The sequence below is a fragment of the Hippopotamus amphibius genome, chromosome 3, assembly GCF_030028045.1.
Source record: "Hippopotamus amphibius kiboko isolate mHipAmp2 chromosome 3, mHipAmp2.hap2, whole genome shotgun sequence".
NCBI classification, from domain to species: Eukaryota; Metazoa; Chordata; class Mammalia; order Artiodactyla; family Hippopotamidae; genus Hippopotamus; species Hippopotamus amphibius.
In genome coordinates this window covers 19,109,669-19,228,231 of record NC_080188.1, presented here as the reverse complement: position 1 = coordinate 19,228,231, position 118,563 = coordinate 19,109,669, and the positions used below count along the sequence as shown (strand labels likewise).

Here is a 118,563-nt window from a genome sequence, read left to right as displayed (position 1 = left end):
GCAAGTAAATTCACAGGCACAGAGGATCCATGTTAAAAACAGTTAAGGTAGCTGTGATGCAACACCAACAATTTGAATGGCCCTGACACACTCAAAATATTATCTTAATTATTCAACGAAATCCTGAAGCAAACTCTTGCTAGTCTTGGTACACTGCTAAACACTAAAGTAGCATGTTTTTTCCATGGTTTTAGCTTAGCTCAAAGAATTTTTACACTATTAAGTAAGAAAAAAAGTATTTCCCCTTTTTAAATTTACACAGACGTTTAATTAGCTTTATTTACAGAGCAGGGATTTTTTTCAGTCTCCAATGGTGCCTAGATAACATCATTAGGCAAGAATGCCAGTTTAAAAGAAATCTATGCAGAATTCTAAAAATAACAGATGTTGATGCTCCTCAAGAAGGGGCAAGCTTGACTATATCAGCAGCTCTATGTCTCAGTTACTCAGAAGCAATTCTGTTGCAGTCTCTACATCCCATGATTTTGAAGACAAGGCCACTATTACCGCATTCTGTAGAAAAGAAAAGGGGACAAGATAAATAAATAAATCTCAAGGAAATATTTTTAAAACTGCATCACTAACTGTCTTTATATTAAGAAACCACACCTCGTTTTTTCATTTTTAGGTTAACTTTTACTTCATAAAAAGCCTCTAAAACCAAGAACTGGAAACAGCCAAAGGAAAAAAAAAAAAAAGGAAGATCGCTAGTTTTAATAATAAAGTTTGCTTACCAAAATTAGATTTAGAGGGACTTCCTAGGTGGCAAAGTGGTTAAGAACCCGCCTGCCAATGCAGGGGACATGGGTTCAATCCCTGCCCCAGGAAGATCCCACATGCCAAGGAGCAACTAAGCCTGTGAGCCACAACTATTGAGCCCATGTGCCACAACTACTGAAGCCCATGAGCCTATGCTCCACAAGAGAAACCACCACAATGAGTAGCCCCCGCTCTCCGCAACTAGAGAAAGCCTGTGTGCAGCAATGAAGACCCAATGCAGCCAATAAATAAATAAACTAAAAAAAAAAAAAAAAAAAATTAGATTTAGAGTATTTTTGAGCCACTTTTGTCAGCCAAGGATTTGCAGCAATAATTTAATGAATAAATAAAAATCAACGTGTTTTTATGTACTTACCCTATCAAAGCCCATAGCACATAGGTTTTCTATTTTTTTGGTGTATTCTGGACTAGAAACTGGTGCTCCAGCATACACATGTGCCCAAAGTCGAGCTGTCTGTTTGAACATTTCAGGATTTTGTTTGTACTATATGGGGAAAAAAATTAATTGGCATGACAATGCAGTTATAATATTCAATATAGTAATTCATCTCTTAGTTGCCTAAAAACCTGATTCTTCTTTTCAAACAATGTCACTCAAGGAGACTGTTTAACCTGAAGCCATGATTCACAAGTTGCGCCAATGAAAGAAAAACAAAGAAAAATAATATTTATCAACTTTAATCTCCAATTTCAACAAGGTAGCAGAAAACTAATACTAAATGGAGTTATTTGAGATGTCTCTAAACCCTGTACAATGGCAAACATTATACAGATTAACAGAATTACTAGCTTCTAAAATTATGTGGACATTATCTAATAAATGTGACCAACTTTTGTATTACAGCTCAGGCTAGAATACAGCTAGACTTCACTATTTTTCTAGCGCTATGTTAGTGTTCAGTGATTGAAGAAAACCCCATATGCAAAGTCCTAACTTGCAGCACGTGTTTTGAGATGATTATGAACTCACCACGGAGTACTTTTTAAAAGGTAAGATTTTCCATATGCATTGGAAAAAGGTAAATTTATTCTCAAATATTCTGGGACTACCATTACTTAATAAAGCAAAGTATCAATTTAAAATATTAAATTCACTTTAGTATTTCTTTTTAAGATATTTTATACACATTAAGTATTTCTATACATTAAAATGATAACTCTAGTTTCTACCATTATTAAAAAGAAATGTTAGTAATACTGAACAAAGTTAGAAGAAAAGTGAGTCCAACCTCAACCTCTGAGGCTCAGAACTCAACAGGAAATCAAAGCTCGGACTCAAGCCATGTTTCTATCAAAAATGAATGAATAGTACATATATAACACGTTAAACCATAATTCTAAGCACTGTAAGACAAATAATAGTAGAACATATCAACAAGGCTTTACATAAAATAAGGAGTGACCAGCTTTTCAAAGGAAAGGAAGTTCCTAAGAGGAAAAGATTTCTTAGGCAGAGGAAAAATGGCAGATTGAGTGAAATGACGTGTAGGAATGACACTATCTTGAAGAAGTGTCAGTTTGAAGAACAGTAAGAATTTAGGAAATGAAACTGGGTTTACAGACAGTTCAAATCATGGAGGAACTCTTCAAACTGAACAATCTGAACCTACCAAGTAGGTGATAGCAGAGCTACTAATAGGTTTTTAATAGTAAAGTGAAATAAGATTTGTACTTTATAAAGCTAACTGCTATCAGTGTAGAAGATGAGGAAAAGAAGAGATTGAGGTAGGGAGCTCCATCAGAGAAGTCAAGTGAGAAATTTTCAAACATGTGAATTAAGGCTATCAGAAAAGTATTATGACAGAGAGATACTGGGATATGAGAGAAAAGGAGAGAGAGAGAAGTACTCCAATCTGTGACTTGAATATATAAACAAACCAATTGTATTACAGAAGGATAAACAGGTTTCACAGGGTTTAAGATTCTGCAATCAGTTTGGGTAATGCTGTACTAAGGTAGCCATGGAATATTCAGAGCTATCCACTTCCAAACAGGCTCTTGGGCTCAGGAGAGAGGTCAAGTGTGAATATTGTTATCAACATACAGATGGTAACATCAGCATGGATATAATCATACAAGTGAGAGTATATAATGGGAAGTAAAAGAAACAATGTAAGAACTGAGAAAGTATATTTAAAAGGGAGGAGAGGGAATTCCTTGGTGTCCAGTGATTAGGACTCCGCATTTCCATTGGAGGGGGCACGGGTTTGATCCCTGGTCGGGAAACTAAGATCCTGCAAGCCATGTAGCATGGCCAAAAGAAAAGGGTGGCTGGGGGTGGGGAGAAAGAAGAGAAACAATTGTAGGAACTAAGAGGGAACAAACACAACTACAAAGATAGGGAAAGAGAGTGGTATCTCAGAAGTCAAGGGAAGAAAAAATTCCTAGGTTAAAAAAAAAACCACCGAAAAACACAGGCTCAATAAATCCTAATGGTTTAGAGTATGGGTTGGGAAACTTTCTTAAAGGACCAGATAATAATTATTCAGGCTTTCAGACAATACTGTCTCTGTCATAATTATTCAATTCTGCCACTTGTAGCTATAAAAAAATGAGGGTGGCTGTGTTCCAATAAAACATTATTTACAAAACAGTCAGTCTGGCTGTAATTTGCTAACCTCTGCCTTGGATATCAAAGACCAGAACTGAAAAATATTTATTACATTTGGCAATTACAAGGCAATCCTTGATAACCTTCATCATGCTACTTCAGTGCCACAGTTGGAGCTGATTCACATTATCATCAGGGAAGGATCATCAGTGAATTAAGAGACAAATAAATGGATACACACACAATAAAGCACATGAATCAAGCATCACAGAATCAAGATGGCAGGTAGATATGTGGGTTTCACTGTGTAATTCTTTCAACATTGTGTGTTTGAAAACATAATATGTTAGAAAAAAGCATCTTCCATACTCAACTAATATAAACTACTATGTTAAAAAAATTACATTAGGTTTTCACTATTACATCTGATGTAATAATCTCACAGCAAGAAAGGAAACCACTTCCAGATTTAGTTTCAACAGAAGTATGCTTATGTTCTAACCACTACAAACCACTAAAGACTCACAGGAAAGTACAAGAAAGTCTTTCAAAAGCAGCTACCTTACCTGATTTGCTACTACTGCATCTTGTGGATCATCTGGTTCTGCAGCTGCCAGTAGTGCTTGCAATGACAGTAATACCGTGCGGAGAGTCATTGCTGCTGCCCTAAAATTTAAAATAGGAAGATACCCCAGTTAAGAACACTTTCCAGGACAAAACAAAAGATGTTTCCTGAATAAAACATGAAAACTACTGGAGCTAAAAATAATCTAGATTTTTATCTTAATCATATAATAAAGTCTTAGAAATGTATAATTATAATCTGCCTACCATACATATATATTTTTTACAATGAATGAGTCCTTCTATTTCTTAAGACAGCTCAAATTGCCCTTAATTGGCTTAGTGCCCCCCCCTTATGGTTGCCAATATCCTTCTGGCCAGCTTTATCTACTGACTTACTTTCTATCCCTTTCTCTAAAGAAACTTAAAGCGATGAAGTAACGTGAAATTTCCTTTCTGTGCAACTCTAAAAACAAGATACCATCAAGTAAATATCCTTTATTTTCAAGAAAGCATAAAATTAGTTGAAGGGCATTATGCTAAGTGATACGTCGGATAAAGAAAGATAGTGTATGATAGCACTTAAATGTGGAATCTAAAAAATAAAATTCGTGAATATAACAAAAAAGAAGCAGACTCACAAAGAGAACAAACTAGTGGTTAGCAGTGGGGAGAGAGGAGGGAGGGGCAATTCAGGGGTAGGGGTGTAAGAAGTACAATTTATTAAGTATAAAATAAGTTACAAGGCTATACTATATAACATGGGGAATATAGCCAATATTTTATAATAATAATAAATATATATTATTATTTTATAATAACTATAAATGGAGTATAACCTCTAAAAATTGTGATCCACTATATTGCACACCTGTAACATATAATATTACATAACAACTATACTTCAATAAAAAATGAAAGGAAATTAAAAAATCATTCCTGGGACTTCCTAGGTGGCACAGTGGGTAAGAATCCACCTGCCAATGCAGGGGACATGGGTTCAATCCCTGCCCCAGGAAGATCTCACATGCCGTGGAGCAACTAAGCCCATGCGCCACAACTATTGAGCCTGCGCTCTAGAGCCCGTGAGCCACAACTATTGAGCCCATGTGCCGCAACTACTGAAGCCCACATGCCTAGAGCCCGTGCTCTGCAACAAGCGAGGCCACCGCAATGGGAAGCCCGCACACCACAATGAAGAGTAGTCCCCGCTCGCCGCAACTAGAGAAAGCCCGTGTGCAGCAACGAAAACCCAACACAGCCAATAAAATAAATAAATAAATAAATTTATTAAAAAAAAAAAAAATCATTCCTGGTAGCACAGTGGTTAAGAATCCACCTGCCAATGCAGGGGACGTAAGTTCCATCCCGGGTCCAGGAAGATCCCACATGCTGCAAAACAACTAAGCCCATGCACCACAACTACTGAGCCTGTGCTCTAGAGCCTGCGCTCTAGAGCCTGCAAGCCACAACTACTGAGTCCTTGCACCACAATTCCTGAAGCCCATGCGCCCAGAGCCCTCGCACTGAAACTACTGAGCCTGTGCACCTGGAGCCTGTGCTCCGTGGCAAGAGAAGCCACCTCAATGAGAAGCCCTCACACTGTAATGCAAAGAGTAGCCCCCACTCGCCACAATTAGAGAAAGGCTTCATGCAGTAAAAAAGACAGAAAGAAAGAAAGACAGGAAGACAGACAGACAGACAGACAGAAAGAGAAAGAAAGAAGGAAAGAAAGAAGAATGAAGGAAGGAAAGAAAGAAGAAAGAAAGCAAGCAGGAAGGAAGGAAGGAAGGAAGGAAAGAAAGAAAGAAAGAAAGAAAGAAAGAGAAAGGAAGGAAGGAAGAAAAGAATCATTCCATAACATTCTAAAAAAGGAAAGTTTTTTGCTTTATATGCATAACAACTCATGCTTCTAAATGTGATTATAAAGCAAATATTTATCGAGAAAATGGTATTTATCTAACCAGGACTCTTAGCATTTCTATTAAAAAATTATTTGACCAGTTAATATACAAATATTCATTAATTCAATAGTTAGCATAGTAGTAAACTATTTTAAATGTTGAAGATTATTAAACAACATGGCCATTTTCACCACACAAATTAGATAATTCTAAACCAGTCTATCAACTGGGTTCCTCATTTTAATCACAGAACAGAGAAAATTACTAAGTATTTTCTCAATTTCCCCAAGGATGGTATATAAATAGTACCAATCTAGTTGCTTAGGGAAAAAGTTAATTTATTATCAACAACCTCTTAAGGAAATGTCTCACACAGCGTGGTTCCTTCAACTAGTAGCATCAACATCACCTGGGAACTTCTAAGAAATGAAAATTCTTAGCCTCATCCCAGATCTACTGAATCAGAAGCTCTGGGGTGGTGTAGCAGGTACTCCAAGTGATTCCGATGTAAGCTAATTTTTGAGAAATAGTACTTTAGTGTTACAGCTTAAAGCTAATTGAGAAAGGCTGTTCTAAACCAATAAAATCAATATCACATACACAGGCCTATATTTTATCTATTAGAGAAAAGTTAAAATATAAATGGTTCTTTATCTAAAATGCTATCCAAATTGTCACTTATATTAAATTCCACAAAATGTAAACTAATCTATAGTGACAGAACATCAGTGGTTGCTGGGGAATGGGGGAGCAGGAAGGGTGGGAAGGAATAATTACAAAGGGACACTCACTAGGAAACTTTTGGGTATGTTAGTTATGTTTGCTATCTTGATTTGTGATAGCTTCATGGATGTACATGTATGTCCAAACTTATCAAATTGTGCATTTTTAATATGTGCAGTTTAAGATCAATTATATCTCAATAAAGCATTTTTTTAAAAAGCTATCAGAATAAACCATTTTATTGATCAACTTATCCTTTTAGAGAAGCTACAGAAGTAGGAAAAGCATTGGTTTATGATGCTTTAAATTAGATGAAGTGATAAAATAGCATTAAAAAGAGAATAAAATGTTTTACTGCTGGGCCCCAGCAGTAAAAGCACAGGGTCCTAGAGTCCTAACCATTGGACCTCCAGGGAATTCTCAAGATGAAACTTACTATAAAACTCTTACAAGGGAGTTAATATCTGAAATATATAAAGAACTCCCTCAACTCAACAACAAAAAACAAACCTGGGGACTTCCCTGGTGGCCCAGTGGTTAAGAATCCGCCTGCTAATGCAGGGGACATGGGTTTGATCTCTGGTCCGGGAAAATTCCACATTCCATGGAGCAACTAAGCCTGTGCGCCACAACTACTGAGCCTGCGCTCTAGAGCCCGTGCACCACAACTACTGAAGCCCATGCACCTACAGCCCATGCTCCGCAACAAGAGAAGCTACGGCAACAAAGAGTAGCCCCGCTCTCTGCAACTAGAGAAAGCCCGCGCACAGCAACAAACACCCAACACAGCCAATCAATCAATAAAATGGGTATATGTATTTAAAAAAAAAAAAAAGCTGACTGAGAAAGGACTTACACAAGCATTTCTCCAAAGAAGATATACCAGTAGCCGATAAGCACATGAAAAGACACCTAACATCACTTATCATTAGGAAAATGTAAGTCAAACAATGAGATACCACCTCATATCCATTAGGATGGCTACTATCAAAAAACAGAAGATAACAGTTGTTGGCAAGGATGTAGAGTAATTGGAATCCTGTGCGCTGTTGGTGGGAATGCAAATGAACAGTTTGTTCTCAAAATTGAAGGAAAAATCTAGAGCTGTAACTTTAGATTCAATTCATAACAATCTCAATGAGGAAAGTTTTAAGTCTTCTATATGCTCAAAAACTTTCACAATAAATGCAGGGGAGGTATTCACAAACCATTAAGAATTAACTGGGGACTTCCCTGGTGGCACAGTGGTTAGGAATCCGCCTGCCAATGCAGGGGACATGGGTTCAAGCCCTGGGCCAGGAAGATCCCACATGCTGAGGAGCAACTAAACCTGTGTGCCACAACTACTGAGCCTATGCTCTGGAGCCTGCAAGCCACAACTATTGAGCCCATGTGCCACAATTACTGAAGCCCTCATGCCTAGAGCCTGTGCTCCACAACAAGAGAAATCACTGCAATGAGAGGCCCACGCACCACAACCAAGAGTAGCCCCTGCTCACTGCAACTAGAGAAAGCCCATGAGCATCAACGAAGACCCAACAGAGCCAAAAATTAAGAAATTAAATAAATAAAATTAAATTAACATTAAAACAAAACTTACTATTTTGGCCCTATTATAGAAACTATACCAGCTTTGATAGTATAAAGAAATGTGTATGTTTTTTGACTGATCTACATGAATTTTAAAATCTAAACTTGGTAATGTGAAAAAATATACAACTGAAACTACCATCTTTTATTCCATTTATTTTTCTTTTCACAAACTACTGATTAAATTCATACTTTGAGACTTTTAGCATTTAATATGTAAAATTAGCATAAATTTATTAAAAATAAATCTTAACAGGCAAATAAGAGCATGAAATTCCAAAACGTGTTAGCTAATTTTAATTAATCAGTGGATATGAATAAGTGAGTACCTTACGAATCTATCTTCAGTAAATTAATTTTGCTCAGATCTCAAAAATAAATAAGCAGTTAATATGGCTAATATTCATTCATATGGACTAGGCGGGGCCTTTAATATGTACAATAGCGTTGAACTGTTTGTATTGTTGACTAACTTGTCTGTTAAGGATTTTCCAGAAGACCATCAATAAATAATCTATATTCATTCAAAACACTGAAAGCTACTTAAAGAGAATGGCAGCTTTTTTGTTAAATATTTTTCTGTTAAGGTATACTAAGAGTAAATGCTTGACAGCTAGATGAATTTTTATAAATGTATACATCCATGGTAACCACTATCTACATCAAAATATAGAGTATTTCCCGCACTCAAAAAGCCTCACTCTTGCCCCTCTTATTCACGACCCTTACCTACCCCTACCACTGTCCTAGTTTTGACACATGTTGAATTTCATAAAATGAAATTATGCAGCATGTACTCCTTTGTGCCTGGCTTTTGTCACTTAACATGTCTATGAGAATCATCCACGCTGTTTGTGTCAACGTGCCCTTTTTTTTTTTTTTACTGCTATGTAGTGTTCCATTGTATGATTACAGCATTATATATTCATTCTCTTGTTTATAGACATTTGGGTGACTTGCAGTTTGAATAAATCTGCTATGAATATTCTTCTACAAGTCTTTTGGTGGACATACGAATTCACTTCTCTCGGCTTTCTCTTGGATATATACTTTGGGGTAGAACTGCTGTACCATATGAAGGTATATGCTTATTTAGCTTTGGCAGGTACTGCTAGTTGAGTGGCTGAACCACATTCTTACCAGCAATGCATCCCATTTACAAGTGTGTAGTGGTATCTAACTGTGATCTTAGTTTGCATTTCCCTGATGACTAATGGTGCTGAGCACAGCTTATCAACCACCCAGATATTGTCTTAATGCCTGTTCCTATCTTTTGGAAAGACAGGAAAGAGCAGTACCAATGAGCGCAATTTTTACACGTTGTCGTATTTTCCCCCAAGTAAACAGACACCTTTAATCATAAGAGGTGTCAGCAGAAAAACAGAAAGTTTCCACACCGGCTAACTTACAAAGTTAAGAAATAAACCATACTAACACAAGTTGTTATATATTAAAGGTAAATCACTATCCACATGTATTAATAAAAGAACAAGATTAACAAACTTTTCTAATATAACTCTTCCAAATTACCTAAACACTGACATTTAGATATCCACTGAATGTCAATTACCTCAATAAAGGTGGAGGGAGGGGGGTGAGACAAACCCATGGATATCCTGTCTCACCTATTTTATCTGATGTCTCTGATGTCTTTTATTATTTCAACACTATAGATATGAAACAAGACTAAATTCAGCTATCTGACCTACCTTAGGAAATGAGAATAGCTAATAAAAAGTGTTTTGATACAAAAACTCAAGTTCTCTGTCTCTATATACACCACAACCTTTCAACTATTTATAGGAAGATAATCAGAAGTGCTAGTTACTGCTGGCTTAACTGAGCAAAAAGAGAAGACCATGGGAAATTTTAGCGTGGAGTTTTGTTTTCAAAGAGGTGGAGGTTTCATTACGTCTACTGAGAATAGCCTGAGTAAAGTCAGAAGCAGAATGACAGGCTACTGTAACCATCCAGTCAAGAGTAATGCAACTTGGACCAAGGTAGTAGAAATGAACTGCTGCTAAAATGTTGGTGGTTTCAACAACAGGATTTGCAGATGGGGTACCAGAGAAAGATGAAACAAGCATCAGGGTGAGGTTTTGACCTTAGCAATTGCAAGGATGTAGTTAACAAAACTTACACGGGGAAGAAGTAAGTTTTGGGTTGGGGAAATAATTCAGTTTTCAACACGTTTATGTTTGAGATGTCCATTACATATTGAAGTATAGATATTAAACAGGCAGCAGGACACAAGTCTGGAGTTTAGAAAAGATAAATTTATGAGTTGCTAGTATATAAACTGTAAAGTTATGAAATCAGATAAGCTCACCAAGGGAGTGAGTATGGACAGAAAAAAGCAGAGGTCAAGACTTAGCCCTGAGGTATTCTCATGTACAAAACTCCAGGAGATGAGGGAGGAACTAGCTGAGAAGTCTAGGAGTGGGATAAGGAAGGAGAGAACAGAACAACTGATGTCCTGGAAACCACGTGAAAAAAAGGACAATGTCTCCAGTACCGCAAATTTTCATTAGTAACACTGAACAATAGATCTTTGAGATGACTTCACAGATAAAAACATGGATGCATACAAATTCAATATATTGTGAAAAGTCACAAATCAAAAGAATGACACAGCTTCCCTGGTGGCACAGTGGTTAAGAATCCACCTGCCAATGCAGGGGACATGGGTTCGAGGCCTGGACTGGGAAGATCCCACATGCCATGGAGCAACTAAGCCTGTGTGCCACAACTACTGAGCCTGCACTCTAAAGCCTGTGGGCCACAACTATTGAGCCTGTGTGCCACAACTACTGAAGCCTGCTCACACGCCTAGAGCCCGTGCTCTGCAACAAGAGAAGCTACCACGACAAGCCTGCACACCGCAACAAAGACTAGCCCTCACTCTCCACAACTAGAGAAAGCCTGCACGCAGCAACAAAGACCCAATGTAGCCAATAAATAAATAAATTAAAAAAAAAAAAAAAAAGAATGACAGAAGATAAAGTTAGGTCTGTTCCACAATGTTCAATGTTTAACAGTAATGGAATACAGATCAAGAAACTAGATCCCAAGAGATGATCTACTGAGGGAGAGGCTTTACTCAGATGTGCTATTAGAGTGAAAAAACAAAACCAGCAATTCTTATTTGTTTGTCCAATTACTAAATATATCAAATGACCCAAAGGCTAAATGTTGTCATTCTTGTCTCAGCTTACTCAGGTTCCATTCTTTCCCTTTCTTAACAAATCAAACACATAACTTATTGTTTTCTTCCCCTTCGATGTCTTTTTATACCTCTTTTCTTAGTTTTTCAATCCATATTGTTAGACTATGCCAGGCTTTAGTCTAAGAGAAATACATAAAACAACTCATTTACTCTTCTCAACAGCCCTATGAAACAGGTTATTAACCCCAAATTTTTTCAGATAAGGAAACAAAGGCAAAAAGACCAGGTAATTTACTCAAGACCACAAAAATGAGTAAATGGCAGAGCCATGATTTTATTAACCTAGTGGTTAAACACTATGCTGCCAATCCCACTACTGGGCATATACCCAGAGAACACCATAATTCAAAAAGACACATGCACTCCAATGTTCACTGCAGCACTACTTACAATAGCCAGGATGTGGAAGCAACCTAAATGTCCATCAACAGATGAATGGATAAAGAAGATGTGGTACATATATACAACGGAATATTACTCAGCTGTAAAAAGCAATGAAACTGGGACATTTGTAGAGACATGGATGGCCCTAGAGACTGTTATACAGAGTGAAGTGAGTCAGAAAGAGAAAAACAAATATCGTATATTAACACATATATGTGGAGTAGAGAAAAATGGTACAGATCAACTGCTTTGCAAGGCAGAAATAGAGACACACATAGAGAACAAACATATGGACACCAAGTGAGGGAAGTGGGGAGTGTTGGGGGGGAATGAATTGGGAGATTGGGATACCAAATGGTACACTCTAAATATATGCAGTTTATTGTAAAAAAAAAAAAAATCATAAAATAAATAAACACTATGCTGCCAAGATAAAATCAGACAAAACATGTGAAAGCACTGTACAAATGAAGATACAACCTGCAAAGGTACTTCTTAGCATCTTAGAACCTTAATCATGCTCAATTAACACAACTTTCAATATTTTTGTTGTCTACATTCCATCCAAGTCAGAGCTGATTACTTCAAGACTTAAATTTTTTTAGTCCTTCACAAATATCTTCCTGAGATAGCAAAAACTCAAATTTACCAAAACAACAAATAAAATCCAAGACTTTTCAAGATGTAAAGCTAGCATCTGATATGACCTAATAAATCACTATTTAAATGCAGATTCCAATTTCAATTGCAACATATTTTCTCTCATGTACAAGGGTGAGTAAAAAATTATCTGCACTCAGGTTATATTAAAACTTCTATTAGCCGCACTGTCTCAGCGTTTTCCATTCAAGGCTACTGTGTCCCTAGTCACCGCTGTGCAGGTGTGAATGTGTTCATTTGTAACTGCGGTGTGAGCAAAAATGGATGCCCCACTTGCGATCTGCACAAAAGAGCAGCGTGCAGTGATTCATTTTTTGTGGTCTGAGGGTGTACCTGGTGCCATTATTTACCGAAGACTTTGTGTGCAGCATGGAGAAAGTGTTTCGTCGCGAAGAAGTGTATATGAATGGATAGAGAAGTTCAAGGAAGGTCGCACAAGTGTTAGCCATCAAGAAGGAGCCGGACACCCATTCACGTCCACGGCTGATGACAACATTGAGCATACACGTGAAAATGATTCTGTCGAACAGACGAATGACAGTGGATTATGTGGCAAATCATTTGCAACTCAGCCGTGACTCAAAGGTTCAACAATCAACACAGTGCTCATTACAGTGAGATGCTTATTGAAGAACCGAAGGCTAAACTTCAGATTAAATGCAGAGAGGACTGCTATCCAAGGGCGTTGTGATCTTGCATGACAATGCATGTCCACACACTTCTGCCCACACTGTCGACACTCTGCAAAAACCTCATTTTAAGGTGTTAAAGCACCCTCCCTATAGTCCTGATCTTGCTTCAATGGATTTTCACCAATTTGGTCCCCTGAAAGCAGCCCTACCAGGACAAAGATTCATTTCTGATGAAGATGTGAAGACAGCGGTGCATTCATGGCTCGCAGCTCAGCCTAAAACATTTTTTAATGAGAGAATACAAAAGCTTGTTGACAGATGGACAAAGTGTATTGAAAAGCAAGAATATTGGGACTTTCCTGGTGGCGCAGTGGTTAAGAATCCACCTGCCAATGCAGGGGACACGGGTTAGAGCCCTGGTCCAGGAATATCCCACAGAGCAATTAAGCCCGTGCGCCACAATTACTGAGCTCGCATGCTGCAACTACTGAAGCCTGAGTACCTAGAGTTCGTGCTTCACAACAAGAGAAGCCACTGCAATGAGAAGCCCACGCACTGCAATGAAGAGTAGCCCCCACTTGCCACAACTAGAGAAAGCCCATCCACAGCAACAAAGACCCAACGCAGCCAATCAATCAATCAATAAAGAATTTTCAAAAAATGAAAAGAAAAGCAAGGAGATTATGTCAAAAAATGATGTATTTGTCTTTTCTAAAAGTTAATTAAATTCTACAACCAGAGTGTGGATAATTTTTGACTCAGCCTTGTACTTAGGAGGTTTCATTTAGTTTTAAAATTATTGCAAGTAAGAGAAAGTATAATATATGTTTATGCTTTGAGGCAAGTACACATTTAACACTCTATATCTATAAACAGTCTTAGAATTCATGAGAGAGGACTGAAGGTGAATTCAAAATCTCTTACCATTGATCCTTCAGGATATCCAAACAAATAGCCCCTGTGACGGAACTAATATTAGGATGCCATATTTTAGTGATAAACCGGACCTAGAATATAAAAGCACATTTGAGTTTTGAAGTACAGAAATAAAACATATATAGCTTAAGTAGAACCACAAGAGAATGAAATCTTCAAGTTAAAAAAAAATGCTCATACTCACATCATTTTGCCTAGGTGAAGGGAGGGGTGTAGGAGACAAAGCATTCAGTGAGCCGAATGCTTTCAATGATATACATTCATTTTAAACCTTTTAATAAGTGCTCAAAGAAACTCAATTTACTACTTAGCATAGTGTTCGATGCTATGAGAAATTTAACATGGACTAAGATCCATTTAGGTACATAAAGTAGTACATAAAATCAAAATAGATATAGTAAGTGGCAATTTTTTTAGTGTGAAGAAGGGTGTAGTATAGGTTTGAAGGAAAAAGTAAGCAAACTCAGTACATGGAAACAGAAGTAGTAAGTGACCATAAGATTATTTCTGGGACTTCCCTGATGACATAGTGGTTAAGAATTCACCTGCCAATGCAGGGGACATGGGTTTGATCCCTGGGCCAGAAAGATCCCACATGCCGTGGAGCAATTAAGCCCATGCACAACTACTGAGCCTGCACTCTAGAGCCTACAAGCCACAACAACTGAAGCCTGTGCGCCTAGAGCCTGTGCTCCACAAGCAAAGCCACTGCAACAAGAAGCCTGCGGACCACAACGAAGAGTAGCTCCCACTTGCCACGGCTAGAAAAGCCCTGCGCAGCAACGAAGACCCAATGCAGGTAATAAATAAATAAATAAATAAATAAATTAATTTAAAAGATTTCTCCTGATTTTTCTGTACTTTTTTTTCTCTTAAATACTTAAAAAAAAAAAATTCAACAAATATTTAAAGGCCTACTATTATTTGCTAGGCACTGAGGCTTAGTGTTTAAGAAATTTACCCAATATCAAGTAAGTAGTTAGCAACAGAAAATACAAACTCACACAATTTAATTTCAGATTCTGAGTGTACCTATTTGTCTTAGCATGAAAGAATAAGAAATCAACAAAGTGAAAATGCTAACACTATCAGATCACCTTGAAATGAAATCTAGTTCATCAGCTCTTACTTATGAGCTTTTGCAGGAGGAACAGGAGGAGGAGGAGGATGTCTGACACATATATATGATAGTCATCTAAGTCAAAATTCTTTAACACTTAACAGATTAATTACTATGAGCCAAGCTATGTTCTAAGTACCTTGCAAAAATTAACTCATCAATAAAATATATGCTCCAAATCTAAGCTATTTATGGAAAGAAGCTAAAAGATTTATGCTTCCACTTTTCTCCTTGTGACTTGTCTATACTAACTGTCCCTAATTCCTCATGTACTCACTCACTAACTTACATGCCATCTGAAAAAGCACTTTAAGTCACCAGTGACTTCAAAACACCTAAAACTAAAGGAGACTTTCCACTCCTTGATCCTTTTTAATTCTTAAAATAATCTTACTGCTTTCAATGATATCTACTTCTTTCCATCCACAGAACACCATTTCCTTAAAGGACACTATCATTTTTCACTTGGGTTACTGAACAGTCTACTGACTTTACTGCCTTCAGTTTTGTTTCGTCCAATCCATTCTCCACACTGAAACCAGAGAACCCTTTAAAACAAACCTGATTCAAGTCACTATTCTACTTAAGGCCCTTTAACGACCTCATTCCCTTTATGTTAAGCCCACACTCTTAAACTGATTCTAGCCTATCTCTTAAATCTCATGTCCACCCCACATTCAATGCAAGTGCTCAACAAGTCATATTTAAATTAAAAAAAAAAAATTTTTTTTTTTTGGCCTCAGGCCTTTATACATTTCTTCTTTCAATAACACATCTTAGTATCCTCCTCTCCTGGCTAACTCCTACCTATCCTTTAAGCTTCCATAATCACTTCTTCCTGACCCGCTTCCATACCACTTTCCTATGTCATAGTACTGATCACACTTCTGTAATCTGTTCTCTATTTGCCTGATGTTCCTTAAAATGCATGGTGTCTATTCTGCTTAGTAGAGCATTCCAAGCATCTAAAGTGCCTCACACTGAATGAATATGCAATTAACATTATGACAAACCTGTTATTTTATAAATATATATTATATTTTGGCCACGCCATGTGGCATGTGGGATCTTAGTTCCCTGACCAGGGATCGAACCCATGTCCCCTGCATTGGAAATACAGTCTTAACCACTGGGAGCCAGGAAAATCCCTAAACTTGTTATTATAGGGCTAAACAGTATCCTTCTCAAACACTGTGCAGATCAAATAAGACAGGCACATAGGGTTCATGTACAACAAACATTTCTTTGTAACAGATATAAGCACAATATTCACATCTTAATTTTTACCAGTCGAGTTCAAAGCTTTATAAAAATATGAAATAACCATATGCCACAACTGCAATAATTCAAGGACACCACAGCATTGTGACTTTAAAACAAAAGTAGGTTCTGTATTCTCAAGACTGGAAAACAGAATTATCCCCAACTTTTCTAGCCATGCCACAAGGCAAGAGGGATCTTAGTTCCCTAACCAGGGATAGAACCCCTATCCCCTGCAGTAGAAGCACAGAGTCTTAGCCACTGGACCACCAGTGAAGTTCCAAGGAAAACAGAATTTTAAATTACTACTGTAGATGTCAGAACCTTTACAGTTTAGGCAGATGATCTAAGGATATGTGAATTGTATCTTGCTTTTTAAAGAAGGATCTTCAATGCATGATTCTCTACAGACTCTACATGAAAACAAATATGCTTATATGCAAGACTAAGGAAATTATTATACTATTTCTTTGTACTACAATCTACAGTTAGGAATAAGTAACTTTGAATTTGCAGATAATCTAATAAAGAAATTTGCAACAGGACACTCCATTATCTACCAGTACAGATATAAGTAACTGTTCTATAAGTAGTTCTTTGTGTGGTTTTCCACTCTTTATCTCCTATTCTCTTCTCTGTCATTCTTTATCATCAACTACCTCCTTTCTTAGATTTTTCACTTCTTTCTCAACCCTTAATATTACCAATGGTACCCACATGTACCCCATCATTCTACGCCCACTTCATATCCATTGTATTTGTCACCTTCTCTCAGAGTGCTACCATCCCCGACCTATATCAACAAAAAAGTACACTCAAAGAACTTGAAAGGGATTAAGTATAAAAGTAACAATACAAAGACATTTATCATGACCTACTTTGCGTCATATTTGATTACAAAACAGATACGGGATGGCTTACAGTACTAAAATACTTACATGAATAACAATTCAAGTTTCCTTATTTTACAAATGAAACTGATACTAGCACCATCTGGGTAACTTGACAACACTCATTAGCTCTGAGGAACTCTCAAAGAATTTAGAAACAAAAAATCTTAACACTATGCACACAGTGTTACCAGACTGAAGTGAAGGAAGGGGACTATCCTTAGCTATTTATATTGGTACACCATCATAGGCAATCTTATCTCCTCCTACAGGATGTAGCCTATATTTATGCTCTCTTTAGTTCAACAAACATTTCACCTTCCACCTCATGGTAGCTGAGAGCTCTATTTCCATCAGGAATTTCCAGTTTCAAGCTTGGAACTCAAGGAAGTTACAATATTAAACCTGCTTTAACTAACTTATTGTACAAAAGAAAACGCTACTTTATTTTAAATATGCATGTGCAGAAGGGAAGACTCGTTAAAGGTTATTTGCATTGCTTCTTATACTCAATTTCATACATAAAAGTATATTTATAACACCAAGCAAAATGAGGAAGATTCACAACCTAATCTCCAATAATTAGTTGGACAAATCACTGAGCTAGAGTTTTCCTAATTTGATGGGTTTTTCATTAATAGAACATTATTACAATTTACTTTAAAAATAAAGTATGCATTGAATCAAACTTCTATGCTATATTTAGCTGATTTAAAGATATATTTCCTTGGTTCAGAAGTAAACCTTCTGCTCTTCAGGTCAATAGTTTACTGCAGAATAATAAACAAAAAATACTCTGTGACAAATGTAAGTTTTTAATCGGGTGCAATTTTAGCTGCAGAATAGTGAGAATATAACAATTAACTTCAATACTTTTACCTCAGAAGGCTTAAAATTAGACCTGAGGCTACATATTAAACATATGTGAACATAATTATCCAAGAAATTTACACAAATATTCCCCACTCTTTCCATTATATCTACCAACCAGTAAAAATTCATATCTAATATAGTAAATATCTAGAACATACTTATCATACATTAATTACCATTTACGGCAAAAGCTTAATGCCACAAGTGGGAGGAGTATCATATTTAAAAGCATAGTAAATTCCAACTACAACTAACTGGTTGAAGCCAGAGAGAGAGAAATTTGGCTTGACTGACAGAAGACCCTTCTAAATCTTAAAGCTACCTCACTATGGAATGGCTGGAATTAAGATAGTAGTGGCCTGAAGAGCAACGTGAGCTAGTAGCAAAAACATCAGACTGACTTTAGTTCTTATGCTTTTAGTCCATTTTTCTTGTTTTTCTAAAAAAGGCAGGAAGAGGAGGATTAATAAAATAGTGATTTCAAAGATTAAATGAAATAATGTATCAAGTGCCTAAAGCAGAGCCAGGACTCTGGATTTATATTTATAGACTACAGAAGGAAATAAACACTTTTATTGAGACAATAATTCACCCCCATCTAAAATGCACAACTTCATGGTGGTTAGTATATTCATAGTTGTGCAACCATCACCAAAATCTAATTTTTGACCATTTCAACACCTCAAAAAGAAACTACAGGGACTTCCTTGATGGTTCAGTGGTTAAGACTCCATGCTCTCAATGCAAAGGGCCCAGGTTCAATTCCTTGTCAGGGAACTAGATCCCACATGCCACAACTAAGACCCAGCACAGCTAAATAAATACATACATACATACACAAACAAATAAATAAATAATTTTTTTAAAAAAACCTAACTGTAGGGCTTCCTAGGTGGCGCAGTGGTTAAGAATCCACCTGCCAATGCAGGGGATACAGGTTCCATCCCTGCCCCAGAAAGATCCCACATGTCTCGGAGCAACTAAGCCCGTGTGCCACAACTATTGAGCCTGCGCTTTAGAGCCCGTGAGCCACAACTACTGAGCCCATGTGCTGCAACTACTAAAGCCCACGTGCCTAGAGCCCATGCTCCGCAACAAGAGAAGCCACGGCAATGAGGAGCCCACGCACTACAACGAAGAGTAGCCCCCACTCACCGTGCATAGCAAAGAAGACCCAAAACAGCCAATTAAATAAATAAATAAATAAATAAAATTTTAAAGAAAATCTAACTGTATTTTTATAAACTATAAACAATTTGAAAATGAATTTAAAAAACAACACTACATAACCAACAGCAGTCACTCCCCACTACCCCAGCCCTGAGCAACCACCAATCTACTTTTCTTCCTCTATGATTTGTCTCTTCTTATGTTCATATAAATGAAATCATACAATGTGTGGCTTTTTGTGCCTGGCTTTTTCACTTAGCATGATGCTTTGAAAGTTCATCTATTTTGGAGCACATATCAACACTTTCATCACTATCATAACCTAATGCGGTAATGGATACACTACATTTAATTATTCCATTCAGCTGATGGACATTTAGAGCACTTTCATTTTGGGGCAGTTATGAATAGTGCTGGTATGAACATTTGTGTACAAGTTGTTGTGTGGGCACACCTTCATTTCTATTGAATAGATATCTAGAAGTAGAATTGCTATGTGTTGCATGAAAGGAGAGAAGGTTAGCACTCTCCTTGTCAAGGGTGGAAGAAACTCTCAGGCCTGACAACATGCATACATGGTTAAGGCACTGTCAGCTACTTCGTGGCATCTAACCATCGTTTTTTTCATCGTTTTTAAAAAATAAATTAAAAAAAGAAATAGGTGCTATAGAAGTAGTATTGCTAGGTCATAAAGTAACTCCATGTTTACCATTTTGACCATACTATTTTCCAAAGCAGCTCCAACACTTTACATTCCTACCAGTAATGTATGAGAATTTCAAATTATAGAGTAAATTTAAGCATCGATGCTACTGTATTTTACAATGACATTGCAGAAGGAAGTCAACAGACTACTTCAAGAAGGGCCTCTCGGGCCTCTTAGGGTGGTAGTCATGGGTTAATGTTGGCTAATATTTACAGCATGCTTAGTCTATGAAGGCACTGTTCTAGGTATTGCATTTCACTGAATCTCAGGTACCATAAATTATTCAAAACACCATCATTTTATGTACCTTGAGAAAGAAAAAAAGCTCTGCCAATTAAATTATAACATCCCATCCACTGAAAGATATATCCTGATTTCAGAGATATTAAAAATGTGAAAAAATGTTTCACAGAAATATTGGATATATTGTTTTTTAAATGGATTACTCCTTTAATCTTAATAATCCTTTGACAGGATTTTACAAATGACAAAACACACGGTGGTTAGACAGCTTGCCTAAAATAAAAAAGTCAGCTAAATGCCAGAAGTAAGATGTGAACTGTGGTTGATTATTCTTGTTCTTGGTAGAATCATATTCACTGTTTCAGAGATTTTGCCCTTACTCCTTCCTCACTGGAATCAAGGAAATAGAGCACAGCAGGCCTTACAGGATCTAGTTTCTATTTAACCCCTAAGCCTCAGTTCCCTCATTCATTAAGACTGTTATGAAGACTATTTCAGGAAAGGCACATAAAATTCTTAACACAAAACAATTGACAGCTGCTACTATCATTATATAGTGGTTGAGAGCAGTCACTCTTGAGATCTCTTCTTTCTTCCCTCCTTATTTCCATTAAAAATTTTTTTAGGCTTTAAGGTCATCCTTATCTCAAAACATTTTAAAAGTCTTTTCTTAAATTTACAGTATTTTACAATTAAAGTAACCTCAAGTGACTACTACTCATTCTAATGATAACACTGACAACTAAGATTACCTAGTGGAGGGTAATTAGGATAAGGATGAAAATTAAGTCACAGATGTAAGATGAAAGCTTAATAGTGGTAATCTCTAAGTGGTCATACTCAAAAAAATGTTCTTTTTTTTTTTATTCTTCACTATTCAAATTTCTACAACAAACACAAACTACTTTTACAATAGGTGAAAAAAAATCAACCAAGCTTAAAAGGTAGAAACAACCAAAATGTCCATTAATGGTTAAAGGGATAAACAAAATGTGGTGTACAGGTACAATGGAATACTAGTAAGCCTTAAAAAGGAATGCCATTCTGACACAAGTTATAATATGGACAAACCTTAAAGACATTATGCTAAGTGAAATAAGTCAGGTACAAAAGGACAAAAATCATATGATTCCACTTAAATGAGGTACCTAGAGTAGGAAAATTTCATAGAGAAAAAGTGTAACAGTGGTTACCAGCATGGGGTACCAGGGAGTTGTTTGGTAGGGAAGATGAAAACGTTCTGGGAACTGATGGTGGTGACAGATGCAAAACAATGTGAATGTGCTTAATGCCACTAAACTGCGTACTTAAAAATGGTTAAAATAGTAAATTTTATGTTATATATACTTTACCACAGTTTTAAAAACTCAATCAGGCTTATCAGAAAAGATGTACATAGGGACTTTCCTGGTGGTCCAGTGGTTAAGAATTTGCCTTCCAAGGCAGAGGGCTCTAGTTCGATCCCTAGTCAGACAACTAAGCTCCCGTGCCACAACTAATGAGCCCGTGTGCTCTAGAACCCATAGGCCACAACTAGAGAGAAGCCTGCATGGTGCAATGAAAGATCTCGCGTGCTACAACTAAGACCCGACACAGATGTACATAAACAACAGAATAATACGAACCTCAAACTGGTAGGTGACTCAACTTCACCCTGAAACTTCCATTACCGTGTCTATTCTTAAACAGGAGACAACCAGTAGGCTGAATGAATGAATTCTGAAACATTTTCTGAGTGACTACTATCATATGCTCAAGGGACACTATACTTTTAGGAGCCACAGAAAATACAAAGGTGTATTAAGACATGGTCTTTGACCTCAAGAGCACAAAAGCTAGTGAAAGATACATATCCCCAAATAATATAATACATTAATTGGTACTGTAACTGTGTTGGTACTAAATTATATAAAATGCTATTAAGGGGCTTCCTAGGTGGCGCAGTGGTTTGAGAATCCGCCTGCCAATGCAGGGGACACGGGTTCCATCCCTGCTCCAGGAAGATCCCACATGCCACGGAGCAACTAAGCCTGTGCGCCACAACTATTGAGCCTGCGCTTTAGAGCCCATGAGCCACAATTATTGAGCCCATGTGCTGCAACTACTGAAGCCCACACGCCTAGAGCCTGTGCTCCGCAACAAGAGAAGGCCATGGCAATGAGAAGCCCGCGCACCACAACAAAGAGTAGCCCCCACTCACCACAACTAAAAAGAAAGCCCTCACACAGCAAAAAAGACCCAACACAGTCAATAAAATAATAAATAAATTTATATTTTAAAAAATGCTATTAAGAGTAGAGGGAGAAACATTTTGATAGGCACAGGTTAATGGAAAAAGAGATACTTTCACCTAGACCTCAAAAGAAAACTAGAATTTCAAACGATAGGGACAATAGTTCAAGTGAAAATAACAGGAAAGTGTGAAAGAATAAGCATTACCTACAAACAGCAAATAATCTAGGCTGGAAAATGCAAATCCATCCTGTGGTTGAGGGCAGCAGAAGATTAGGATGGAAAAGAAGACTAGGATCAGGTTATGGGAGCTTTTAAATGCCCAGCTAAGGATTTTAGACTATTAACAAATAAAGAAAAGAAACACGATCAAAACTGCACTTTAGCAAGATTTATACAACAGCAGAGCAAAGAATGAATAGTATGGCAAAGATGAAAGGGTGAGTAAATAATATACAAAATAGGAGAAGTAATAAAGCTGAATGCCTAAAGTAAAATCATGATGATAGCAAAAGTAGACATAAAGGAAACAATTCAGTCAAAAAATAAGTTTAGGTTAGTTCCCCTTGTTACACACAATCCTAGGTTATTCTGTTTTCTCCTTTTACATTCATCCCAGTTACAATGATTTGTTCATTTTTCCCCCCACTAGAACATGAGCTCCATGAAAACAAGGACAGTCTAAGTCTTACTTATTGCTATACTGGCACAAAGTACTCAAATAACTGTTGATGAATTCAGAGTACACTCTTCCCTAAAAAATATACTTCTTTGAGGCAAATAAGAACTTGTGTAAGGATTCTCTAAGTTTGGGAACACCACAAGTTTTTCCAGACCTAGAATTTAAGCCATTGTCAGGTACACATCCTATTCCTGTCTAAAGCGATTACTGGCTTCTCTGAGTAAGTTTGCTTTTTTCTTTTTGAAGACAATTTTTAAAAAAAAATAAATTTATTTATTTATTGGATTTATTTTTTTACTGACTGTGTTGGATCTTTGTTGCTGCACATGGGCACTCTCTAGTTGCAGAGAGCAGGGGTTGCTCCTCAGTGTGGTGCGTGGGCTCCTCACTGTCATGGCTTCTCTTGTTGCGGAGCATGGGCTCAACAGTTGTAGCTTATGGGCTCTAGAGCACAGCTTAATAGTTGTGGTACACAGGCTTAGTTGCTCCGCGGCATATGGTATCTTCCTGGGGCAGAGCTCAAACCCGTGTCCCCTATATTGGCAGGCAGATTCTTAACCACTGTGTCACCTAGGAAGTCCCAAGCTTGCTTTTCATTCTAATTCCAGAAGCAAACTATCTGCCATTACCTGAAATCTTGTCCACACTAAATTTACACAGTAAACAATTTAAAAATCTGTAATTTTAATAAACACTAAAGTATATATTAATTAAATGAGCCAAGAAACATAGTTCATGCACAAAAACAGGCTTACAATACCTTAGGAGGATTAAATGGATAGGTCTCTGGTATTTTAATCTCTAGTTGATATCTTCCTCCTAAAAAATCGGGAAAACATAAGGTTAAGAATGCTGCTCATCTCAAATATGTGAAGCCAAATATAGTGACAGAACTTTTCAAAACATATACTATTTCACAGTCAATTACAACAGATTCATTTTAAAATTGAAACCCAAAAACGAAATAAACAAAAGCACTAGTTTTTAATCTGAAGATCATTTAAAGCATACAGAATACCCATTTAAACAACTGATATTAGTTTATCAGTGCATAATTGGGCTAGAGATAGATGAATACATTAAATCCACAGACAATCCAATGCCAAAGACTTCACTGGAACAATTATATAGCACAGATTCCATCTCCTTTTGTTTCCTCTAGTCCACACTGATAAGACTTGCTAAATAACAGGAAAAAATGGAAAGAAAAATGGAAAAGAAGAAAGAAGGTAGAGAAGTATAAAGGCATAAATAGTACAGAGAAAAAGCATACATAGATTATGGGAAAAACTGAAAAAAATCTACTTCTAAGCTGGTTCTCTCAAATGCAAAAATGTCCCAAACTTTTAATTTGGGACATTAAATTAAATGCCAACATTTCTGGTTAAAATTTAAAAAACAAAATTTAACAATAAGATAAGAGGTAGGTATAAAGACAAAAACCTAGTCTCTTCCTCTAAATGGGTATACAAAATGCAAAACTTTACAAAGAGATTGTTCTAACCAATAACACAGAAACAGCAGGCAACATTCCATTTTGGTCTCAAGTTATCTTGAGCAACTAGCAGCTAAACAGGTATTTTTTAGAAGTTCATCTAGCTTCCCATAACTAGGATATTAAAGGGGGAGGATAACTTCTCTCAGGGAACTCTTCAGGGGAGTCTTGCACTGGATGGCAGACTGGATTTGAACCCTAATTCTAAGGAACCTTCCAATTCTAAGATTTTATGATCCATTAACATAGAATATTTACCATTCCAAAATACAGCAAATAAACTGTGCCAGTGAAATATTTATATATGAAACTATGCCTGGGATTTGCTTCAAAATAATCAAGGGATGAATCAGATCAAAGACTGGCCATGAATTGATAGTTATTAAAGCTGGCTGATGAGCACATGGAGGTTTCATTATACTGCCTTCTGTATATATCTGAAAATTTCCATAATAAAATGTAATAAAACAAAAACAGTGTGCACTAGGAACACTAATGACTTCCAAATTCTGTACACTAAATTCTCAGTATATCCTACCATTTCCTCCACTGGTAGGAATAGATGAATGTGGGTCTGAGAAAAAAACAAAAGAGCAATTCACTTGGTACCACTTTCTTCAAGCCCCTTTTGGTTCCCATTCTTTTCTTCTTGCTTATTCTTTTTAATAGAATCCCATACTGACTGATATACAAGTCGAACAAGATGCCTGAAGCCCAGAGCACACGGCAGCAGTGAAATATAAAGGAAAGAAGTCAAAACAAAAGAAACAAAAAAGACAGGTAAGAGAAGAGTACCTCAGGAAATATTTGTGTATACAGAGATAACTGTTTATGTTCAGTTATAAATGCTAGCTTCAAATATAGGTATAATAAATTTGGCCTGAGTAATGTGTACATTCTTCGTTTTCCTTCCTATGAATCTTAATTTTTGCATTAAATTCCAAATTACTATCTCTATAACCTTTCATATAAAGTTTTTCCTTCTTGAATGTCCAAAACAATCTCTTAGGAGCAGTGTTAAGAGCCTTGAAATACTATATAAATAATGCTGAACCCTAGAGTCCCCCAAATCCTATTTCTACTCCATATGCTATCAATATGCTGTCTTGCGTTATTTGACAACTTCACTATATAATCGATACAGCATTAACCACAGCATTATTTGATATATATCAGAGCAACACAACTAAGAGAGCTTTATGATAACTACAGTATTATTATCCTAACAGCTTTCACTATAAAACATTTACTTCTTGAAGAACAGCTTTTAATACTAACCGTTTATAACCTTTTTAAATTTAATCCAAAGGGAAGATGGGGAAGGGATGAGATTTTTTTTTTTTTAATACCAAGAATGAGTCCATAAAACAACTCTTACGCAGAAAGGCTCAAGAACTAAATTGTTCCTTTGCCACTGAGCCATTAAGGCAAAAGAAGAAAACTGAGTTAACATTTACAATATGGCCATTTTAACTCAATCTGATTACTTTTAACACTACATAAAATAGTTGCCAGATTTCTTAATGATGGTTATTAACAATTTAACATTCCACATGTAAACTTTTGCCCTGGCTATTGAGATTATTTAAAAAAAACAAACAAACCTCAAAATTTAGCAAGAGCCCTGAGGTAAATATTATCAAAGTATTTTACCCCTGTTCATATTTCAAAAGTATGTAAGCTTATGCCCTTGAATGATGCTTTTCTTAAACAAAATGAACAACTTCTCTTCAATAGTTTTGTGATAAAAAGAATACAATTTAAGTTAATCTACTCCAAATATATACCCAAGAAGCATATTGAAATTAATCTTATCAAACATTAATGTCTCATTTAGTGGCCTCAACAGAAATAAGCACTTAAAAATGACCAAACTTGTTTCTAACTAATGAATGTGGTATAGTTATGACCTAATCATCCTACAAGTAACTGTGTATTGTCCAATTTTTTAAAAATTCATGTACCTTTATTAAGCATTGCTAAGAAGGTAATAAACATTCTGCCTAGTTCAGGAGATCTCATTTATAAATATCAATTTACCGGAAGAGCTCCAGGGTAATAATGCTACTGCCCTACTGTCTTTTAAAAATACATCTAAACAACCTAAAAAAGTAATTCAAGAATATTTATAATGTATGCCTTCAAGAAGAAGCTAGTGTATCATTACAAACAATATCTGCTATTAAGGACAAACTTGATTTTTATAAGATAACTAAAGATCTCTTCTCCATCTAACAACTGTCGAAAGGACTAAATGAATAGCATCCATGAAAGCATCCAGATGAGGCCTGGCATGTAGGAGGCACTCATAAAGCAATACAAAAAATTAATAAGTCTAGAAGTGGCTCATATGAACTATAAACAGAAAATAAAATTTTACTTAAGACTTGGCAGAATATGCTAAAGACATTCTAGGGTCTTTAAAAATGTGAATGAAAACAGAAAAAAAGCCTAGAACACTGAATTTTTCTGAAAATTTTTGGGTAACTGTTCATTACAGAATTACAGAACCACTACATTCAAAGGAGACAAACCACCACTTCCAATATTCAATCAATACTGACTTATTCAAGAGCAGAAAGTGATTAGAAACACAGGCTTTGGAGTCAAAGGCTACTGGGACTCAAATCCCAGCTGTGCCGCTTAGATGTCTTAGCCAAGTTACTTAACTTTCCTGAACTTAAGTTTCTTCATCTATGAAACAGTGACAACCGTACTTACCTCGTGAGATTTGTTATAAGGATTGAATGAGAAAATACACGTAAACTTCTTATGGTAAGAACTCAATATGTGCTACTACTACAAATTCCGTGACATGATGTCTATTAAACAAATATTTGAATGCCTATTATATGCAAGAATCTTGGTTATGCTATATAACCCAAATTTACAGTAACATTCACTACTGAAGATCTGCTTAATGAGGGAATAAAAAGCTATAAAGCTTCTTTCTGTATCTTACTACCCAATTCCATGGTCTCAAGTAGCTGAAGACTTAGTTTGTGAACACAGAGTTCAGCAAAGCTGCCTCCTTTCTATATGTCTTAAAACAATCACTCAAAGCTTTCCTGAATAAAGACAATTAAATATTTGGAATACAGCCTGTATGAAGACATATGAGTAAATTACATGCTAAATGACAAAGAGGGGAGAGAAGCTTTTCTTTAGAAATGAACATCTTATAAGTCATAAATTTAAGGCAAGGCTTGTTTACAGATACCATATGAAGGGTAACTGAGAGTCCATTTAAGTTAAAGGCTTAACATGCTAGATGTTTTATACTGTTAAATTCTAACTTAATATAACCTGTAACTTGGCTCTACTAAACCAATTTGAGCAAAGAAAAAAATTAACTAAAATTCAGTAAGAAAAATCAGTCTAGTAAGTTATCTAAATTTATTAAACTGCTGTATATATCCTTAAGCCAAATGAAGTTACCTTCCAAGTAGCTTATAAATGCTTAAGATTATTCTGATTTAATGTTTCAGACAAGTTCTAATACGCACAATATTTTGATACAGAAAAAAGTACTTGCCTTCATATGGTGTGTCTGGAGGTCCTGCTATTTCTCCTCTTAATTCTGTAAAATTCTCATCTACAAGATCTACTTTAATTTGATTTTTGCTCGTCTTAAAAATAAACAGAAAATAAATGTTAGTTATATCAGCAAGAAATAAGCCTATTTGTATTAAAGTACTACCTACAAAAAATTTTGAAACCCGCTCTTTCATAAGCTTATCTGTTCTAGTAAAATTAACAGTCTGTGCTTTTCTAGAACGTAATTAGCCAATTTGAAGAATATTCTAAACAAAAATACTAATAAATTTTAACTGCAATGTTTTTAATGATATAACACCACTTTGAACAACAGTACAATGTCTTGTTGACTTTATAGGAATGTTTAGAGAAATGTTTATATTTGCTGAGTTCATGTGTGTTAGGTACAAACTGATAATTTTACTCATCTGTAGGTGAACACTGCAATTCGATACCCCTGGGCTACATGGGTTCTAGCCGAACAACAGAAAATTCAGGGTCATTAAAAACTACTTAGGCTATAAGCTCTCACTTAAATTTCTAGATGTTTAGGTTAACTGAAATATTAAACCATCAACCAGGATGATGAAAGCTCTAAGTGTCTAATTAAAATCCCTTTCCACAAAAATTCCTGAAGCCTAATTGCCTCACCAGAATCTGCCTTCTTCAATCTGTTTTCTTGCTTAGTTTACTTCAATGGCAATTACTTATTTTTCAAAACAGATTTTTATATATTTATCTACATCTACTTATTCTATACTTTATACCTCTCAAAGTACCATCATGTCAATATTATCACTTCAGTCTCTCAATAACCTTTAACAATACATTCTCATAGTAAACGGTGATCATAATTCAGGAAACCCTCCAGTGGGATTCACTTTAATGCTCACAAGTATCCCCGCAAATGGGCTCTCCACTTAGATTTTGTAACCTACACCAGTATCTTACTGGTCTTTTCACCTAACACAATGATCTACCCCTTTTCTCAATTTTTTAAAAACATAAATCCTTAACATACAAAGTTTTGCTTTCATTATTTTGGTTAGGATTTTTATATGTACTTATCTACATCTACTTATTTTGTACTTTACACTTTATACCTAAGAGAGACATGTACTCTTATGAAAGAAAGCCCCGCAAGATTTCAAAAGTCAATTTTTGCTTTTGAACCTACCTTCTTAAACTTGCTTACTGGATGGAACAGTGCAAGAATTATTGTTTTAAGGTCCTTGACTTACTCCCTCTATCCCCAATAGAAGATACCATCATTTTCACTTTTTCTATACTATATATAGCTCAGTACTGAATGATAAGTACAGAAAAAATATATAACTTAAAACCCAAATTTTAAAGATTTCATATGACTCCTAATTTAGTTTATCTTTTACTAAGAACACAGGATTAAAAAATTTACTTTATGCATTTTAACTAGTACTGGTTTATGTCATAACCTTTTTTTACACTTGGGATTAAAGTATTTCATAATTGTCTGAAGATAATTTTACCCCCAAATTAAATTTAATTATAAATATGCATAATGGGGAACTTCTTCCTGTGCCCTAAAAAATTCATTCATCATCATCCTTGCTATTTGCAGAAGAGGATGAAATGTATAGTTTTAGTAATGGTAAGATACTTTGTCCAGTAAGCACAGGAATGAATAACGTTAAAATGAAAATCACAGGCATCAGATGTTCACTGACCAATTTAAGAAGCCAAAAGTATAACTTACAGACATCTATTTTTCTCTCCTAAGATTTCTAAGGGAAATAAGAGTAACCGAATCTTGCAAATCACGAATGCTTTCACGGTTCTCTATAGCTTCCCATAATACCCCCTTCCCCAAAAGAGGTAAATAACCTAAGTGGCAGAATATTAAAGGACACTATTACACTAAAGTTTGGGGAAGGGTAGAAAGAAGTAACAAATCAGAAAAGCTGCCTTCTAGATTGCCCCCAACTGTCTGATTAGTAAAATGTTAAACAATTATTAATTTTTATACCTCTGTCCTTATTTCTGTCCTCATTCCCCTGAAATTATAATTCAGAGAAAAGTGGGTTTTTTCACTGTAGGGAAAGTACACTATTCATGTATGAAAAATTTACTAAAAAACTCAAGAAAATACAATTACCATGATGAATCCCACCGTAAAGAAGTATTCTATGTTCTACAGTAGGGTTTTTATCCAGACAACCAAAGATAAAAAGAAAATGCAATGTTAAAGGCAAAAGATTTTTCACAGCTTAATTTTTCCATCATGAAACAATTATTCTTCATTACACCCATACTTTAATTCAAACATCCAGTATTTCCACAACTCAAAACTCCAATTCCACTGCCCACACTAACTTAAAATCCTATTTTAAGACTCAAGACCCGTAAGGGGAAAAAATGGAAAATAGCAAAATGACAGACAGTATTTTTAAAAATCATGGCCTTTGGAGTCAGACAGATGTGAGCTGATTCCCAGTTCTGCCACTTACTAGTGATGTTAATTCATGTTGTCACTTACCATCTAACTCACAATTTTATTATTGTAAAATGAGAATACAACTCAGAATCAAATGAAAACTTCCTGGATAGAAGCAGCATAGTTACCCTTCCCCTAACAATATTAATTACAAAAAACTTTGATTTCAAAGACCTATTTTATAAAATTTATTTCACAGGTCTGCTTCCAAACTAAGAATGGAAATTGTAATTTCTAAAAATAAATAATGTGTTTTCAATTCTAATGAATGAGAAAACCAGGCAGACTGAGGCTTTTGGATGAAACCTTGAATTGTTTTATCACTATACTATTTTTCTGAGAACAGCTGGAAAGTTTGCTTTACCATACTTTCTTCTCCCAACTCATCTAAACACACAGTGGGACATAAGGTAGTCTTGATTTTCCTTAAATTTCCTTGTGGCTCCAACGCATAAAAGGAAAAGAGATGAACAGAAGCTACAGCTCCTAGTATACAATTTTTAAACTATTTTATTAAGATATAACATGCATAAAGTATGCAAAACAGTACATAATGCTGAAGTTAATTTGGAAATGGTAAATAAACAAACATAATTGCTAAAAAGCAACAGTGCAGAATTTAAAACAATTCCAGTAGATTCTCAAGGTCAAGTCTCTTGATGAACTAACAACATCATCATCACAAAATTCTCCCAAATAATTCCTGGGATCTACTACATACCAAAAAGCAATCTCAAGCGTCAGTGAAACAACTAAGTGACAAAACTAAGTCCCTGCCCACTTGGAGCTTACATTCTCCTAGAAAAAACTAAAAATTGATAGATTTTATCATGAAAGCAGTAAGTATAAGCTACTGTTGTTTAACTTGTTTAAAACTTACTAGCTACGTGACGTTGAGCAAATTAACGAAGCACTGCATACCTCAGTTTCATCCTCAGTCAATCGGGGGTTATAATAGACCTACCACGTACAGTTCATGAGGGAATTTAATGAATGCAGTATTAATGCCTGTCAAACAGTAAGTGCTGAATGTATGGTAGCCACTTAACACTGTAATATGTTAACTTTTGATAATGATGTTGGAGCCAAAAACGTCTACCTAAAGAAAATACTGTACTTTAAAGGCATACTTTATCACATTAGCCTCTCTTCTATTTATTCTGGAAAAAGTTTTCTGAAATATAATTTAAAACCAAATTTCAGATAAGCAAATATAATTCTAAATGACCTCTAAAGTTACAGATAATTCTCATATGCTATTAAAAAAAAAAACTATTAATTTGTTTCCTAGTCAAATCACAACTACCAAAATTCAGGAACATTGCTCATTATTACCATGTAAATAAATGTGAAATTCCCTTTTTCCTAATTTGTTGGAAATGAGGCTTCAAAGGTTTCACAGTTGCCATTATTTTCTCATAATTTAACATAAACGACTTATGTTTCCCCTACTATTCTAGGGCTCAAGAAAAAACATCTCTACCTTCTAAGCAGTTAAACCTGAAGCTTGGGGCATGTCACATTTCCAAAGCAAGGCTGACATGGAAACTAAGAGACTAGAAGAAAAGTGGGAAACTGAGGCCATGGGGACACATTTGTGGTCCTTACTAAAAACAAATTCTAGACCAGTGCTATCAACAGAAATATAACATAAGCCACAAATGTACTTTATTTTTTTCCAACTATTCATAAGTGATCGTATTTTTTTTTAAACTGAACTATAGTTGATTGGGACCTGGTTGCACAGTGGTTAAGAATCCACATGCCAATGCAGGGGGAACACAAGTTCAATCCCTGCTCCAGGAAGATCCCGCATGCCACAGAGCAACTAAGCACGTGTGCCACAACTACTGAGCCTGCACTCTAGAGCCTGTGAGCCACAACTACTGAGCCCGTGTGCTGCAACTACTGAAGCTCAAGCACCCAGCACCCATGCTCCATAACGAGAAGCCACCACAATGCAAAAAAAGTCAGTGCACCGCAACCAAGAGTAGCCCTTGCTCGCTGCAACTAGAGAAAGCCCGTGAGCAGCAAAGACCCAATACAGCCCCAAAAAAGAAATTTAAAAAAAATTTTAAGTATAGTTGATTTGCAATGTTGTGTTAGCTTCTGGTGTACGACAAAGTGATTCAGTTATATATATACATCTCTTTTTTAAATATTTATTTATTTGGCTGTGTAGGGTCTTAGTTGCAGCATGTGGGATCTTTAGTTGCAGCATGTGAACTCTTGGTTGTGGCATGTGGGATCTAGTTCCCTGACCAGCAATCAAACCTGGGCCCCCTACATTGGGAGCACGAAGTCTTAGCCACTGGACCACCAGGTAAGTCTCCATGTAAGTACTTTTTCATATTCTGTTCCATTATGGTTTATTACAGAATATTTAATATAGTTCCCTGTGCTAAACAGTAGGACTTTGTTATCTATTTTATATATAGATGTTTATCCCTTCTGCACCTCCTTCCCCTTTGGTAACCATGTTTGTTTTCTATGTCTGTTAAGTCTGTTTCTATTTTGTAAATAAGTTCATTTCCACCTGTGTTTTTGGGAGGTGCCATGCCATGCCACTTGTGGGATCTTAGCTCCCTGACTAGGGCTTGAAACCAGGTCACCTGAGTCCTAACCACTGGACCACCAGGGAACTCCCCATTTGTATCATTTCTTTAGGTTCCACATGTAAGTTATATAATATGACATTTGTCTTTCTGTCTGATTTACTATGATAATCTCTAGGTCCATCCATGCTGTTGCAAATGGCATTATTACATTATTTTCATGGCTGACTAGTATTCCATTAAGTGTGTATGTCTGCGTATCTTGTTCATCCATTCATCTGTTGATGAACATTAAGGCTGCTTCCATGTCTTGGCTATAGTAAATAGTGCTGCTATGAATACTGGGATGCATGTTTATTTCTGCATTATAGTTTTGTCTGGATAGACGTCCAGAAGTGGGATTGCTGGATCATATGGTAACTCTATTTTTAGTTTTTGAAGGACCCTCCATACTGTTTTCCATAGTAGTTGCACCAATTTACATTCCCACCAATACTATTGGAGGGTTCCCTTTTCTCCACACCCTCTCCACCATTTATAATTTGTAGACTTTTTAGTTAATGATAGCCATTCAGACGGGTGGGAGGTAATACCTCATTGTACTTCTTTAAATTAATTAATTAATTAATTGGCTGCGCTCGGTCTTCGTTGCTGCACACGGGCTCTCTCTAGTTGCGGTGAGCGGGGGCTACTCTTCATTGTGGTATAGCCACCGCTCCTCACTGTGGTGGCTTCTCTTGTTGCAGAGCACAGACTCTAGGCACATGGGCTTCAGGAGTTGCAGCACACGGGCTCAACAGTTGTGACTCATGAGCTCTAGAGCACAGGCTCCGTAGTTGTGGCACACAGGCTTAGCTGCTCTGTGGCATGTGGGATCTTCCTGGAGTAGGAATCAAACCCATGTCCCCTGCATTGGCAGGCAGATTCTTAACCACTGCACCACCTAGGAGGTCCCCTCGTTGTAGTTTTGATTTGCACTTCTCTAATAATTAACGACATTAAGCATTGTTTCATGTGCCCACTGGTCATCTGTATGTTTTCTTTAGAGAAATGTCTATTTAGGTTTTCTGTCCATTTTTTGATTGGGTTGTTTGGTTTTTTTGTTACTGAGCTGTATGAGCTGTTTGTATATTTTGGAAATTAAGCCCTTGTTGGCCGCATCATTTGCAAATATTTTCTCCCAGTCCACAGGTTGTCTTTTCATTTTATTTAGGTTTCCTTTGCTGTGCAAAAGCTTATAAGTTTGTTTATTTTTGCTTTTACTTCCATTGCCTTGGGAGACTGACCTAAAAAAACATTGGTAAGATTTACGTCAGAGAACGTTTTGCCTATGTTCTCTTCTAGGAGTTTTATGATGTCATGTCTCATATTTAAAGTCTTTGAGCCATTTTGAGTTTATTTTTGTGTATGGTGTGAGTGTGTTCCACATATGTATTTTTTAAATTTTCTAGCAATCACATTAAAAAGAGTAAAAGGAAACAGAAGTTACTTTTAATATTTATCTGCAATATATTAAAAACTATCATTTTAACATGTAATCAAAACTCAAATTTCTGAGATACTTCACATTTTATAATACTAAGTCTTCAAGATCCAGTGTCTAATTTACAATTACAGCACACTTCAATTTGCAATGGTCACACTTCAAGTGTTCTAAAGCCACATTTGATAGGCAAATCCACAGAAATAGAAAGTAAAATATTGGTGTCTCAGGGAGGAGGGGGAAATAGGAAGGATCTCTTAATGGGTACAGAGATTCTTTTTGCACTGATGAGAATGTTCTGGAACTGGATACTGGTAATAGCTGCAACAACCTTGTGAATATACTAAAAACCACTGAATTATACACTTTTAAAAAGTGTAATTTTTTAAAACTTGAAGGACAAAAGTCACACATAACTAATGGGTACCGTATTGGACAGGGCAGCTCCAGAGAACCAGGAAATAATAGCCTCTCCAATTAGAGCAACAGTGTGCCATTAAAATTTTACTTTCTGGACTTTTGTCATCACACTTCACTCAATCTAGAACACAGAATAATTAAAGTTTTGAACCTACTAATTTCATGAATATTTACTGAGTACCCACTATTTGCAAGGCAAACAGGTTCTAGTGGTGAAATCATCAACCAGAAATATTCTTTAAGCCACCCTATCCCCATAAATTGAGGTTTCATTCTAAGGTATTAAACAACAAATTTTATAATTTTTAAAAGAAGTACAGGATACCATGAGAGTCATGATAAGAGGATTGCCTTAGGAAACCACCATTAAAGATTTAACTTAGGTAAAGCCAATCACAGCATTTCAGGCACAAAGTTCATCCTGTGCCAAAACAGAGGCAAGGAAGGGTTTAGCATGTTTAGGAATTGAAAAGCCACCAATGTGACTAGAATACATGGAATAAAAGAGCAGAAAGTAGGTAGGAGCCAGATTATGCAAGGTCATGAAGAACAAGAAAAAAAGTTGTGACATGAGAAACAGATTTGGGTGGACAACCTGGCTGTAGTAGTGGGAGGGAAATGCCTGGAGGGAGATGAAAGTAGATACAGAGAAAAAGGTTAGGAATCCAACAAGAGTGATTAGAAAGTCCACTGAGATGAAGAGAAGTAGATGAATTAAGAGAAGTAGGAGGGACTTCCCTGGTGGCCAGTGGCTTAGAATCCACCTGCCAATGCAGGGGACAGTTTCCATCCCTGCTCTGAGAAGATGCCACATGCCGCCAAGCAACTAAGCCCGTGTGCCACAACTACTGAGCCCACGTGCCACAACTACTGAAGCCAACGCACCTAGAGCCTGTGCTCCTCAACAAGAGAAGCCACCACAATGAAAAGTCTGTGCACCGCAATGAATAGTAGCCCCTGCTCACCACAAACTAAGACAAAAAGAGATCACACACAACTAACAATCAGCAAAGTCTGGTTTCAAAGAGGATGCAGGAGCCAAGGCATATACATTCTATTTCAATGACTTTTAAGACACCATCAATTATAGGATGCCCTGGTGTTTGCCAATAATAAAAACACACCACCATTTATTTACACTATGACACAATATTTACCATTTAGAATTTTTATTTTACACTTACTCAAAAAGACTTTAGACTTAAATACATTACTCTTAAGAATGCACAAAGCAAAAATTATCTTCTGCACAGTGAAAGCCCTGAACGTGTACACACACAAACTTCCGAAAACAAGGAACTGACAATGGTGGGTCCCTTAAGTTAGGAAAACAGAGAACTAAGGATCTGAGGTAAATGGGAGACGATGCTGCTGTTTGAAAATTATTTTAAACACATACACATATATGTGTACGCATATGTACACATACACATGTATTTTGTTCCAAAATACTTTAAAAGGGCTGAGCAGCAGGGAGGTCTTTGCAAAGTGAAAAGATAAAAGCACCAACTGCAACTGGGTAGTCCATGAAAGGTGAGGGAATGGAGAGCATGATTAGAGAGAACTCTTCCAAATATTGGCTATAAAGGGGGAAGTGAGAAATAAAGCAGTAATTTGGATGAAGAAAGAGGGCAGAAGGTTGGTTTTCTTTACAGCACAGTCATTAAACAGTATGTTTAAATTCTCACAGGACAGTTATGCTAGAGTGAGAAGTTAAAAATAAGGATGGTGGGCTTCCCTGGTGGCACAGTGGTTTAGAATACGCCTGCCAATGCAGGGGAGATGCCTTCGAACCCTGGTCTGGGAAGATCCCCCAGCCTAATTTAAAAACGGCAAAGTACCTGAACAGATATTTCTGCACAAGATATATAAATGGCCATCAAGTGCATAAAAAATTGCTCAACATCACTACATAAGTATCACTGGGAAAATGCAAATCAAAACTACGATGAGATACTACCTCACATCCGTTGAGATAGCCACTATCAAAAAAATTGGAGTGCTCGCTTTGGCAGCATATGTACTAAAATTGGAACGATACAGAGAAGATCAGCATGGTCCCCGCACAAGGATGACACACAAATTCGTGAAGCGTTCCATATTTTTGAAAACCATAATCCAAAAGGAAACGTATCACAATGTTCATTGCAGCACTATTTACAATAACCAAGACATGGAAGCATCCTAAATGCCCAGCAACAGATGAATGGATAAAGATGTGGCACATATATACAATGGAATATTACTCAGACATAAAAAGGAATGAAATTGAGCTATTTGTAGTAAAGTGGATGGACCTAGAGTCTGTCATACAGAGCAAAGTAAGCCAGAAAGAGAAAAACAAATACTGTATGCTAACTCGTATATATGGAATCTAAAAAAATAGCACTGATGAACCCAGTGACAGGGCAAGAATAAAGATGCAGATGTAGAGAACGGACATGAGGACACAGGGTGGGGGGCAAAGGGGAAGCTGGGACGAAGTGAGACAGTAGCACTGACATACATACACTACCAAATGTAAAATAGCTAGCTAGTGGGAAGCTGCTGCATAACATAGGGAGATCAACTCGATGACTGGTGATGACTTAGAGGGGTGGGATAGGGAGGGTGGCAGGAGTCACGGGAGGGAGGGGATATGGGGATATGTGTATAAATACAGCTGATTCACTTTGTTGTACAGCAGAAACTGGTACAACAGTATAAAGCAATTATACTCCAATAAAGAGCTTAAAAAAAATTGGCAATAACAAGTGTTGGCAAGGATGTGAAGAAACTGGAACCCTGTGCACTGCTGGTGGGAATATAAAATGGTACAGCCACAATGGAAAACAGTATGATTCACCAAAAAATTGAAAACAGAATTACCATGTGATCCAGCAATTCCACTTCTAGGTACATACTCAAAATAACTGCAGCAGGGTCTCAAATAAGGAAATCTGAACTCATGTTCATGACAGCATTATTCAAAAAATAATGAATGAGGGTTCCAAAAGGTGGAAGAACCCAAGTGTCTGCTGTCAAATGAATAAATAAACAAAATGTGGTATATACATACAATGGAATATTATTCAGCCCTAAAAAGGAAAGAAATTAGACACAGGCTAAAACATGGATGCACCTTGAGGACAGTATGCTAAGCGAAATAAGTCAGTCACAAAAAGATAAATACTTTATGATTCTACTTACAGAGTCAAAGTAAAATGGTAGTTGCCAGGGGTTGGGGGTAAAGAGGAAAAGGGCGTCACTATTCACTGTATGATATAGACTTTTACTTTTGCAAGATGAAAATATTCTGGAGAGTGGATGCACGGCAATGTGAATGTTTAAGACAGTTACTTTTATGTGTATTTTATAATATCACAATTTTGAAAAAGAAAGTAAAGGGATGGAGAAAAATATACTATATTAACACTAATCCACTTACATAGCACCAAAGGAAAAAAAAAAAGAAAGAAAGAAAGGAAAAGAAATACTTAGGTATAAATCTAACAAAATATGTACAAGAACTATATGAGGAAAACTACAAAGCTCTGATGAATGATATCAAAGAAGAACCAAAAAAATGAAGGACTGACACTACCCAATTTCAAGACTTTATAAACTTACAGACTTCAAGACAATGTTGTATTGGCTCGCAAAGCATTAACAAATAAATCAATGCAACAGAATAGACAGCCCAGAAATAGACCCACATAAATACACTCAACTGATTTTCAACAAAAGAGCAAAGGCAATACAATGGAGCAAAGACAGTCTTTTCAACAACAGTGCTGAAACAGATATACACATGCAGGGAGTTCCTTGGTGGCCTAGTGGTTAGGATTCCAGCTTTCACAGCTTTCACTGCCACGGCCTGGGTAGAATCCCTGGTCTGCGAACTAAGATCCCCAAAACAAACAAACAAACAAAAAACACCTAAACACAGACCTTACATCCTTCACAAAAATTAACTCAAAATGGATCACAAACATAAATGTAAGACATAAAAATATAAAGCATGGGTATGACTATGATTTTTTAAGATATGACATCAAAGGCACCAAAGCCACAAACTGAGAGACTATATCCCTGCAAAAGAAATAGCCAATAAAGGACTGTTATCCAAAATACACAAAGAACTCAAACTTCAACAATAAGAAAACAAACAAAGTAATTTAAAAATGGGTCACAGACCTACGGGTCACCAAAGAAGACACACAGATGACAAATAAGCATATGAAAAGACACTCCAGTCAAGTCATGGGGGAATGCAAATTAAAGTAAGATACCACTACACACCTATTAGAACGGCCCAAATCCAGCACACTGACAAGAGCAAATGCTGACAAGGTTGTGGAGCAAGAGGTACAAGTACTCTCATTCATTGCTAGTGGGAATACAAAATTATACAGCCACTGTGGAAAACAAATTGGCAGTTTCTTAAAAAACTAAACATACTCTTACCATAGGATTCAGCAATCACACTCCTTGGTATTTACCAAAGGGATCTGAAAACTTATGTCCACACAAAAACCTGCACACAGATGTTTATAGCAGCTTTATTCATGATTGCCAAAACCTGGAAGTCAACAAGATGTCTTTTAGCAGGTGAATGGATAAATAAGCTGTTACATCCAGAAAATGAAATATTATAAAGCAATAAAAATAGTTATCAAACTATGAAGAAATACGGAGAAAAATATATATTACTAAGTGTAACAAGCCAATCTGAAAAGGCTATATATTATACAATCCCAACTCTATAACATTCTGGAAAAGCAAAACTATGCAGACAGTTAAAAGATCAGTGGTTGCCAGTGGTTTGGGAATGGGAGGGATGATCAGGCAGAGCACGGAGGATTTTTAGGGCAGTGAAAATACTCTGTATGATGCTATAATGATAAATACATGTCATTATGCATTTGTCCAAACTCAGAATAAACAACACCAAGAGTGAACCCTAAGGTAAACTATGGACTTCAGGTGATTATGATGTATCAATGTAGAGTCATCCATTGTAACAAATGTACATATATGTTGGAGGGGGATGTTGATAATGGCGGAGGCTATGCATGTGAGGGGGCAGGAGGTATATGGGAAATCTTTGTATGTTCCTCTCAATTTTGCTGTGAACCTAAGACTATTATTTCTTTTTAAAGTCTTTAAATTAAAAAATGAGTACTAAATATTGAAAAATATTCATGATATATAAGGAAAAAATAAAAGATTTATACTATGATTACCAACTATACAAATTTGCAGAATAAAAACTAACAAGATTGTAAAAATGAAAAACAGCTCTTGTATGTTTTTGAGACAACTGGAGAAATGAAAGGCATTTATATGTGAAGCTAAAGAGACAAAATAACCTAGATAGCTTTAAAATTCCCAAATAAAGAAAACGCAAGATAAAAAACATCCTTGGACTTCCCTGGTGACACAGTGGTTAAGAATCCACCTGCCAATGCAGGGGAGATGCGTTCGAGCCCTGGTCAGGGAAGATCCCACATGCTGAGGAGCAACTAAGCTCAAGCCACAACTACTGAGCCCAACTGCTGCAACTACTGAAGCCCGAAAGCCTAGAGCCTGTGTTCTGCAACAAGAGAAGCCATGGCAATGAGAAGCCCGCACACAGCAACGAAGAGCAGCCCCTGCTCGATGCAGCTAGAGAAAGCCCGTGCACAGCAACAAACACCCAATGCAGCCAATAAATTAATTCTTAAAAAAGGACATTAAAAAAATTGTTTTAAATAAAAAGCACTGAGAAACAATAAGCACATCAAAAACACTGTTATATTTGTTTGGCCAACATCAAAAAAACAAGCAGAAATACAAAAAGTAAGTAAATACAATTTTAATCACAGACCTCAACATTTCCTTGCAGGCACACTAAGATAACTTTAAAGAGGGAAAAAAAAAAAAAAGCCAGATCATCAAATATCCACATTTTCACAAAATAAGTGAGCATCTCCTAGGGGAACACAAACTAATTTGGTAAATAAAACTGGCAATGTATTCAACATGTCCATACCACAGGGTAATTTTTTTTAAAGCTAAGTCAGTACACAGCCATTTAAAAATACTCAAGTAATCTGTTCAGAAATATCATAATAAAACATTACAAGGTCAAAAATAAAAATTTATTTTAATATATTTTAAATTTTTATTAATCAAATTTAATGGCATTCTCATCAAAATCCAAAGGACTATATAAAACTCTCTGATTTACAAACTAATCAGGTGTCAGAAGGCTGTTCTCAGATCTCTTTGTTCACAAGTCTTAAGCTTTCCTTTACATCTATCACACAGAACTACAATATTTTTAGTCTGTCTATACTCTTGTTTGTGTTTATGAAAGTTCATAAACTTGTAGACGAAAAATAATGCTTGCCATATCAGTAAACAAAGGATGTTGCAGCCATCTAACATTCAGCCACTGCAGCCAGTCTTGACTGGGCACCCTGAGGGGATTCAGTACGGGAAAAAAGCAGGCTACATACAGGCCTTAGATAGTTAAGGTGCATATCAAAGGAATTATTTCAATGAGTCCAGACTCTCGCATCTTCCCATACATAGAAAAGTGCTAAATTCATTACCTCAAGATGTCTGGTTTTCTTTAATTAACAGTAATCTTTTGATGTTCCGACTACCTGGTTTTTGTTGGAAAACTCCTATAAGTCCCGGCTCCCCCCTAGCTCTTCGGACCAGTTCCTCAGAAGCAATCTGAGAGGCTGTCTTCCATGCTTAAGTCCTCAGAAAACCTGCCAAATAAAACAATTCTCAACTTCTAGGTTATGCTTTTTTTTTTTTTCAGTCAACAAACTAGAAGTTCCCATGTTTTCTGAATATGTAAACACATAGAAAAAGTTGTTAAAGCTTCCCTCTGAAAGAGAGGATTAGGATTGAGAGAAGGAAGGAAAAGCTGTATATTTTTCTGATTGAAAATTTTTAATGAGACCCTGTACCCTTAAGTAATTTAAAACAGCTTTTTTTTTAAAACCCTCCAAACTCCTATATCACCTAAGAAAATTTAAGAAGGAATTTTAAAGGGTTCAAAGTACTGACAGCAAAAAGGAAAAAAAGAAATAAAAAACTAGAGGACTGAATCAAACAAAAGAGGAAGAAAAACAATGGAACCAGTGACTCAATGAAATAAAATAAAAGTCATGGGCTCAATTGATAAAATACAATATAAGTAAACTAAAGGCAGGAAAAAGAAACTAAAAAATGAGATAACCACCCCCCTCAAAAAAAGACAGAGAGATAAACTATATCCTGTGTTTACTACATATTACAAACAGATCATAAATAATAAATGAAATGTATGTAATAAAAGTTTTTTTTTTTTTGAAGTGGACCATTTTTGAAATCTTTATTGAATTTGTTATAATATTGCTTCTGTTTTATGTTTTGGATTTTTGGCCACAAGGCATGTGGGATCTTAGCTCCCCAACTAGGGACTGAACCAGCACCCCCTGCATTGGAAGGCAAAGTCTTAACCACTGGACCGCCAGGGAAATCCCAAGAGATTTTTTTAACTATCTAAACTGACAAAAATTTAGCAACCACTCTCTAAAAAGCCACCTGGTTCTCAAACACACATGACACTTTACAAGAAATGATCCCACACTGTTTCAAAACAATGAAAGGGACAGGATGATTACAAACACATTTTATAGGACAAATAATGGCTTTGATCCCCCAAACTTAGCCAGCACAATTCTGAATAAATATAGGATAGTCTCACTAAAAAGATACACAATTCTCAACAAAGTCTTGGTTTACATATCATAACAAATTTAAAGTACTATTCACTATGACCAAGAATTCAAGAATCCAAGTCCATGAAAACTTTATCAAAAAGGTATTTGGATATGCCTTAATTTGACAAATACAGATCTTAATTTGACAAAGGATATATATCTAAAGTTGAGGCAGGGACTTCCCTGGTGGCGCAGTGGTTAAGAATCCACCTGCCAATGCAGGGGACATGGGTTCGAGCCTTGGTCCGGGAAGATTCCACATGCCAGGGAGTAACTAAGCCACTGCACCACAACTACTGAGTGTGCGCTCTAGAACCTGCGAGCCACAACTTCTGAAGCCCGTGTACCCTAGAGCCTGTGAGCCACAACTACTGAGCCCATAGGCTGCAACTACTGAGCCCACGCACCTAGAGCCCATATCCCACAAGAGAAGGCACCACAATGAGAAGCCTGCACACCACAACAAAGAGTAGCTCCCGATCGCCACAACTAGAGAGAAAACCTGTGCGCAGCAATGAAGACCCAACGCAGCCAACAAAATAAATAAATTTAAAAAATAATAATATCTTTATTGAATTTGTTAAAAAAAAAAGTTGAGGCCAAACTATACGTTCCTTAAAAAAGGGAAAGGACAAGAATATCTGCCATCACTGCTACCACTTAAAGTAATCCTTCCACCTAAACACAAACTCTTTTATAAAATCAAACACAGACAAATTTATTTTGCATAAATGTATTTCAATCACAAGAATTTCAAACAGAGACCAATCTCAAATTACTTTCAAAGCTATGACTTGAAGTCCCTTGCCTCCAGAACTGTGAGAAAATTAATTTCTGTTGTTTATGCCACCCAGTCTATGGTATTCTGCTGTGGCAACATGGGCTAAGACATCCACACACTGATTAAAACAGAGAAAGGGGAAAATCGTAGGTGACTATTATACCAAATCTTTACTCTGATAATGAGTAATTTTCATCCCAGTTAATGACAGAAAGCTCTTCTTTCTAGAAGAATTCTAGCTAAGTACACATAAAGTTGACAATTAGGAAAATCAATGGATGATGATCCTTATCAGGTAAAAGGATGTTAAAGAGTAAGATATTTGCAAAGGACCAAAGTATTAACTTCAGTTTACTTGTTAACTGCAAAAGGAATAAAATATATCTTCACAAAGAGATCTTGTGGCTCCCACCTTAACCAAGTGATTTACACAAGTGACCTGACATCATGAACAGTGAGAAAACCAGATACTACACATATATTAACATGATTCAATATGAAGTACCAACATTACACTTGGAGTCTTGCCAAAAATGTTTAACCTGATAATCTAATCAAACTTTTATACCTAAATTCCCAGTTTACAAGAAATACAAGTTAAAATAATCACCATGAGAAAACCTTCATGATTAAAAATGGATGTGTGTCCAGGAGAATCATCATAAATTTTAAAAGACTAAAAACTACATTCAGGGAATTTCCTGGCTAGGACTCAGTGCTTTCACTGCCAATACTAGGGTTCAACCCCTAGTCGGGGAACTAAGATCCCGAAAGCCAAAAAACACCCAAATAAACAAAAAATTTACATTCATATGCAATGTGTAAACCTTAAATGGATCCTGCTTCAAAGAAAACAAAACAAAAACAAACAAAACAGAAAAGATATCTTTTAAGTAACTGGGGAGATACAGGAAAATATGAATGTTAGATACTAAGGAATTAATTTTCTTAGGTAGAATAATGATACTGTCATTATGTAAAAGAATGTTATTCAGAGATGCATATTCAGCTTTTGGTAGTGAATTATCTTCATAACAGCAGCATTAACAATTGTTGAATCTAGGTAGTGATGACAGAAGTATACTGTTCTTTCAACTTTTCCACTTGAAAATTTTCTTAATAAAAAGAATTAATTTTTTAAAAAAATTTTTTCTGCCACTTGCCCATAGAATGTCTAGTACATAGAACTTGCTCAAGTTGAGTGGCTTGGTCAAATGCTTATCTAAATAAACTCAAATGCTTTTCCAAAAAGAAAAAAAGTTAAATAAAATAAACATAAAATGGGACAGTTAATGTTGCTAACTTAAAAAACAAAAGTATTAATGGTGAGAATATGGTATGATAAAATGAACTGCAGTGCCAGTGCTAGAGCAATTTACAATAACCTTTCTAGAAGGCACCTTGATCATAAGTTTAGATAGTATGACCTGTAATTTTCTTCCAGGAATCTATCTTAGGGAAATAAACTCAGATAAAAGTATTACATAAAGATATTCCTTTCAGTATATATATACATATACATACATATATATAGTGGGAAAAAAACAGAAACAACTTATAAATGTTCAACAAAAGGACGGTTTAGTCAGGTAGTACTAAATATTAAATATCTAAATACTATTTAATTCTAATACTCAAGTTAAACACTAAATAGTTAATAAGAATATTTAGTGCCCCCCAAAAAAACCCACAAGATATATTAATAGGAAAAAAAGATATAAAACAGTATACAAAGATCCTGATTTGATTAAAAGGATGTTAACACCAACAGCTATCTATGGTTGATGAGAGACTGTTGCCTACTTTGTCATCTTTGTACACTTCTTCTCAATTCTCATAGAAAAGCAAGGAGACAGGATAAGGATTGCCTATGTTCCTGACAAATATTAATAGACTGTAAGCTCTTATCCCCATAATCATACCCCTGATTTTGTCATCACCTAAATCTGCACCTTCTCCAAAATCCATTTCAAGTTTCTCAGATTCCCAACCTCCGTGGATTAAATAAATAACTTCACTTTGGTACTCCAAACCCAGCTATTAGCTGGCTTCATCAAAACAGAACCACTCTCCCCAACTCTCCCTCATTATCAATTATCTTTAACGTCCTCACGTCCTCCTTAACCAGTTTAGATTCCTTGGGCATTCATTATAATCACTCCCTTGCAAATACTCTTGACAACCTTGATACTTTTCTTTCTGTTGTGTACTTTTATGGCAAAGCCCTAATGTTAACTGAACTCATACCCCAATTATCTGAAAAAACAAACAAACAAAAAAAACACAAAACTTCCTGTGCCTGTCCCAAGTAGCACTGCTGGCAGAGGGGGCAGGGAACAACTACCATTAAGGGGTCTGATGTTCAAGTGAAAACCACAAATCCCAAACGGAAACTTAACATTGCCCTAAGTGCCTCTGCTCCTATTAAAGATTAATTCTTCCACTTATGTTCTTCTCAAGGACTTTGCACCTTCAATTACTCCTCCTTTCTCTAGCATCATCAATTTCTCCCAACCATCAACATACAAACATATTCTAATATCTACTAGAAATTTTTTTAAAGATCTCTGAAGCCAAAGTCTTCTCCAGCTCCCCCTCCTCTCTTTTCCTGCCAAAGCAAAATTCCTTTAAAAAGCTGACCATAGTTGCCAGTTCCTAATCTAATTCCTCTTAACAATCCACTCCAATAAGACACGCTCACCATTTCAATGAAAATATTCCAGTCAAGGTCACCAATGATCATCACGCTGCAAATTCAATGGTCACCTCTCCTATTAAGCACCATGACAAAGCTGACCACCGTCTTCTTGGAACTCTGTCTTCTTTTGGCTTCAACTGACACCATGCTCTTCTTTGTTGGTTCTTATCAATTCAACTTCAACATGTGCTAGGGACCCAGGACAAAAACCAGATTTTGTCCTAGACTCCTCCTTTTCTAACCAAATTCTCCTCGAGTTAAGTCATCCAGTGTAAGCTTCAAATTCTACCATCTATATCTAAGATGCCCAAATCTCTCTTCAGATCTGACCTCCAGACTCACATAATCAACTGCTTGTTACTTCCGCATCTTAAAACCTAACAAGAACAAAGCAAAATTCGTACCTTCCCCAACCTTCAGTGTGCTCTTCCCACTCTTTTTCAACTCAGAAATTAGCACCACCATCTATCTAGCTGCAAAAGACAAAAATCTAGGTGTTTTTCCAGCTTCTTCACTATTTCTCTATATCATCAGCAAGCTCTGATGACTCTACTCTTAAAACATAACCCAAACAATTCTCTTAAGCTCCCTCTATTCCACCCTAACCCTAACCCCAACTATAATCATGTCTTGCCTAGGCTACCTAGAAAGGCTTTCTAAATGATCTTCCTAAGTTCATTCCTGTCTCCTATCCTCAACCCCATATGGCAAGTGCCTAACAAATTTCCTTTCTCCTTCCTAATAAAATCCTAATTTTAATTAGGGAGCGATGTGCTCAGCTAACAAACATTTCCTAGCCTACCTTAAACCAAGAAGCGATTATGAAACCATTGTGAATAAAAAACATAAAAAGAGAGGTCACTGAATGGAACCTCTTATCTCTTTAAAAAGAGAGAACTCAGCTGGCAGTGCCTTATGCCTTCCCCTTTCTGAAATTCAGATAGGCTGCCTGGTCCTCTCATGGCTATTTTGAGAGTTTAGAGACAAGGGTCAAATACCTAAGAATGGTAAATTGAAAGTTAGAATTAGTCTTAACGCTATAAAGCTCCTAACCAAGCAACTTTGGGATACTTCCTTCCAGACTTTTCCTATTTACTTAAATCACTACTACTGGGCTTCCTGGGTGACGCAGTGGTTAAGAATCCACCTGTCAATGCAGGGGATACGGTTTCCATCCCTGCTCCAGGAAGATCCCACATGCCACGGAGCAACTAAGCCCGTGTGCCACAACTATTGAGCCTGAGCTTTAGAGCCCGTGAGTCACACTATTGAGCCCATGTGCTGCAACTACTGAAGCCCACGCGCCTAGAGCCCGTACTCCGCAACAAGAGAAGCCACAGTAATGAGGAGCCTGCGCACCACAACGGAGAGTAGCCCCCACTCACCGCAACTAAAGCCCGTGTACAGCAAAAAAAGACCCAACACAACCAAATTAATAAATAAATAAATTAATTAATTAAATACAAACAACAAAATAAATCACTACTACTGTTTCTTTTGTTACATCCAGCAAAAGTCAACCTTCAAGTACTAAACCTTTCCTCATATCTTCAATGGCAATTCATTCTCCACAGCAGCCCAAGTGACCTTTTAAAAACACAAGTTTTGTCTTTTGCTTTAAATCCTCAAATGGCTTGTATGTGATCTGCCTCCTGCCTACATCTCCAACTTCATCTTGCACCATTTTCCTCCCTTACCCACAATATTCCAGCCATAACAACCTCCTTTTGGTTGCTCAGACACAGCAAATTCATTCCCACTTTAGAGACTTTACGTTAACAATGTCCTCTGATCTGGACTGCTCTTCCCCTAGAGATATGCTTTTGTCATTCAGATCTCAATTTAAGTTTACAATTCTAGGATAGGCCTTTTCTAAACACCCAATCAATTTCATCTGTACAATATTATACGGCTCTGCATTGCATTTATTACTTATTTGTCTGTCTTCCCTGGTCCCATTCATTGTTATATCCCCAACACATATCACTAGCATAGAGGGAGCCCTCAAATATCTGTTAAACAGCTCTTGGTACTGATAATACAAAATTGCATGAGCCATGTTGAAGCATGAGCCTTGAGAAGCTTGGAGTCTAACAGGGAAAGACAACTTCAAATGATTAAAAATGTACAAATTTGGGTTTAAAGTCCCATGGGAATTGTATTCAAAGCTCCCCCCTCAAAAAATTCTAAATATGCATATATATGCACATGCATAGATAAAATGAAAAGGATACCAAAATAAAGATATATCTCTGTATATGTGAAATAGTTCATGGACAAACATTTTTTAAAGAAAATAATTATCTCTGGAAGTGAGATTATAGATAATTTTTACTTTATAATATACTTCCCTGTATTTTTCAAAGTTTAATAAGTTTGTTACTTTTATATTATTCACAGAATTTGATTATTTAAAAGAGAAAAGCACCTGGTGTACCCCCAAAAAAATAAAAAAAAATAAAAAATAAAAAATAAAAAAAAAACTCAACTTAAAAAAAAAAAAAGAGAAAAGCAATGAAATGGTTTACATTCTTGACTATATAATGATTAGCTTTCTATGTGCATGTAAGAGTTGATCATTCTAATATATGACTGAGTTAATTCCAATTTATCCTCCCAAGTATTAGGTTAAGGGTTACTCTCAAGGAACTCTTTCCCTGAGTTTAGGTTCCCTCACCCCCACAGTTCTCCTTACTTAAACTCAACAAACACACATAATTAGCTGTTCAACGTCTGTCTTACTGGCCCATAATTTACTCCATAACAGCATGGACCAGGTCTATCTTATTAACAAACATAGGTGGCATTCAATAAATGTTGAATAAATGAAGAAAAATGTAGAGTTTTTTAACTAAAGAGTTTAAACCAGAGGATACAGACAATGTCATATGTAATACTAAAAGAGATGTCCCCTGAGATCTTTAAAGGGGAAAACTACAAAATAAAGCAAAAAAGATTCCCTTCCCACCATCTTATTTCCCAGTTTTGGGCTTGGACAGTATATCATCCCAATTCACGACCTGACTACATTATCAACAGAAACTCAACTTCACTGGAGGCCTCTTTATCAACATATTTAATTCTTCCTAGTGCCAGAAGCAATATGAAAGGTTTTACTTTCATAGCACTTGGGGATTAGCTCCCTGAAGCTTAAGAAATCCTGAAACTCATTCAGGAAAACAAATGCTGCCCCCCCCCCCCCCCCCCCCCCCCCCCCCCCCCCCCCCCCCCCGCTTACCAGGCAATGTGCTAAGCAACGGAGGATGGAAAATCAGTAAGATAGGTCTCTTGGGGCTTCCTAGGTGGCGCAGTGGTTAAGAATCCACCTGCACATGCAGGGGACACAGGTTCAATCGCTGGTCCAGGAAGATCCCACGTTTCGGAGCAACTAAGCCCGTGTGCCACAACTATTGAGCCCATGTGCTGCAACTACTGAAGCCCACACACCTAGAGCCCACGCTCCGCAACAAGAGAAGCCACAGCAATGAGGAGCCCCGCTCACCGCAACTAGAGAAAGCCCACGTGCAGCAATGAAGATTCAACACAGCCAATAAATAAATAAATAAATTTATTAAAAAAAAAAAAAAGATAGGTCTCTGTCTTCAATGACTCACACTCACATCGGGCAGACGGAGATAAAGCACCTAAGTAAACACCTAACGATATAATCAAAGTATGACCAAGCCAAGAGACATTTTAAAAAGCCTGACATATATAACCACCTAACATCTCATCCAAACACCCAATGACTTAGTAATACACACTAAATTCTTGCACATTTGTACCAGCAAGGAACTGGAAATAACCAAATACCCAATGCACACATGCATAAACTGCAGTATATTCTCTATATATATTTTAAAAATAAAGGAACTACTACAGAACGATTTAAGGAAAATGAAGGTCAAAATGTTTTATTTCACTGCTGAAAAGCAATAGTATCAGACAACCCACAATTAAGTACACCAATCCCAAATAGGATGGTTCACAGGAAACAAAGAAACCTAAAAGTAAAGCACCCCACAGTCACTTGAGAGAAAAGACTACATATGCTAGCTAGCCCTGCATTTGTAATCACTAGAAAAATCCATGATCACACAAAGGCTAAAACTAATTAACAGAGTAACACAAACCTGTCCTAAACCTAGGCAAAGAGCACTTTCAGCAATAGCTCCAAAAGATTAGACACCTACCAAAGATCTGGAGGGCATACTTTACATGTTACTAAGCCTACTACATTCCAGGCACCATGCTGGATGCTGAAAAGAAAAAGATTAGTAAGAATCCTCAAGGAGCCCAATGATCCAGCAGGAGCAAAAGACATATATACAATTACCAAAAATATAGTAACTGCTCTAAAAAAATCCCAACAAAGTGATACTGGAGAAAAAAGGTAAACTGTGGGTTTAAGAAAAGCTTATCAGGAATGGCCTTTTAGTATAAGTTTTGCAAAAGGCAAACAAAGGAGGTAAGGGCTTATTCCAAGCAGACAGGACAACTCAATAGCAAGCAATTTACTGTAGCTAAAGGTTGGAGGGAGAGTGAGAATCTGAGGTATGTTTAGGCATACAACTGAGTTGAGACTTGACAGGAAATAGGTCAGGAAAAGCAGGCTAGAACAACAGTAAAAAGGTTTTGACTTCATGCAACATGGAGTAGACAATCTAAAGGAAAATGACAAGATCATGTTTTAAAAATTAAATTCAATGGCATGGCACCAAGAGGGCTGAATTAAAAGTTGGGACAGAGCAAAGGCAGAGAACTAAATGCAAATAAGCAAACTATTTTAATATAAATAATCCATCTGAGAAATGAAAACCTGACCTAAGATGAATAACAAAAAGAAAGCAAAAGCGGAAACAAAGATTCAGGAGATAAATGGAGGATGGAGGATGAAATCAGTAACTTATAAAGGGTAGTAAAAGAAGTTGAAGAAAAACCAGAAAAGTTGTATCAGAGCAACCGAAAGAGGAAAGCTCTAAGATGGAAGTGGAAACGCTGAAGAAAGGTGTACAAAATGCACAACTGCTGAAAAGTTACTTTGGTTACCACAATTTAGAAGATATTGGCAATGCCTGAAAAAGTAGTTTCAATATGATATGATAGAGACAGAAGAAGCCTGAGTACAGAGGTTAAGGAGCGAATTAACTTTTAAGAACCAAATGCAGGAGAACATCTTTATGATACCTAGAGTAGGAAAAGATTTCTTAAAATACAAAAAGCACAGCATATAGGAAAAGACAGATTTGGCTACTTTAAAAGTAAACTCAGTAAGATCAAAGATATGATAAAGTGAAACAAGCTAGCAGTACAAATAATGTATAACAGAGCAGTCAAATTCATAGAGACAGAAAGTATTCAATAGAATGGTGATTGTCAGGGGCTGAGCATCACAGAAGCAAGGAGTTAGTGTTTAATGGGTACAGAGTTTCAGTTTTACAAAATGCAAAGTCTTGGAGATGGATGGTGGTACTGGTTGTACAGCAACGTGAATGTATTTATTGCCACTAAAATTGTGCACTTAAAAATATAGAAGGTGAGGGACTTCCCTAGTGGTCCAACGGTTAAAACTCCTCACCCCCAATAGAGGGGGCCTGGGTTCAGTCCCTGGACAGGGAACTAGATCCCGCATGCAGCAACTAAGGTCCTGCATGCCACAACAAAGATCCCGCACGCCACAACTAAGACCTGGCGCAGCCAAATAAATAAATGTTAAAAAAAAAAAAAAAACCCAATATGAAAAGTTTTGTGATGTGTATTTACCACAATTTTTTAAAAAGAGCATAAAAAACGACAAAAGTTAGAAATTAAGCCACATAATAGAAGTAGACAAAATTATACAGATAAAGAATTCTTACAAATCAATAAGAAAAATACATATCACAAATTTACAAAAGAAGCCTTATGGCCAATAAACACAGAAATATGCTTAATATCTCCACTGACAAGGTAAATGTAAATTAAAATAAGTTGCCATTTCATATCCATCAGACTGACAAAAATCTAAACCTTGCAAATGTCAGGTCACTAGGATTCTTCAATACTTCTAGAGGGAGTGTAAACTGATACAATCATTGGGAGAACGATGATGCAACATACAGTTATGCAGAAGATGCAAATACACTAAGATGCTTACTTCCCAAAAAAACCCTTCTGTGCCCAAGAAAACACTTTTTTTTTAATCTGAAGGCATTTAGACATGTTTGTGCCAATTTATTTGGTACATGAAAGGTCATTTACACTGAAATTCTCACATTTTAGACATTGTAAGCACAACATTATCATTTTTGTTCCACTAAATTGTTTTTTCCTTTGAGATTTTGTCATTCTTATTTATTTGGCTTAGTTTACCCTTGGATATGACTCCTTTAAATGGTTACGGAAATTCTTCTCAAAATATAAAAGACTAAAGACTAAAGTTTTAATATTTTTGTTCCTTCTCCTTGTTAAGGTTTATGATGGGTTGAATTATATTATTGGTCTTCTCAAGTAACTTTTGGATTTGCTTATTCTTATTATTTTTTTTATTGAGATACAGTTAACATACAATAAATTGCATATATTTAGAGTGTACAATTTGGTATCCCAATCTCCCAATTCATTCCCCTCCAACCCGCCCCACTTTCCCCACTTGGTGTCCATAGGTTTGTTCTCTACATCTGTGTCTCTATTTCTGCCTTGCAAACCGGTTGATTTGTACCATTTTTCTATATTCCGCATGTATGTGTTAATATACGATATTTGTTTTTCTCTTTCTGATTCACTTCACTCTGTATGACAGTCTCTAGGTCCATCCATGTCTCTACAAATGTCTCAGTTTCATTGCTTTTTACAGCTGAGTAATATTCCATTGTATATATGTACCACATCTTCTTTATCCATTCATCTGTTGATGGACATTTAGGTGGCTTCCATGTCCTGGCTATTGTAAAGAGTGCTGCAATGAACACTGGAGTGCATGTGTCTTTTTGAATTATGGCATTCTCTGGGTATATGCCCAGCAGTGGGATTGCTGGGTCATATGGTAACTCTATTTTTAGTTTTGCAAGGAACCTCCATACTGTTCTCCATAGTGGCTGTATCAATTTACATTCCCACCAACAGTGCAGGAGCGTTCCCTTTTCTCCACACCCTCTCCAGCATTTACTGTTTGTAGATTTTCTGATGATGCCCATTCTGACCGGTGTGAGGTGATACCTCATTGTTGTTTTGATTTGCATTTCTCTTATTATTTTTGTTTTCTCTTTCATTAATTGCAGCACATTGTTTTTATCAATGATATCATCCTTGTTTCCTTTGATTTATAGTTATTTTTCTAATTTCCTTAGGTAGTATTAAGTTCCTTTGCTTTCTTAATGAAGAATTTAAGGTCAAGACTTCCTGGGTGGCGCAGTGGTTAAGAATCCGCCTGTCAATGCAGGGGACACAGGTTCGAGCCCTGCCCTGGGAAGATTCCACATGCCATGGAGCAACTAAGCCCATGCGCCACAACTATTGAGCCTGTGCTCTAGAACGCGTGAGCCACAACTACTGAGTCTATGTGCCACAACTATTGAAGCCCACGTGCCTAGGGCCTGTGCTCCACAACAAGAGAAGCCACTACAATGAGGAGCCTGAGCACCACAATGAAGAGTAGCCCCCTCTCACAGCAACTAGAGAAAGCCTGTGTGCAGCAAAAAAGACCCAACGCAGCCAATAAATAAATAAATAAATTTATTAAAAAAAAGAATTTAAGGTCAAATAAAACATTTTCTCAATTCCTTAGATTCTGATATAAATTGCTCTCATCAAGAAAAATTTATAATATTCAATGCATCCTTTTTTATAGTCACTTAAAGTTGGAACTACACGCCATCAATAGCAGAATGAATTTTAAGAACTGTGACACAGAATACTCTATACAGTAGAGCCTTGAACAAGGGGCGGTTAGTGATGCTGATCTCCTGCTCAGACAAAAATCGAAGTATAACTTATAGTTGGCCCTCCATATATGCAGTTCCTCCGCATCCACATATTCAACCAACAGTGTGGATCATGCAGTACTGCAGCATTTACTATAGAAAAAAATCTGCATGCAAGTGGATTCACGCATTTAAAACCCATGTTGGTCAAGAGTCAACTGTAGTCTAAAATTGAAGAACTACAGCAATATTTACTGTCACAGATAAATCTCAAAAAACAACACAGAGAAGAAAAGCTGCAGGAGATGTAGAATATTATAACCATCTATGAAAAGTTTTTCTTTAAACTTTAAAATACTAAAAAGTGATTTTACTCTCAAAAATACTATGTTTATTAATAGTAAAAACAAAAACATGAATGGAAGGGCTATACTCAACCTCAGCAAGGTCGTTACTTACAAGAAGGAAAGAGAGAAGAACAAAAAAAGGTTACAAAGTGAGCTTTGTCTGTATGTTTTGTTTTATTTCTTGGGGTGTAAAGGCATAAGGGTTAAGATCTATCAAATCTAGACCATGGATATAAAGGTGTTCATGTATTTTTCCTAAACTTATAAGTCTAAAATACAATTTTTTAAAACATCTTTAAAGATAATGGATAAGAAGCAAGCAGCAGATATGATTATACTCTGTTCTTTCCACCATAACCAGTAAAGGGAGTCAGAGACTTGGTTTTAAACCCCTGCTGCACCAACAAGTTACCTGACACTGAGGAAAGTTACTTAATTTCTTCAGAGCTGCAACTTTCTAATCTGTAAAACAATAACAACACCCATCTCATATGGCTGTCATATATATAAAATATCAGATAGTAGACATCCAACTACAGGTAGTTATTACTTTAAATTTGCAGTAAAGGGAATTCCCTGCTGGTCCAGTGGGTAAGACTCGGCACTCCCAATGCACGGGGCCCGAGTTCAATCCCTGGTTAGGGAACTAGATCCCGCATGCATGCAGCAACTAAGAGTCTGTGTGCCACAACTAAGACCCAATGCAACCAAAATAAATAAATAAGTGTTAAATTTGCAGTAAAAGCAAAGAACTAAAGGGCGGGAAAGGACAAGGGTTTTGAATAAAATGAACTTGTATCACCCTTTACAGAATTACATAAGAGAACATACCATGGATGTCAGATGGATGTGACAACCACTTTATAGCTTCCAAGACCCAACTTTAAAATAGAGATTTTACAAAGGAATTCAAGATTACACACCAGAGGATTAGAATCGGGATTCCATGGTCCAGTTAAAGGAGACCAGAGCCATGTCAAGAAATCCAAAATAATCTCATTACTCCATATTATCTGAAGGGCTCCCAAAAAATTTACTTCTTTTTCATTCAGAAAGGTCATTTTAACATTAACTTTTCTCCAATTTGTAACTGCCTCCTAAGGAAAGACTAAACCAATATCTTCAGAACAAAGCTCACATCTATTCTTTTGTATTCCCCTTGGCCACCAGCCTCCATAGGTTATTTGCACACACAGAAACAATATCAGAAGTACTAAAGTCTCTCATCAAGTTAAGCCTTTTCTTGAGGCAAATTCACATAGAGCTATCACTAAACCACTGAAGGAAACCTTTACGATCCAAGGACAATAAGCAGAATATGAAAGTATAGTTAATTTTGACATCTTAACAGCTATCCATTTACTGAATGCTCCAAGCATTGCTCCAAGCACTGTAAAGACTCTTGATCTCCCTACTTACAGGTAAGAAAACTGAAATAGCGCTGTAGGTGTTAAGCAAAAAAGCCAGGACAGAGAGCAAGTCTAATTCCAAAGCCCACACTCTTAATCACTAAGCTAAACTTACTACATTGTTCTTGGGGAACTAAATATTTCTGCCTCCTGTCAAACTCATGTTCTCACACCAAGAGAGAAAAGCAAAATACATTTAAATACAATACTCAATATTGAACTGTAACCCACTGTTATACTTAGTTTTATTAGCATTCAGCTTTTACAGAATTGTTTATGAAAAGCATAGTCCCACAATGCAACCATATATAATGGTTGGAGTAAACTGGTATGCCAAAAGCCTGGATGAAGTTCACCATTAACCAGATTTGAGTCTGTTAGCAACAATCGATCTCTCAGGACTTCCCCGGTGGTACAGTGGTTAAGATTCTGCACTCCCAATGCAGGGGGCCCAGGCTCGATCCCTGGTCGGGGAACTAGATCCCACATGCATGCCACAACTAAGAGTTTGCATGCCACAATTAAGGAAACTGCGAGCCACAACCAAGGAACCCACATGCCACAACTAAGACCCAGTGCAACTAAGTAAATAAATAATTAAAAAACAATCTCTCGGGACTTTCTAGGTGGCACAGTGGTTAAGAATCCGCCTGGCAATGCAGGGGACATGGACTCGAGCCCTGCTCTGGGAAGATTCCACATGCCACAGAGCAACTAAGCCCATGTGCCACAACTACTGAGCCCATGTGCTGTAACTATTGAAGCCCACGCACCTAGGGCCCATGCTCCACAACAAGAGAAGTTGTGGCAATGAGGCGCCCGCACACCACAATGAAGAATAGCTCCCGCTCACAGCAACTAGAGAAAGCCCGTGTGCAGCAACTAGAGAAAGCCCATGTGCAGCAATGAACACCCAATGCAGCCAATAAATAAATAAAAGAAAAAAAAAGAAAAAAAAACAATCTCTCTAGGCCTCAGTTTCCTGATCTCTTTTTAGTTATTATTATTAATTTATTTTTGGCTGCACTGGGTCTCTGTTGCTGCACGTGGGCTTTCTCTAATTGCAGAGCGGCGCCTACTCTTCACTGCAGTACACGGGCTTCTCAGTGCAGTGGCTTCTCTTGCTGTGGAGCACAAGCTCTAGGCATGTGGGATTCAATAGCTGTGGCACGCGGGCTCAGTAGTTGTGGCACATGGGCTTAGTTGCTCAGTGAATGTGGGATCTTCCCGGACCAGGGATTGAACCCGGGTCCCCTGCATTAACAGGCCAATTCTTAACCACTGTGCCACCAGGGAAGTCCCAGTTTCCTGATCTTATAGATGAAGTTTTTGGCCTAGATCTAAAGCCTCTTTCAAGTATAACATTCAATGCATTTTAACACACTTTCCAAGACACTGTTAATGCATGTTTTGAACAAAGATTTTGAAAGTCTTCTTTTGAAAACCTTTAAATCATAGTATATGCTCTTATGTCTATCCTTTTACTCAAGCATACTCAAAGCTAATCTGTGCTATTAAAAATCAGGAAAAATGACTGGAAAGGGGTGTGGGTGTGAGGATTCTGATGGTGCTGGTAATATTCTGTTTGTTTTGCGTGCTGGTCACACTTTTTCGCATGTACTTTGTATATTACCATTTATTATTTTGATATGAAAAAGGTGGTTTTTTTCCCCCAAAGATAACTTATGTGTTCTAACTCCACAACTATGTTTGTTATGCAACCTTTCTGTTATAAATATATAAATGTGCTCCTTGCCTAATTTTGTCCATAACCCCTGCTCCATAGTTCCAATTCAGGCATCTACAGAAGATAGAAATTATAAATTACAGTATTCCTGTAATTCCTTTAGGACTGTCTCCTGAAATTCAAAGTCAGTCTTAACTTTCCTTTGGAACCTAGCTCAAGAACCTCCCTACATACACATACCCTGAGAACTCCCATAGCATTGATTCCCTGCATCTAATGTTTTTATCTATCTCCAACCAAGTAAGTCTTTTAGGGCTGTTGTCAATATGCTCAATAACTGCTGATAACATATTTACTGAGAAATAAGAATACACATTCTTTACAAAGGGGTGACTCGCAAAGGGTTCCCGATGCATCTAAATCTATGCCTGATGGACAGAGATCAAAGCCTTTATAGGGGGGGGGGGGGAGGAGAAAAGCACCCCAAGGAGTGTTATTTGGACACACTTTTGTTTTTTAACGCAGTCTATAAGGCTTTCCTTGCTCAACGCAAACCCAGAACCTCATAAGGCACACTATTTAAATAAGTTACACTAAATTATACATAGCTGTAAAAAACCACTTTTCTAGTCTTAAAAATTGTTCAAATTCTGGTTACATTAGTTTATAGCAGGAAATTTCACCTTTTTCTTTAAATGAAAAAGGAAAAAGTTTAAAAGAAAATAATAATTGATAAGGGGCAAAGTCTTAAAAACAAAAACAGAAGTAAATTTTTGGTACCTTTACTGTCCATTCATCTTTTAGATACATTATAATACACATCCTACATAGTTACCAGTATTAAATGCTCTTCTAAAGAGTTTTATCTACAGCAATGGTTCTCAGCATTTGGTAAAATCTGGAGACATTTTTAGTTAATACAATTGGCAGGGAGAGGGTAGGGAGGTGGAGGGAGGAGTGCCTGTGCTATTGGCATCTAGTGCTATTAGTCAGGGATAGTGCTAAACATCCTACAATGCACAGGAGAAACATCCGCAACAAAGGATTCATTATCTGTCCCAAATGTCAACAGTGCCAAGGTTGAGAAACCATGGTCTACAGAAATCAAGAGACCTTCTTCTAAAGATGTGCAACTAGGTCTATACAGAATAATCAAATATAAAATTTAAAATAACAGATACAAAAATCCATTTAAATACTTAAAGAAAGAAAACATATACAATAGTACTTTTCAAGAAACCAATTTGTTAATGCCATAGATTTAAGTATTCCCTATGAGAGTCCTAGAAAATTATTAGTTAGCAAACTGCAGCTACAATATGAAAAAACTACAGGTACCATACAGCACAAGAACAAGCAAGAGTATGTGCATTGATTTAAGGGCACTTTACTGAACACCAAATTCAAAAATATTTTGCATATTGAAATGCAAGCAAAGCTTTAATTACAGGTAACACACTGTAATGTTTACACTAAAAAATTAGGTTGTATTTAAATCCTTTAATCAGTAATACAAAGCAGGTTCAATTATTTTTAAATAATTAAAAGTATGCCTGCCTCTGGCAAGTCATGACAGCATGACAACATAAACACAAAAGGACTCAGGTCTACATCTCAAAGCTATATGTTTGCAAACAAATAATTTAACTTCTCTGAATCTCAAGTTTCTCATCTAAGAAATAAGAAATCTAATTCAAAGACCTATTCTTGAGAATCAGCAATGTTTATAAACAAATGGAACTGAGAGTTCCTCTACAAATGGTGGTTAATTGTTAATATCAATAATAAATAGTAAATAATACAATCTATGCATATAGATTACAGTTCTATTCAATCCTCTTAAGCAACAATTCACTTACGTAATTCAACTCAAAAAATAACTGTAAACTGTACTTTAAACTGATTTTCCATTCCTAGCAACTCTGAAACATTACTTACAATTCACACTCAGATTTAAATAAATATCTGACAGATAAAGGACAGACTTCCAAACACAGTCTCAAGGAAAAAAAGGCCTATGTGGTTTATTTATTTTGAGTAAATAACATGTCAGCATGACTCAAAATTCAAAAAGGATCTTTTGATGCCTGTTGCCCCAGACACCCAATTCTCCTACAGAGATACAATCAATGTTACCAACTTCTCATTAATCCTTTCACCTATACAGACAAATACACATATTCCCCAACTTCTGACACAAATGGTGGCCTCCTCCCACAATTCTACACTTTGCTCTTCACATTCAATTTATCTTGGAGGCTATATTTTAATTAACAACACACTCCAACAGTGGCCACTTACAACTTCTTGTGGCCAGAATTTAGCAAATGTCAACTATTTTCACAAAGGCACTTAGGAGGGGGAAAAAATCCTTAAATCAATCAGGAGTCTAGTAGACATAAGCATACGAAATAAACTTTGGTAAAATAGAGATTTACATAGGTGACATGAGGAAATGCTTGATTACTTGACCAGCCACTCAATTACTGCACTTACATACTCAAAGAGGAAACACGTGGACTGTACTACAAGTTCTTCAATGAGTTGAAAATAATCAATATGACCCATTTATAGAACTGGACACACAAAAATATCAATGAAATAAAATACTGGTGAAAATAAAGCTATTTACTGGTTATATATTCCAATATTAAATTATCTGACCCTTTCCTGAATGTCCTTTGTAACTCACTTTCTGGAAGAAGTTTCGTTCCAGATTTATAAAGGTACCGTTCTTAAAAAAAATAATTTGTCTATTTGTATTTTCTGTTTTCTTCTCTGAAACACTATGTCACTTACTTGAAGCAAGGCTTCATCATCTCTTACTTATATAGAGCTATATCAGTTTAACAATATGCATTACTAAAGCAACACAAGATTATTTTAAGCTTCAATTTAAGTACCAAGAATATCATGGTGAAAAGTCACCTCACATAATGCAGACTATATGAATTACGAGAGCTGTAACTTACCACTTTTAAGTAACAGAAAATAAAGCATTGAAGACATATTAAGTTTCAGGCTTAATACAACCGTATTGTAGAAGAAATATTTTAGGCCACTGGAAACAATATTAGCTGCAAACTTTCATTAGGAAGATATAAGTCAACTATGCTGGAATATATTTTCGTATTAAAGAAAAACAGAATCCTTGTTTCACTGTATATCAGTACAGGCATTTACGACTCTCTTTTTCTGCACTGTATCACAAAAATACAAAGTCATCCTTCCATTCAGAGTTTTGGCACTTGAACAAACACAGAGGTCAGAGTTCATACACATGCTCTGTAAAACCAATCATTACTTATATACTATTACATTCAATAAATCTGTTACAATTTGGCATTTTTTAATAACTTTAAAGAAATTTTTTCCATGTCTAACTGGAAAGATACATAATCACTTTAGCCTCAGCGACACAAAGTTCAAGTGCTATCAGACTTGCGTCAATAACTCATCACATACTTACAATGCTGAATTTCACAAATCATTGAGGTCATTAAAGTACCAATGCAAGAGAAAAATACAAATAGCAACAATACATTCAGTAATGATATGTGACATCTTGAAAATAACCATTCAGCATTTTTAACCTTTCTTTGCTGAATCCAAGGAGGAAAAACAACCTAGCATTCTTGTTGATTTGGGTATGAAAAACTGTATTTTCATAATTTTGAGTCAAATTACTAAAACATTTAAAACATACTAATAAATGTGGCCAATCCCAGAATATCTAAAATTTCTACAGGACTCAAGAGCACCTTTGAAACAAAAAATTTTTTAAACATTTCAGATATAAATATGTTGGGATAAACCTACTTAATAAGGAGATATAACAATGTATTCATCTACTGAAATCTCATGTTTTTTAATAGGGCTGTTTTTCAAAAGTAAGAATCAAGTTAACTGTAACTATGAGGGACATCATAATGAAGTTTCATGGCACAACACAAGTGTCACAGAGGCAATGTCTTAGGACAGACTCTGTAACTTGTAAACAGTATTTTGAAGTAAACTACTCATACACTCCATTATTTTTTCCAAATCCTCGCTAAAAATATTTAAACGTCTTTAATATACCAAACAACTTGCCTTTACCGAGTCAAAAAGCTTTAGATGTCAATCGAAAAGAGGCCTAGGATGTCGGGGTAAGTAGAAATGAGGTAATGGTCTAATATGGGATGAATTTCCCACCTCAGGTGAAAATTCCCTTATCCCCCACTCAAATAAGATAGTACCCTATTATGTCTTCGCTTCTCTCCCGATACCCAACTGAGAGGGAGTAACTCTGGACGTCCTTCTTTCATCAATACCCAAGGACTGCTTCGCTCCTTCCTTCAGGAAAGGGCAGTGGCGACCAGACCGGCTATAACCGAGAATACCCTTAAAAGTGTGGGCCTTAGAGCAACGCGGCTCTCCGGATCCAGTTACCACCTTTCCCCTTCCCCCAACCCACTTTCCGGGTTTTCTCAGGCTCGGCCTGCTCCCTCCCCACCCTACAGCCACACGTCCAGCTGCTGCCGCTGCCTTGGGGCTCTCTACAGACCTCACACCCCGCCGATTAGCTCCCCTTCTCCATCTGCCCCCCAAACCGTATTCCTGCCCAGACCACCCGCCCGCGAGACCGTCCATCCCAGGGCCCGGGGAGGGGAGGGGAAGGCGGCGGGAGGAGGGGGAGACTGCTGCTTCCCCACAGGCAGAAGGGCGGCCGCAAAGGCCACCGGGGGTTACAAGGGATAGCGGGGTCTCCACTGGAAGGGCCCTCCCGCCCTGGGCTGAGGTAGGGGACGTCCGGGAGTTCATTTCTGACCTCCTCGCTCTTCAGCACCTCCTTGAACTCCCGCTTGATTCGCTGCACCGCGATGTTGGCCATGTCTCCGCCCGCAGCTGATTCGTACCCGCCTCCTCCGCCACCGCTACGACCACCGCCACCGCCGCCACCTCTTCCTCCACCGCCTCCTCCCTCGGCGATTCACACCAGAGCACACAAACGCTGCCACTGCCGCCCCGGCCGCCGCGCTCTCCTCAATGTGGAATCACCTCCGCTCCCGGCCACCAAAATGGCGCCGGGTCCGCGCATGCGCACGACGCTGACCCGGCCGGGCGGCGCAGCCGCTCCCGTGGTAGCCCCATACGCCTCAGCCGCGAACCCGCGCCGCGCCGCGCCGCGCGTCTCTGCCCCCGAGCTGTGGCCGCGTGGCTCCGCCTTGCCGGCGTCTGGAGCCAGGAGGGTGCGGCTTCCGCGCAGGCCGGCGCTGACCGGCCTTCTGGGCTCTTCCCCGGATCCTTCCCGGCTCTTCCCCGGCTCCTCCGCCTTTCTATGAACCAGTGTGGTATGGTCGAGGCTTCTAGACCTTAGCCTGTAACCGAAGGTTCGAGTCCATCCTGACCGGTTCACGCGGCCCCACTCGGCTTAGGAGCGCCGCCCTGACTCGGCCAGACCCAGAACCCACGGGCTTAATGTAGCCGGCTGTGTCTAGTGTCTGAAAACATTGTCCGGGAACTCAGTCCGGCCCATTTTCCATTGGTACAGAAAATCCACTGCCGTTCGTTTTTGTTCTGAAGCCATTATAGTACTGCTATTACTACAATCGTCCCAGGATCTTTCCAGGTACAAATCATTAAATTAAGCATGGTCATTGTTGGGACTCGTATCTGAGAACGGTACTGCATGGAGATGCCTGAGATGGGTTTAGAAGCCAGATGTTGATCTTTGACCTACTTAGATAATTAATACCAAGCCGTGGAACTAAAACCGTAGTTTTTAAACTTCGGTGTATATCAGAGAGCTTGTTTAAAAACAACAACAACAACAACAAAAGAAACCAGATTGCTGGGCCCCATCCTTGTGTAGGGTGGGCCTAATAATTTGCATTTTTAACAAGTTCCCAGGTGCTACTGCTCCTGACGATGGTTCAGGGATCACACTGTGAGAACCACTGAACAAAGGCATGTGAAAATAGTTTACATATTAAAGTGAAAAATGGAGAAATAGATGCTTCTTGGGGAGGAAGGGCAGCCCAAGGTCTACAACAGTGTCTGGTGCTAGTAGGCAGTCAATAAATATTGAATGAATAAACGAGTAAAGATAAGAGTGAAATGTTTTAAGTGGAAAATAAATTTGAAAGCAATTTGAAAGTGGTTGCTAGGGCTTCCAGTAACTAATATGGTTTTGATGCTGAGGAATGCTTTGAATAGAAAACATTTTGTAATAAGTAATAGCTTTTAGTTAGAAGTTTATATTTCATGCATTTCTTTCATCTAACCAATCAGTAAAGTATCCTATTAGAAAAATATCACAAATACACCGTCTTAGCAAAAATTACTAAAATTGTGGCAGTAAAAACGAAAACAGCCACTGGGGGTGAATCGTTCAGTGGACGCACATGGCAAAAAAGAATTTATTGAACTCCTGCCGCAGGTACCAAGAGGGTGTTTTAAATTCCAGCTCTCCTCCGTACCAGGTCTCTCGGTCAACCTTGGTTTCCTCTTACGCAAAATAAGGAAGCTGGATGAGATGATCACTTTCAAGTTTTAAGAGTTTAGAAATCTAAAGCATCATCTGGAAACGTTCCCCTAAATGGACTAACATAACTATAAAACCCTTCCAGCAGAGCCCCCTAGTGGTCCTAAGAGGAACCAACTGTACATGTGGGCCGTGGCACAATAAATTATTAGTATAATGTATAAATCATGCAGTGCTGTGTGTATTTGTGCCAGTGCGTTGAAAATCGTTATTTCGAAGGGTGCAAAAATTTTTTTGAATACTTTATATTTATCACCTTCATTCAGTCCCCAATATTAATCTTGGAACTTCAAAGAAATTTACAACACTCACATCACAGGGGGACTAATTAGAAGGGTATGCTAATTTCTTTGGGGAAGAGAAGTTTGGTAATTTTTAAATGCACATAATCATTGGCCTTGAAATTCCACTTTCAGTCCATTTTTACAGTCCTCCCAGAGAATGAGGCGTAATAACTATATATTAACTCATGAGATGATCCTTAAAATACATTCTAAGATGAAAAGAGCATTATGCTAAAAGCAATGTCGTTCTAGGGATTGGACCCTAGAACCAAAAGGACATAATTACAAAATCTGAATAAATTCTGTACTTTAGTTAGTAGTATTGTAGCAATGTTAATTTCTTAGTTTTGACATGGTGCTATGATTATGTAAGATGCTACCAGTAGTAGCAGTGAGTAAAGAGCATACAAGATTCTCTAAAACTTTTCTGTAAATACAAAATTATTCCAATTCCAAAAAGCTTCCTTTAAAAACATCACTATTCAGTCCAGATTGTGTGTAGTATACCACCAAACATGTGAGGGAAGAAAGGAATATGCTTGTGTATATGTTTATGAATCCATAAAATTTCACTGGAAAAGTACATCAGAAACTGACAGCAGTTGTTATCTCTGAGAAAGCAACTTAAGTTCCTTGGGGAAGGCAAAGTGGGAGACTTTTCACGTGCATCCTATTATAAATTCTACCTATTCAAAACTAAATTTTTAAAAATGAGTTTCCAGTAATGCAGATTATAAGCTCTTCACTGTTATGATCCAGTTCTGATTGATTAATTCATTAAATAATTAATTAAACAAATAATTATTGAATGCCTACTATGTGCCAGGCATAATCTAAGCCCTGGAGTCATATGAGGGAACAAGACCAAAAAAAAACCCTCGAATCATAGGATTTGTTTTTGTTTGTTTTTAATTTATTTATTGGCTGTGTTGGGTCGCTGTTGCTGCGCACAGGCTTTCTCTCGTTGCAGCGAGCAGGGGCTACTCTTGGTTGTGGTACGCGGGCTTTTCATTGCGGTGGCTTCTCTTGTTGTGGAGCACAGGCTCTAGGTGTGCGGGTTTCAGTAGTTGTGGCACATGGGCTCAGTAATTGTGGCACACGAGCTTAGTTGCTCTGAGGCATGTGGGATCTTCCTGGACCAGCGATCGAACCCATGTTCCCTGCATTGGTAGGTGGATTCTTAACCACTGAGCCACCAGGACATCACTCAAATCCTAGGATTTGCACTCTAGCAAGGATAAGGAAAAATTCATCTCAAAGTATAGTCTTCAGGCACCTGGGGGATCCCTGAGATGTCTTCAGGAGTCAATGTGCAATGCCCAAAATATTATCATAATAAAACTAAGACATTATTTGCCTTTTTACTGTGTTGACATATGCACTGATGATGTAAAAGAGTAGTGTGCAAAAAAATTACTATACTAGTAATAATTTTACTAATGCCATACACTCACTATTTTAAAATGCCAGTCTCATTTTAGAATGTCTTTAGTGAAGCAGTAGAAATTAATTTTATTAAACTTCACCTTTCAAGTACGTCTTAATATTTTGTATGATACATGGAAAGGGTACATGAAGGACTTCTGCATGCCAAAGTTCATGGTAAAGCACTTGTGCAGATGGTTGAGTTTTAAGATGAACTTAGACACTTTTTTCATGGAACACCATTTTTACTTAAAATAATAATTGAGACAAACTGTTTATTAAGAGTTGGGTATTTGGCAGGCGTTTTATCAAAAATGAACAAGGTAAGCCTATCACACCAAGGAAAACAACTGGCAGAATTTGTTGAAAATGATAAAATTCAAGCTTTTAACTGAAAATTAGAGTTTTAGAAAATATATCTGCCACTGTGACTTAACAGCTTCCCAATATGCTTAAAGACCTTTCTAATTAAATTGGGTAATACTAACAAATGTGATGTTTAGAAATTATACAATGAAGTATGTCAACGTTTGGAAGATCTGCATAAATTAGTGAGGCAATAGTTTCCAAATGACAAATGTGTGATGTTACAAAATCATGCATGGGTAAAACATCCATTCAAGGATCAAGACAGACCAATGGATTTTAGTGTAACAAAGTACAAAAAGTTCATTCATAACATTTCAGATTCCATATTGCAACCTTTGAGAAACTACCATTTGTCTAGATTTAGTGTAGTGTTAAAGAAGAATATCCACAATTATCTGAAAAAGTTATTAAAATATTCTTTCCCTTTAGAACTATATATCTGCATGAGGCTGAATTTTCTTCATGTACTTCAACCAAAACAACATGTGCAACATATTGAATGCAAAGACATATATGAAAATTAAGCCAGGCATTAAAGAGATTTTGTTTTGGAAATATAGTTATTTTCCACTGAAGTTATTCTAGTTATATAAGCCTGTAATGGATTTTATTGTAGTTATTTATTAATGTTTTAATAACTTCTCAGTTTTAATTCTAACACAATGTTGTTTAACCCACATAAACAAATAGTTTTTGAATTCTCAATATCTTTGAAGAGTGTAAAGGAGTACATTTGAGTATATTTTACTGCTTCAGCATGAGATTTAGATCTAAAAAGTTTCCAATCTCAGAATATATAATATATGTAAACGTTATTTATGTGACGGTTGTGAAATTGATTTTAGATGGATGGAGGAAAGTTTATCTTGGTAACTCTTCTCATGTCTCTAACAGAACAGTGTGTTTTGATGTGTTGATTCACATAAAAAGAAACATGGCAAGGCATAATCGTGCTTTGCTGACCCCTGATGATACTCGCCTACATTAGAAATGTGCACATCTTCCTTTTTGTACCTCCTGCTAGTTACTGTCACTGCTCTACAGATTCAAATTCCCTGTTCTTCCAAATGCAGAGCAATATTTTTTCCTACAGCCCTTTCCTGATCTTGTGTTTTGCCAACGTTTTGAGACTATTTTCCTCCATCTCTCACCACTGACTATTCTATCCAAGCCTCTCATTTAACTCTTTTTGAAACACCCAGTCATAAATCTAAGATCATTTTGCATTTTTTCTCCTCTTTCACTGAGTCCTATGCTTCCCATCTTGTTAGCTCCTCTCCCTTACCCGCCCCCCCCCCACCAGGTGGGGTGAGGAGCTCTAGCAGCAAGAGTAGAAAGCAGCATTTAGATCCACAGTGGAACTGCTAAACTTAGCTCCAGGCCAGTGGGCACCACAGTATTGATTGCAATGCACACTGTATTATTCCAAATATAGAGAATAGATCAGAACACCCACCACTGTGGCTTTCAGAATATCTGCAGCATGGAGTGGAAAGCTTGTTTCAATAGCACAGAATATGCTTCCTTGCCTTAAATTACGTATTGTTCCTGTCAGACACAGAGGTTCTTTAGGTGGGAGCTTTTTAAGGAAAGGACCTCATAATTCCACTCTGTCCAAAGAATATGCAGCTACAACTGGGACATGGCTGTAGGACCTTCACACATCACAGTCAAGACACCAGCCACCTTTCTGGTAGACTGCCCTCTGCTGATCATCCCAAGTGTTGTTGCTGAGTTCATGAATTCCTTTCTGTCCTCTAAACCAGTCCTCTCTTTTAGAGCCTAGAATCACTGGAGCCCCAGTGCAAAGATCCCAAACCTCCAGAAGTCGCTCTTCAAAATCCTCTTCCTTTGGTTGTCTCAAAGGCCATGAACTAGTCAATATGGGATTTCCTGCTAACTAAAATCCACCACTAGTTTCTACCTATTCAGCCCATCAATTGTCAATTTTTTTTAATATTTATTTACTTATTTATTTATTTGGCTGTTCCAGGTCTTAGTTGCAGCATGCAGGATCTAGTTCCCTGACCAGGGATCAAACCTGGGCCCCCTGCATTGGGAGCGTGGAGTCTTAACCACTGGATCACCAGAGAAGTCCCAATTATGTCTATTATTTATTATTCATTTAGAATACAGATTTTCACAAATCATATAAGCCTCATTAAGTTGGCCAGATATTCTTTGTTTGCTCCTCCAGATCCATTCTCCAGTGTTCTCTACTCTGTGCCCCTAGATGCTGGAAGTATGGGCTACCATGTAGTCACTACGTGTACAAAGCTCTCTTACCTTCTGGATTCCAGTTGGATGTGGCCAGTGGAAGGCTCTGGCAGGAGATCAGGCCAAGAGTTAACAATGTTACCTTTCCCTACCAAAGGCCACAGTTCTGATAGCTCTTTCCTTCAACTGCAGCTATAGCTACTGCTATAGCTCTTTGAAGATTCCAGTAATCATGCTCCCCTATCCTTTCAAGCCTGGAGGTGCCAAGAGCTCCCTGATGTTATTAGCCTTTGCCAGCTTCCTTTAAATTTTGTAAACAGTCTCTTCAACAGATTCTTCTCATTAACCACCAGCTTCCTGCCAGGATCCTGTCTGATACACCAGGCTATGACCATGATTTCTTATTCTCCTGGATGTTGTTATTATTGAGAAAAATTACCTATCGATCTCTTCTGCTCTACAGCCGCTACATCAGGATTACTTAGAGGAGCTCAGAGTTACAACTTTCCCCACTAAGGTGAAACTCTGAAGGGCCAAGTGAGGTATTGCCCTAAGAACAATAGATAAACATCTTGCCCTTCATTGGTGCTCTCTGGAGTAGAGATTCGCACCCACTTCCACCTCTGTATAGCTGGCCATTCAACTGTACGATCCTAGGGAATGACTTCTTTCCAGGGTGAGCAATCCAGCTTTATCCTGCTCCCCAGAGGCTGAGGAAATCATATGCAAAAGAATTCCCCCACACCCTCTGAAATTAGGAAGCACCATGACTTAGACACTCTTGGGAGACCCTACAGAAACATAATGAAAATTGTAATTGAAAGTAGCAGGAGACATATTTATCATATAAACATCTCAGCAAAAGCACTGTGCTCAGAATTTGATGCAACTACATTTTATTCTTTTTAAAATGATTTTGATGGGACTTCCCTGGCAGTGCAGTGATTAAGACTCCGAGCTTCCACTGCAGGGGGCACAGGTTCAACCCCTGGTTGGGTATCTAAGATCACGCATGCCATGCAGCATGGCCAAAAAATAAAAAACAAAGTTTTAATGTAATTAATTAATTTTTTAATGATTTTGATGTATTAACAATAGCATGAGTTCTTATACATCTCTAACCTGTTAGCATAAAATTTTATCAAGTTAACATTAGGAAGGAGGTTAGTTTTAAAGAAAAAATAGTTTAAAGTAGCATTTGGTAACAGTATTCCAGTTTTGTATACTTGATTAAGGAAGCTACATTCTTATATTTCCCAAATGAAAAATACAGGAAGGCACTTAGCTGCTACAACAACTATAGCTTCAAATATGTCTAGACTAGTATGTAGACTGAGCATATTTACTGCTAAGTAGAATTATTTTTAAAAAACACAAAGCCTTATTCTTCACACTGGATAATTAGATTTTTAGATTTATATCATTAAATAAAACTAAGTACCAAGGATTTCTATACAGGCTCTCACTAGGCTTCCTTGCAACACCTCATCCCAGGCTTTTTTATTTTTGAAATTTTGGTAAAACATACAAACATAAAATTTACTATTACCCATTTGTAAGTGTACTGTTCAGTGGCATGAAATACATTCATGCTGTGTAACCATCACCACCATCCATCTCTGGAACTTTTTCATCATCCCAAGTTGAAACTCTACATCCATTAAAAAATAACTCTCTGGGACTTCCCTGGTGGCGCCATGCTTAAGAATCCACCTACCAATGCAGGGGACATGGGTTTGATCCCTGGCCTACTGGGAAGATCCCACATGCTGCGGAGCAGCTAAGCCCATGAGGCACAACTACTGAGCCTGCACTCTAGAGCCCTCGAGCCACAACTACTGAGCCCACGTGCTGCAACTACTGAAGCCCGCACACGTAGAGCCCATGATCCGCAACCAGAGAAGCCACTGCAATGAGAAGACTGCACCTCAACGAAGAGTAGCCCCCAGTCACCAAAACTAGAGAAAGCCCACTCGCAGCAACAAAGACCCAATGCAGACAAAAATAAATAAAATAAATTTATTTTTAAAAAATAAAATAAAAAATAACTCTCCGTTCTTCTCTTCTTTCAACCTCCTGTAACCGTTATTCTACTTTCTGTATCTATGAATTAGACTATTGTAGGTACCTCATGTAAATAGAATCAAACAATATTTGTCCTTTTTTGTCTTCTTTCACTTAACAATGTTTTCAAAGTTCATCCACATTATAGCATGTATCAGACTTTCCTTCCTTTTTAAGACTGTAAAATGTAAGGTTCCACTGTACATATGTGCCACATTTTGTTTATTCGTTCATCGTCCATCAAAGGACAACAGGGTTTTTTTCATCATTTAGCTACTATGTACATGGGTGTGCCAATTCTCTCTTTGAGACCCTGCTTCAGATCTTTTGACTATATACCCAGAAGTGAAATTGGTGGATCATTTGGTAATTCTGTTTAATTTTTTTCGGAATCACGTACCATTATCCACAGTGGCTGCACCATTTTATATTCCCACTAGCAGTGAGGGTTCCAATTTCTCTCCATCTTTGTTAACACGTACTACTAACACTTACTACTTAGTTTTCTTTTTTTTTCTTTTTTTCTCTCTCTTTTTTTTTGTTTTGTTTTGTTTTGTTGATAGCAATCCTAATGGGTGTGAGGTGGTATCTCATTGTGGTTTTTATATGCATTTCCTTAATAATTAGTGATGTTAAGCATCTTTTCATGTGCTTATTGGCATTTGTATATCTTCTTTGGAGAAGTATCTGTGTTCGTTGTTTATTTTTGAGTCAGGTTGTTTTGTTGTTGAGTTGGAGGAGTTTTTTGTTTGTTTTTGTAATTTTCTTGTGATGAGAACTCTTAGGATTTACTCTCTTTTTATATATTTATTTATTGGCTGCATTGGATCTTCACTGCTATGCACACCCTCTCTAGTTGTGGTGGTGGGGGGTGCTACTTTCCAATGCAGTGTGCGGGCTTCTCAGTGCTTGTTGCGCAGCATGGGCTGCAGGTGCATGGGCCTCAGTAGTTGTGGCACGTGGGCTCAATAGCTGTGGCTTGCAGGCTCAATAGCTGTGGCTCACAGGCTCAATAGCTGTGGCGCACGGGCCTAGCTGCTCCACAGCGTATGGGATCTTCCTGGACCAGGGCTCAAACCTGGGTCCCCTGCATTGGCAGGCAAATTCTTAACCACTGCACCACCAGGGAAGCCCTGTTGAAGGTTTTAAAATATATATATATATATATATATATATATATATATATATATATATATTCTGGATATTAATCCCCTATTCAGATATATGATTTGCAAGTATTTCCTTCTATTTTGTGGGTTAACTTTTTTTTTTTTTAAGAACTTTTATTGAGATACAGTTAACATACAATAAACTGCATATATTTAGAGTGTACTATTTGGTATCCCAATCTCCCAATTCATTCCCCCCCAACCCTCCCTGCTTTCCCTACTTGGTGTCCGTATGTTTGTTCTCTACATCTGTGTCTCTGTTTCTGCCTTGCAAACTGGTTGATTTGTACCATTTCTCTATGTTCCACATATATGTGTTAATGTACGATATTTGTTTTTCTCTTTCTGACTCACTTCACTCTGTATGACAGTCTCTAGGTCCATCCATGTCTCTACAAATGTCCCAGTTGATGAAAAAGTTTTTACATTTTGATGAAGTCCAATTATTTTTTTTTTGTCACCCATGCTTTTGGTGTCATATCTAAAAAATCATTATCACGTGCATTGTCATAAGATTTTCCCCTATGTTTTCTTCCAAGGCTTTTATAGTTTTGACTATTTTATAGTTTTGGCTGTTTAGGTGTATTTGATCCATTTTGAGTTATTTTTGCCTATGGTGTAAGATAGGGGTCCCACTACATTCTTTTGCATGTGGATATCCAGTTTTCCCAGCATCATTTGTTAAAGAGACTGTCCTTTTTCCGTTGAAGTGTCTTGGCCTTGTCAAAAATCATTTGACAGTATATGTGAGGGATCATCTCAAGCTTTTCATCATAGAAGGTTATTCTTATCTTTCTCCCCAGGCAAAGCTTTATATTTGAAGAAATGCCACTATAATTATCAATATTTGTGGATGTTCAAGTAACTATGATGCAAGGGGTACATGGAGGAATAAGATATGGGTTCTGGTCATGAAAATACCAATTTATTGGGGAAAACAGAATATCTTATTAAAAGACAACTACAGGGGCTTCCTAGGTGGCGCAGTGGTTGGGAATCTGCCTGCCAATGCAGAGGACATGAGTTCAATCCCTGCTCCAGGAAGATCCCACATGCCACAGATCACCTAAGCCCGTGCACCAAAAAAAAAAAAAAAAAAAAAAAGACAACTACAAATATGGGCTAGCACGTGCTAATTTTAAAATAAGTGGCACAGAAATTACATGTCTTGAGAGTTCAGAGGTTGTGGTTTTAGGAATGGATTTTATTATTTTTTATAAAAGTTTCATTTAATTTTTATGATTAAAATACAAATGGAAAATCTCATAAATGTATAGCCTAATGGATTTTTTAAATTAATTAATTTATTTATTGGCTGCCTTAGGCCTTCATTGCTGCACACGGGCTTTCCCTAGTTGTGGTGAGTGGGGGCTACTCTTCATTGCGGTGCTCGGACTTCTCTTTTCAGTGGCTTCTCTTGTTGTGGAGTACAGGCTCTAGGTGTGCAGGCTTCAGTAGTTGTGGCACACAGGCCCTAGAGTGCAGGCTCGGTAGGTGTGGCTCACGGGCTTAATTGCTCAGTGGCGTTTGGGATATTCCTGGACCAGGAAGTCCCTAGAAATGGATTTTAAATATTAAGATACCAGTGTGTACACATATGTTCATATCAGCATAATTCGTATCCACCAAAAAAATAGAAACAATACAAATGTTCATAAGCTGATGGATAAACAATCTGTGGTTATATATATATGTATATATATATATATATATACACACAATATAATGAAATATTATTCAGCAATTAAAAGAAAGTACTGACACATGCTGTAATATGGTTGAACCTAATAACATTATGCTAAGTGGAAGAAACCAGTCACAATGGACCACATTGTGTTATCCATTTTTATGAAATGTCAAGAATAGGGAAACCCACACAAAAATTAAGTAAATTACTGCTTGCCTAGGTCTGGAGGGGAGTGGAGGAAGAGAGGAGGAAGGAATGGAAAGTGACTGCTAATGGGCATGCCATTTGTTTTGGGGCTGATGAGAATATTTTGAAACTGATTATGATGGTGATTGTACAACTCTGTAAGTGGTTGAATTGTATGGTATGCAAATCATATCCCAATAAAGATGTTATTTATTTATTTATTTATTTATTTATTTATTTTTAACATTTCTTTATTTATTTATTTTATTGGCTGTGTTGGGTCTTCTTTGCTGCGCACGAGCTTTCTCTAGTTGCGGTGAGCAGTGGCTACTCTTCCTTGTGGTGCAGAGGCTTCTCATTGCGGTGGCCTCTCTTGTTGCAGAGCACGGGCTCTAGGCGCATGGGCTTCAGTAGTTGTGGCACATGGGCTCAGTAGTTGTGGCTCACAGGCTCTAGAGCACAGGCTCAATAGTTGTGGCGCACGGGCTTAGTTGCTCCACGGCATGTGGTATCTTCCTGCAGCAGGGATTGAACTTGTGTCCCCTGCATTGGCAGGCGGATTCTTACCCACTGTGCCACCTAGGAAGTCCATGATGTTATTTTTAAAGTAAACACAAATAAACAACCTCGCAACCCCATCTCTCCAGGAAAAAAAACGTGAATGTTATCATATGTGATCATATACATCTCAATAAAGCAATTATTTAAAAAGAAAGAAAAGATAGCAATCAGTAATCCAGAAAGAACTATAGGCCAGATGACTTGCTTCTCTTAGGTTTATAGAATCCTATCTGAAACAATGCAAAAGAATGTGAATTTTTAATATCTGAGGCAATGAGTAATTATTGAAAGTTTTTATTAAGGTAATGATACACTAAAACGTGTTTTAGAAGAAGATTGCTACTAGCAGCTCTCAGTAAGCTGGACTGGAATGGAGAGGGACTAGAAGACGAAAGCCTGCCTTAAGTAGCTGTTAAAATAGAATAGTAGTTTCCAAATGCTGTCCAACAGTGTCAGCATCACCTAGAAACTTGTTAGAAATGCAGATTCTTGGTTCCCACTTCAAAGCTAGAAACAGATACTCTAGATTAGAGTCCAGCAATCTGTGTGTTTTAATAAACCCTACTGGTGATTCTGATGCAGGAAAATATTGAGACTATTTCTGCTCTAGGAGAAAAGTAATGGGTATCTGAAAGAAAGTGGTAATGATGTGAATGAAGAAAAGCTTATGACGGGTAGGTAATATATTTCCAGCCAGCTATTTGAAAATAAAGGCAAGAGAAAGGAAGGAAGCAAAGAAAATTCACAGATCTCCTTTGGTATCTTTAACAGAAATAGGGAGGAGACAAAGACGTTCAGGTATAGGAAGAAGACAGTGAGTTCAAATGTTTACATTCTGAGCTGATTTATGAAGCAGACACTGTTAATTGCCCATCCAAATTTGTTTCCCTCACCTGCTCCATCTTCCTTCTTAGCCAAGTCCCTTTTTGTTCAAATGTTCATCCTCAATGCAGCCATGTGGTCAAGGGAGTCTGGGTCCCTCCTAAGACCTAAAAGGTGAGTCTTGACTTACCTAATAGTCATGGTTGTCTTAATTAGTCTAGGCATGAACGTGTGCTGTAATTCTGGCCAGTGAGCAATGAAGGGAAATCTGCTGGGCGTCTGAGATGGGAGAAGGAGGTTCCTTTAAAAGGACATAAAGCAGGGTCATCCCTTTTTACCTGTCTCTGGGTGAACACTGAGCTGGAACTGCAACAGCCATCTCGTGACTGTGAGGGTACTATTTAACAGTGTTCTGGAAGTTGTAGACAGTTGAAAATTCCAAGGAATTAAAGGAACATTTTGAGTGCTTACTCAGTGTCAGGCATGCTTCAGGTACTTTACACATGTGATTATGTTATTAAAATGTAAATTAACTTTTAATCTCATAATAACCTCATTTTACAGATGAGGAAACTGACATATGACAAATTAAGTAACTTGCCCAACACAAAGTTAAATACTAGGAAATGAAAAAGACAGGATTCCCTCAGGGCTTTGACTCCAGAGCCTACACCCTTAACTTCAGTGCTCAAATTACAATAATCAGGCAACAAGGGACAAGATTATAATTATTTGTAGATGCTATGACTGTTTACAAAAGAAAGAAAAAATATCAACTGAAGATTTTTTAGAAATATTGAATTCAGCACATGTAAAAAATTAATTAGTATAAATCTCAACTATATAGAGCTGGGAGATCAGAATGGGGAACTCTTATGCCCTGCAGTGTTAACAGAGCCCAACAGGAAGGAGAAAGACTCCTCTTTTTTCCTGGCAAGGACTCAGCCAGTGAAAAGCTGTGGACCCTCTGTTTACAATAGCCCTCCCAACTCCTTTTCCACCCTATAAATGTGTTCTCCTTCCCTTGCCATGAGGGGGACTGCATGTGGTTGCAGACCCCAAATTGCAACCCTCTGCTGATCCCAAATAAACCCATCCTTGCTGAAGAGATATCTGGCAGTCTATTTGTTTTAGGTCAACATTTTGGTGCCCATATAGGGACCAGAGAAGACCCTGGAAGACTCTGGGGCTGGTGAGCAAACAGGTACAGTACCTACAAATTGAGCCCATTGTCACTCACTGCTTTTCTCACCAATCCTGAAGTTTGGAGGTACATCTTTCTCCTGGATCCAAGTTCACACCCTTTTTGCATTTTGAAGGTCTTCAGGTTTTTGATGTTTTTTTCTTCCTGTTTAAGGTCTGGTTCTGTATTTGAGTCCTTGTTTGGCACTTCATTCTGATTTTTATATCAGACTGTTTGAATCAAAGCTGGCTGAAACCACCCTTGGCCCATTCCTTTGGACACAGGGACTGCTTCATGGAAACTGTGCCAGGTTTTTCAGCTGGAAACTGGCTTTTAAAAGCCTTTGGCCTGGCTACTCCATGACCAAGCTGTTTCCTTAGAATTGACTGGGATTAACTTGCAAGCAGTTTGAATTGAGCTGTTTGAACGGTAAGATGTTTGAGCTATTTTAAAATTATTCTTTAATTCCAGAGAAAAACCTCTAAGAATTGAGATCCCAGTTATCTAAATATTTTGAGCGTGCCTCCCACAGGGTTCCAGCCAATTTTATGTTTAAAAAAACATTGATCCTTGCTCATGTGCATTTCTAACTAAATGGACTGACCTGACCAAAGGCAATTTAGAATATCTATGGCCATTATGGGGAACTTTTGCAATTCTCTGATTTCCTTAAAACCAAGTTTATTTACAGTAGCTCTAAAATTTCCAGAACAGAGTGGAATGCTTATTTCATTTGGTATTTTGAGGCTTCCCGACATTATCAGGAGTCTAAAATTGCCTCTGTAAAATAAAATTTTAAGATGAATTGAGGCAAACAATTAAAGAAAGATAAAATGACTCCCAAAGCTTCAGGCTCTTCTTCCTTGGCTTCTTTGTCTCAGGCTCTGCCTCCAGTGCCATCTTGTCTTTCTCCCTCTGCTCCTTGTGGCTGGACTCTGCCTCTGGTGCCATCTTTACACTACTTTTCTATGCCACCTGTACCTCCTCTATACCCTCAAATTCCCCCAGACTAATTCTGTCACTGAACTTCCCATTTTCTCTGAAACTTTTCCTACTCCCTTTTGCTCTGAACTTGTCAGAACCTATCCCTTTAAAATTAAGCCTTCTGAGGATCCAAATGCCAAATCCTTAATTTCTTGTATTCCCTAGACTGAAACGGAACTGCAAGCCATAGTCAAAGATTTTCCCAAAGTAACTGAAGATCCTCACAGATTTGCTGAGGAATTTTTTTTAATGCTTTTTTTTTCTTTACTTTTGTTTATTCATTTGGCTGCATTGGGTCTTTGTTGCTGCACACAGGCTTTCTCTAGTTGCAATGAGCAGAGACTACTCTTTGTTGCAGTGTGAGGGCCTCTCATTGTGGTGGCTTCTCTTGTTGCAGAGCATGGGCTCTAGGCGCACGGGCTTCAGTAGTTGCAGTTCATGGACTCTGGAGCACAGGCTCAGTAGTTGTGGTGCACAGGCTTAGTTGTTCCACAGCATGTGGGATCTTCTGGGACCAGGTATCGAAATCATGTCTCCTGCATTGGCAAGCGCATTCTTAACCAGGGAAGTCCCAAGGAATTTAATATCATTCAAAGGTATTCACCTGGTTTCTCTGACGTATCAGCTACTTCACATGCTTATTGGTGAAGGCTAAGCCCAGAAATTAGATGAAAACTGCTAATTGGGAAAGTTCCCTAGAATTACAACCAGGAGACCAGTCAGCTAATTACATAATCAGGTTTGGGCAATTGCTAGGCAACTTTACGAAGCAATTCCAAGCCTGAATTTGGAACAACATTCAGGCTTACACACAAAAATCTGATGAATTTGTTCATGACTGTTACAATTGATTTCAGATTATTTTCAAAGAAAAGTCTGGTCTTCCATCCGATATTGATTCCTCCTGGGCAGCTTTTAACACTGTGTTATTAATTGGCTAAACCAGGACCTTTCCCTCCAGTAAAAAAGACCAGGATGGAATGGGAAACTATATCCACTCCATATTTAGTTAATCTGTCAATTTAGCTCTCTCACACTCTGGATGAGTCACCTGAAAGGAAGACCACCAAAATTCTTAATCTTCAACTCCAGCAAATGAACACTTCTAAATGAAACCAAAACCCTCCTAGTTTCTGCTATTATTGCAAAGAGCCAGGACATTGAAAAAGAGTGTTACAAATGTAAGCACTTTAAGTGCCTTCAGTCCTGTAACCAGCCTCTCCAACATCCTCCCAATTTTCAGTGATGGGGTTCTGAGGAACTACAAGGGCTCTTCCCAATTCTTCCTTTTAATTAGCTTGAAGAAACATTTCTACAGATTGGGGATTAATCTCTTCCAGTCCTAACTGACACTGGAACCACACTCTTGATGCTTGACTCCATCTCTATAAAACAGCCCCTACCTCAGAGTACTAAAACAGTTCAAATACTGGGGATCTCTAATGAACCTCAAGAGGTTCCTGTCTCTGAACCTGTTCCCATTTATTTAGGCCCTTTGAGAGATACACACCCTTTACTCCTAGTTTCTCAACCCTTACCCATTTATTAGGCTGAGACTTCTTAGAGGTATATCGTGCTGGAATTTCTCTCTCCCAACAGGATGAAATAATTCTAGAATTTGAGAGCAGTTATCAAAATAACCCACCAGGTGAATTAAATGATCCTTTCACTTTTTTATTTGTTTCGTCTCTGGTGGTACTAAAATAGATTCTGGAAACATCTTCCTAACAGGCAAAATTTCCAGCCGATGTTGGCAAAATTCATAGCTCACCTCCCATCAAGATTTAAGTAGATCCCTTAAAACCTCTTCCAAGATTTAATTAATACCCTAAATGTAAAGGAACCCTTCAAGGCATACAGCCCATAATAGATTTTAAGGCTCAAAGCCTTGTTATCCCTTGTACTGGCCCCTGTAACATTCCTAATTTACCAATGAGAAAACTTGAGGACTGAGGGTACAGGTTTGTCCAGGACCTTCAAACAATAAACAGCATCATTAGCAACACCCTGTTCTTCACAGCCCTCATAAGTTACTAACTTCCATTCCCACGGGATGTAAATTCTCTACTGTAGTTGATTTACGCACTGCATTCTTTAGTATTTCAGTTGCTGAAGCTAGCCATTACCTTTTTGCCTTTGCTTAGGAAGAAAATCAATTCACCTGGACAGTAATGACACAGGGTTTTACTGAGAGTCCTTATGTCTTGAAAATCATGAAGGCTGATTTGGATGATATAAAGGTCCCTAGAGGTCTTACTTTGTTGCAGTATGTGGATCATTTTCTCTTCTCAAGCCTCCTCAAAGGAAGGCAGCGTTCATTTACTAAAATTTTTAGCCTTAAAGTAAATAAAATTTTTAGCCTTCAAGGGACATAAGGTTGCAAAGAAAAATTACAGTTCGCCCAAACCCAGGTTTGATATTGAGGGCATCTGAAATCAAAACAGGGGCTCCACCTCGATCCAGATAAAGTTCATGGTGTTCTAAGTGTCCCAAAACCCAAAAACTAAATGCTAACTGCAAGGTTTTCTTTTTTTCTTTTTTTTAAAATAAATTTATTTATTTATTTTATTTATTTATTGGCTGTGCTGGGTCTTCGTTGCTGCACACGGCCTTTCTCTAGTTGCTGAGAGCGGGGGCTACTCTTCATTGTGGTGCGCAGGCTCCTCATTGTAGTGTCTTCTCTTGTTGTGGAGCACGGGCCGTAGGTGCATGGACTTCAATAGTTGCGGCACATGGGCTCAATAGTTGTGGCTCACGGGCTCTAGAGCACAGGCTCAATAGCTGTGGCGCACGGGCTTAGTTGCTCCATGGCATGTGGAATCTTCCCAGGGCAGCGCTCGAACCCGTGTCCCCTGCATTGGCAGGCGGATTCTTTACCACTGCACCACCTAGGAAGTCCTGCAAGGTTTTCTTGAGCTATTTGGTTATTGCTGAAATTGGATTCCAAATTTTTCTCATGGCAAAACCTCTGTATATTTTACTAAAATAAACAATAACAACCTTGACCCAATTTTATGGGAAGAATGGGACAACATAAACTTCAGGGCCTTAGAGTCTGATGAACCCACCTGCCCTGGGCATCCCAATGATCAGATTCCCCTTTTCATTTTTGTATATGAAAAGTAAAGTAATGCCCTTGGAGTACTCACCCAAAAATACAGGAACCACCATCAATCTGTAGAGTATTATAGCCAGCCATAGGGAACACATGGATACCTCCCCCATTACTTTACAACAATTACAGCCACTGCCCTTTTGAAAATCATTGTGAGATCTTTAACCATTTTTGTACCTTATGCAATTAGAAGTTCTCCTGAATTCTTATCACACTCAACATTTCTCAGTCAACCACATTACCTCCTATGAAGTCCTTTTGTTAACTGTTCCTCACATAGCTCTTTTACAATGTAGTGACCTTAGCCCTGCTACTATTTTTTTAAACAAATTCTTTTTATTTATTTATTTATTTATTTATTTTTAGGCTGTGTTGGGTCTTTGTTGCTGTGCGAGGGCTTTCTCTAGTTGTGGTGAGCAGGGGCTACTCTTGGCTGTGGTGGGCCAGCTTATCGTGGTGATGTTGCAGAGCACAGGCTCTAGGCGAATGGGCTTCAGTAGTTGTGGCATGTGGGCTCAGTAGTTGTGGCTCAAGGGCTCTAGAGCACAGGCTCAATAGTTGTGGCACATGGGCTTAGCTGCTCCTCGGCATGTGGGATCTTTCCAGACCAGGGCTCGAACCCGTGTTCCCTGCATTGGCAGGTAGATTCTTAACACTGTGCCACCAGGGAGGTCCAACCCTGCTACCATTTTCCCTTTTGTGGATGATGAAGTCCTTCACACCCACTTAATTGCTAATGGACCTCTTGACTCCTCATAATGATCTATAAGAAAGTCTTGTAGGTAATGCTGACTTCTCATGGTTCACTGATGGTTCTTATTTAAAAGATCGAATGATGGCAAATGTTGTGTTGGGTATACTATTGCAACTTCTTTGATGTTGCTAAGGCAGGATTTTTACCTATGGCTACTTCAGCCCAACATGCTGCATTATATGCTTTCACATGGGCTTGTACTTTAGCCAGGGATGAAACTGCCAGTATGTATACTGATAGTAGATATGTTTTCAGAGTAGCTCATGATTATGGAATGCTGTGGAAGCAATATGGCTTCCTTACTTCCAAAATACTTACTTACAAAAATAAAAATGGGCCCTATGTTCAGGAATTATTAAATGCAATACTCTAATCTGCCCCTTTAGCTATTAGTTACTAACATTTCAGGGAGCTCTGAACTTGACTCTCTGGAAGCTAAGGGAAATCACCTTGCTGATACTTCCACAAGGAATGCTGCCCTAAAAGAGACCAACAGCAGCCAGACCTCTCTCATTGTCCATCGGGATATTTCCCCAAATGATAACTTAGAAAAACTGGCTATAAAAGGCCAACAGTTGGCCTCAGAAAAGGAAAAACAAGATTGGAAATTCAGTAATTGTTGGTTTGATAAAAAGAAAAAACTCTGGTTTGGACCCAATAACAACCCATTCCTATCAGAGACTTTAAAATTTCCACTCCTCACCATTGTACATGAATTGAACCATTGGTCTACTAACAAAATGATAGCCTTCTTGAATCAGCATTGATGGGAAAACAGTAACAAAAAGTGCCTAACTCACTTGTCCCATTTATCTAAAGTACAACTCAGGGAAGTCTGTTTGTACTGCTCGCAGTAATTTTAAACTGCCCAATGGGCCATTTAAGTTCTGGCAAATGGATTTCATACAACTTCCTCCTTCTCATGGATGTAAATATATTTCTGGTCATGGCCTATATATTTTCACACTGAACTGAAGCCACCATTACAGTATCACACAGAATGGTTTCACTGGCCTAAAAAAATCCTCTGTGAATGAAGTGATGCATAAATGAATGGTTATTATAAGCTCACATGGTCATGGGCTCTCAAACAAAATTACCTCAGTTTGAATCTCATCTCCCCACTTACTAGCTGTGTGATGTTGGACAGATGACTTAACCTCTCTGTATTTCAACTCCCTCATCTGAAATGGCTATAATTGTTACCTTATAGGATTGTCATGAATATTTAAAATCTAGCACAGACTTCTACTTTCTGGGAGAAATGTAACAGATATACTTTTCCCTATTCCTTCCACAAAATGCAACTAAAATCCCTGGATATAAAACAAAACATAAGGAGACTCTAAGAAGTGTAGAGGGAAAGCAGACTAGCTGAAGATGTCAGGACCCAAGGAAGAATATAGAGGTGAGTTCCTTGGGTTTTCTTTTCACCAAATGTAGTCCAGACTGGATACTGGAGAAGCCAGCAGCCTAGAAACATCAATAGTCACAGACAGAGAAAAAAAAATCCCCAAGAAAAATCTGCTCTCTCTAGCCAAAGGACCAGGAAAGGGTCAGTCTAGCAACACAGAAAACCTTTAAACAATAACTGCTCTACTTTAGGCAAACATCACAGAAGAGAACTGAGGCTCCCCCCATACAATCTCCCACAAAGGCCCAGTGGGAGCCAAGTCTTCCACTCTTTCCAGGCTGTAATGAGTCATCCCAAACCCCCTGCCAGGGTAGTAACAGAGAAAGCCAAGTGGAGAGCCATGACTTTCATCTCTGCTTGGTGGTTAAGAGCACTAGATCCTCCCCACGCCAGGTGTCAGTGGAGACCATATGGGGAGCCTGGACTTTGATCCACACCCAAGGCACCGTTCCTCCTCCTTGCCCAGTGATGTCAGAGTAAGCCTGGTAGAGAGTCAGGACTTTTACCACCTCTCAGTGGTAACAATGCCATACACACCTCCACGGAGTTGGCAGGGGCCACGGAGGGAGCAGAACTCCTATCCCCACTCAAGAGTTATGAAATGCCCCTTCCTCCACCCAGAGTATCACAGAGGAGAGCCAAGATTTCCACCCCTACCTGGCAGTGATGAGGTACCAACCCCCGCCCCCTTTACCTACCACAGTAGTGTCAGAGGAGGCTTGCTAAAACACAAGATCTAAATAAGATCTAGAGTCTTATTAGAACATCCCAAATGCCCATGTTTCAAAAAAAATCACTCATCATACCAAAAACCAAGAAAAATCAAAATGAATGAGAAGACAGCTAACAAATGCCAACACCAAGGTGACACAGATGTTAGAATTATTTAACAAGGATTTTAAGGCAGCCATCAATTGCAATTATAAGCATACTTGAAACAAATGAAAAAACAGAAAGTTTCAGCGAAGAAATAGAAAATTTTAGAAAAGAAGTAGGTATAAATGAGACCCAAATGGAAATTTAAAACTAAAAAATGCAATAAAAAGTCTTGATGGATGGGCTCAATAGAAGAATGGAGAGGACAGAAGAATCAGTGAATTGGAAGGTTTGGGCCTTTTTTAAATTAATTTATTTGCTGCATTCGGTCTTCATTGCTGCACATGGGCTTTCTCTAGTTGTGGCAAGTGGGGGCTACTCTTCATTGTGGTGTGCGGGCTCTTCATTGTTGCGGCTTCTCTTGTTGTGGAGCATGGGCTCTAGGTGTGTGGGCTTCAGTAGTTGTGACACATGGGCTCAATAGTTGTGGCTCATGGCTCACGGGCTCTAGAGCACAAGCTCAATAGTTGTGGTGCACAGGCTTAGTTGCTCTGTGGCATGTGGGATCTTCCTGGAGCAGGGATGGAACCCATTCCCCTGCTTTGGCAGGTGGATTCTTAACCACTGCGCCACCTAGGAAGTCCCTGAAGATTTGAAGACTAGAAATTACCTAGTCTGAACAACTGAGAGAAAATGGATTAAAAAAAAAAAATTAACAGAATATTGAGGACCAGTGAGACTATGACAAAAAAAATCTAACATTCATATCATCAGGGCCCTGAAAGAAAGAAGAGAACAGAGCTAAAAAAGCATTTGAAGAAAATAGTGGCTGAAAATCTCCCAAATTTGGCAAAAAACAGAAACATGCAGTTTATGACTATATGACTGAACTCCAAACAAGATACTTAAAGAAATCATGTCTAGGCACATCTTAATCAATCTTCTGAAAACTGAAGACAAAGAAAAACCTTGAAAGCAGTCAAGGAGAAATGACACAGTACCTATAGAGGAGAACAACTGGAATAATAGCAGATTTCTCATCAGAAACCACAGAGGCCAAAAAGAAGGGTCACAAAACTTTTGAAGTGCTAAAAGAAAAGAACGTCAACCCAGAATTCTGTAACCAGAGACAATATTCTTCAGAAATGAAGGACCAATTGAGACATCCTCAGATAAAGGAAAACTAATAGGATATGACACCAAATTCACCAAATTAGACCTACCCTAAGAGAATGGTCAAGGGAAGTTCTTCTCTAAACAGAAAGAAAAGGATAACAGAAAAATCTTGGAACATCAAGAAGGAAAAAAGAACACTGAAAGAGCAAAAATATTGGTAAATACAGTAAACTTTCCTTGTCTTGGGTTTCCAAAGTTATGTTTGGCAGTTGAAGCAGAGATTATAACACTGTCTAAGGACTTCCCTGGTGGCACCGTGGTTAAGACTCTGCGCTCCCAATGCAGGGGGCCTGGGTTTGATCCCTGGTCAGGGAACTAGATCCCACATACATGCTGCAACTAAGAGTTCACATGCTGCAACTAAGGCGCCTGTGAGCCGCAACTAAGGAAGCGTGCTGCGACTAAGACTGGGCGCAACCAAATAAATAAGATAAATATTTAAAAAATAGTAATAAATAAATCCCACTGCCTACACTTAAAAAAAAACAAACAAAAACCACTGTCTGTCTAATGTGGTTCTCAATGTATGTAGAGGAAATCATTATATCATAAATGGGGGTGGGTAAAGTTACGTAAAGGGAGGTAAGGTAAAATGTCAACACCAATAAATTTTCTCCATATGTGAGAAAACGACATAGAACTATACACACACATTGTATTGATGTCAAATTCCTGTTTTTTTTAATTGTACTGTAATTATATAAGAGGTAATCATTGGGAAAAACTGGGCGAAGTGTATATGGGACCTCTCTGTACTATTTATGCAACTTCCTGTGAATCTGCAATTATTTCAAAATTAAAAGCTATTAAAAAGTTAACATATGTTGGGGTTTCCTAGATGGCACAGTGGTTAAGAATCCGCCTGCCAATGCAGGGGACACGGATTCGATCCCTGCTCCAGGAAGATCCCACATGCCGCGGAGCAACTGAGCCCGTGCGCCACAACAATTGAGCCTGTGCTTTAGAGCCCGTGAGCCACAACCATTGAGCCCATGTGCTGCAACTACTGAAGCCCACGCGCCTAGAGCCTGTGCTCCGCAACAAGAGAAGCCACAGCACCTAGAGCCCATGCTTCACAACAAGAGAAGCCACAGCAATGAGGAGCCCGCACACCACAATGAAGAGTAGCCCCCACTCACCGCAACTAAAGAAAGCCCGTGCACAGCAAAAAAAAAAAGACCCAACACATCCAATAAAATAAAATTAAAAAAAAAAAGTTAACATATGTAAAGCACTTAGAATAGTTCTTGTTATGCAGTAAGCACTACACTTGCTACCATTATTTTTTAAATTAATTTATTTATTTTTGGCCGTGCCACGTGACTTGTGGGATCTTAGTTCCCCAACCAGGGATGGAACTCAGGCCCTCAGCAGCGAGAGCACAGAATCCTAACCACTGGACTGCCAGGGAATTCCCTGTGCTACCATTATTAAGCAACATCTACAAGCACATTCTTAGTCAAGCATCTTCAGGCCACACCACTAAAAATTATAGACGTGGCCATTGCCACTTCTTTGATTTTACTACTTAACTTTAGGCAAGTTTCTTAAACAACTCTGAATTTCAGTTTCTATAAAAGTAAGGATTAGATAGCATACTTGAAATAGATTAGCACAGAACCTAACACATAGTAGACATTCAATAGAGCTTAGTTCTTATTGCCTCCCCCTCTTTCCCTAAATCATCACTCCAGGCTGGCTTTTCCATCTACATCAACTAACCAGTTTCAAACCTTCCTTTCCTCAGAACCAAAGTCTCTCTTTGTGTGGACATCAGTGTTCCTGAAGTACAGCTTCTCTGTTATTCTTATGATTTCATTAACCATTCTTCACATTCTGAGAGCCTGTATACTTCCATTTTACCAAAATAATTTGAGTTGGGTTTATATCCCTTATAACTACTAATATATCCCTCATATCTAAAGTGGCAGTTAGTTAATCTACTAAGGTAAATTAATTAAAATTACTTAAACTACTTGAATTAAATAATTGAAATTGAACCTTATGGCAAGAAGTTCTTTTAGAAATAATTTAGTCCAAACTTTCCTCCCTAACTCTCTTGAACTTCAAGATTAGGGAGCTCCCAAAAGGTTCACCAACTTGCCAAAGTCACACAGGTAATGATTGCTCGGAGCCAAGACTAGAAGCTGGGATCTTGAGGCTATGATACCATTACCCTATGCTACAGGGAAGTGGGAATGTAACTCAAAATCAGACACCTCTCTCTACATTCCATTTGTAGGGCTGTGGTTGCTGTTTAACTTTCATACAATACTGAACACTCATTTTGATCTTGTAGTAAAGAAGATTTTCCTCTTTTTTTTTTCACTTGAAATACAAGTAAATTCTGTTTTTAAGCAGCAGGGTTGTTTTTAAGTGCACATACCCAGTTTTACATTAACATATGTTTAATTACTTTTCGGATCAGCCTTTTTAGATCTTCTGGAATCTTCATTCTGTCATTTAGCTTATCACCTATTAAACATACCCCGCTTTGTACTATCCACAAACTTGATAATGAGCTTCCAATATGCTCACTCCTATTAAGTGGTTCATGAAATTGTTTATCAGGATAGGGCTTTAGAGACCTTTGACAAACTGCTGGAAACTTCTGTTTCAACCTTATATAAATCATTTCAACTTCCAACAAACTGTACTATCATCCAGCCCTCCTTGTTCATGATTTGTCAAATGCCTCAAAAAAATAAGGATATACAAGGTTCACATCATTTTCTTGATCTACCACAGTAATAAGAGTAGTGATGAAAAATAATAGTGATGAATACTTACGGAGTGACCAGTCTAAGCCTTTTTATATATTATTTTAAAAGTAGTCCTCTCAAAAACTCTCTGTAGGTATTATTATTTTAATTTTTGTTATGGCAGAATAATTCAGGCTCCCAAGGGCATACATGGGTATGGTTTGGTTTTGGCTAACCATATATTTTTCTAAATATTGTTGTTGGGATGTCCCTGGTGGTGCAGTGGTTAAGAGACCCCCTGCCAATGCAAGGGACATGGATTCGATCCCTGGTCCGAGAAGATCCCACATGCCACGGAGCAACAAAGCCTGTGTGCCACAACTACTGAGCCTGTGCTCTAGAGCCCATGAGCCACAACTGTTGAGCCTGAGTGCCACAACTGCTGAAGCCCACTTGCCTAGAGCTCGTGCTCTGCAATAAGAGAAGCCACAGCAATGAGAAGCCCTTGCACCACAATGAAGAGTCGCCCCCACTTGCCACAACTAGAGAAAGCCTACATGCAGCAACAAAGACCCAATGCAGCCAATAAATAAATTAAATAAATAAATAAAATTTAAAAATAAATAAATAAATAAATGTTGTTGTTTTACTTACCTGTGAGAAAGCAGAAGTATACCTGGAGAGGCTGTGGAGTGGTGGTGTTGTTGTTGTTGTTTGGAGGGAGTTAGAGGAGATGATATAGATTCCCTAGGGGAGGAACTTTAGGGAAAGGGTCAGGTTAGATAAGGGGATTTTTACGAAGTCTTTGTTGTGTCATATATAATATAATCCCCATTATTTATCAATGCCTTCAAAGTTTGGATTGTTATTGTTTTGTTATAAGACCGTGTGTGTGAGATTGGTCTCCAGGAAGGCCCTGGATGAGAGCAGAGCTAGCCCAAAGAAGTTCCATTACATTTGGGTTACATGACAGGCTCAGAGAAGTTGAGCGTCCAAGTCTCACTTCTGGTAAGTGGTAGAGCTGGGATTGGATTTCACCCTCGTTACACTTCAAGGCCCACTTTCTTCCCTTGTCCGACCCTGCAGTGGTCAGACCAGGGAGAGCTGGAAACCTATCAGGAACAAGGTGGGCCTTGTTTTCACCATTTTTCTAAAGATTCACAAACCATTTGTTTAATTATCCATTCCAGAATTTGCCAAGGAAAAATGTGCTCACGAGCTTACAGTTTCTTTTTGCAGGAAATGAGGGGAAATCCCTGGCGGTCCAGTGGTTAGGGCTCTGCACTCTCACTGTGGAGAGCCCAGGTTTGATCCCTGGTTGGGGAACTAGGATCCCACAAGCCGTGTGAAACGGCCAAAAAATAAAAATTAAATTAAATTAAAATTAAAATCCTTTCCCATGTAGGTCCAGCCCTTTGTAATTTGAGGATAGTTCTCAGTGATGGAAAATTGGAAGCAGTGTAGGAGCTGATGAATTCTGCTTTTTTCCTGTCATCTGTTATCATTACACCTACTGTTTCTTGTTCTTCTTGCTCAGAACATCAGTTTTCCTGATATTGCCTTTATGTGTTAGTGCTGTTAAACACTATTATTACAAGTTAGTATTTTTGGATTAATTTATTACAATACATCATAAGCAGCTTAGTACAAAACCTTGCTCTTAAAAATATTTTACTGGCAATTCCCTGGTGGTCCAGTGGGTAAGACTCTGTGCTCCCAATGCAGGGGGCCCAGGTTCGATCCCTGGTTGGGGAACTAGACCCCGCATGCATGCCACAACTAAGAAGCCCGCATGCTGCGACAAAGATCCCTTGTGCCACAACTAAGACCTGGTGCAGCCAAAAATAAATAAATAAATATTTTAAAATAAATAGATAAAAATATTGTACCTATTCCAAAGCATTTTATAGCTGTTCTTTTATGAAACAATAACTACAAAGTATCCTATTTACATTTCCTCTAAGATGTAGAGTTTCAGACAGTAATTCAACAACTTTATTGTTAAAATGGAGGCCTTTTTTCCAGCTTTATTGAGATATAATTGACATAGAACATTGTATAAGTTTGTGTACAAGCCTGATGAATTGATACATTTATAGTGCTAAATGATCACCACCATAGTGGTAGCTACCACCTCCATCTTGTGCCATAACTACCATTTCTTTTTTCTAGTGAGAACACTTAAGATCAACTCTCTTAGCAACTTTCAAGTACATAATATGGTATTATTAGCTACAATCACCATGAATATTAGATCCCCGGAACTCGTTGATCTTATAACTGGAAGTTTGTACCCTTTGACAGTATCTCCCCACTTCCCACATCCCCTAGCCCCTGGTAACCACCACTCTACTCTCTTTTTCTCTGCATTCATCTTTTTTTAGATTAAAATGGAAGCCCATTTAAATGGTAGGAATAGAAATTGTGTTCCATCTCTCAGATAGTACAAAATGATAATGCAGGAAAAATAAGAAATACTATATTAATAATAGGAATTTTGTTTAGACTGTTTTCCTCCCTTCCAAGTTATTCATTCTCTCTGGAGAGGTAAACTAGCCTTGCATTTTAATACTTGGTTTGAATTTCCATAGGTTTTCTATTTTAAAAAAGATATTTGCATAATTTTGTATTTCCCCAAATAACTAGCAGGAAACCCTCTTCAAAGTAAGTGGTTAGATTCTACGTTCAGATGCTTCATTTATGTGATTTTGAAACTCAAAATAGGTGACTCAGAGCTGACTCTTTGGGTGGGCATCTTAGGATTCAGCCACTGCAAAGTTTATGTTCAGCATTTCATATCTTCTCTGCCTTTCCTAAATTCTCTTAATGTGGCAGGATTTTCAGTTCAATGAACTGTTCTAGAACAGTTGCCACATGTAGTGCCTGTCCTTTGCGTTGGATTACGACTGTGAGTCAGTCTCTGCCTTTAAGGCACTCATAGCCTAGCTGGGAAGATAGCCCTGTTAATAAAAAATACAACAGTGTGTAATATGTGAAACAAGTGAGGCATGTGCAGGGTAGTGAAATAGTGCAAAGGAGGATATTCTCATTGTGAGGTTCAGGAGAGTGTCACAGATCACCAGGGAATGTTGCGGTCACAGATATGAAAGAATGAGTAAGTATGCAGCAAGAAGTCAGAGTGGAAAGGACATTCCAGACAGCAGACACACCATGTAAAGAACATGATGTGTGTAGAAATAAAGATGACCAATGTTCTGGTGCAATGTTTAAGTGCAGTGTGAGGTCCAGATTGTAATGTCATATATGCCTTGTAAATGAATTTGAAACTTGCCCTGGATGCAAAGGTTTTGAGTGGGGAAATGACTGGTCAGAGAAAAATTTTTGAAAATCATCCTGGCAGCAATATGGAGGATGACTTGTAGAGAGCTTGACTCAAGGCAGGATCACCATTTAGGAGATTATTGTATTAGTCTAGGTCCTGACCAAAGTATTGGTACTGGATTTCTGGTTTGTGATTTGGATAGCTGTTTCAGACTTCCTAACTAATACCCCTGCTTCAGCTCTTCCCACTCTTTGTCACATAGCAGTCTGAGTGATTTTTCCCTCTTTCTATTTTGTAAAATTTCAGTTGAAAGACTAGTACAATGTATACTGACATAGCTTTCCTCTGGATATACCACGTGCTAACGTTTTGCCACATTTGCGTCTCTCTTCTCCCCACCCACCTCTGGCCCTCTGCATTGGATTTGTGTTGTCACTTTAGCTAAGCTGGAACTACATTTCCCAGAATTCACTTCTGTGCATAGTGTCATGAACTGTAAAGTCTCGAGATTTTGCCCATTTAAAAGTTTGCCACAGTTCATGGATCTGGCAGAAGACATGAGACTCCAAGGTTACAGGTAGAGGATTTTATTACTCACAGCATAGCAGGCTGCATAAGCTTCGTGTTCATACAGCTCCTTTTGTACCCCCCCCACCAAAATAACCCCCCCCAAAAAGCAAACAAACAAACAAACAAAACCCTTCCAATCTTTTATAATGGGCTGCAAGCAAATCTGCCCAACCTATGCCTTGAAAGGTGACATTATCATATTATTGTCTGATTATGCTACAGAGTAAACAAATCTGCCCTCTATCCCAGGGGAAGACACTCTCTCTTTCTTTCAAGGGTGTTCACTATAGAAATCTCTCTTGAAAAATATTCTAGAATAAAGTCTGGTATTGCCTTTGCTCTCAAGATGTGCAGAAAAGTGAGAGAACTGGGGAGAACCAATGCCCCACACATAGCTCCAGGACCATGAGGGATTTTTTGCATGAGATTTAGAAGGCAAGAGTGAAATAACAGCCATCCTCTTTTTATACTTGTAATGTCAGTGTGGAGCACCAGCAAATGTTAGAGTTGTCTCTTACCTGCTGGCTCACCTGGCTGGTGTGGGGCAGCAGCCAGACTTACAGCAACTTTAGTTCTTGCCAGATCTCCTCCATCAGCTTCTCCAACTCCTGGGGAGGATTCCTGAATAGCTCTTAGATAAAAGGCACCAGTTTATTCCCTGCATTATACCACCATCATTAAGGTTGGAAACTTGGAGGTGATGAAAGACCTACCTGAGTTCCAGTCCATCCTGTTGATGTCCAGCTCAACTTCACAGATTTCGGTTTGTTCTTACCTCCCCCACTTCACATCCATCTTTTTTTCCTGGGGACTTCCCTGGAAGTCCAGTTGGTTATGACTCCAGGCTCCCAAAGCAGGGGGCTTGGGTTTGATCCCTGGTCGGGAAACTAAGATCCCACATGCCACACAGCACGCCAAAAAAATTTTTTAAGAGAACAAAAAGCAAACAAAAACAAAATCTTTCTTTCCTGAGTACCTGCCCTGTGGACTATAGGCTCAAGAAACAGACACAGAAACAACAGCCTTATATAGATCAATCAAAATAGCATAGTACTGCCATAAAAAAAAATCAGTAAATAGATCAATAGAACAAAACAGAGAGCCCCCAAATAGATCCACTCTTGTAAAAATCACTTTTTTTTTGGACAAAGGCATCAAAACAATCTAATGAGGAAAGGAAACTTTTTCAACAAATAGTGTTGAAACAATAAAATAACCAAAATTGTTTTGGCTCTTTTAGTTTCTTATGTTTCCATATAAAATTTAATCACTTTGTCCATTTCTCCAAAAAGTCTTCAGAGATTTTGATTGTGTTGACTCTGTAGATCAATTTGGGGATAATTGACATCTTAACAATTTCAGGTCTTCCAATCCATGAATGTAGTATATTTTTCCAATATTTATATCCTTAATTTCTCTCAGTCATGTTTTATTCTTTTTCAATGAAGAGGTCTTGGACACCTTTTGCTAAGTTTATTCCTTTTTTTTTTTCCCTTGGCCATGCCATGCGGCTTATGGGATCTCAGTTTCCTCCCCAGCAGTTGAATCTGGGCCATGGCAGTGAAAGCTCAGAATCCTAACCACTAGACCACCAGGGAATTTTCTAATTGTGTTATTTTTAAATGCTTTGTAAATAGTATTTAAAACTTTTTATTTTTCAGTAGTTTGTCACTAATATATTGACATACATTGATTCTTTAACCCTCCTTCCTTGCTAAATTTATTAATTATAGCACTTTTTTGTACATTCCCTGTGATTTTCTATGTAAGCAATCAATCACATAATCTGCAAATAGAAACAATTTAACTTCTTCCTTTGAATCTCCATATCTTTTTTCCTTGCCTCATTGCATTAGCTAATACCTCTAATACAATAATAATAGAAGTGGTAAATGTGGATATCCTAACTTTATGCCCAAAATCAGAGAGAAACCATTCCCTAGTCCACCATTAAGTATGATACTAGCTGCAGTTTTTGTACATGTGTCTACTCAGACTAAGGAAGCTCTCTTCTATTCTTAATTTGATGAGAATTTAGGTCATGAATGGTCATTAAATTTTAGCAAATGTTTTCTCTGTGTTAATAGACAAGCGATATACAGTTATATATATTTACATATCTAGATCTGTCTATATATATTTATATACCTATATTTATCTATCTGTGTAGATATATCTTGAGCCCCCTTTCTGTACAGCTTGTTCCTCTCCAATGCGTTGCTGCAGATATTTTAGCCAACCCAGAGACTGTAGACTCTCATATCTGCCTCTTCAGTTCAGCAGGATCTTTATGCTCTACTCAGACTCAAGTTCTCTGTACTATAATTAGGAAATTGTCCCCAGGCAGAGAGCTGATCAATCATGAAACTCACCTCATGAGTTTCCTTTCTCTCAGAAACTGCAGTCTATGCTGTTTATTGTTTATTACCTGAAAACAGTTGCTGAATATGTTTTGTGCAGTTTTACAGTTGATTATTCCACTATGACCAGAAGGGGAGTTCAATTACAACAACAGTTCAAAAAAAGGTCTTCTTTTTCTCTTAATTATGGGATAGCAAGCTTATTCTTTTTTTTTTTCCTTCTTATTTTATACTTTTCTGTATCTTCCAATTTATTTCAATGAAAAAGTTTTCCCTGTATTCAGGACAAACCTACAGCTTTAAATATATGTATATTTCTTTTTTACACCTATAATTGTCTTGCTTCTACCCTGGGTGGATGCACTCTATTTTGAAGGCCAACAATGCATTCTGAAATTGAGTTGAAAAGATCATTAACTAGGAGAACAGTAGAAAACAAACATTGCACCAAGGAATTGGGACATAATGCTTCTTTTCTATTATCATGTCTGAATTCCAGATAAGAACAAGGGTAAAGGTGAAAAGCAAAAAGAAGTATGAATGCCAAATGAGTTTATCCCCATTCTGTTGGTAAGGAACAATAGGTTAATTGATATGCGGTAGACAATTTGAAATCTCTGCCTAACAATTGAGACCTAAGAAATCACCTAGTTCATAATGATTTTGCAAATAAGAAAACTGAGGCATGGAGAAGTTAGTTTGCCTCCAGTCATATAAAGCTATATAACAAGTTGGAGTAGAAAGAGCATGAGCTTCTAGAGTCATATTCTGGCTCCACCACTTCCTAATTGTGCAAATTTTGGGTCAAGTTATTTAACTTCTTTTTTTTTTTTTTTTGGGCACACGGGCTTAGTTGCTCCGTGGCATGTGGGATCTTCCTGGAGCTGAGATCGAACCCGTGACCTCTGCATTGGCAGGCAGATTCTTAACCACTGCGCCACCTAGGAAGCCCTATTTAACTTCTTAGAGCATCAGTTTCTTCATTTTCAAATTAATAGTAATCTTACTTATTTCAATTGATTTTTGTGAGAATTAAATGTATAAACACATAGCTAATCCCAAATAGATGGTTGGTGTTCAATAAATATTATCTTCATATTCCTTCTGGTTATTTGCAAAGCAAGGGCACTGTCTGTAATAACTTGTAGAGATTGTACAGTATACTGCTTTGAATAAAGAAATTTGTAAGACTCAAATACTGAAATGATACCCTTGTTATAAAACAGTGGTGCTGGAAACATTTTAAAGAGTGTGCAGGACAAAGAAATAAACATTTTAAAAAATTTATTATTATTATTTTTAAATATTTATTTATTTATTTTGGCAGCTCCAGGTCTTAATTGCAGCATGCGGGATCGTCATTGCAGCATGCGGGATTCCTCAGCCACGGCATGCAGGCTTCTTAGTTGTGGCATGCAAACTCCTAGTTGTGGCATGCATGTGGGATCCAGTTCCCTGACCAGGGACTGAACCTGGGCCCCCTGCATTGGGATTGTGGAGTTCCACCCACTGGACCACCAGGGAAGTCCCCATATTTTATTTTATATATAATACCTGTGATGGTTAATTTTATGTATCTACTTGACCTGGCCATGGGGTGCCCAGATATTTGGTCAAACATTATTCTAGGTGTGTATATGAGGGTGTTTCTGGATGAGATTAACATTTGAATCAGTAGACTAAGTAAAGCAGATTTCCCCCTAATTTAGAGAGTTGGCCTTATCTAATCAATTGAAGGCCTGAATAGAGCAAAAGGACTGACCTTCTCTCAAGTAAGGGAGAATTTTTCCTGCCTTCAGACTCAAATTGAAACATCAACTCTTCCTGGGTCAGAAGCCGGCCAGCCTTTGGGCTGGAACTGAAACATTGACTCTCCTGGTTCTCAGGCCTTTGAACTTGGACTGAAAGTATACCAGCTCTCCTGGACTTGCAGTTTAACTACTCACGCTCCAGATCTTGGGACCTGTCAGCTCGCATGATTACATGAGCCAATTCCTTGTAATAAATCTCTTTATAATTATAAATACATACACACAAATACACACACATACACATCCTAACGGTTCTGTTTCTCAGCAGAACACTAATACCATACCATAGATATACACATGCACATACCTATTCCTCATATTTTCATAATTGTCAACATGAAATTTGACAATTTAGTTCTCCATTATTGTCTTCCCTGGTGGTGCAGTGGTTAAGAATCCACCTGCCAATGCAGGGGACACAGGAAAATCCCATATGCTGTGGAGCAACTAAGCCTGTGCTCTACAAGTACTGAGCCTGCACTCTAGAGCCCGCAAGCCACAACTGTTGAGCCCACGTACCACAACTACTGAAGCCTACACGCTTAGAGCCCATGCTCTGTAACAAGAGAAGCCACTGCAATGAGAAGCCCACACACAACAACGCAAGAGTGGCCCCCGCTCACCACAACTAGAGAAAGCCCACGTGCAGCAACGAAGACCCAACGCAGACAATAAATAAATAAATAAATAAATAAATAAATAAATAAATAAACAAAAACAAGTAAGTATCCATTTCAAGGAATGCTTATGCTAATCCACAGGAAGTTGGGAAATACTGGGCAACAGCAAACTTCTCACATCTGATAAACCTCTTAAGAATATATCTGCCTGCCTGAGAGCACTGCTCTTCTCCAAAAGAACATGGCTAGTTCCAAGAGAAACAGAGGTGACTCAGGAGCAGCGCAACCAAAGAATATATGTCAATCAACTCATTCCTAAAAGGGTTACCCTGAGGGATAGAAAGTTTGAGCAACTCTTTTGTAATATTTCCTGTTCATGGTGCCCTTAAGCAACCAGCTTTTGCAGTTCTCTATCTATGGCATTCTTTTTAGTGGACTTGGCAAAATCATGAATCATATTTTCGTGATCTGTCTCATCACTGGTTGGTGATTGGTGGCAGCTGGATGGGGAATCCATTAAATAGAATACATTTGTCTAATCCTTTCATATGTTTGGCCTAAGTGCTATTTATCATCAACTCAACAGTAAATAAAGGTTTTGTGATTCTGGCTTTTAAATCTCTAAGATAAGGATAATTATGCCATCTATATATTTTTAAACATGGTAGGAAAATTATAAAATGTAAAAGTATTATAAAGTATTATAAGATAATACCTTTACTTTTCAGATGAACTGAAATGGTGCAAACACAGAATGTTATTGCAAACACTAGAAGGCACTATTTCTCTACGGAGGCAGAAAATGGTTCTACCACAAATTTTTGTATCTTAAATTCCTCCTCTTGCCCGATTCCTTTTTAGGAACAAAAAAGTGCAGTAGGAGAAACTTTAAAATATACATTTCCACCATGTACTAAGCAGTGTAAAAAAAAAATAAGGGGAAAAGGAGGACTAGTGATATAAAGGACAATGAAAAAATGAAAATCCAATAAGAAGACACAAAAAAGCTGCAAAAGGCGATAAAGGAGAAGAGGGATAATGAGAAGAAAATGAGGTCAAAGCAGGTTTCTTTTATACAATATAATATATGGGAACTATTTTCCATGTCATAACTCTTTGTCACGTTATATTTAAAAACCCTAATTTATAATTAATCAGTGGCTCTCTAGGTCTGCACTGGCTTCCCTTTCCAATCTTCTCACCCATCCTATTTCTCTCAACTGCACCTTGCAGGGAGGATACTGTGAATGCATCAGAATCTATAATGAAGACATGGGTGAGTGAGGGGTTTGGAGTTACTGTGGAAATGCAAGTGCTGTTTTGATAGTACTGGCTTGTAGGAAGGAAAGTAGACAAATGTCCTACTTATCCCTCTCTAAATAATTGTGTCTGAACACTTGGTTGAGACTTACAAAAGAATTGAGGGGATTGTGAATATTGGAGAACTAAACTGTCCTAGACTATTTGATTAGAGGCTTTTTAAAAAATTTAACTTTTGGGACTTAAGATTTCACAATAGCTTGAGGTTCATTTGTTACTGGTGGTGGTTTTATTTTTCTCTCTTTTTCTGAAAGAATGCCTTCTTCGCCTTTTAATTTTTTTTTAATTAATTAATTTATTTATTTAGGCTGTGCTGGATATTAGCTGCACACATGGATTCAGTTGCCGCATGCATGTGGGATCTAGTTCCCTGACCAGGGATCGAACCTGTGTCCCCTGCATTGGGAGCAAGGAGTTTTACCCAGTGGACCACCGGGGAAGTCCGTACGTTTTAATTCTTGACAATTAAAGGGATCCAGGAGCAAGCAGCACAGAGCTAGCTGGCTGCTTAGGATCTGATCTAGTTTCAAAGAGTGATTTTGAGATTGGTTTCTACTAGTATATCTTTGAAATCAACTTGGAAAAGGAAACAGGAACTGAAAATCACAGATTTGTCAAGTCAAATATTGTACACTTAAGAGCCTAGGCAATCATGGTTTGAGACTCAGGAAATTTTACTAACTGTGCTTTGAGAACAAAGAAATCAAAGTGCCTCATTTAGCACATTTAGATTGGAGGTTAAAACACCTGGCCAGACAATTTCTCAGCAATAACTATGCTATTAAACTATGAGCTCTCAGAGAAGCATGTCTTACATCTTATACACCTCACTTGTCTTTGTACCCACAATTCCTGGTAGATAGCAGGCACTCTATAAATCGTAGTTGATTGAATGAACATGAAAGCATTCTCCTGGAGTTGGGCATTCCGGCTATCAACTGTTTTGTTTTGTTTTCCCCCGATCTTTCTTGTCCTGCTTTCACTGAACCATGCTCATATGATGGAAAGTATTAATTAACAATCTGTTTCTCACCTTTTATCAGGAAAAGTGTCTGAGTCCAAAGAACATAATTGAGACTGGTGCCAATCTCTGAGTTAGAGGCAGAGAGGAGACTTAAATAGCCAGTAAGTAAATCTGTGGTGCCCTCAGGCTCCTTGGAGGAGTAGGAAAAAACCCATTGGGAAGTTATTAACTCAACGGGGAGTCTTGATGACAGAGGACACATTCTTTCTTCAGTATGAATTTAGACTTTGATGCCTTCAAGAAAAATCATTAATGCAAGTCCTTGGGAGATTTTCTCACCTTATACACGAACAAGGGACTGGCAGTGTTGATGCCCCCCTAGTTGAAGTTCAGAAAGTTCTTGCCCAGCAAGAGCAAATTAGTATTGATGTGCAATATAGTCAGTCTTCTTACAGTGATTTGTGCTGCCTTTCTTCTGCTCTTGTAGTCCCTCTTTGAGACCATAGGGCTAAACTAGGGAAGATTAAGGGAGGAGGGTCCAGGGGATGAATCTCTTATGGAAGGAACAGGAGTAAGGTCCCCCCCCCAGGAATAGTGTGGGGTTTGTAGGACTGAGTGTCTTGAAGAGGAGGTGCTTGGGGTAGAGAAAAGGGCAGAGCCTGCAATTTCCTGTTAGAAATGGAGGGGAGGGCCCAAAGAGGACTCCCTCCTAATGAAATCTTTGGATGCTTTCCCTTCTGGAATGAAGGGAAAGTTGAAGTGAGTTGATATGTTAACTCTTGCCTCTTCTGGAGTATGATTTTCTGTATAAGTAATTAATTTCTATTCCAGCAGACTCTGTTGTATGTATACATGGAGGCTGAAGGGACAGGGTAGTGAGGAGGAGTGGGCTCCTCCACTGTGTTCTTTTTAAGCGCTCCAGTAGAGAAAGGGTATGAGCGCAGCAGGTGGACTGTGGCTGTTAACTGGAGACCTCAATTTGCTAAATGGACCTCTTCTTATGATATGACTGATCCAAGAAAGACCAACATAGAAGTTAGCCTTTATGACCTAACCTTGAAGTGGCATACCATCACTTTTGCCATGGTCACATAGACCAACCTTCACACAATGTGGGAAAGCACTTACAGAAGGGAGTAAATACCAAGAGACAAGGATCATTGGGGACTAGCTTGGAATTTGGCTACCGCAGATGAGATTCCTAAATGTATTTGATCATGAAACCTTTTTTAAAAATGATAATTTCCTGGGGCTATTGTTCTATGGAACACATTTTAGGAAATGCTTTTATAGATAATGGAAATCCACTGGAGTTCCTACAAGTTTGTGGAATGAATCTATGTATGTTTTGGAAGATTGCTGGCAGAAACGTGCTGAATGATTCTAAGGAAGAGGAAAGATTAAAATTAGAGAGATTCCAGCTGGGACGTTTTGCAGTGTTGTAGGTGAGATGTGATGGCAATGGCAATGGCAATTGGGGAAGAAAAGAGGAACCAAGGTGAGATGTATTGTGGAGGTAGAAACAACAGAACAATATGATTGTGAAAGAGGGAGACATTGAAAATGACTCAGATTTCTAGCTTAAGTGATTAGGACCACGGTAAGTCCATTAACCAACATTGGAGATACAGAATGAGGATTAGGTTTGGGAGAAGCTTTGATGAACTCAGTTCTAGATACCTTGAAATTTTGTGCCAGTAAGGAGCCTATTTACATGATACATCAATTAATACATTCTGGGTCACAAGCAACAAAAACTCCTACTCAGAATGGCTAAAATGATAAAGACAATATTTGGCTCGCAAATTGGAAATCCCGAGTTGGGATTGGCATTGGGGTTGACCTAAAGTGTCTCCAGTTCCATTTCCCAGTGATTCTCTTGACTCTACTCTCTTCCCTATGTCAGTGTCTTCCTTAGGCTGGTTTTTTTTTTTTTTTTTTTTTTTTTATTTATTTATTTATTTTTTTTGGGGGGGGGGTACACCAGGTTCAATCATCCGTTTTTATACACATATCCCCATCTTCCCTCCCTTCCTTGACGCCCCCCCTTAGGCTGGTTTTTAAGAATGCTGCAACCATTCTGGCCTCACACCTGCACATGACTATATTGGAGAAAAAGGGCCATCTCTCCCCGTGAGTTGGTCTTTTCTCATTTGTCAAAGCCTAGATTGAATCTCATGCCCAGCATTAATCAATCCCTGCTTATTTAAACCAACTGCTAACAAGGTGGTTGGATGGGATTCTTAGACCAGAGAGTCATTTGTAGACCAACGAAACCTGCCTCTGGAACTAGGGTGTAATGGATGTAGAGGAGATAAAGTCCACTGGAATGAGTCCAGCAGACAATTGGAAATGGAATTCCAGAGCACAAAGAGACACAGACTTGGGAGTCATTTGCACTGATGTTAATTTGAAGACTTGGGAGAATTTGAGATCATTTAGGGTGACAGTGTATGATAAGAGGAACAAGAGAATGTTGAGAAGCAGTTACATTAAAGGGTCAATGCTGAGTGATGGAAGCCAGCAAAAAAAAGAGTCAGGTGTGGCCAGAGAGGCAGGTATTTGTGAAGCAGGGTAATAACAGCTTCTCTGTAGCCATGAGAGAGGCAAAAGAGTTTATTTTTCAGTTGTTTATTTCTTCCTCTCCAACTCAGTAGTTCTTCATAGGCAAATGCCATGTCATTTATTTCTTTTTCTCTCTCACAATGTCCCTCAAAAGTCTCATATACATGGCAAATGCTTACTAATTATCTGATTGATTTTTTTTTATTATGGTGGGAAATTCAGCTAAGAAAGCACATTTTGTGAATGTATAGGGAAATGTGTAACCAAAAGCGAGAATATTTGAAGAACTCTGGATCTTGATTAAACTCAAATGTTGGTGTCATATTTAAAAACATTTTTTTAAATTAAAAGTTATTTCTGTGCTAGTAAAACCACTAGGAAGCACCTCCTGACTATACTGGTATCTTCAGAAACATTGTTTGAAACATAGTTACTAAAAATATGACAAAATTATTTAAAATGTAAACATTTGCATTTGGAAAAAAGTTTACCTTACATAATATCAGTTTAGTGGTTCTTTTGTTGCTTTTCTCCTCTCAGAATATGAGTTGAAGTGTGCACATTTTGCATGTAAGTAAGATAAGGGCAAAGAAGCACCTCTTTATCAGACAGCTCAGGCTGTTTTCATTTATTTATTTATTTATTTATTTATTTATTTATTTATTTATTTATTTAGCTGCATTGGGTCTTCGTTGCTGCGCATGGGCTTTCTCTAGTTGCAGAGAGTGGGGGCTACTCTTCATTGCAGTTCACAGGCTTCTCATTGCGGTGGCTTCTCTTGTTGCAGAGCACGGGCTCTAGGCACACAGGCTTCAGTAGTTGTGGCACGTGGGCTTAGGCATGTAGGATCCTCCCAGACCAAGGATCGAACCTGTGTCCCCAGTATTGGCAGGCAGACTCCTAACCACTCTGCTACCAGGGAAGCCCTGAGCCTCTGTTTTAAAAACTTTTATTTTGCATTATCTAATTTTATCATGCAATGCCTTCCCAAAATTTGTGTAGGCAGGGATTGTTTTGTTTTATTGAAGGGAGTGAGCATCTGATAAAATCCCCAGCACACTAGGAAGCATCAGGAATCACACCAGGAATCAATCAACCTTTTGATTGATTGATTGATCAATTCTTTAAGATTCTAGCATCTATGCCATGCACAGATTACAGTTAACACTGGATAATAATGATGATGATGATGATGGAGAAACCATTTTATAAAAGTGGAAAATTAATTGGTGCTGTGACATATAAATTATGCACAACTTATAGAAAAAAAGAGGTAGAATAAATTCTTTATGATGAAGTCTTCACTTGAAGTTATCACTTTTGGGTAATTAAAATCTGGTAAGCTGCTTTATTTTCAGAAATTCTTTCTCCATTGCTGCCCCTAGCCACTCTGCACAGGTCATGAAATAATGGCCTGTAGAGACAAGAGTTTTAGGGAACAGAGATTAAAAGCTGTGTCTCTGAAGTCAGAAAGTTGGAGTGATGTTTTAAATTTCTCAGTTACCTCATCTGTAAAAGGGTAATAATGTTATCTATTGCATTATTGTGAGAATTACACACAGCACGAGAGCTGGCACATCAAAAATGCTCAGCTATTGCTGGCTAGTGACTGTGAAATTTTATTTTGGACTGTCCCTGATGATCTGTCTACTCCATTTGCAAGTAATTGGTAGACAGAGTCATCCATAATTTAATGGCAGTTGCTTCTTCTGTGATTTCCAGTATTTGGGTGGAGAATATTTATCAGAGCCAAGGACTCTGTGTTCTGGTTCTGTGTCATGTTTATTCAGTCATTAAGTAACCACAGTGTCCGTCTATGGCCCTGTATTACTCAGTATCCAAGACTTAATTGTTGAAAATGATATCTGGACACAAGTTATGTTTGCAAGTCAGGTCAGGGTTCCAGTTGAGAAAGCAGGCCTCCACCCATATAGGTCATCTGCTCAGAAAGCTGCATCCTAGATTTCGTTCCTGGTTCAAGTACAAATACCTTGATTTCTATAATTTTACAGTAAGACTTCTTTGTTTTTACACTGTACTTTCAAACTGCTGCCAGATATAATCTCTCTAATTCTGATCATTTGGGTCTGATTTAATGCTGTCTCAAAACTTTTGCCCTAGCCCTAGATAAGTTACATTCAAGAACTGAAAATTCTGTGGGAGGTGTCTGCTTCCAACTTCTTCCCATTTCAGTTCATGTTGGATGCTACAAAGTATTTAATCAGACATACCACTTTATTCATGAATACTTCTCCTTAAACTTCCCCAGAGTATCATTTTATGTTATTTATTTATTTATTTATTTATTTATTTATTTAGACTGCATCATGCGGCTTGTGGGATCTTAGTTCCCCGACCAGGGACTGAACCCAGGCCCTCAGCAGTGAAAGCATGGAGTCCTAACCACTGGACCACCAGGGAATTCCCATCAGAGTCTCATTTTAGACATAAACCATGGCGCCCTTAGCTTGGAGTGAGGGGAGACTCTAGGAATGTATGTTTTAAATATCATAAAATAATTTGCTGGAATCTGACCATACTCTTAGCCAACCACACTGTGATAATCATAGCACTTGAAAGTTTAGCCAAGTATTTTACTTTCAAATAAACTTCTATGTATTGAAGATGGTTCTGACTGGAATTGGAGCAGCCAGTGCTGACTCTCCTCTTTAGTAGTGGGGGGGTCTAGAGTCAAAATATTCTGCTTATTATTTTTTCTCCTAATTAGGTAATATAACATCCTTTTGTCATTCTTATCTTTTAAACAGAACCCCTGATAATAACCTAACCTGTATGACCTTATTGTCTTAGAATACTTTAGTGCATGATATCTGTATGTGCACTAGCAGTAGTAGTTAGAGTTTCATTGCTAAAGAAGATTCAAAGGACTCAAAATGACAATGCTTGTAAATTTACAATTTATTACAGGAAAAGAATGTATTGATGGCATTAAAGTAAGGATTGCATCCCTGCAAAGGCTGCCTCACTGTAAGGGGCCCAGGGAGGCCAGGTCTGGCTGCTTTTTCACCCTCCATAAAAGTTGATGTCAGATGCAGTAGTCAGGAACCACTGATGTGAACACAGATTGCCATGAAAGCACAAAACGCCAAATGGAGTCTTAGGTGGACTTTTTTGTATTTGCTGGTCACAAAGATAAAGTCCTGCCAAATGACCAGCCTCAACAACAGAGCTGAGACCAGGTGTAAAACATTGATCTCACTGATATTAATAATCAATGTTGACAGTGGTACAAACCACAACGACCCCAAAACTGCTCCAACCCATGGTTACAAAACAGCACTATTAATCAATATGTTTCATGCCTTGACCAGGGTCAGTGCCATGCAGGAACTGTAGCAAAACAGTTCAGGCTGATTCCTGACCTGTTGGGATTAACTGTCACAGTAAGGTCCACCACCCTAATCTGTGGTCAAGAACTTTCAACAACAAAACAATTATCCTTAGTTTGACAGAAATTAACTTGCCTTGCAATCAAAATCCACACACAGATTCTAAACATTTTCAATAACCAGTAAGCGGTTGGTATAGATTTAAACAGAAACTAAACCATTCAATAATAACAGTGTAAATTTTCCCATATTTTTATAATGACTTTATAATCCTTTTGCCTCCCTGATCTATAGTTATGTGAACTTTAAGGTATACACCTGCTGGATGATTGTGAACCATAATCAATCATTAAGTTTACATCTTCCTTCAGCCAGTTCTTCTCCATAAGAATAATGAATGTCCTGTGAAACAAAAATCAAAAACATAGCCACATTAGTATTTTTCTATGTAGTCACATTCGTATTTTAGTATTAGTATTTTTCTTTGTAGTCCTAGTTAGAGCTCTCCTTTTTTCATCCATTTTGAAAATGTAGACTACTTCTGGACATGTATTTTTTATTCAGCTCACTTCTTTGCTCTTCAAAAGAGCCTGAAAATGTTTTGTCAGGGTGCTTCTCCCTAACAGACATCGAAGTCCAAGCTAAGACAGAATATTATTCTTTTGTTTTAAGCCACAATGGAATTGTTGGATTTTCCCTTTTGTAAAACTTATTTATTGGCTCCATTCCTCTCAGCAATAATTTCACCTCTGTTTCATTAATCATTTTAATCCAAACCTTCCCCCCCTGAAACAGATCCCTTTGGTTCAACCACTGGGCTAGTCTGTGTGACTGTAGCAAGAGGAGACATGGCTGTATTTCCCTTTCAGTCCATACCTAATTGCAGGGGGTCAGATTGGATAAGTAGAGAAATTGGGGCTATCCTCTCCAGTAGCAACAAAACATTGGTACAGTTAGCCCCAATGTGGCAAAATCGGGGAAGGGATAATCTATCCTTCTAATCTCTTTGGAATTCTTGCATTAGCTTCAAATGAATAGGCACAGTATCTTGTTTTACATTGTCATCCTCTGGAGCCCTTAATTACACACCTAGTCTAGAGGCTACAAATTTGGCATTTGTTATTTACCGAATTTTGTGTACCCCCTCAAACTAAGATGTTAAACCCCACCTCCAATGTGATGGTATTAGGAGGTGAGGACTTTGGGAGGTAATTAGGATTAAATGAGGTTATGAGGGCAGAGTTCTCATGAATGGGATTAGTGCCTTTATAAGGGTCATGAGGGAGCTTGCTGCTCTCTGCTCTGTGCCTTGTAAGAAAATGAGCACATGGCAGTTTGCAGCCTGGAGGAGGGTCTTCGCCAGAATTTGACCATGCTGGTAGCACCGTGTTCTCCAACCTCCAGCCTCCAGAACTGTTGTTCATAAAGCATCCAGTCTATGGCACTTTGTTATAGCAGCCCAAACAGACTAAGACAGCACTGAAAAAGAAAATTATGGAAGACTTGTATTTAAATTCCTGATCATTCCTCACTCTCTCTTCCCTACTTCCACTGTAAAAGCGTAACAATTTATCTAATGGAGACACGACTTGAGTCAATTTTGTGTTAAGTTGCAAAATACAAGCTATAGGTTTGTAGACCAATCCTTCAATCCATCATCACCCCTACAACTTTTTAGCAGTTGTGTTTCGTTCAGTTGTCTACTAATCTACTACTTTGAGGGTAATAAGGAATATGGTAAGTTCAGTCCATTGAATATGATGTTTCTTTGCCCACTTGAGTACCATGTGGGCAGAGAAGTGAGTGCCTTGATCTGAGGAAATGTAACCAGGAGGGCCAAACCGGTACAATGTTTTTGTTCTAATTTTTTTTTTTTTGGCTCTACTGTGTGACATGTAGAACTTCCCCAACCAAGGATCAAACCCATGCCCCCTGCAGTGGAAGCACAGAGTCTTAACCACTGGACCACCAGGGAAGCCCTGTTTTAACTTTTTGATAGTATTAAAAGCATTGGCTTCAGTCGCTAGGTATGCAAAACCAAACCCAGAATATGAATCAAGTTCTGTCAATATCCATCTAAGTTCCCCTAGGGCAATAGATAAAGGGTCAATATTACCTACCTACCACCTATGAGCTGGACATTCTCACCTGGGAATACTTTGCAGGGCTAATTGCAAACACTGTCTTTTCTGATAGCAAACAGAATAATTATTATTAATGGTTTAAGCTTCAGAAAAGGCCACTGGTATATTTGTCATTTGGTCCATTGATGCATGATGTGAATTCCCCCATGTCAATTTATTTCATGGGCCCAGGTTACCACTTCAAACTAAGTCATCAACTTGTTGATTCCTTGCATAAGGCTTCTTTGGTGAATATCAACATGTCCCACTTTGATTTGCTCTTAGAATTTATATAAAGATTTCCAAAGAGCAGTACCCCTTTTATCATCCAGTTATCATAATACGGCCCACTTGCCAGACCAAATTGCATAACCATTGGTCAAGAGTCAGTATACAAAAAAAAAAAAAAGTCAGTATACTCTCAAAAAGTAGGGCATTTACTTGTATCTAATTCTTCTGTCACTGCCAGGAATACATCCTATAATTTAGCCCCCTGGACCAAGTTGTTCTTAACTTCCCTCATGAGAATTTTACTGTCTGCTGGACACTGAACTGCAGCTTTCCATACTGAGCAATGGCCCTCAATTCTGGAACATCTATCTGCAAACCAGGCAAATTGCCTAATATCCTTGAACAATTGGTTGAAGTGAGGGGCCCAATTCCACAATGGCATCAGGCAAGGCCTGGCTTAGGCAACTCTAAAGGCTCCCATTTTGCATCTTCAACTAATGCTGGCCAAAAGGTCAATGAATATATCACTCCTTCTTAAATTTTACCTAATAAGGGAGAAATTTCCATTTGAACATACCTATACCAATTATACATTCAGGTAGAGGAGATATTTTCACATGAATTTTAGAAATCATACATTCTAAATTTTTTTTTCCTGTTTTGGCCATGCTGTGCTGCATGTGGGATCTTAACTCCTCAGTCAGGGATCAAACCCATGCCCCCTGCATTGGGAGCACGGGGTAGTAACCACTGGATCGCCAGGGAAGTCCCATACATTCAAAATTTTAACCATATTTTAATTTTCATTCCTTTTACGGTAGCATGCCATATCCATTAAATTAATTCTGTCACCCTAAGGGGCTGATTAGCAAGCCTAACCAGTATTGTACATTGTGCACCTACATTCAGTGGATCTAAAAGTTTATTCTTTACTCCCAGGACATTTTACATAATCTTGGTGTTCATCTGATATACCAGATGATCATTTTGAGCTAAATACTGTAAGAAACAAGAGCTCATAAAGCAGTAGTTGGACAAAATACCCTCTAGACAAAATTTTTTTAATTGGGAGAGAGGTTGCATAGGCCACTTGACTCCATTAATTATATCCTTGGATTTCTTATTGATAGGAAGGATTTGCAAAGATTGTGAGTGTGTAAAGGTGTAATAGGATTTGATCAGAGAAATAGTACCACTGGCAATAGTATAGTATTTTTTATAGAGATTTGACCTTACACAATTGTGGAAGCTGGTTAGATAATTTATGTGTGGCTTTTGCTTCTGTGCCTGGTGCCAAACCTGATGCTAGCATGGCAGGAAGTCAAGAAGGAAAGATGGACATAAAGTGGGGAAGAACAAAGACAAGCTGGAATCTGCCTTGATCCCTTATGGTAACCTGTAAGCCTCTAACCTCAGTGATGCAGATGACCTGCAATAGAAGCTAGTATCCTTCATTATGAGGCTAAATGTACACCTGACCCAGGAGTAGAGTTGGAGAAACTGGAGGAGATCCAGCAGGAAATGGATTGCTGTGGATCCAGCTGCTGCCTCACACCTCCAAAATGAGTCAAAAACTCAGTGACAACCTGTATAAGCTACAGTAGTACCTAATGCCCTGCACTGACCTCTGAGTGTAAAAAGACGATGACAATGGTGAGTTGTATGGTATGCGAATTATGTCTCAAAAAAGCTGGGGTTTTTTGTTTGTTTGTTTTGGGGTTTTTTGTTTTTGTATTTTTAAAGATAGCTGCTGTTTTACTGCTGCCTTCTAAATCTCGCACAAAATGTTTTTTATTGCCCAGGCTAACCTGTAACTATCTAGGGGAGGGAATTTCTGGGAATCCTAGTTCCTGCTTAACTAAGTTACCATTGTATAAACCTGCCACAGATGTTTTCTGTTAGGTTATATAAATTTAGTTTAAAAATGTGAACTCTGAAGCTAGGTGGAGAATCCTTGTTCTAACTCTAATAAAGTTGAGTTGGATGTCAGTAAAAGGTTATCTATCAGTATCTTTGCCCTTTAAAAGATGGTATGTTTATAAAAGAAACTATGGGACTAAATAACATTGCAAAATGTTAACTAGTACTAAAAGTTACCTTTGTAAATAGTTACACTTTTTTTTTGTCCCTAAGAAAATACAAACTATACTATACCAGGAATCATTATTTTTCAAAAAGCAAATACAGTATATGTGGGAAGACATTCTGGAACCTTTTTGAAGCATTGAAAGTGTTGAAGTATGTGGGCCGAGCGATGGGATTCAGAATGTCCTGCTTGAGCAGTGGAGGAGCTGAGGGTGCGGGGCGTGGAGACTAATATCACCCTGTTTGGTCCTGAAGGATGGCTGGTTAGCCAAAGACGGGTAAGATTCCTCAGAGGAGGAACAACCTAAGACAGGCACAGCCGCAGAGGGGCCAACAGGGGTGGTGCATAGAACCTTCCTTATATCACCGTGTTTGGCCCTGGAGGATGACTGGTTAGCCAGAGACGGGTAAGATTCCTCAAGGGAGGAACAACCTAAGACAGGCACAGTCGCAGAGGGGCCAACAGGGGTGGGGCACAGACCCCTAATATCTGAGAGAGGTCTCCTGCCCCCAGGGCTGCTTTGCTCTCCATCCCCAGCTCAAATCCACACCTGCTCAACTCGGACCCAGGAAGTAAACAAAGATAATTGCCTCAGTCATGTGAGGCCTTTGATTGTTTATGAGTGTAACCTGAGAATGTTAGCCCACGAACTCAATAAAAGCAGCCTGGGATGAGTCAGCGGGGCTCTTGATCCGAGAGGTCTTGAGCCCCCCGGTCCCACTTTTCTCTTCAGTCTGTGTCTGTGTCTTCTTCAAGCTTGCGGCACCCGTCACTCGCCTCGAGTCGCCAAGCTGGTCTCGGCAAGTATACATCTTGGAGATCTTTCCTATGACCATTCAAGTTCAGATCACGGGATGACAGATAACTGTGGTAGAGATTGATTACATATGGTGATAATGAGTTCGGGAACTAAATGATGCATACAGTTTGCGTAGACACATTTCCCAACCAGAGCTTAACGTTATTAAAAAGATGGGGGAGAAACAGTCTTTTCAACAAATGGTGCTAGGAAGCTGGGTCTCCACATGCAAAAGAAGTAACTTTGACCCCTAACTCACATCGTATGAAAACTAATTCAAAATGGATCATAAACCCAAGTATAAGAGCTAAAGCTATAAAACTCATAGAAAAAAAACAGGGTCGAATCTTCATGACCTCAGATTAGGCAATAGTTTATTAGGTGTGACTCCAAAAGCCAAAAAAAAAAAAAAAAAAAAGGATAAACTGGACTTCATCAAAATTAAAAACCCTTGTGCTCCAAAGGGCACTATCAAGAAAGTAAAAAGACAACCCCACTGAATAGAAAATATTTGCAAATCATATATCTGATAAAGGATATTTTATCTAGAATATATAAAGAACTCTTACAACTCAACAATAAAAAGACAATTTAAGAAGTGGGTGAAAGATATGAATAGATATTTCTTCAAAAAAGATACACAAATGGCCAATAAGCACATGCAAAGATGTCCCACATAAATAGTCATTAGGGAAATGTGAATCAAAACCACATTGAGATAACACTTCTTATGCAATAAGGGGGTTAAAAATTTTTTTTATAAAAGACAATAACAAGTGTCGATGAGAATGCAGAGAAATTGGAACTCTCATACATTACCAGTGGGATGTAAAATGGTATAGCCACTTTGGAAAACAGTTTGATAGCTATTCAAAATGCTGAATTTAGAGTTACCATATGCTCCAGCAATTCTTCTGCTAGGTCAGAATAGGCAAATTCACAGCGATAGAAAGTATATTAGTGGTTGCCAGGGGATGGAAGAAGGAGGTAAATGGGAAGTGATTCTTAATGGTTATGGGGGTTCTTTTCAGAGTGATGAAAATGTTTTGAAAGTAGATAGTTGCACAAATCTATGAATATACTAAAAACAGCTGAATTGTACACTTTAAAAGGCTGAATTTTATGGTGTGTGAAATATGTGAATCATATGTTCAATAAGACTATTGAACAAAGTATTTAAAAGCAGCTCTTAGAGGAAATAGTAAATACTTGAAAATTTAAACTTCATGCTTGTATCTCCTGAAAGCTGCTTCATTAACATATTTAGACTTACTTTACCAAAGAGGATATCTAGATGGCAAATGAGCACATGAAAAGGTGCTCAACATCATTGGCTATTAGGGAAGTGTAAGTTAATAACACAGTGGGATAACACTTAAAAGCTATAAAACCTATAATACTTCACACCTATTAGAATGCCTAAAAGTAAAAAGACTGACTATGATAATTGGTAAGAATATGAAGGAATTAACCCTGACACACTGCTGTAGGAATGTAAAATGATACTTTGGAAGTATGGCAGTTTCTTAAAAGTTAAGTATACACCTTCCATGTGACTCAACCATTCCAATTCTAGGTGTTTATTCAAGCAACATGAAAGCATATATTCATACACAGGCTTATACACAAATGTTCCTAGTATAAGCCAAAACTGGAAACCCAAAGGTGCATGGATAACCAAATCATCGTATATCCATACAATGAAGTGCTACCTAGCAATAAAAAGGAATGAACTATTGATACATGAAACAACAGGGCTAAGTATGCTGGGTGAAAGAAGCTAGACAAAAAAAGAAGTACATATTGTATGAATCTGTTTATAATATATAAAAGTCTAGAAAATGAAAAATAATCTGTAGTTATAGAGACTAAGATCAATGATTGCCTGGGGAGAAGGGACTGGGATGAAGAGAAAGGAGGGATTACAAAAGCAACACTTGGGTGTTCTACATAAATTAGTTTTCTTGTTTGTGGTGATAGTTTGATGGATGTATACATATGTTAATTTTCAAATTGTACTCTTTAAACATGTGCAGTTCCTTTTAAGTTAATTGTATCTCACTAAGATCATTAAAAAAAAATCCTTGATCTTTTGCACAGAGATGTAGAAACTTGGTGAAAATTGGTATAGTTTTAGTGAGCCTCATTTCATACAACAGATTTATTTATGAAAACTTTTAGTAAGCTAAATATGGATAAACAAAGTAACATTTTTTAAGCATCAAGGAAGTCCGTTATGCAGATAATTCTTTTTTTCTTTGGAATTAAAAAATTTACATATAAAATTGTGTGTGTGTGTATCTGTGAGTGTGTGTGTGCATTTCTATGAGATTTTATACATGTATAAGTTCTTCTAACCACCACCACAGACAGGCTACAAAACAGTTGAACACCTGAAAGAATCCCTTCTGCTGCCCCTTTGTATTTAAATCATTTTCCACACCTAGTCTTGCCTACCGCTGACCTGTGTGCATTATATCTATTCCTATATTTTAGTTTTTTTCAGAATGTCATATAAAATGGAAACCTGCAGTGTGTAATCTTTTGATATTGAGTTCTTTCACTTAGCATAATGCATTTGAGATTCATCCATGTTGTTGTACTATCAACAATCCATTGCTGTTTACTGTTGAGTAGTATTTAATTGTGTGGATGAACCATAGTTTATCCATTTATCGATTGAAGAACAAGTGGATAGTTTACAGTTTTGGACAATTTTGTATTATAATGTTTACACAGAGAATTATTTTACCATTAAAAACTCTTTTTGCAGTGTAAATAATCATTATTTCCTTTAATACTTTTGTAAAATCTAGCCTTTAATGTATCAAACTTCCTTGAAGAGGGACATCTTTGTGTGAATGACACTATGACTATCTAACAAATATCTACTTCATATGGCAAGAAAGGCCTTATTGTCAGTGATGTTTAACAACTAGCTAGGGGTGGCAGGGGGAAGCAGCCCTTCATTTGCAGCATTTGCCAGTTTCCATGGTGTAAATATTCCTACTGTTCCAATTTCAAACTACCAGTGTGACATCACTGAACTTGGAGTTCGGAAGAAATGGGCACAATAAACTCTCACAGGGAAGGAGCAAGTATGAGTTGGTTCCAGCACAACACTAATTGTTGATAATGTAAGTTTAATAGGTACATGGAAGAAATAATGGGTATAGAATCAGAAATAGAGTGTTGCAACATGTACCTTCTGAAAGACTGTTGGGAACTTCTCAAACTTCTGATTCAGTTACTGATTTTTAGACCTAATACAATATATTGAACTCTTGATTACTAGCATGATCAACAATGAATTCTTTATAGAGGAGTGAAAAGCAAGGTTAAATAAATTTTAAAATACCATGCATGATATGAAAAACACCCAACAAGAAACATGTTTTTGGGGAGATATGAGTTATGAATCAATTTTGACAAAAGTAAAGAGAAAACTATGATAAATAATCATAATGACCCAGCTTTAAAAACTATCAATACATGGTCAATCTGTATTGATAATGGTAAATCTCCTTTCATCTGTATTACCAGCCATTTTCCTCCTCTTGATTATTTTGAAGCAAGTGCCAGATATTATATTTCATCTATAATATTATGTCTCCAAAAGAAAGTGATTCTATTTTTAACCACAGAAGAAATTAACACAAATTCCCTAATATCATCAAATATCCAGTTAGTGTTCACAGTTTCCTGATTATCTTATAATTTTTAAGTTTAAAAAAAAAATAGGGATCCAAAAAGTCTATAAATTGTGACTTGTTCAATTGGTTTTTTTACAAAAAAATTTTGTGCCTAAAGATTTTTTTAAACATTTTTTAGTATTAAAATTCTCAAATTAATACACAAAAGTATAGGAAATAGTATAATGAAACTTAGCTTCAACAATATAATATATGGCCATATCCATTACTCCTAGTATTAGAAAATTTTGAGGCAAATCCTAAGCCTCTTTTCATTTCATCTGTAAACACATCACTTTGTATCTCAAAAAATAAGAATTATTTTTAACAAAACCACAAAACTATTATCATGTGTTTTAAAATATCAATATTTCTTTAATATCATTAAATATCCAGTCAGTGTTCATATTTCCCCAACTTTCTTTTTTTAATTAATTAATTTATTGGCTGCATTGGGTCTTCGTTGCTGTGCACAGGCTTTCTCTAGTTGTGGTGAGTGGGGGCCACTCTTCATTGTGGTGCGCTGGTTTCTCATTGCAGTGGGCTCTGTTTGCTGCAGAGCACGGGCTCTAGGCACGTGGGCTTCAGTAGTTTTGGCACATGGGCTCAATAGTTGTGGCACATGGGCTCTAGAGCGCAGGCTCAGTAGTTGTGGCACACAGGCTTAGTTGCTCCACGGCATGTGGGATCTTCCTGGACCAGGGCTTAAACCCATGTCCCCTGCATTGGCAGGCAGATCCTTAAACAATGCGCCACCAGGGAAGCCCAAAAGGTGATATGTTTGAAACTTTAGAGAAAAAGACTGACATACATGTGTGATGGTTTAGCTGGAAATTGGGAGATAAAAATAGACATAGCTTAATGATTTCTAGAACTCAATTATCTCTTTGTGTGTGTGCGTGTGTGTGTTTAACATGTTCCAGAGGATGAAATAAGTAATATCTTCTAAAAAGAAAACATTTTGAAGGGTAGTGGGCAACCATACTGAAACTATCACATGTGCTTCTCCACACATTATTAAACATTGGGCTTCCCTGGTGGTGCAACAGTTAAAAATCCACCTGCCAATGCAGGGGACATAGGTTTGAGCCCTGGGCTGGGAAGATCCCACATGCTGTGAGCAACTAAGCCCGAGTGCCACAACTACTGAGCCCATGTGCTACAACTACTGAAGCCTAGAGCCCCTGTTCCACAACAAAGAGTGGCCACTGCAGTGATAAGCCTGTGCACCACAATGAAAAAGTAGCCCCCACTCGCCACAACTAGAGAAAACCCACATGCAGCAACAAAGACCCAACACAGCCATAAATAAATAAATAAAAATAATGAAAAACAAACCTTAAAGATAAATAAACATTATCCCCAAGGTCAGAGAATAGATAGTTTGCCTTTTATTTTCTTTATCCTAAATGTCTTTCTTTCTTCCCATAAACTTTCTGATGTCTTATTTTCCTTTACTAGGTCCCCTTCTTCAATTTTTATTACACAAAATCTTGAAAAATCATCCTACTACTTTCTTAAAAATTGGTGCATAGAATATTGTCAATATATCAATTATTATATAGCAAAAAAATGAACATATAAAATCTTGTTTCCCTTTGAAGTTTTAAATTATGAAAATACAACTCACATTCTCTACCTTCAGGAAATAGTAAGATAGCAATGAAATGGCAAACTCTTCAAAATGTAGAAGTAATCTGATTTATTCCTATGCCTATAAAAGTGAACATAATTTCTCAAGATCTATTTCTGCTGAATTTCAGTTGTATAACTACCTTCAACTGGCTAAACAGTGAAGGTTTTACACTGAATAATAAAATGGCTTTAATGTGAATTTGAACTGCCTCATTAACTTTCCAAAAACTGGAGAAGCATTGTTGACCAAAATTAATTCCAAATAAACTGAGTTTAAGTGTAATAAATAATTGAGAAGTTAGATGAAATTTGAACTAAATATTTATTAAATGTTTGGATCTGAATATTCTTTGCAGGCCTCAGGATTTTCATGCTCATAAATATGCCCCTGGTGCCCAAAACATAGTACATATGCAACAAATACCTGCTGAACTGAAGATAACCTTCTAGGCTCAGAAGTTTTAAAAAAAAAAATCTCAAAGGAAAATAGGAAACAATTGACTAAATTTTCAAAATTTAATTTTAGTACATGAAAATTATAATCAATAAAATGAAAAAGAATATAGTGAACTGTTGTTGCTGCGCGTGGGCTTTCTCTAGTTGTGGCGAGCCAAGCGCTACTCTTCATTGTGGTGCTCGGGCTTCTCAGTGCAGTGGCTTCTCTTGTTGCGGAGCATGGGCTCTAGGCGTACAGACTTCAGTAGTTGCGGCACATGGGCTCAGTAGTTGTGGCACACAGGCTTGGTTGCTTCGTGGCCTGTGGGATTTTCCTTGCCCAGGGATCAAACCTGTGTCCCCTGCATTGGCAGCTGGATTCTTAACCACTGTGCCACCAGGGAAGCGCCGGCATCTTTTTGTGTGTAAATCATCAACTCATACTCTTTACCTATAAATGCATTAGAGGCATTAATATTTTTCTTAACGATTTGTATGAGTCCTTCATATATTATATTACTCCTTTATCTGTCAATATTTATTCCAAATATTCCCAGTTGGTTTTTGTCTTTTAATTTTATGTGTCCGTTCAACAAATATTTTTTCACTATCTACTGTGTTCCAGGTACTGTGGTGGGAATTCTGTTATTTTAAAAATTACTTTATGCAGAGAATTACACACATACCTCTTCATTCTTCCATTGTTTAAAGTTTTGAAAGGTTGAACTCAGATCAGAGCAAAAACCCACATATGATCCTGAATCACTGTCTGTGTGTCAGCGATGTCCTTTCTATCTCTCATGAGATTGCAATCAGATGTTGGGCAAGAATGCAGTCATCTAATGTTTGATTGGGGTTGCAGGATGAGCGCAATCAAGGTAGTTCACTCACATGGCTGGTAAACTGGTGAGGCCTTCAGTGGAAGCTTTTATTCCTCTCCACATGGGCCTCTTCATACATAGGTCTGCTTGACTGGAGTGGCATGGAGCCTAGCTTCCTCCAGACCAAGCAATCCAAGAGAATGAGGTAGAAAACTGCAATCAGTGCCTTTATGACTTAGCCTTAGAAGTCACACACCTTCAGCAGTATTCTACAGGTGAGAGTAGCCCTTTCTCATAGGGCTAGAGGAGTCTGTTTCCAGAGTCGAGAATCATTGGGGGTTAACTTGGAAGCTAGGTACCAAAGATTCCAGCATCTTGATTTTCCTGTAATTTACTTTATAAAGCAAATACTGATAATTCTGCAATATTCTGTAGCATGCTGTTCTCTTAAACACAGCTGTGTTTTCAAAATATAGGAGACTTTCTGTTCCATAAAGTAAAGTTCCATAGATTAAAGACCCTCTGTTACAGGTGTTGTGGTCCAAGCGCAGATTGGAAAAGAATTTCCAGACACAAGGCAGAAGGTAAGGAAGGTAGAGTTTATTAGAGAGAAGGGATGCTATAAAGACAGCGGGACAACTTCCTGGCAGACCAGGGAGAGCCGACACGCTGGTGGACTCGCAACCAACTTTTATAACCCCAAGACAAGGAAAATTCCTGCTAAGAAAATGGCAGTAATCGATTGGTCAGTGCAACAAAGGCAACGTGTCATTACGTGATAGGCTAGGGTCCTATAAGGTGAATACCTTCCCTAATATGGAGTCAGGTTATCGGCTAGCCCAAGTCATGAGTCAAAGATTGCCATGGGGGTCGACTTAACTCCAGAATTTGGTTGCTATGAGGGTTGGGTTAATTCTGGAATCTTGTTTTGTGACTTTTAGTATAGGGCATCACAACAGGGCCAGCCTATGAACTTCATTAGGGCACTAGACTCCATTTCAAACTATCTGAATTTGAGTAAACAGAGTTCAAGATAGCAGAGTAACAGCCAAGAAGCTTGACTTCTACCTACTTATAATCTGTTAATTAACAAGGAAATACTTTTGAGTTTTAGCAGAAACCTTACATTTTCTAGAAACTTTTACCTGCATTCAACACCCACTTTAATTAAAAAGCTCTTGCCCTTAACAGTTTAACTACCTTTAGCTAGAACAGGATTTTCTAAGTCCAAATGGCATTTTATGCATATTTTATTTTAAAGGCACAGCAATTATTCCTATCTAGGTTATTCTAAGAGAAGTCAGGGGACTTTCTAGGTGACGCAGTGGTTAAGAACCTGCCTGCCAATGCAGGGGACATAGGTTCGAGCCTGCTCCAGGAAGATCCCACATGCCATGGGGCAACTATGCCTATGTGCCACAACTGTCGAGCCTGCGCTCTAGAGCCCGTGAGTCACAACTGTTGAGCCCAAGTGCCACAACTACTGAAGCCTGTGTGCCTAGAGCCCATGCTCCGCAACAAGAGAAGCCACACCGCAATGAGGAGCCTGTGCACCACAATGAAGAGTAGCCCCCACTCGCCACAACTAGGGAAAACCCATGTGCAGCAATGAAGATCCAATGCAGCCAATAAATAAATAAATAAATAAAAATAAGTTATCAAAGGAAATTTCAGCATTTAAAAATAAAGTAAAATAAAAGAAGTCAGGGCACAGGGAGACTTGCTTGGCAAAGCAAGCAGCCAGGCATCCCCAAAAGACTGTTCTCAGGGCCTGCCTCCAGCCTAGGTCTAGGTCACCTCCCAGATGCCTGTTAGCTCATATGCTCTAGAGCTGTGCTGTCCCAAACAGTGACCACAAGCCACACCCAGCACTCGCAATATTGAAAGTCTGAATTGAGCCTTGCCCTAAGTGTAAAATACACTTCCGATTTCAAAGACTTAATATGAGATAAGCATTAAAATCTCAATAATTTTTATACTGATTACATGAAAGTATATTTTGGATAAATTAGGTTAACAAAGTATACTATTAAAAACTCTTGCAGATTATATGAATTTGCTGAAGGTGACTCAGCTAGTTGAGATGATTAATCAAATACTGAGACTGAAGTCCAGGTTAGGTGAAAAGGTCGACTCAGAGCAAGGAAGACAGTTTCTCACAGCTAACTTTCACCTCTCCTACACGATAGGCAAATAGGCACCCTTGTGAAATCTTGGTTTGAAATCACACTTTCATTTTACCACTAGTCCGTCCTTCATTAAAGCCTGTCAATTCATGGACACAACGAAACAAGAGTAGCCCTAAGTTCTCCCAAATTGTTAAGTTTCTTGGACCCCAGTTGTTTAGTGGCAAACTAACAAGGGCAGAATGGGAGAGTAGGAAGCACCAACTTGTTTAAAAAAAAAAAAAATGAGGTTCTTACACCGCAAGTATTATACTTATTTAATTCCTTAATGTGAAAACAACAACGGTTTGAGCTGCCTGCCTCCCAGCGCCCCACTATCTCTCGATGGGTCATATATTCCCTTTAATAGCCCTAGTGACCTGAATTTTAGTCAGCTTTCGGGGTGCACCGTTAGGGAGGAAACAGGTAATCAATAACCGCCACGCTTAACGTACTTTCGTACATACAAGACTAAACCCGTATCTCCAATTTTCACCTGGGCCTGAGTGATCCAAAACAATCTCTACATGTCTCCTAAGACATCAGTTTGCACCCACGTCTACCGCCACCCCCGCGCTTCTAAAGACTCCGGCCGAGGAAAGCCATCAGCTTAGGCAACGGA

The 118,563-nt window shown here is 37.9% G+C and overlaps 1 protein-coding gene and 2 non-coding genes across 6 annotated transcripts; 2 read left to right on the top strand and 1 right to left on the bottom strand.

Annotated features, from left to right (window-relative positions):
- Positions 1 to 238: 238 nt before the first annotated feature.
- UBE2K (ubiquitin conjugating enzyme E2 K) lies at positions 239 to 62,719 on the bottom strand. 4 transcript variants are annotated; one of them, XM_057727494.1, is made up of 8 exons: positions 62,468 to 62,713; positions 30,293 to 30,328; positions 28,157 to 28,250; positions 23,887 to 23,945; positions 13,939 to 14,021; positions 3,898 to 3,997; positions 1,136 to 1,264; positions 239 to 513 (listed from the first exon to the last, which is right to left on the bottom strand). In XM_057727494.1, exons 1-8 carry the CDS (start codon positions 62,528 to 62,530, stop codon positions 439 to 441), a joined length of 639 nt encoding a protein of 212 aa, XP_057583477.1. In that variant the 5' UTR covers positions 62,531 to 62,713; the 3' UTR covers positions 239 to 438. The 4 variants fall into 4 exon arrangements, with proteins under 4 accessions (XP_057583477.1, XP_057583479.1, XP_057583478.1 ...); XM_057727496.1 differs by lacking the exon at positions 62,468 to 62,713 and adding an exon at positions 30,996 to 31,021; XM_057727495.1 differs by lacking the exon at positions 30,293 to 30,328 and having other exon boundaries at positions 62,468 to 62,719.
- LOC130850639 (U6atac minor spliceosomal RNA) lies at positions 19,760 to 19,887 on the top strand. Its single transcript, XR_009052998.1, has one exon. It is a non-coding gene; the product is annotated as a U6atac minor spliceosomal RNA (small nuclear RNA).
- LOC130850542 (U6 spliceosomal RNA) lies at positions 37,089 to 37,195 on the top strand. Its single transcript, XR_009052915.1, has one exon. It is a non-coding gene; the product is annotated as a U6 spliceosomal RNA (small nuclear RNA).
- Positions 62,720 to 118,563: the final 55,844 nt, after the last annotated feature.

What these genes read in the sequence shown, in the direction of transcription:
- UBE2K (XM_057727494.1), bottom strand. Translation starts at nt 62,530, where the DNA reads ATGGCCAACATCGCGGTGCAGCGAATCAAGCGGGAGTTCAAGGAGGTG. An exon ending in TTACGGTGGGATTCATCATG is followed by an intron (nt 28,251 to 30,292) that starts GTAATTGTATTT and finishes TTTATTTTTAAG; the next exon opens with ACGAGCAAAAATCAAATTAA. An exon ending in GATATCCTGAAGGATCAATG is followed by an intron (nt 3,998 to 13,938) that starts GTAAGAGATTTT and finishes TTTAAATTTTAG; the next exon opens with GGCAGCAGCAATGACTCTCC.